Source organism: Populus trichocarpa, chromosome 12, assembly GCF_000002775.5.
Source record: "Populus trichocarpa isolate Nisqually-1 chromosome 12, P.trichocarpa_v4.1, whole genome shotgun sequence".
In the NCBI taxonomy this organism is placed as follows: Eukaryota; Viridiplantae; Streptophyta; class Magnoliopsida; order Malpighiales; family Salicaceae; genus Populus; species Populus trichocarpa.
Window position 1 is genome coordinate 1188481 of NC_037296.2, and position 144179 is coordinate 1332659.

The 144179-nt window shown below is 35.2% G+C and overlaps 8 protein-coding genes and 4 long non-coding RNA genes across 36 annotated transcripts; 3 read left to right on the forward strand and 9 right to left on the reverse strand.

Moving 5' to 3' along the window:
• Nucleotides 1-1050: 1050 nt before the first annotated feature.
• LOC7493188 (plastidial pyruvate kinase 4, chloroplastic) lies at nt 1051-4806 on the reverse strand. Of its 2 annotated transcripts, XM_002318349.4 has the most exons (5): nt 4603-4806; nt 4447-4522; nt 3722-4143; nt 1616-3265; nt 1051-1366 (listed from the first exon to the last, which is right to left on the reverse strand). In XM_002318349.4, exons 2-5 carry the CDS (start codon nt 4510-4512, stop codon nt 1228-1230), a joined length of 2277 nt encoding a protein of 758 aa, XP_002318385.3. In that variant the 5' UTR covers nt 4513-4522; nt 4603-4806; the 3' UTR covers nt 1051-1227. The 2 variants fall into 2 exon arrangements, with proteins under 2 accessions (XP_002318385.3, XP_052301957.1); XM_052445997.1 differs by having other exon boundaries at nt 4447-4806.
• Nucleotides 4807-5722: 916 nt separating this feature from the next.
• LOC7489825 (spermine synthase) lies at nt 5723-11616 on the reverse strand. 3 transcript variants are annotated; one of them, XM_002318350.4, is made up of 11 exons: nt 11390-11616; nt 10096-10316; nt 9936-9980; nt 9366-9442; nt 9084-9206; nt 8292-8396; nt 8141-8213; nt 7922-7993; nt 7369-7564; nt 6879-7008; nt 5723-6180 (listed from the first exon to the last, which is right to left on the reverse strand). In XM_002318350.4, exons 2-11 carry the CDS (start codon nt 10283-10285, stop codon nt 6106-6108), a joined length of 1086 nt encoding a protein of 361 aa, XP_002318386.3. In that variant the 5' UTR covers nt 10286-10316; nt 11390-11616; the 3' UTR covers nt 5723-6105. The 3 variants fall into 3 exon arrangements, with proteins under 3 accessions (XP_002318386.3, XP_024438636.1, XP_024438637.1); XM_024582868.2 differs by having other exon boundaries at nt 10096-10335; nt 11390-11597; XM_024582869.2 differs by lacking the exon at nt 11390-11616 and adding an exon at nt 10726-10750.
• Nucleotides 11617-24709: 13093 nt separating this feature from the next.
• On the reverse strand, nt 24710-27759 carry LOC7489826 (protein phosphatase 2C 51). The gene is made up of 4 exons (XM_024581841.2): nt 27600-27759; nt 26803-27513; nt 25759-25864; nt 24710-25216 (listed from the first exon to the last, which is right to left on the reverse strand). The coding sequence occupies exons 1-4, from the start codon at nt 27612-27614 to the stop codon at nt 24903-24905; spliced, it is 1146 nt and encodes a 381-aa protein (XP_024437609.1). The 5' UTR covers nt 27615-27759; the 3' UTR covers nt 24710-24902.
• On the forward strand, nt 25098-30304 carry LOC112323487 (uncharacterized). Of its 2 annotated transcripts, XR_008057009.1 has the most exons (5): nt 25098-25239; nt 25331-25513; nt 25623-26130; nt 29651-29784; nt 29894-30304. It is a non-coding gene; the product is annotated as an uncharacterized LOC112323487 (long non-coding RNA). The 2 variants fall into 2 exon arrangements; XR_002976914.2 differs by having other exon boundaries at nt 25331-26130.
• A 2157-nt stretch (nt 30305-32461) lies between these two features.
• LOC18103631 (rust resistance kinase Lr10) lies at nt 32462-92016 on the forward strand. Of its 19 annotated transcripts, none has more exons than XR_008057014.1 (5): nt 39436-40280; nt 40570-40596; nt 40698-41735; nt 84371-84556; nt 91916-92016. XR_008057014.1 is itself a non-coding variant. In XM_052446170.1 (5 exons), exons 1-5 carry the CDS (start codon nt 39596-39598, stop codon nt 91803-91805), a joined length of 1827 nt encoding a protein of 608 aa, XP_052302130.1. In that variant the 5' UTR covers nt 39437-39595; the 3' UTR covers nt 91806-92016. The 19 variants fall into 19 exon arrangements, 18 of the variants coding, with proteins under 18 accessions (XP_002317767.4, XP_052302133.1, XP_052302137.1 ...); XM_052446170.1 differs by lacking the exon at nt 84371-84556 and adding an exon at nt 79934-79983 and having other exon boundaries at nt 39437-40280; nt 40698-41092; nt 91136-92016; XM_002317731.4 differs by lacking the exons at nt 39436-40280; nt 40570-40596; nt 40698-41735; nt 84371-84556; nt 91916-92016 and adding exons at nt 32462-33304; nt 33595-33621; nt 33723-34516; nt 55601-56140.
• Nucleotides 33904-91415, reverse strand: LOC127904127 (uncharacterized). Its single transcript, XR_008057015.1, has 3 exons — nt 91375-91415; nt 79984-80222; nt 33904-34167 (listed from the first exon to the last, which is right to left on the reverse strand). It is a non-coding gene; the product is annotated as an uncharacterized LOC127904127 (long non-coding RNA).
• Nucleotides 36344-38094, reverse strand: LOC18103630 (uncharacterized). The gene is made up of 2 exons (XR_002977144.2): nt 37139-38094; nt 36344-36918 (listed from the first exon to the last, which is right to left on the reverse strand). It is a non-coding gene; the product is annotated as an uncharacterized LOC18103630 (long non-coding RNA).
• On the reverse strand, nt 43279-45184 carry LOC127904128 (uncharacterized). The gene is made up of 2 exons (XR_008057016.1): nt 45086-45184; nt 43279-44139 (listed from the first exon to the last, which is right to left on the reverse strand). It is a non-coding gene; the product is annotated as an uncharacterized LOC127904128 (long non-coding RNA).
• Nucleotides 92017-92732: 716 nt separating the features above from the next.
• LOC7493193 (cyclin-dependent kinase C-2) lies at nt 92733-99096 on the reverse strand. 2 transcript variants are annotated; one of them, XM_002318352.4, is made up of 12 exons: nt 98838-99096; nt 96530-96611; nt 96119-96209; nt 95942-96010; nt 95760-95869; nt 95566-95638; nt 95366-95486; nt 95092-95209; nt 94685-94824; nt 94358-94415; nt 93658-93728; nt 92733-93574 (listed from the first exon to the last, which is right to left on the reverse strand). In XM_002318352.4, the coding sequence occupies exons 1-12, from the start codon at nt 98957-98959 to the stop codon at nt 93040-93042; spliced, it is 1590 nt and encodes a 529-aa protein (XP_002318388.1). In that variant the 5' UTR covers nt 98960-99096; the 3' UTR covers nt 92733-93039. The 2 variants fall into 2 exon arrangements, with proteins under 2 accessions (XP_002318388.1, XP_024438465.1); XM_024582697.2 differs by having other exon boundaries at nt 95981-96010; nt 98838-99093.
• A 6466-nt stretch (nt 99097-105562) lies between these two features.
• On the reverse strand, nt 105563-115466 carry LOC7489828 (putative RING-H2 finger protein ATL21A). Its single transcript, XM_002318353.4, has 2 exons — nt 114717-115466; nt 105563-106219 (listed from the first exon to the last, which is right to left on the reverse strand). Exons 1-2 carry the CDS (start codon nt 115417-115419, stop codon nt 105786-105788), a joined length of 1137 nt encoding a protein of 378 aa, XP_002318389.3. The 5' UTR covers nt 115420-115466; the 3' UTR covers nt 105563-105785.
• Nucleotides 115467-119425: 3959 nt separating this feature from the next.
• Nucleotides 119426-121979, forward strand: LOC7489830 (uncharacterized). The gene is made up of 3 exons (XM_002317732.4): nt 119426-119595; nt 120819-120985; nt 121710-121979. The coding sequence occupies exons 1-3, from the start codon at nt 119505-119507 to the stop codon at nt 121725-121727; spliced, it is 276 nt and encodes a 91-aa protein (XP_002317768.1). The 5' UTR covers nt 119426-119504; the 3' UTR covers nt 121728-121979.
• Nucleotides 121980-122310: 331 nt separating this feature from the next.
• On the reverse strand, nt 122311-133432 carry LOC18103637 (glutamate synthase [NADH], amyloplastic). Of its 2 annotated transcripts, XM_024582502.2 has the most exons (22): nt 132583-133432; nt 132383-132502; nt 132168-132281; nt 131906-132058; nt 131609-131709; nt 131427-131523; nt 130837-130946; nt 130581-130684; nt 130281-130460; nt 129835-130178; nt 129673-129743; nt 129106-129575; nt 128104-128973; nt 127637-127791; nt 127202-127363; nt 125510-127111; nt 125010-125225; nt 124636-124904; nt 124144-124449; nt 123724-123991; nt 123304-123561; nt 122311-123145 (listed from the first exon to the last, which is right to left on the reverse strand). In XM_024582502.2, the coding sequence occupies exons 1-22, from the start codon at nt 132997-132999 to the stop codon at nt 122846-122848; spliced, it is 6687 nt and encodes a 2228-aa protein (XP_024438270.2). In that variant the 5' UTR covers nt 133000-133432; the 3' UTR covers nt 122311-122845. The 2 variants fall into 2 exon arrangements, with proteins under 2 accessions (XP_024438270.2, XP_024438271.2); XM_024582503.2 differs by lacking the exons at nt 131427-131523; nt 131609-131709; nt 131906-132058; ... (1 more) ...; nt 132383-132502; nt 132583-133432 and adding an exon at nt 131226-131373.
• Between the last annotated feature and the right edge of the window lie 10747 nt (nt 133433-144179).

Genomic DNA, 144179 nt, shown 5'->3' on the forward strand with positions numbered 1-144179 from the left:
GATAGTGGAAGTTTTTAGGTGGACTCCGGTCCCGTGGTTTTTCCCGTATCGGGTTTTCCACGTAAAAATCTTGGTGTTGATTTGTGTGATTATTTGCATTATATTTGTTCATTGTTTGATTCTGTTTTTACTGCACAAAGAGGGAAAAAGGATTGGGACTTGTGAATTGTGAATTGTATTCCGCTGAATTAATCCGGTTAGTTGTCCCTAGTTTTCCCAACAGTTTCGGCACTGTCCTTGCAAACAAAAACAGATGTGATGTTGTGGTTTGCAGTGTTTTTGAGGATGGTTCACCGATTGAGATACATGGTCAAACCAGTGGTTGAAGAAGCACAATCAGCGCTTTCTCGAAACCTGATAGCTGTCACGTCGTCATCAACTGCTCCTGTAAAAATGGCTCCTACAACTCCAGAAACCAAAGAAAGCGACATTGATGCTTCAGGTAGTCCAATAGTGCCTTTAACTGAGCACGGGCCATCTTCTGACATGAAATCTCTGTTTCTGCAAGTCAAAGATTGAGCTTCCAAACAGCGGATGACAAGGAGAAAAAAACAAAGGTATGCGTTTTATATGCTGCTGAAATCAATACACTATGATACACCAAAACCATGGCTGAATTTGTTTTACAATGTGACGATCCTCCTTTCTGATAGGAACACTTCTTCTTGGAATTAAACAGTTGCATCCAGTGTAATTGCTATCCAAAACTATGGCTGAGTCTTCCTTTGCTCTTTTGAGCTTGCATTGTTTGTGTCTGAAATATCTACTTTCCAACAAAGTAACTTACCTCTACCTAACTCTCAAACAAGCTTTTAGACTTGAAAGGAAATTCCTGATTATCCTTCAATTCATGAAAAGACTTGTGATTTGGCTATTAATTCAAGATCCTTGCATCATTTTCTTGTATAAAATGGGAGAGGAAGACCTGCATTATGTAGATCTTTTAGAAACAATTACTGTGGAGTTCAAAATGCAGTGGATTTCTACTTTCTGATCAACTCATCAATTTTCCATTAAGAGACCTCATTGTTTCACACATGGATAACGGAGGAAAAGAAAAACACCGTCATTGTCTATAATAAATTAACAAAGTAGCAAACTACAGTGACAAATCCCCAAATTTTTATTTTAACTAGAAATATTTACAAGATTAGGGTTAGATATGCCAACCCCTCTTCTGCTTTCCAAAATCAAAGAGACAGATATCCACTAGAAAAGACAAACTTTTTAACGCAAATGGTGGCTAGAGAGTATAACGGGCTTTACGTCTACTTTCCTTTCTGCTGATTTCGAATGGAGGATGTTATCTAAAGTTGAAACTGCTTTCACAATGTGTTTCCCTTTGTTTAACATGACACATTTTACCCTGCCATGGAGATGAGAAAAAATCGAATCAGAAAATCTTCTAAGAAAACTGTGTATAAATCTGAAAGATTGTTGGTAAGTATCTTAAAGCATGAACAGGTTATCTAATCACTATTGACTTTACTGGCTTAATGTGGTTACATAGATTATAAGAGGGCTTTGGGACAGGATGGACTGCAAGAAACGAAATGTTGATATAAACTTAAGGGTCTGCTGCCTAATAAACTTAAGTCGAAATGTTGATAGTTACCTCCTTCCATGGGCTGCATCAGTGATCTCAGCTCTGGTAGGAACACCAGACTTCACAAGCGACTCTAAGACCTGAGTTGCCCAAACAACTGGTATATGGGCGGCACCGCAAAGAGAAATAATTTCTTCTTGCATATCAGCCAACATTTCCCATCCACACTCCACGGCTAGATCTCCTCTAGCAATCATGACCCCTAAAGGATTTGAGGACTTCATTGCCTCCAACAGCATAAGAGGCAAATTCTCAAACCCACTCTTTGTCTCGATTTTCAAAATAACCCCAAGGTTTTGAAGTTTGCGCTTCTCCAGTTCTTGGCGGAGCACAACAATGTCATGAATATCTCGAACAAAAGAAACACCTACAATATCAGCATGGGCAGCAACAAATTCAAGATCCATAAGATCCTTTGATGTCAGGCCTTCAAACCGAATATTACTCTCTGGGATATTAATGGATTTGTCGGATCCAAGTTTACTGCCTTTTGGACTAGCATGGGTGATAGAGACAATGATTTCAGATATATCTGTTCCTTTTATGACTCCCCAAATCTTTCCATCATCAAAAGCAATTGGTTCACCAGGTGTGACTGAATCAAACAGATAGCCAGAAGAGCAAGTGATCTTATGAGTGCCACTCATAGACACATGCATTTCATCTAGTTCGGAAGAGCTGCATCGTGAAATGACTAGCAAGTCTCCAACTCTCAGTCTGATATACGGCTCTATAGCTGGGACATCCACTACTTTCCCAAGTTGTGACCTCCTTTTCTTTCCCTTCAAGTGGAGTTCTGTTCCGGACTGAACATAAGCAGTCCTAGTACACTCAGCCACACATCCAGTACCAGAGAAAACATGAATTTTTTTAGAAATTCGAAGCAGCCTTTTCTTCCCTCTAGCATCACTGAATCTTATAGTGTCACCTATCTCAAGCTCACTGAGAAATTGTTGGTCATCTACGAACAGGACTGCATCCGGAGACAAATGAGTAGGAGGAGTACCTGCTTCTCTGTGAGACAACCAAACTTGAGCAGGGAATACCACATTTCCTGAAGCATTTTTCTTGGGAGATATTTTGACTACAGATGGACCAGACTTCAGCTTCCCTGTTCGGAGCTTTGGTCCTGCTAAATCCATGAGAATTCGACAAGGTTTTTCCAGCATCTGGGAACTTTCTTTCACTCTTTTGATTATCTCACTCCAGATGCTAGGATTTCCATGAGCACAATTGATGCGAATAATGGAAGTACCTGCCTTGATGAGATCAGTGATAAATGTTTCATTCTCGGTAGCTTCTTGGCCAACTGTTACCATGATGTGAGTAGTTCTGCCATCTTGTAGACGGCCCAATAAGAACTCACTGTTGGAGGATGCCTTCTTCCTCATTGCTTGTATTGTGAATTTTCCATCATTCTGTGGGTCTAATCTTTTCTCTGTGAAAATTCCTTCACTAACACTATCGTTGGGGTTCAAAGAATTTGATTTCAAGGCCTCCAAAAGTCGAATACTGGCATTAAGACTTGAAAGAACGTGCAAATTGATAGTCTCCAAATTCATGAGACCGAGCAAAGTGAGATCTTCTTTCAGTTGTTGAATGTCAAGGCACCTCAAAGCCAGATAATGTATCAAGTTTGTTGCACTATCCAAGTAATTTCTGAAAGGACCCAAGCATTAGAAGGTGAAAATTGAAGGAAGCAGAAAAAATAAAGCTCAAGATAAGACAGAGAGCCTAGGTCAACAAGCATGTTTAACCACATAGTTTTTGCACAACCAAGATAATTCATAAAGCAATAAAATTAAAAGTTGCGTGTATCATAATTAAAGCAGGAAAGAAGCCAAAGATTTCAATTACTGAATGTTATTAGAATATCAGCTCGAGTAATGATGCATACAAAGGAGCATGAAACAATCTTTCACTTGTCAACACATATCTACATAGACACGTATGGATATTTCTATTACAAGATTATCATCAAAATTACCTGTGATCTTATAAACAACATTATGTAATGGTCGAATATCATAACACCGTATAAGCTAATTTGATTGTCTTCCATAACATGACCTCAACAATACACAACCAACGTTGTAAACAACAACAAAAAAGTACCTGTGACACAATTTGAGTTGAGAAGCATTCCATTGTTCAGATGCCAGTACATGCAAGTAAACAGCCTTTAACTTTTCAACAACACTCCCTTTACTGCCCAGATGCTCAACAGTCCGCAATGAATCCACTTCTGTACCCAAAACAGAAGAAACAATTTCTTCATCTGGGCCCTTCAAATTCTCATCATTTTCGAAAGGAACAGGCATTTCATCGCCAGTGCAAGTGCCCGAATCACATAATCCAGCTTGATCATTCTCATTAGGAACAGAAAAGGCAAAACTTTTCAGTTTCAACTTCGTCTTATGTAAACCAAACAACTGAATTACACCAACTTGTGTTCTAACAGGAAACCTCCAACTCAAAGTCACATTTATAGGCCTCCCCTTAGGCACAAACCCCAGGAACTCAGTACATTGAATGGCCTGAAAAACAAAAAAAGAAATTCGAATAATCCATCCATTCAAAATTCCATAAACACTAATAAAACTCCAAAAGGTGCAATCTTAGCCATGGGTGCCTGTAGGCCATAACAAGAACCCATGAACATATTCTATGTGGGTCCCAAATAGTCAAGATTGCACAGGCGCATCGCTCATAAATTTTTGCAATACTAATAAACAATTAGAGAATCAAATTTCCACAAAAAAAAAATATATATATATATATATACACTAAAAGATGAAATTCACTAAAAAGAACAAAAGGGAGTTAAGAGATTTACATACATGATGAGGAAGTCTTGAAGTTGGATTTGTGACTAGACTAGCTGAAAGTGAACTAACACCTGACATCTTTCTATGCCTTTTTCCAATATCAGCCAAAAAAAAATGAAAAAGAAATGAAACTTGTAGAAAAGTAAGGATCTTTGTAGAAAAGGGTACCTTTCTTTATAACAGATTGGTGAGGATTAATAGAGAGCAGAAGAGAAGAAGACGAGCGGCAGCGTTTTTGGTTTGAGAGGAAGCTCTGAATTTTCTGCATATAAAAAGGAGTGTGGTGGGCGTGTGCTAGATTCGATCCAGCTACATTACGTGGCAGAATCTAAATGGGGATTCGTAGGGCCCACTTCTTTAGTTGCCGATTTAATTTTGACGTTTGTTGTTTCCTAAATCTAATCATGTAATAAGGCTACATTATATTGCAATTTTTTAAAAAAAAGAAGAAGAAGAAGAAGAAGAGCTTTTAACGTTTTTAATTTTGTTCGACGATTAGATTTAAAGTTTAATTGAGAATGGGATAATAATTATTTTTTAAAATATATTTTATTTATAAATATATTAAAATAATATTTTTTATTTTTAAAAATTATTTTTTGTATCAGTACATCAAAATAATACAAAAATACATTTTTAAAATATAAAAACAAATAGAAGTTTAGTCTTATTATTAACTTAATATTCATTTATATTTTATCCTATTTATTATTAAAATTAACTTTACATCTTTGACATAGTAATAGATTAATTTCCTTCCATGATAGATATTAAACTAGGTTTTGCCTTGCTTTTAATATTATTAAAATTAATTTTATATCTTTGATATGGTAATTTCATTGTACAACGGATACTAATTACATTCTCCCTCACTTTTAATACTATTCCAGCCATCCTCATCTTTCCCGAAAATGGACTTGATTATTCGTGAAAATCAAATCTTTCGTGAAACGACTATGAATATATACAGGAGAAATGACAAGAAAATAAAAAAACAGAGAGTGAAATGCTAGTAGGATTTACGGGATTTTCGAAGAAGAGACGGCTGATATAGCTTATTAGAGCATCAGCAGCCACATCTTCTTCTTTCCAATGGCTTTTGAGATCCACTTCTTTTTGTGGTATTATTAAGCTATCTTCCAACCAGTTTCAGATACAAGAAATAAATCTCAAGGAAACCAGCCATTCATGTCCAGTCAAATTTGAGATGAGACAATATTGTAAGAGGTCACTCGCTACTCAAGCCAAAACCTCAGCATCAAGTCTCTCACTGCTAGAATCTAGATGATAACGTTAAAAGCAAAAATTATGAATTAATAATAGCTGATTTGCTTGCATTAAGGCATCAGTCCACAACAAAATCAGATAACAGTTGACAACCATTATCCACAAAACACAGCATCAGGGAATTATTAAAGATAGGTCTTGTACTAATCAAGTACGTGTAGAAACCATGATGATATATGCTAGAATAAAATTCTCACTAAACTATTAAGGCTGAGCAAGTGCTCTCACATGTCTCATGCATCTACATTTATACTAGTTTTAATCACTTGATATCTATTGCCCATTCACGAGAAATCCACCTTATCGTAAAAATCCAATGGCCAACGCCACTCAATAACTACAAAACGTGGAAGCAGTGCTTTTGCTGGGGATCGCTGAGGAAGCTCACCTCCCTTGATCTTGGAGCAAGCTCACCTCCTTCTTCAAAAATGTTGGCAATGCAAAGGCAGCTGAGTGAACCTGTCAAGAAAATGTCACAAACAATATTCAGCTCTATTAAACAATATTCAACTCCATGACATGCAGTTACCATTGGTTCAACAAGGATATCAATGACAGAATCTCGTTTCCACGATGCAAACAACGAAAAATACAAAATTCATTCAAGATTTCTCATTAATATAAATTTATTTTTTTTATTAAAACATGTTTTTATATTTATTTTTTATTTTAAGACACTAGCGAACAAAAAAATCCTATTATCTTCCATGCACTATATAAAAGCTTTGGAGATAACAAGGATAAAAAAAACATGTTTTTGTATACTTGTTTTAAAAATACAGAAATTCATTCAAGATTTTATCACAGATAAATTTATTTTTTTTAACCATGCATGTTTTCATCTCTTTTATATATTTTTTATTTTATTTTAAGAAACTGGCAAACAAAAAATTCAACTGTCTTTGCTTTGCTTGATAATAGAGATTTGACCAGAATACTACCTAGTCATAAAACTCTGTCTCGTGGAGGCATATCTAGCCAGTTTGTGTCAGCAGAGTAACTATATTGAGCTCATAGGATTAACATTACTATAATATTTCTTAATCTTTGGAGATTTTATACAAGAATTTCTTCAAGGAACGAATCTCGTTTCCACGATATAAAGAAACAAGGAGATGGCATTAACATAGTATCAAACTTGAAGAAGGAGCTACTACCTCAGAGTTATAGTACTTGAGTTCTCTTTTATACTTGGTAGCACCTTCTAACTTCTCAATAGGATTGACAGGATTCAAGAACTCAACAGGCGGGCCCTCTGTTGAGCATAGGACAAACCCGATCAGGCCACTGCATGCCAGATAACAACAGACAGCAGGTAAGAATCATTTCATACTCTGCAACCTATTTCACCAAACCCCATTTGAATTTCCCTCATAAATTATTGAACAATGGCAAAACTGTGATGACAAAAATCAGGGAGAACATTTACTAACATTAACAAAAACCAAAATCTCAAATTCATGAGCACAAAGTGAGGTTACTCAGCATTGTGTTTTCATCTTAATCACAGCAAAGGGTGTGGTTGCAGAGCTGTATACTTCAAATGGCCATGATTAAAGCATCCATCGGTCCCACAATTGTCAGAAAAATACTTTTGAGATGAAGAATGCAAAAGCAAGTATGACAATAAATAGAGCTCATCATTACCTTGGATATGTTGGAACACTTGCCCAGGCATAATGAACAGAACCCTTAAATGTTTCACGGCAAATAGAGATCATATCCTCAATAAGATGTGTATGAAGCCACATACTTTCTGCCATGTTACAGAGGACACCACCAGGCCTTAATGCTCTAGCTATTGTCTCGAAAAATGGCTTCTCTACTAGCTCTTGAGCAGGACCTTAATCAAGAAGAGGAATACCATGAGCAACATTCCTAAATGCATTAAACCATAAAACAACGGAAGTTTCTCTGAAGATCACAGAAACCAAGTTTTCGAATAGTTCAGTTCTCAACTATAGAAGCAGATTAGGGAACTGAGAACCAAACAGTTATATCTAAAACCCAAACGATAGTTTCTAGCAAAAGTTTTCAAGCATATTGAACCAGAAACCAGAAGTCACACAAAATCCATTCATCTGCACAGTTCCGTAGTTCTGAAACATGATTCTACCTCAATCAGTCACAGGCCACACATTCCCTTCTGGTGTTATAAACTCTAAAGAAAAAGAACAATTATTCATATTCTAGAGCATACCTACAGGGTCTGAGGAATCAACAATAATAGCATCATACTTCCCTTCAGGAGTTGACCGGAGAAAATCTACAGCTGTAAAGTTTTCAGAAGCAAGATCAGCTAATATCAGTTCAATTCACTTCAATTAACCCAAGGAAAACTCATGCACAAATAATGAAGTCTTTATATAACTGGGACAAAGTGTAGAAAAAGGAACATGAAAATATTGTTTGTGCATACCATCACCCACATGAAGTCGGACCCGAGGATCCTCAAATCCAACAGCCAATTGTGGAAAAAACTTCTTAGACACCTACAGTATTTTGAAGGAGTTAGACGGAGCAGAATGGTACTTGTGATGCAAGAAGGGTTTCACCAAATCAGCACTTACATCTATAACCATCTGATCTATTTCACAAATATCAATATGTTCCACAGAACTATGGCGAGAAATTTCCCTAAGAACACCACCATCACCACCACCAACAACCAAAACCTGCATTATTAATTGCGTGAAATGAGAGTGAACCAAACATGAAAATGAAATTAATTACACAAAGTTCAAAAGACATCCAGGAACAAAATTTGAAACGACTAGATGCTGTTTCCATGCAACCAGTCAAATTTTGGCTGTGAGGTTACCAAAAGAAAGATAGATGGCAGAGAAACAAGGTATGATGACAGAAGACCTAAAACATTTCCATGAGGTTCTAAACAGGAAATACAAGAACTGAAGCCAGGTAAATTACTATTTCGAAACAACTACAATGGCATCTTATCAGGATTCATATCAGGTTAGAGGAAAGGCAATTGCATGCCATCTCATGAATTTCAGATTGAAGACTCCAGCTTATCTTAAACTCCAGTTTCATTCTACTCTCATTTTCTCACGCTTTTGCTATTTTATTTTATGATTTCAGAATGAAAGGCAACTTTATTTCTTTCTTTGGAATGGAAGTTGTAATATTTTGTTGACTGTGAGAAAAAAGAGAAGTAATTGTTTCATCTTTCATTTCAAAATCTCCTCCTAAAGTTCCAACAAACAGGCACTTGGCATAAAAAAAAACATATATGTTGCAAAAATAACTACTCCGGACAGTAATTAACATACAAGAGGGTGATAGAGTAGCTTCAGCACATCTAAATCATTGAAAAGCAGAAAAAAAATAGCACTGTTTCATACAGTTTTGGGAGATGGAATCGAACAAAGGGGAAGATGGGCGATCATCTCCTGGTATGCGCATTCATCTTTCTCAGTCAATTGAACAATACCATCAAGAACAAGCACTTTCCCATATGATGTTGACTGCGAACAAACAACTCTGTATCAGCCAAATCATATAAAAACCAAAGCAGCAAATCTAGGTAGACATATTAGCGCACACTCAAGGAGGGAGGGAGGCAAACAACAGAACAAGGAGATTTCATAAAATCAGTGAAGTATATAGAGTTGAGATGGCCGAACCTCAAAAACCAAGACCTCTTGATACTCTGACTTTCCCTTGTATAAAACCTCTTTCACTTCCAGTGTATGTGCTTCTCCTGCAGATGGATACCCAAAAACACAAACCATGGATACAGTGAGCAACTCAAAAAGAGACAGAGTAGCCATTTCTATTCATCGCAAGAAAATAATGAAAAGGGCAAAAATTTTATAGATGATAAATAGTCAATATAAGGCAACATTTTCTGCAGGAGATAAAAAGAAAATATAAGTTAGCATAAAAAGAACTCTGTTGTGGGAGCTAAATGCGGCAGGTTGGACCTCTGGCATTCTCTGTTCCTAATATTTTTTTTTTCCCAAAGGTTCTCTGTTGTGCAATGTTTTAAAATTAATTTCAGCAATAAAAAGGGTCACAAAATGATATTGGGAGATTTCTATTCACATCACAAATTTCAGAATTCAATACAAAAATATGAAGTTGCAGGTGATTTACTGTCATCGGTAAAACACAACCCAAATAAGCATAGAAAAGATCAACAAGTGAAGACATTATTGCATTCAATGGACATGCATAAGAGGAGTGATACATACCAGGCCACATGGGGTTGTTGAAGTAAACCTTTTTGCTAGTTTTGCCTACAAAAAAAGAGGGTCATCAATAGCAACCAATTTAAACCAAAATATCCCCAAATAAATAACAAGAAAACAAAAAACTGGAACTGGAAAAGGAGAGAAAATAAATAAAAGATACCAGCGCAAGGATGAGATTCCGAGAACCACCCAGAAACAACAGTAGAATGGCATTTTGCGTCAAGCTCAGGGGCAGAAGCCCTAGCCTTCAGGCAACAAGAAGGAATAGCCTTCTCTGAACCATTCCCATTATTCGCCTTCCCATCCATAGTCTTCTGGCATTCCAAACCTCTTCCTGTGCCGCCCTCCATAGATTATCCTTTTCTTCTCCTGCTCCAGCCTCTAGACACCACACAGAATTCTGAAAAATCAGTAAATACAAAACACAAAGGAAAAGTAAAAAACCAAAAACAACACTAATAATAGTGGTTAATCAATGATGGCAAAATCAAAACTTAACACAGACACCTGCAAATTCAATCATTCAAAACATGATGAGTAAAGATTACCAAAAGAACTGTATGAAACTGTATGCAGTACCAAGCAAGTAAAAAGGAGATCAATTTATATAATAATCAAAACCCATCCTCAGAAAGGAAAGCCACATTATTTTCACAAAGTAAAGATTGAAAAGGATTCTCCAAAGAAAATTTTTAAGACGATGAATATCATTAATGAATAAACACCACAATGATCACAGGACAAGAGTCATAATAATCAATAATTTCCAAATTAGTGATTGATTTAGTACCAAATAAAATACAAGAATCTATAATTAAGATTCTGATTCGGAAACAAATGCTAATTTCTCTGAATATCCGAGAAGCAATAGTTCATTTCCATTTTGAACAATATCACAGCATGCAAAGCGATACAACTTGAGAAGAAAAGGAAAAATTAAATATTACTATCTGCACAGAAATAATTTATTAAGAAAATATTAAAAAAGGAACAAGAAATGTCTAAAAGAATGAGATCATGAGTTGGGTTCTTAAAAAAATACAAAATAAAAGTCAAATTCAACTACTACAACCTTGTTCATTAAGCACGACAGCAACAAAAAAATATAAACAAAAAAGGGTCTGTTTGGTTCCCGAGAAAAAATAAAATAAAAAAGAATAATATTAACATTTTTTTACTACCAACAGTAGTTTTCTTTATGTTCTTTTCTTTCTTTCCTGAAGAAATTAATAAAAAAGAACAAGAAATCATTTTTTTCTCGAGAAACAAACAAGAAAAGGCTAGGTTTTACTAAAAATGGCACAAGAAACAAAGCCTGTAAAGTTGCAAAAACCTTCACTAATTCACTTCGAAAAAAAAAACCCAAAAATGAAAAAACTAGAAAAAAATCATAAAACAATACAGTAATGAATGGAAAAAAAAAACTTAAGAGAGAGAGAAAGAAAGGTTCTTGCCTGGTGTAAATGTCAGTGAGAGAAATGAGAGAGTGTATTATCGTTGCTAATAATACTATGAGGCTGAATTTGTGTTGATCAGGAAGACAAAAGTGGAAGGGAAATGACAGAGAAAGGCAGAGAGTGTCTCCCTTTCGTCTTTCTCTTCTTCTGATTCTCTCTTTTGCAGGCTTTAATGGCGTGTCGTGTTCAGCTTGCAAGCTCCTCGTACATATATAGACGGGTCTGTGAAGGGTTGAACGCACAGGACAACTAAGCCCATGGTTAATTTAACTGTGCATGACTTGGTTTGTAGCCCATCATTTGTATAAAAATTATTCAAAAAATATATAATTTGTTTTTTTTTATTTTAAAAATATTTTATTTTTACTTTAAACTATTTTTTTTAATTTTTCAAATTATTTTGATATATTAATATTAAAAATAAATTTTAAAAAATAAAAAATATTATTTTAATACATTTTTAAGTAAAAATATACTCTAAAAAGCAATCACTACTACAATACTAAACAAGTTTTAGTAAAAAAAATTAATTAATTAAATTGACTTGTGATCTGTTTGTCTCAATTTAAACAATATTGTTTTTACTTTTTTAATTAATTTATCTATTACATGACTTGAAACTTGCTACACATCAAGTTAAATAACTATGCCCGGGATAACTCTAAGAGGTGTAGTTCAAGTGGTCAGACTCTAGATTTACTCCCTAGAAGTCACCAGTTTGAATCTCACAAACCTCAGGGCCACTGAAGGCTTACATTGTTGTTAACTTCAAGGCTCGTAGGATTAGTCAAGATATGCACAAACTGACTCAAACATCCACGTTAATAAAATAAATAAATAAACTATGCCCGGGTCAATTTTTGCGCAAAAGAGAGTGTGGAAAATGCAATCTTGCTGTAGCAATCCACACAAGAAAAATATCAAGCATGCGTATGCTTTGAGCAGACAGAAAAGCTTGCACTTTAACTTGACACCAGAAGTGTGGAATCACTTTGTTAATGCTACAAGACGTAATCATATTATTATATGTGATATGGTGTTAGTCTATTAGATGATGATAAAGGAGAGTACTTTGAGGAGAACCAAAAATAAAAAAAAAAAGAGGAACAATTCATCATATTGTTGTCCTTTTAGCTATGATTGGAGATCGAACGATTTATTTTTTTCCCTCTTTTTTAACGACATATCTAAAGCTTTTTGATAAGAGCATATGAACAACTCATCATTCTAATCTTTTTAGTTCTTGTTATTTTTTATAATATTTTTTTGCTTAAAAATATATTAAATTAAAATTTTTTTATTTTTTAAAAATTTATCTTTATATCAGCACATTAAAACGATATAAAAACAATAAAAAAAATAATTTATCATATTATTATCCTTTTATCTATAATTAAAGATCGAATGATTTATTTTTTTCTCTCTTTTTTAACACCGTATCAAAAGCTTTTTGATAGGAGCATAAGAACAACTCATCTTATTCTAGTATTTTTAGAAGGTGTTTGAGAATATAACAGTAGATGTTTTTTATAGTGTTTTTTTATTTAAAAATATATTAAAATAATATATTTTTTATTTTTTTAAAATTTATTTTTGATACCAATATATCAAAACGTTTTAGAAATAATAAAAAAATAATTTAAAAAAAATCAAGTTTTTATTTAAAACAGCTTGAATCGCAGCCCCAGATGGATAGCATATTATTTTCATATGGGATCTCCTTTTCCTTGTTGGGAACTTAAATTAATCAATGACAATAACCTTTTCATAGTTTATTGGCTTTTCATGATGCATGAGTGAATGAGAATCGATTCTACATTAATTTTAATAATATTTTTATAAAATACTGTTTTGTGCATGTTTTTGTTGTTTTTTTTTTGTTTTTTTTCATTTTACATGTGAGTGAAATTGATTTGTCCATTTGTTGTATTTTAATTATTTTTGACATGACAGAAATAAAATAACTTTAAATTATAATTGATGTCAAAAGTGATTTAAAAAGATAAATATGTTTGGAAAAAAACTCAAAACATTTTTTTAAACAAGGTAGTACAAGTTAGAATCAATGAATTAAAAAGAATTTTAATTGTTTTTACTAAATAAGAATTTTTAATCAAATTTTTATAACATTCTTTTGACTTCAATCAAAGATTAATTCTAACTAAATATATTTATGACTTATCTTGACTCCTCAATAAAAAAAATATTTAAATCAAATTATAAAATTCATACTAAAAAAATATATTTGTATTTTTTATTGGATTGAACAGATTATACAAACCGGTTTGGCTTGGTTTTTTCCGGTTTGGCTCGGTTTTTTCTGGTTTGGCTCGGTTTTTTTCGGTTTGGCTCGGTTTTTTTTCCAGGTTTTTTTCGGTTTGGGTTCGGTTCGGTTTTTTCGCTTTCAGGCTTATAAAACCGAACCGGTCGGTTTTTTCAAATTTCTAATCAGTTTAATCGGTTTTTTCACGGTTCGGTTTTTTCGATTTTTTTTTAATTTTCTCAATTTAATCAATTTTTTAATTTTTTTATTCACTCCTATTACATACATATTTTGTATTGATCAAGTAAAACATAGATTTAATCTTAGTAAGATTAAAATAATCTAAAAATATCGTCAAACATTTAAAAAGCATTGAAAGAAAAGACGTGTCCACTTTATTTTGTTAGCCAATAATTCATTGGTTTTGCTTTCTGTTGCTTGTGGTGTTGATAAATGTGCCGGCAGATTCTGCAGGTATAGTGTATTATACTGTAAGATGTTTTTTTTAAGTATTTTTATTTTAAAAAATATTAAAATAATAATTTTTAATTTTTAACTTAAGATATTAAAATAATAAAAAAATATTAAAAATATTAATTTGAAGTTTTTTTTTCAACCGCACTATTAAACAGTGTCGTAGTCAAGAACTTCTTTACTCGCCTGCACCCTGTTTTGGATAGAAAAAAAAAACAATTATGTTGTGAATTGGTTTTTATTTATTATGAATTTTTTAATTAAAGAACAAAAAGATGTTATTTATACTTTATAAAATAAATAAAAAAATATATAAACCAATAAATAAAAAATGAGTTGTTAACATTAATTAAATACTAAAGTAAAGAGTTGATCTTTATAGTAAAAGTAAAACATAGATATACATGAAAATATTTTATACAAATTCAACTAATTTATATAAAATACAAGATAAAGAAATTTGAGACAAATTAAATTAATCTCTTTGAAGTATTACCAAACCAAAAATTATATTAAAAGATAAATCATTATTTAAAAAATAAAGATACACCAAACAATTTTTTTATTTTAAAGATATGTCATTAATCAATATTTAAATAGAAAAAATTAATATAACAAAAAAAAAAACAATCGACACTAATGGGCCTGACAAGCGAAGCTCGCATGACTAACCTCTAATTAGAAATCCTAGACACACGTGGGCTTAAAATTCCAGGTTTATGTTTGGCATTTTTTTCTCACGTCGTCCACTCCAAATTTTTTTATAATTAAGCAACAAGTTGCATGTTGGATAGTTTTTCGTTTACCTTCTATGATCGAAAAATCAAGGTTCAAGTTCTTAGACCCTAAAAACCTAATTTTAGTTTATTTTCACCTGAAAACATCTAAAAAATATCACATGGACCTCAATAAATCGATTCATTACCCCTAAAATAGTTCAAAAATACTCAGAAAATAAAAATCAACTTGACCATAAAAAAATGAACGAATCCGATCTACTATTTTCATCATGTTTATAGAAAAAACATCACCTTTATTGAACTTTTCTTAAGAAAACAAACATATTGACACAGAATAGTGACTTTATTGTAGCTAGAATATGGTGGTTCAACCAATTTATCTCTCAAAAATCTTATGGCAACTTTCTATCTTCTTTCTCATTACTTAAAAGAAAATAAAGTTTAGTATGAAATGTGAATCTTCAAAATAACAAGGACCAAACACTAAGAAAACTGAAACTTTAGGGATTGAACTAAAGTTTTTCGAGCCAAATCTAACAAGGCATGTGTTTTTGTTTTTTGTTAAATTTGGTCCTTGTTTTTTGAATTTTTATTTTCAATCCTAACTAAATTTTGATTTCACAATATTGGAACCAAATTCATCTTTGAACATCCCTTAAAACTCTATACGTGGGAGATAATGCAGATTGAAAGGAATACAAACAGAGAAAAACCATGATAATGTAACTTTGGAGGATGAAATCGTAAAAATTGAAGGTTTGGTGACTAAAATGAAAGCGAAAAAAAAATCAAGAAGCTTCATTTCCAACAAACCCAATGTTAAAAAAATAAAATTAAAAAGTAAAATAAGTTTTTTAAAAAAGACATAAAACAATTATCAATGTCAAACTGGATTAACCTTTCAAACTCGTGATTTGGGTCTGAGATTGGGATTACCCTAATGAAAAAAAAAATCATGAAGCCTAAAAATCAATCAACCAAGTGTTGAAGAATAAAATTGAAAAGAAAATCAATTTTAAAAAAGACCGAAAACAAAAAAAATAGCAATCAAAAGAATAAGGATCAAATTCGACATAAAAACAAAATGGTAGAACACCTTATAATTTTGGATGGATCGGTGCAAATCCAAGAAGATGTGAGAGAAAAGAAGAGAAGAAGAAAGAAAAAGTTGTCAAAGCTTCATCGTCGTCCCTCCATCAACACACGCCGCATCCACCGATAGCTCTTGCCGAGACGTTTCTAGCACCACTAAGAAAAGCAATTTTCTGACCTCAAAGGAAACGTGTTGCCAAAGTGTGACAACCTTCCTCATGCTAGCCCATGGGTTGCACATACCAGTCAAGTTGTTTTTGCTCATTCACTTCAGTCCACTATATTTGTTTTAGTTTTGAATTTGGTCCCTTGAGTCTTAATAGTTTTAGATCAATAAAATTTTATTTTATTTTATTTTTTCAAATTGAACATTAACTAAGCATAAAAAATTTCCCTTTATATTGTGAAACCTTTATATTTAGACAACCAAAATAGACTATAAAATCAAATCCCAAATATAAACAATATAAAACGATCAAATTAAAAAAACAATAGAGTGACCAAGAAGAAACTGTTTTTTTTTTATAGAAAAAAACATAATTATTTTTTTTAATTCGCCCGGTCTCCTCGATTGATGTGTTTGTCCATGCCTTAAACCGACTTCATCCTAGGTTAAAATTTATATTTATGCCTCTAATATCAAGCCTTAAACCGACAAAACCCGGGTTAGGTACTATGTCCATGCTATAATATCGAGCAATGATGGTATGGTAATAATGCATGATGTGATATTAAAAAAAAAAAAAAAACTCTATCGGCTTCCTTCTTTGTCTCAAAATAACGGCATGACAGGCTTGGATGTCACGTTCATTTGATATAAATTAGATAGGTAATAATACATCGTGGATATGATTTTTTTTTTAACGTGATAAAAAGAATATTCAACTAATAATAATGTTTTTTTAAAAAAGCAAGAAATATTTAGAACCTAAGTGTATTGATTCTAGGTTCAATAATCTTTGTTAATTTAACAATATAATTTAAAAAATTAATAACAATAACCCCCCAAAAAAAATTAAACAAGTACTAATATAAAAAAATAAACACTTGCTTTACAATATCTTTTAAATGTCCCAACGATCTTATTTGATAACAAATCAAAAAATAAATAAAAACATGATAATCTCATAAAAAAAATGAAAGAAATTCAAAGTTTAATTACCAACAAAGCAAATATTTAAGGATGTACTAAAAAAAATCAATTTTAAAAAATGATAAAAAAAAAATTGATTTGAATTCAAATTCACGGTCTGATCCCAAGGTTGAAATAAGCCTGCATAAAAAAAATTGAATAAAACAATGGAAGTCAATTCTCAAGCAGGCCAAAAGATGGAAGGAAAAAATAAATTAAAAAAAAACATAAAAAATATCAAAGTTAAATTAGGCTAATTTTTAAAAAATAAATATTCTCGTGAACTGGGTCATGAGACTGTGATTATCTTATAGAAGTGAAAGACAAGAAAAAAAGATACAAAGCAAAATCCCTAATTATCCAAAAAAATTAAAAAAAAAACAAAACAAATAGCAATAAAAAAAATAAGAACCAAATCTAGTATAAAAAATGAAAGAAAATAACGAGGGAACAAATCAAAAAATTAAATAAATCAAGAAAATGATAAATAAACAAAAAAAATAAAAATCAAAATAATTAGGATAAAATTTGATACAAAGATTAAATGAAATAAAATGTTGAGGGAAAAAGATTTTTTAAAAAAAATCAAGAAAATGATAAAAATAACAAACAAATAGCAATCAATAAAACGAGGAACAAAATTGATACAAATAAAAATTAACAATAAACATTTGATTTTTTGAAGGATTGATGTGAAATCCAAGGTGAAAGGAGATAAAAGTGGCAGGAAAACAAAAAAATCCACTGAATCGCAATTGTTATTCCGTCGTGCACACGTGCCTGACCACTAAAAAAAGGACGATGTGACTCTTTCAATCCTGTCTTAAAATATGATGTTTGATCATCAGGAGATGACACGCGCCACTAAAAAAACATGAGTGACTTCTACTCGCTAGAACGTGCATAGCATGTCTTAAGTATTTTTATTTTTTTAATTATGTTTATATTTTTTAGAAGACTGAATTTCCTCCTATTCAAGTTAGTTATATTAAAAAAAAACATGATTAAAAGATGACAATGCCCTTGGATGTCAATTTTAGTTTTTTTTTTTTTTTATACTTTTTAAAGTAATATAATCATTTTACCATGCAATCGAAGCTTCAATAAAAATCGTTGTATTTTAAAGGAAAATCTACCTGTATACCCTTATATATTGTATTGTATCAATTACAACCTTTTATAAAGAAAATCAATTAATTATAATTTTTAGTTTGTTTTCATCTTCCAATATACTTTACTGTCAATAATTTTGTAAAAAATTATGGTCATATAAACCACATGTGATAATTTCAATATAAATTAATGAAATTACACTTTTAAGTAAATATAAAATACCTATTATGTAAAAAAAAGTTCAAGTGTGCTACATATAATAATTTTAGTATGAAACCAATTTTATTCGGGTTATAATCCCCAAATATATTTGTTTTATTCTTCACAATTTATATTGAAATGACTGACGTGCTATATAGATGACCAACGGTTTTAATAAAAATAAATGGAGTTATTTTTTAAAAAAGAACAAATTAAATATTATAATTGATTGTTTTTTATATATAAAAGTATGACAGGGAAATCATTAAAAATTAAATCTACCTATTTTTTACCAACAACATTTAAGTTAGAAATGTAATATAATATAATAAATACAATAAAAAATAAATATATTTACGCAATATTTAACAAATTTTATTTTAACTATAAAGTGTTTTTTATCAAACATAAATTATTTTTCATTAATTAACTTTTTTATGACAAATAAATATAAAAAAATATAAAAATATATATATATTGGTTCAACAGTCGACCATCTTGTCAACATTTAGAAAGAATTAAGGTTTGATTCGAATCAAGCAATTTTACGTATTTTTAACTTCTTTATCTGCCATGAATGCAATAAGTTTTTGAGCGTTTTTAGTATGGTCGTAAATATTATTTTTTAAAATATTATTTTATAAAAATATATTAAAATAATATTTTTTTTATTTTTAAAATTTTATTAAAGACTTCAGCACATTAAAAAATTAAAAATAATAATTTGAAACAAAAATAAAATTTAAAAATTCTCAAATGCGTTTTTTTAACACAAAACAAGTACACCATGAAAAATCACTATTTATAGATTTTTTTTTATTTAGAACTCACTTTTAATTTAAAAATTAAACTGTCTGCATTTAAAAATTACCTCAAGCTTGTCACAATTTAATATAATCAGATATAAAAATTATTTTTGACTGCATTTAAAATTACTTTGAGATAATTAGTCTATAAAATAATCTATATAATTTCCCATCATTTTAAGTTTGTTATCCTATAAAATAATTAAATTTTGATTTATATTCAATTTTAATTTTACCTTCTTATGATTACAACAAAAAAATAAGTTGAGCCCTATAATCAAAGATGGATAAACTCTGCAATTAGAACATCATTTTTCTTAGCGGTGGTAATTATCTCAAAATAATAATAAAAATATATTTTTATCTCTCAATCACTGTTTTTCTATTTAAAAACACATTTCCACTCCTTGTATCATGAAACATTAACTAGAAGCAACCTTACAAACATGACTGTTAGGGAAATTCCTGTTTATTTTTATATTTTAAAAGTGATTTAAAAAAAAATTATATTTTCAAATTATTTTAATGCGTTGATATCAAAAATGATTTTTAAAAAATTTAAAAAATAATTATTTTAATGTATCTCTGAGTGAAAAACACTTAAAAAAACAACTGCAACCATACTCCCAAACACACCTACCATTAAAGTGCTTTTTATACCCTGTTATTTTTTATTGGAGTTTCAACAAATTTTAATTTTTTTTCTTCAATTTTTTTTTATATTTTTTAATCATTTTGATATGCATATATCAAAAATAAATTTTTAAAAATAAAAAATATTATTTTAATATATTTTTAAATAAAAAATACTTTAAAAAATAACCTCTACCTACCAACTCACGTCCCCCCTTTAAAATATCAACAATCGAATGGACCCAACTTTCGGGTCTCTTTCAAAGCAGGCTAAATCAATCTCTCTCTCTCTCTCTCTCTGTATATATATGTAGAGACACACACAGAATTAATACGTGGAAAATGTCCAGTTGGCCTATGACAATAGTAACCATGTCACCAACGATAAGCTAATTAGATCCAACAACCATGGCACGATGTCATATAAAAACGATGACCATTACATGACGTTAAATAATAATTATTAAACCTGAACTGGCCTGGTGGATCAACTCGATAGCTAGACCGGTTCGGGTTTATCAAAAAACTAGCTGGTATAACGACTCAGCCAAACCCAAACGACCCTTCAGGTCGACCCATGACCCGAGCGACCCAGGCAAACTCAGGCGAGACTCAGTGTTTGTTTTTCATTTTTTCAAATGTGGTTTTTTTTCTATACCCTTTTTTTTATATTTTTTTAGTTGGTTATTGACACTTTTTAAAGCTCACTGTATAAATATTAGAAAAATATTTTATTTTTTCAATGTGGGATTTGAAACTCTTTAATATATATATTATATATTTCCAAGAAAAAAGTTATGTGTTTTTCAATGTGAGATTTGAAATCCTTTAATATATATACTCTTATGTTTCCAAGGAAAAAATTGTTTTTTCAATGTGAGATTTGAAACCCTTTTATATATATACTTTATGTTCACAAGAAAAAAATTATGTTTTTTCAATGTAGGATAAAAAAATATTTTGATTTAAATACTTCAACTTAAAATGATAACATAATATATTTTCAATATGAGATTAGAAATCCTTTAGTATATATACTCTATGTTTACAATAAATAAGTTATGTTTTTTCAATATGAAATTTGAAACCATTTCGTATATATACTTTATATTCACAAGAAAAAAAAATTATATTTTTTCAATGTAGGATAAAAGTTTTTTTTGGTTTAAATACTTCTACTTAAAAGCATAACATAGTATCTTTTCAATGTGAAATAATTTTTTTTAAATATTTTTTTAAACTTCATTTTTCTACAACATGTATAACCTATATTCATATGGATATTTTCATGTGAAATATTAAAAATTTTCCGGGTTGACCCATGAAACCCGGAACCCTGCCCTTTGATCGGGTCAACCCTCAGGCCGGGTTTGATAACTATGGGTTAAATTACTGTGATCATATCAATTTTCACCCAAAATATTTTTTTATTATTATTAATTTTCGTTTTTGAAAACATTTTGGATTTCTTAAGCAGGATTTTTGTTAGAATTTTTTAAAATGAACGTTGATTTTCTATTCTATTTTTATAAAAAATACAATTTAGATAAAATGGATGGTTTGTTTGAGAAATTGTTAAAATTTGAAGGGACGAAATTGATACCACTTGGGAGCCATTGCTTGGATTTGTCCGTTTTTCTTTGTGTTACAGCTGTCAATTCGAAAGGACAATATCGTTTGGTCACCCTATAAAATATTATTTGGTGAGGTTGTTAAGATTTCCACGTGAAACATGATATCGGATGGTGAAATAGCATTTAGATTCTTTTCTTTCCTTTTTCAACGACAGGAAGACTATACGGTAGCGTTAAAAATAATTTTTTTTTATATTTTTTTTATATTTTTTAATATCAATATATAAAAATATTCAAAAAAACTATATAAAAAAATAATTTAAATAAAAATAATTTAAATTTTTTGAGAAGCTTGACCAGCCAAACAACCATAATTGATAAGGATAAATCATTTTCCAATTCAACATGTTAATTTATGTTTTTGATGATATAAGATCTAGATTGGATTGAATTTTAACAAAAAATAATGTAAAATTTATCATTTAAAAACCTGGATTGACTTGCAACTTGGTCAATATAGAAAAAATTCAGTCAAAACCCTATTAAAATTCATTGATTTTTTTTCTTAATAATGTTATTTTTATTTTTTTATAAAACAAAAAAAATAATTTGACTTTACCTAACTCACCTAATCTATTATCCAAATAAATAGTTTAAAAACCATGACAAAATTAAGAGTGAGCAAAAAAATCAAAAAACTGATTAAATCGAGAAAATATAAAAACAAATAATCAAAAAAACCGAATCGTGAAAAAAAAATCGATTAAACAGATTAAAATTTTAAAAAACCCGACTGGTTCGGTTCGGTTTCGGTTTTATAAGTTTGAAACTGTAAAAATTGAATCGAACCCAAACCGAAAAAAACCAAAATAAAAACTGAGCCAAACAAAAAAAAACCAAGCCAAACTAAAAAACCAAGCCCAAATAAAAAAATCAAGTTAAACCGGTTTGAACCAGTTTTGTGTTTTTAAAAATTTTTTATTTAATTTTTTTTTTAATAAAAATCAAACCATATCAAAAATGATTATCTTGGACGAACCAGTGTCTAAGCCTAAATACAATAAAGGATTCAGTCCAAAAAAAACACATAGTAATTAAGACTAATTTTAAGACCAAAGGCAAAAGAAATTAATAAATTAAACCAAGCCAAAATAACCAACTTTCACCAACTTAATCCTAATTAGTAATGGAGCTAAGAGATGTACATCTTTCACAGCTTTTGATGGCATCGGAATTTGCAAGGCTTGATTTGACACCGGAGACCAGTATACCTAAACATTCAAAATTGATTTTCGACCAGAAATCTACGATTTTCTTCTTTTTCTTAAATAATACATTTAATAAAAATAACATAAAAATTAGTATAATTAAGAAAAAAATTGACAAAGTAGTATAATTTAATTGATTACATTACAAAAAACAGCACAATTAATTAAGATTTAATAGCTTATCACTACTTTCAATAGGACAACGTGTTCAGATTTGAAATTTCAAAAGTTAGGTTAATAGAAATAGTGTAATCAATATTAAAAAATTAAGCGTTACGCTATTCCCAAGAACATCTCCCTTAAAGACATTTTTTTTTATTTGTCTCAAAATTTGGAAACGAAGGTGCTAATTTTTTTTAAAGATCGCACCATTTTCAAAAATCCATTTTTTTTTTTTATGATTCAAGGATCAGGCCAAATTCTTAAAGGTTGAACAACTTCTAATAATACAATTTATTCCCTTTTAATTTTTAATTTTTATAAATTCATACATCAACGGACATCAAAATGATAAAAAAAATAATTTAAAATAAAAAAATAAAACTTGATAAAAAACCGGTTGAACTGCATCTTCCAACTATACTACTTCGCAAGTTTTTAATCCTCTTATGTGCTATTTGAGGAAAAAAAAAAAGAAAAAGAAAAACTCAAAATCTACACCTCTATTACTAGAAAGTATAATGACAGACCGTCTCCAACCTCACCGACAAAATAACTGCCACCACATGTGGCAACGAGGAGGCTGTCTTTACGAAAGGACCCATGAGAAGTCCTTTCGATTTTGTCTTGCTCATGGCGCATCTGCGTATGTGGGTGATGAGTTAGATTTCTTCGTTGCAGATACTGTAGAAGATGAAATACTATTTGGAGGTTTGCAGAACATGGGATTCTGCAATGAAAATGGTGTTCACCCTTCCCAAAGCTTATGAATTATACATAGAAACAATTTTAACCTATAGTAGTTATATAGCACAAACTTTCCTAGATTTTGATGATTATTCAAAATAAAATGTGATTGTTCAAGAGGATAAACGAAGAGAAGAAGGGGGAGGAGAAATGAAGGAACGTGTTAATTCAGTTAATGAAGAAGTCTTCAATTATCACAGGTTTTTCTTTCTAATTTATTTTATATTCAAAGTGTTCTTGTGTTTTTTCCATCTCCTAATATATATATATATATATATTTTAATGTTTTTTTTTCTGACCCACAAAACAAGGAGAGTTCAAGAGTTGATATATAGGTACTGTTCGGAAACACAGACCTGTTTTATTTGGATATACTAATATTAAAAATAATTTTATAAAAATAAAAAATAAAAAAATAATTTTTCTTCCTTTTAAAGATTCTTATATTAATTAAAAATATTCACATCCTTTAATCATTATAATCATCAAATTTGTCTAACAGTGGAGTAGCGTTTATATGTAAAATATTTTTATTAAAAAATATATTAAAATAATATTAATACATCGATCAATCATTTTAGAATCTTCTAAAAATTAATTGTAAAAAAAATAAAAAATTAAAGCTTTTGCCACCCTCCTTCTAGGCGGTCAAGGCTTTGAATAAAGCAAGAAAACTTGCACTAACATTAGCAAATTATTATGGATCCAACATCATTAGCTTGGACTTTAACCTTACACGTGTTGGTAAATGGTGTGTTGAGGGGAATCATGTCTAAATATTATTCTAGCAAAATGATGAACCTTTTACATGTGTTCTTGACTCTGTCTTTAATTTTCTGTGGAAAGATACATTCAGAAACAGTAAAAAAAAGAAAGATGAATCTGGCAGCCTTCACTGTAATTATTGAAGAACCATTACAGCTTTCGGTCAAGTTTGCCCACCAAAGAGGCACATGACATAATTTGGACTTATTATTCCCTAACAGTAACCAAAGATTTACAAGTATTTTTTAGATTGCAGTGTAGAGTATTTTTTTATTTAAAAATATATTAAATAAATATTTTTTTTATTAATTTTTAACCTTATAGAACTTAGTAACTGAAAACTTGAACAATTTTCAAGAATTAATAATTGGATGGATCATCAACTTCCACTTCAACTCAGAACCAAAACCATGGTCAGTTACCATAAATTTCTTTACAGGAGAAAATCTTGATTCCTTCTGTAAGAAAAGAAATTCAAAGTCGAATACAATGAGGGGAAAAAAAAGAATTACCGTACTATACGCATATCTATATTAGTTACCACTAACAGGAGAAGCTGTTGCGCCTTTTGAGCTCAACAACGATCACACTGATGTTATCTTTGCTGCCCCGAGCCATTGCTAGCTCGGCTAGCACCGCTGCAGCCTCTGCTGCGCGACAACTCTCGCTCACAACTCCCTGGGACTTCCTCCTCATCCGGCCATGCAGGCATCTCTTTATAATCTGGCATGCGAATTCGTTGGAGATGACATCCCATAGGCCATCACTGGCCAGGACGAGGAATTCATCATTTTCAGTTCGCTTATCCACGGTGACTTCTGGTTTGGAGGATACAAATGGTTTGAGATACTGATCACCTGCATCAAGATGTTAAAGCCATGTGAGTAAGGAAAAGGATATATTTTATTCATGAAATTCAATCTCTTAATCCTGCTTGTGCTAAATATCTTTTCAATATGACCTAACGACAGCAACTCTCAAGGATGGTTAACAGCAGTTTACTAGTGATCAACGTGATCTGGTTGTGCTCTGCCCTAGCTGTAAGGCAGCACAGGTCTAGCTACTAGTCCCCCATTACTAAATTATCATGAGGCTCCGATTGTTTTTGTGATGCGGTCTGCATTTTATGTCAATCATAAATTTAAAAATATTCGGTAATCTCTTGAAACCTTGACAATTCATAGACTTAATAAATATAGCACAGAAAATTCATCGTAAACGAATAAGTTTAAATGTGAGTGATCTGTTTGAAATTTGATACAGCATAATTTTTCGTGTACCATGCAAGTGAGGAAGAAACTAGACAAAAACATGTATGGAGACGCCAGCAAAGAAGAAACATGAGAGAACAAGATGATCTAGCTTCCGACTTGTAATAATTGATGGAAGTTTCACATACCTATAGATCTGGAAGTGGCAAGAACTCCTAGAACACGGTGTCCGTTCCAGTTTATAACCCTTCCACCTGCAGCTTCAACTCTCTCCAACTCATCAGGTCTGTCAGGCTTCGCAAAAAAGAGGTGTCAACAAATTATTCATCTTAAACATTAAAAAAAGAAAGAGACTAAACCTTTAAAAAACAATGGTCATATAGCATAATTTGTTCAAACATTATATTTTCCATTTTTCCCTTTTATTTTTGATTAAATGACCCCTTTTAAGATCTGTAGCTTGGAAGCTCAACCTCAGAAGGAGTGGATTAATTCTGATTGCTTTTTCCCAAATTATTTGCAGTAACTGTGTCCAGTTCAGGGGAAAATTAGCACCACAGGTATCATCCCTGTCTTCATATTTTACAATATTTTGTTGTGTAAAACAATTCTTTATAGTTTCATTTTCTTTTTAAAATCTTAACAGGACACTGAGCTAAGATTATAGGGTGACCATCTGATGATCAAAACATTCTATATAATATTACCAAATGATTTTAATAGTAATTAAACAACACAACCTAAATAGAAATCTCATGGAACCTTCCTTTTCTTTTGATCTTGATTAGGCTAATAAGCACAAATTTCATATCTGAGAATAAAATTCCGGAAAATCCCAGAAGATTTTATTGTTCTATACTTGAAAAAAATAGATCAAAGAGTTAAAAGAAGTTTTTTTTTTATTATTATTAAAATATTATTTTTAAAACTTTTTATCTCCTATTTCTTTTTTTTTTCTTTTTTATCCGTCTCTCCTATACTATAAAATATCTCAGTTTCAGCTTGAGCGCGTAGATTCGTAGAATTTTCATAAACTTCCTCTATTTTTCCCACTTTAATTTTTCAGGATAATTCTCAACTTTAAATTGAAATCAATTGATTGAGAATTAAGTCATAAAACTAGCAAATAGCTTCACTCAATTAAGAGATTGATGGTCTAAATCCAAATTGAAGGTGGGAACAAAAAAAAAAAAAAACACTCGATCGATTTCAACAAACCCAAAAATCATTACCTTATGATCAACTGACAATGGCACGGCAACCCCACCTCTACAAATCACAGCTCTAGAATCCCCACAATTAGCCACCACCACCTCCTCCTTCCCCACCACTGCAACAACAGCCGTAGACCCAATCATCTTATCCTTCACCACCTCCTCATCCATCTTTCTAAAACACTCCTCCATCACCTTCTCCCACTCCACACCACCACCCCCTTCCTTTCCCTCCATTATCTCCTCCACAAGAACTCTATGCAACCTCTCTTTACACGCCTCCGCTACAAGAGCTCCACCATGTCCATCATAAACACCAAAAAAATCATACTTCTTTTCACCATCATTAAAACTCAAAAAACCCAACTCCACCTTCACTGTATCCTCCATCTCTTTCCTCCCCCCTATAACAGACACCGACCCATATGATAAAACTACTTCATCTTGCAAAACAACATCATTCCTCAGCGGTGTTAACGATATTGATATCTCCTTTGAACCACCATCATCACTAGCTTTTGCAGCAAAAATTCCTCCTGCTTTCTTCTCTTCACCACACAAATCACCGCCCTTCCTCTCAATGCCATCATCCCCGCCGGAGATGGTGACATGGGATTTATTATTTTGACACGTATACTTCAATCGTCGGATTTTTAATCTTCTCCGACGAGAATTCAACGTCTTGATCACAGTGAGCTGATCCATCCTCATTATCAAAGAGTCTCCAAGCTGTCGCAAACAAACATGTAGAGCAAATCAAATCTCAAGCGTCGAGAACCAAAACCATCACAAAAAGCAAATATCTTGGTGCCAACCTCCTCATTTTGCATGAAAGAAGTAAAAATTTCGTGGTAGAAAAGGAAAAGCACAGGGAGCTAAATGGGAATATAAAACAAATAGGCAATGATGATCATGTTAAAGCAGATGAAGGGTAGCCGTTGATTGTTCTTTGGTGCCCTTGTACACTGCCACATGGGATGAATAAAAGCCACTAATTTGGATTTTTATAAGGGAGACGTGGACGGAAGAGATGGATTAAGGGGTACGTGGAGGATGGATCCGGGTGTTGGGGCCCAAGTGTGGAACTCTAGAAGTTATTACGTGGCGTCTCGTTGTGCTTAAAGTAGTAAAAGTCAGGCTTTGATGTGTTTGGATCTGACAAGGAAGATGTTTGACTTGGAAATGAAAAGGATTCTTAAGACACGTGTTTAATGATGCCGCGTCGCGTGTCCGATGAGAGCTGCTTTGGCCATCTTTTGTGTCGGGTGTTAAATTCGAGTTTTTTTTTTTAAATTAGCACTTTTATTTTTTATTTTATTCTTTTTTCAAACTCAAAAATATTACAGACAGTAACACGTTAGGTAAAAAACGCGAGTAAATTATTTTTAAAAATTTTTAATTTTTTTAATTTTAAATTAATATATTTTTTAATATTTTTAAATTATTTTGATGTGTTCATGTCAAAAATAATTTTTTTTTAAAATTATATTTTAATATATTTCTGAATAAAAACTACTTTAAAAAACAATTATAATCATACTTAAAAAAAAATCCCAACTTGAAAAAAAAAACATGCAGATGGGTTGCAGAAACTTCAAGAGAGTGAAAAAAGAATAGAAAAAAAAATAATTTTTATTTTCCTTAAAATAGTTTGATGGACGAGGAAATAATAAGAAAGTGATTGTATTCATACCACATGGTTATTTAATTTTTTTTATTAGGTATTAAAAATATTTAATCCATTTTACTTCTAGCCAAGTCAAGTGATGTAGAAATGGAGTGAATGAAAAGTATAGATTACAGTATAAATATGAAAGTAGAATACAAAATAATTATATTTTCCTTTTAGAACATACAAATATTTTCAACAACAAAATGGAAATGGATGTAAGAACATCAGAGTAAAATTTAAAATCATCTCCTAGTAAAATTCTAATTAATGGATGATGAGTATTCAACATGACGCGGAGTTTGATTTATCATCTATGCTACACTTAGCATATTTTTAATAGAACATTAAAAAAAAAAAAACTTAGTTCACTTCAATATTTCAAATTTATCTAATTAAATCTCAAGTTCCCTATTACATAACTTCTTTATTTATGTAAAATAATAGAATTTTAAAGAGATTTAAATAAATTTTTTTTTATCAAGCTCATCCAGAAGCAATAAACGAATGTTAATTATTTAAAAAAATATTTAATTTCAATTGATATATAAACTAATTCGAGATTATTGTAATAATAATAATTTAATAATATAGTGTTTGGTATTATAATAACAATTATTTTTAAAAATTTTTTCACTTAAAAATATTATTTTTTTTAAAATATTTATTTTTAATATTAATATATTAAAATTATTATTATTGTCATAATCCAATTCTTGAATTTACAAAAAAAAAAATTAGAATTGGATTAAGACAAATTGAAAGTTTGAGGACTAATAAGGATTGAATTATAAATTTAGGAGTCAATTTGATCAAATATTAAAAGAATTGATAAGTTTGGGGATTTGATTGAACTTTGATTTAATTAATTATTGCAAGAGCTTAATTGAAAAAATACTAAAGTTTTGTGTTGATTTGGGTTAACATTGCATGAAATTAAAATTCAAGGACCACAATGAATAGACGGTGGTACTTTAGAGAGTTTGAATTGATTTTAAGAGAAGTAATTTGAAAAACATTAAAAGTTGAACACGTGACATCATTTCAGTGGCCTGTCTGTGGCCCCATAGTGCGATACCACATTCACATATGATCCCTCTGTTTTTACATTTCATTAAATCAAGTCCTCTACTCTTACTTCCAATTAAAGGTAATTTCAGCTTCTTCTTCTAATTTGTTACTCATTAAAAATGTCAGATGAATGCCAAATTTCATAATGTGATTGGGTAACAGATCACATTGTCTTAAATTGAAGACAACATGTCAAGAAAATCCCAGGTCGGCTAAGGAATTTTATCAAGAACACAACTGATAAGTCCACAAAATCCCAGGTCAGTCAACAAATGCCAATGGAGTCTGGAATCAACAAATATATGCTTCAGTGATTTCTCAATAATTTTCTGCAAACAATATGATTTTATTTGCCAGTAATCATTGCAGGAGCGAGTTCCATCCTTGAAATGATGAAATCTATTGGCATCTCTTACCTCTACTTCTCTCCCTCTGACAATAGAGAAGTGTTTGAATGCTGCGTGACAATCTCCATAGACGCGAAGGTTTTTGAACACCCTAATGGGTTTTGAACTGGATGTGCTTATAAGACGAAGTGCTACAACAATTTTCTCACTGTGCTGAAGCAAGTAGAAGGGCTACGCAAACATATCTGCAGAAAGTGAGGCGTTCTATAATCTTTGAGGGTGTCATATTTGTCCAACTGAAAGCAAGGCATGTACTATAATCTTCGTACATTGAACAATGATGGTGTTTGGGATGCAAACTAAGTATAAATATTTGAACTCTGTTCTTTTGATTCTCAAAGTGATAAGAATGGCTGTCATTTCTTGAGTTCAATTTTTCCTCCTTCCCCTAGTTTGGAAAAGGCTATGATACCAAACTACAGTTTATATTGAATTTTTCACCAAGAATATCACCTTGTGCATTAAAAAAAAAAAAAAACTAATGCTCGTAAAGAAAATCCCACAAACATTTTTTCTTTGCGTCAATTGAGTGTTTTCTCTGGGAATAGAATCTTGCTTCTCATACTGAAGTTCTTTCAAAAGGTACTAAAAAGGGCTGTAATGGCATTGAGCCAAATGTTCGAGATATCTGGTTCAATACCTTCGTGTTTTGAGGAGTCCCGGAAGAACAACTCTGAATATTCTTTTATCTTCATATTATGAACATGATTATTACTTAACCCTTCGTATTTGAAAGCCTGTAATTTTCTCAAAGATAATTTGCAAACAGTGGCCATTTTATCTCATCTTTCCTGGAGAGGCTTATTTGATCAACTTTATTTCGAGGTTTGTGAGCCACATATCATGCCCCTTGATGAATGACTTGGAAATAATATCTAAAGAACAAAAATAGTCTAATACTGATCGCTCTCACTTTTGAACTACCATTTATGTTTCTAATATTCACAGGGGTTGAATCTTTTTTATTTGATTACTATTGCTTTGGAGACTGCAAATTGTCATCAAAATAAAGTTTTTCTTAAATTGTTTTTCCCTCTTCTAATTCTTATGGCTGTCGTGACTCTCCCTCATCAAACCAAGAATTTTAATTCTTAATTTTGAATTTTTGAGTTCAAGAAAGGTGGAAGTATCAAATAAATACTTCTCTCTCATGTTACTTTTGATTATGGTTTATTTATAGAAGGATCATAAAAGAGATAGTAGTTTATAAAGATTTGAAGTTTATATTGTTAAAATTGATTCATAATTATTATGGGTTTAAGGTTAAGTAATTGATTTTGAGTGTGTTGTTAGAAATAAAAATTTGTGAATTGATTTATTACGGGTTAAGAAATATGTTTCAACTTTGCTGGAAAATATAAAATGGTATTGAGGTTGAAAATGATGAAATTTTATTTTGATCATTGATTTAAGAAACTTATAGTTTAGTTCCTAAATTTTAAAAAATTAAAATTTGACCCTTAAAACGTGTTTCAAAATTCTGAGCAGTTTTCTTATGAGGTTAAGGATGATAAATCTCATTTTGATAATTAATTTGTTTAATTTTAATTTAGTCCCTCCAAAGCTCAGGTTGACTTAATATGTCACAGTTTTAATATTGAAAAAATATATATCATTTTGAATTTTTTAACATTTTAGATATTCTTTGAACCTGACAACTTAATTGAATCATGTAGAGTCAACTTTCATGTCGGTTAATTTTAAACTCGAGCTGGACAGGAGTCGGGTCGAGAAATTTCAAGGTTAAATAATTTCTTTTTTTTAAAAAAGAATTCTATCATCTAATTTTTTTTTGCCTTCGATTGAATCATTATTAGCTTTTTTATTAATATTGTCCTTCAAATTGAAGGCTTCAATAATCAGTTAATTTTAAATCAAGATTAAGTAAGCAGTTAAAAAAAAATTCAGAATTCAAAATTCACCAGTTAAATTCAAAAAAGTTTTGATGTTTAGGGCGTGCCATAAAACTAATATAATACTAGTTCATATAAAACTCATCAGAAAGGGGTTTTTCACCCCATCAACAGATATATTTGTACTTGATGTTATGATTGGGAACGCGGTGTATTCCCTCAAAATTCAAAATATTTTTTATTAAAAATTAATTTTTTGGTATGTTTTGGATCGTTTTGATGCGCTGATATCAAAAATAATTTTTTAAAAATAAAAAAAATATCATTTTAATGTATTTCAATACAGAAAACACTTTGAAAAACAACCATATCCACACTCCCAAAAGTCGGCATTCTCCCAAAAGTCGGCGTTCCTTGTAAGGAAAGAAAAAGACCATACGGTAAGAATGGAGCATCAACTTTTGCTTATCTGGAATTACCTCTTTTATGCATGACCGGCATTACCTCTTGCATTTCTTGGGATGGAAGAAGACTATTGCTTATCTGGTCCTTGGAAAAGTGACAAACTTGACTGTAACTTATCCCTAATCTTTGATGACTTGCTAACGCGACAGATTTGAGCTCTGGCTTTTCCTAGCAACTTCGCACCACAACATAAATACCCCACACGGAAAAAACATAAAGGAACCTTGCAATATCAGATTGGCCAAGTCCTTGGAATGTTTTCCACGGCTCAAGTCAATGGAGTAAACTATACAGAAATTACTCAAGAGAGCCAAGCCCCAAATTACGTTTTCACGATAACATCATTTGCAGGACAGTGAAGCTCAAAAAAACTAAGTCTTTGGAAATGGATCTCTCTGTAGTTTGCTTGTTGATGCTGGTCCTTGTATGTCATGGAGCTGGCCATAACGAAACGTTCCAAGAAGCAAAGTGTAAGAAGCATGGTCCGGCCATAAGATTTCCATTCAGACTCGACAAGCAGCCAGAGTACTGTGGCTATGATCCTGGGTTTGTTCTATCTTGCAATGAAAGGAACGAAACATTGTTGCAGCTACCAACTTCTGTGACGCTCAACATCAAGAAAATTGACTATAAATCACGGTTAATCATTGCAGCTGATCCAGATAACTGCCTCCCAAGACATCTTAGAAATTTCAGTTTATCTAAATCTCCTTTCAAATTTGCGGACCAGTACCAGTATGATTGTACCCTTTTCAACTGTACATCAAAGCATGGAGATTATTATGATCGGATACCTTGCCTTAGTGTTCCTGGATATGATATCTATGCCTATAGTTCTAATAATTTCCTCGGTTATACAGATCTGACTTCTTGTACCAAGATGTATAATGTTACATCAATTCCATCGGAAATGACTGGCGGTGATAATATTCTTCACTTGAACTGGTCAGAACCAGCAGCATGTGGAATTTGTGAAGAACACGGCATGTTCTGCAGATGGAAGAATAACACTAAGCTTGGAACTGAATGCTATAAGAAGCCTAAATCAAAGAAAGGTACGGCCTGTATTAAATTCTGCTTTAGTTTTCTGCAGCCAATCTAATTCTTTGTGCTTAATTTGGAACTATCGGATGACTCTTTAGTTAAGAAAATCAAATATTTTCACGAGTTCTTCAATTTTAGTTATGAAACATGTAGTTTTCAGATCATGCAGGTTGGTTGCTTGATACATGTTGAGATTAGTAAATTGCACAAGATAGTCATGGTTTACATAAGATCCGCGAATTATGATTGTCGAATGCGTGCTATTAAAGAATCTAATGTTACCATATATTTTCTCTTACAGGCAAAATAAGGAAGATAGAGGGTGCGGGTGAGATTTCTGCAAATTTGTAACTTTTAGAATTGTTTCCTTATCTTGCATCTTCTAAACTATCTTGATGAGTTCTTGATAAAGAAATGTTTTGTTTGCAGTTGCAACCGTGGGTTCGGTTCTTGTATTACTGGTATTGTTGGCAGCCTACCGTGTCTACAGCTCTGATAAAGCAGCGAAAAACAATCAGAAAAGGATTGAAAACTTTCTGGCAGATTATAAAGCTCTCAAGCCCGCAAGATACACGTATGCTGACATTAAAAGGATTACGGATGAGTTCAAGGACAAGCTGGGTCAGGGAGCATATGGAACTGTGTTTAAAGGAAAGCTTTCTGATGAGATCTTTGTTGCTGTGAAGATCCTGAACAACTCAACAGGAAACGGAGAGGAGTTCATCAATGAAGTGGCAACAATGGGAAAGATCCATCACGTCAATGTTATACGCCTAGTTGGTTACTGTGCTGATGGATTTCGAAGAGCTCTGGTCTATGATTACCTGCCAAATGAATCACTAGAGAAATTTGTATCTTCAGAACATGGCGAAACCTCCAGTCTTAGCTGGGAGAGGCTTCAGGATATTGCTCTTGGCATGGCTAAAGGCATCGAATATCTTCACCAAGGCTGTGATCAGCGAATCCTCCATTTCGACATCAAACCTCATAACATCTTGTTAGACGACCATTTCAATCCAAAGATTTCTGATTTCGGTCTAGCAAAGCTGTGCTCCAAGGATCAGAGTGCCGTGTCCATGACTACAGCTCGAGGAACCATGGGGTATATTGCACCTGAAGTTTTCTCTAGGAACTTCGGGCATGTTTCCTATAAGTCTGATGTTTATAGTTTTGGAATGGTGTTGCTTGAAATGGTCGGAGGGAGGAAGACTATCGATGATAAGGTAGAGAACAGCAATCAAATCTACTTCCCAGAATGGGTCTACAACAGCCTGGATAAAGGAGAAGAGCTGAGAATCAGAATTGAAAAGGAGGGGGACGCGCAAATCGCAAAGAAGCTGACTCTTGTGGGACTATGGTGCATTCAGTGGCACCCCGTGGATCGTCCGTCCATGAATACTGTCGTGCAAATGTTGGAAGGAGGAGACAAGTTAACAATGCCTCCTAGCCCTTTTGCTTCTGCAGGTCCTGGAAGAATGCATGCAAATATGCCAGGGAGACCTCATTATCAAGCGTTGGAAGTGATCTCTGAAACAGAGTAAGCATACAATGATCGAGTAGTCAAGTAGAAGGGCTACGCAAACATATCTGCAGAGAGCGAGGCGTTCTATAATCTTCGAGGGTGTGTAATATTTGTCCAACTGAAAGCAAGTCATGTAATATAATCTTCGTACATTGAACAATGATGGTGTTTGGATGTATTACTGACGCCAATATGATCAATGCAAACTAGGTATAAATATTTGAACTTTATTCTTTTGTTTCTCAAAGTGATGAGAATGGCTGTCATATCTTCAGTCCAAAGCATGCTTACAATGATTGAATAATAAATAAATGTTATTAATATATCATGTTATTCATTGTTTGTTTTGTAAAATATATTATGAGCATTGTATAATATAATTTGTTAAAATATATTGATAGATTTAGATTGGTTTACTCACATGAACAATCACTTCTAACGCTTGTAAAGTGAGTAGAAATGAAACTATTTGAGTTTTAATGCTCAATAAACGACTTGGATGTAGTAGGAGTAATTTTAACTCAAAATAATTCTTAAAAAGTTACCTTGATTGAGACCAAGATGAGGTTTTTAAATAAAAGAATTGACATGAATAAATTCTCACCATTCATGTCTTTATTATGATTGAAGTCGAGTATGAAATTATTCATTTGCCACTAATAACAGTGAGCAAATGAGAATTTCTGATTTGAAATCTATGTTTTTTGACGATAAGATTAAGACTCGTATGGTGTATTTCTTTTAACAAAAAGTGCAACGACATACTCTTTTTTTTTTCAGAAAAGAAAAAAGTAAGCTTCACTATATCATGTATTTCATACTACATGTGCTTACAACTATTACAAGAATAAAGAACGGATCTCTACTTCTTTATTATGTGAGTCCTGGAGATCATATCTAAGATCTTAAAATTTTACCCTTTGTGACTTTTGAATAATCGCTACTTTAGGAATATATTCTATGGTCATGGAATGATTCGACTTAAAAAAATACTCTTAGAAAATCGAGTTAATTCAGATCTGATTGATATGAGTGGAAAAGAAAAGTAATTTTAGTTGTACACCCGTTACTTGTATTCTCCGGCAGAGATCATATCACTCGAATAAATTTAATATGGTTTAGAATACTTGTAATTGTAAAGATGAATTGAGTATAAAATTCTTGAGGGATTGAATTATATTTAGTCATGTGTAACTAAAAATACTTTAGGTATATTAATACACTTTAAGAAATAATTAATTATGAGATTGATGTCTCCTATATGACAAGTATTAGTTTTATATATTGGAGCTCCTTTCACTTTGTGCTTCAGGTCGCATAGTCCGTTCGTTAAGTATGAAATTCTTGTGCAAGTTTGAAATATAATGTATTAGATAGCTTCAGTAATTCATGGGCGAGTGAGAGATGTTGATTATTGGGTTAAGCTTGGTCCGCCCATGAAAGATGAGCCTAGTCCAAGTATTTAGAGGAATTACTAAAGAAAATAACATCTTCCTCTACTTATATATAAAGGGACATAATCCATATGAAAAAAAAAAGTTTTTCATTTTATTAAAAGAACATGGTTATCTCTTTCTCTTCTCCCATCTTGGATTCTCTGTATTAATTTGACAAGATCTATAAAAATATTCGTACTGTATAATATCACTTTGATTCTAGTAATTGAAGTGGCATTGAAATAATTAATTCAGGGATAAGAAAATAAATTCTCATGAGTAAGTTTCTTTTTAAATCTACACTCAACACAAAATCCAATGAGCCGGATGATGTTACCATGGTGAATCCTTCCTGTGGTGGGAACTTCATTGATGAAGTCCTGACCATTTGCTTTCGACTTGCCTGACATCTTTATTGCGACAGAATTCCCACTTCGGAGCATGCCCTTATATACGGAGCCCTAGCCACCCTCACCCAATTTTTCCTTGAAATAGTTGGTCATCTTTTTAATTTCCGAGTATGAGTACCTTATGGGCATGAAGTTATGGTGACTTTGCAGAAAATCTTCGATGTTGTCATACGTTGGTAAATGCCTCCTCCATTTATAGATCAGAAAGATGAAGACACATGGAGCCCCACATACAAGTCTTATCGCAAGACATAATCCTGCGTTGGAACGTCAGAAACCATAATAGGACGAGAGATTCTATGATGAGATGCTACCAAAATAATCTGATGCAACAGAAATAAGCTGAAAATTTCTTGATAGCTACAATTCTATGATGAGATGCTATTTACCATATAAAGAAACATGGCAAATGTGCAAGCATGAATTTCAGAAATATTGTGAGAATTCATGAGGACAGTCAATAGAAAGCTTACGCACACTGGAAAGATGCCCATGGAAAATGTTGCAGGGGTTAGAGCAGTTGACGACACGAGTGGTATTATCCAATAAGCAAAAGCCTTGCGCCTTGCATTCTCTACAGTAAATAGTATCCCATTCTAGCGTCAAACCATTCACAAGAATTTTATGGATATCAATGTATGACAGGCTCCTTTTGTTATCTGGCGGAGTTGCCATAAGCACTAGATCAACATGGCACGAGTCCCCTACTTCCGAAGCCTTCATATCGCCAGAAACAACATACCGGTATGCCTTCTTCGAGGACAAGGACGATATGCAAGAATCCTTTCCAGTGATACAAGAATTAGTGCTGATATATAGAGGGGACTGCATAGGATTCTGGCAACATAGAAATATGTTTTTTCTGGTGCCGTATATGAATGGAATCATATATGGATCTCCATAACTGAAGTTGTTCTCTGACAAATGATACAGAGGAAGCGTAGAGCAATTATCTTCTTGTAAACCAACATCAGCTATCCTTCACATAGTAATTGATCTCCATCAGCTATCCGAATCGTTGAATATTTGCACGATTGTTCCCGCAAGTCAACTGATAGCTAGGATCACCGCAGTTTTCCGGGTCTCCTTGTAGTCGAAAAGGGTAGCTAATGTTAGTAAGGTGGCCACACGAAGAAGGATGTTCACAAAGATGATTTGTTTTAGCAGCACAGGGCTCACGGTTTATGAGGAGGACCACAAAAAAAACAGCACATAGAAGAACTCTACTAAACATAATGTCAGATGGCTTGTTTCAGATTGAAGGCGGAGACTTGAGGCTATCTCGTGGCTGTTGTCGGCTAAAGGTTGCCTGAAATTTGTTGGTGGTTATTAAAGCCAAAACTTCATCCATTTTTTTATTAAAATTCTGATAATTTTCAAATAAATAAAGAAGCTAGAGAAGACTTTGAGATTCTGCATTTACTTTTAATTAATTAAAGACCATAATACTGTCAGCTCAAACCTAAGTAATCAGCTATTCATAATAATAGAGGGTTTAGAGCATGACAGATTTCCCAGGACGGCCGGCTGTCACTGGAGTATCAAAGTCCCAGTCAAAATGCAAAAGCAAGTCCCAGTCAAAATGCAAATGCCAAGTGTCAGTTACCTCCGAGGAAAGTTACAAGGTCCGGATAGATTTATTATGTAAATATTTTAATATTGAAAAAAAAAATTATTTTGAATTTTTAAATATTTTTACTGGATATTTAAGTTGTTTTTTTATACCTATCAAATCAATTGAATCATGTAAAATCAACTTTCATACCGATTAATTTTAAATTCAAGCTGGACAAGAAGTCAGGTTGAAAAGTTTTAAAGTTAACCCGTTAGATTTGGTTTAATGAAAATACTAAATACTTAATTTTTTTTTAAAGAATTCTATCATCTTTTGTTTTTCCTTTTATTGAATTATTTTTTTTTATTAATATTTTCTTTCAATAATTAAAGACTAAGCAAGAATTCAGGTAAAAAAAAATTCAAAATTTACCTGTTAAATTTAAAAAAGTTTTGATGCTTTCCGCAGTGTAGTGCGGCCCAGAAAACTAATAGGAATGGAATGAAACCACCATATGGTGTCCATAAATAGGAGCTGTGTTGGTTCTCACCGTAGCTTAAAACCTGGTAGCGTGACGACTTGGATTCTAGCTGCGGCCGCATTTTATTTCTTTATAAACGCCATAATTTTGATTAAAAAAAAATGGATTGACCTTGAGCCTGGTCGTATGCCGGTCTGGTCTGTGTTTACTGTTAGAGATAAACCTTTGTTAGTCTTGTTAGTAACAGATGAAATAATGTTTATCTTTTCTTTTCTGTTAAGCTTTGTTAGTAACAGATAAGATCATGTTTATCTCAAGATAAAAATATATGTTTAGCTTGTTATCTTGTATTCTTATCTCTTCTTTTAAAATTCAAATAACTGTATACTATCTATAAATACAATGCATACTAGGCTGATTATTCATTCAGCTTTTCCGCACTTTATTTTAGAATTGTAACTTTTACCATAGTTCATATGCCTGCTAGTTCTATATAATTTTTATTTTATTTTAATTGTTTGGGGGCGGGCCTGGCATCAACTTTTATGCATGACCGGCATTACCTCTTGCATTTCTTGGGATGGAAGAAGACTTTTGCTTATCTGGTCCTTGGAAAAGTGCCAAACTTGACTGTAACTTATCCCTAATCTTTGATGACTTGCTAACGCGACAGATTTGAGCTCTGGCTTTTCCTAGCAACTTCGCACCACAGCATAAATACCCCACACGGAAAAAACATAAAGGAACCTAGCAATATCAGATTGGCCAAGTCCTTGAAATGTTTTCCACGGCTCAAGTCAATGGAGTAAACTATACAGAAATTACTCAAGAGAGCCAAGCCCCAAATTACCTTTTTCACGATAACATCATTTGAAGGACAGTGAAGCTCAAAAAAACTATGTCTTTGGAAATGGATCTCTCTGTAGTTTGCTTGTTGATGCTGGTCCTTGTATGTCATGGAGCTGGCCATAACGAAACGTTCCAGGAAGCAAGGTGTAAGAAGCATGGTCCGGCCATAAGATTTCCATTCAGACTCGACAAGCAGCCAGTTCACTGTGGCTATGATCCTCGGTTTGTTCTATCTTGCAATCAAAGGAACGAAACATTGTTGCAGCTACCAACTTCTGTGACGCTCAACATCAAGAAAATTGACTATGCATCACGGTTAATCATTGCAGCTGATCCAGATAACTGCCTCCCAAGACAGCTTAGAAACTTCAGTTTATCTCAATCTCCTTTCAAATTTGCAGGCCAGTACCAGGATGATTATGCCCTTTTCAACTGTACATCAAAGCAAGGAGATTATTATGATCCGATATCTTGCCTTGGTGTTCCTGGATATGATATCTATGCCTATAGTTCTAATAATTTCCTCGGTTATACAGACCTGACTAATTGTACCAAGATGTATAATGTTCCATCAATTCCATCGGAAATGATTCGCGGTGATAATATTCTTCACTTGAATTGGTCAGAACCAGCAGCATGTGTAGGTTGTGAAGAACAAGGCAAGTTCTGCGGATGGAAGAAAAACACTTCTAAGCTTGAAACTGAATGCTATGAGAAGCCTAAATCAAATAAAGGTACGGCCTGTATTAAATTCTGCTTTAGTTTTCTGCAGCCAATCTAATTCTTTGTGCTTAATTTGGAACTATTGGATGACTCTTTAGTTAAGAAAATCAAATATTTTCACGAGTTCTTCAATTTTAGTTATGAAACATGTAGTTTTCAGGTCATGTAGGTTGGTTGCTTGATACATGTTGAGATTAGTAAATTGCACAAGATAGTCATGGTTTAGATAAGATCCACGAATTATGATTGTCGAATGCGTGCTATTAAAGAATCTAATGTTACCATATATTTCTCTTACAGGCAAAATAAGGAAGATAGAGGGTGCAGGTGAGATTTCTGCAAATTTGGAAGTTTTAGAATTGTCTCCTTATCTTGCATCTTCTAAACTATCTTGATGAGTTCTTGATTAAGAAATGTTTTGTTTGCAGTTGCAACCGTGGGTTCAGTTCTTGTATTACTGGTATTGTTGGCAGCCTACCGTGTCTACAGCTCTGATAAAGCAGCGAAAAACAATCAGAAAAGGATTGAAAACTTTCTGGCAGATTATAAAGCTCTCAAGCCCGCAAGATACACATATGCTGACATTAAAAGGATTACGGATGAGTTCAAGGACAAGCTGGGTCAGGGAGCATATGGAACTGTGTTTAAAGGAAAGCTTTCTGATGAGATCTTTGTTGCTGTGAAGATCCTGAACAACTCAACAGGAAACGGAGAAGAGTTCATCAATGAAGTGGCAACAATGGGAAAGATCCATCACGTCAATGTTATACGCTTAGTTGGTTACTGTGCTGATGGATTTCGAAGAGCTCTAGTCTATGATTACCTGCCAAATGAATCACTAGAGAAATTTGTATCTTCAGAACATGGCGAAACCTCCAGTCTTAGCTGGGAGAAGCTTCAGGATATTGCTCTTGGCATGGCTAAAGGCATCGAATATCTTCACCAAGGCTGTGATCAGCGAATCCTCCATTTCGACATCAAACCTCATAACATCTTGTTAGATGACCATTTCAATCCAAAGATTTCTGATTTCGGTCTGGCAAAGCTGTGCTCCAAGGATCAGAGTGCCGTGTCCATGACTACAGCTCGAGGAACCATGGGGTATATTGCACCTGAAGTTTTCTCTAGGAACTTTGGGCATGTTTCCTATAAGTCTGATGTTTATAGTTTTGGAATGGTGTTGCTCGAAATGGTCGGAGGGAGGAAGACTATCGATGATAAGGTAGAGAACAGCAACCAAATCTACTTCCCAGAATGGGTCTACAACAGCCTGGATAAAGGAGAAGAGCTGAGAATCAGAATTGAAAAGGAGGGGGACGCGCAAATCGCAAAGAAGCTGACTCTTGTAGGACTATGGTGCATTCAGTGGCACCCCGTGGATCGTCCGTCCATGAATACTGTCGTGCAAATGTTGGAAGGAGAAGGAGACAAGTTAACAATGCCTCCTAGCCCTTTTGCTTCTGCAGGTCCTGGAAGAATGCATGCAAATATGCCAGGGAGACCTCATTATCAAGCGTTGGAGGTGATCTCTGAAACAGAGTAAGCATGCAATGATCAAGTAGTCAAGTAGAAGGGCTACGCAAACATATCTGCAGAGAGTGAGGCGTTCTATAATCTTTGAGGGTGTGTAATATTTGTCCAACTGAAAGCAAGGCATGTAATATAATCTTCGTACATTGAACAATGATGGTGTTTCGGATGTATTACTGACGCCAATATGATCAACGCAAACTAAGTATAAATATTTGAACTTTATTTTTTTGGTTCTCAAAGTGATAAGAATGGCTGTCATTTCTTGAATTAAAAGCATAGGCTCACAATGATTGAATAATAAATAAATATCATTAGCATATCATATTATTCATTATTTGTTTTATGAAATATAATGTGAGTATTGTATAATACAATTTGTTAAAATATATTGATAGATTTAGATTAGTTTACTCATATGAGTAATTACCTCTAACGCTTGTAAAGTGAGTGGAGATGAAACTATTTGAGTTTTAATGCTCAATAAACGACTTGAGTGTAGCGGGAGCAATTTTAACTCAAAGTAATTCTTAAAAAGTCATCTTGATTGAGACTAAGATGAGGTTCTTAAATAAAAGAATTGACATGAATGAATTCCCACCATTCATGTCTTTATTATGATTGAAGCCGAGTATGAAATTATTCATTTGCCACTAATGATAGTGAGCAAATGAGAATTTCTGATTTGAAATCTATGTTTTTTGACGACAAGACTAAGACTTGTATGGTGTATTTCCTTTAACAAAAAGTATAACGACATACTCTATTTGTTTTCAGAAAAGAAATTTTACTATGGTAAGAATGGAGCATCAACTTTTGCTTATCTGGAATTACCTCTTTTATGCATGACCGGCATTACCTCTTGCATTTCTTGGGATGGAAGAAGACTTTTGCTTATCTGGTCCATGGAAAAGTGACAAACTTGACTTAACTTATCCCTAATCTTTGATGACTTGCTAACGCGACAGATTTGAGCTCTGGCTTTTCCTAGCAACTTCGCACCACAACATAAATACCCCACACGGAAAAAACATAAAGGAACCTAGCAATATCAGATTGGCCAAGTCCTTGAAATGTTTTCCACGGCTCAAGTCAATGGAGTAAACTATACAGAAATTACTCAAGAGAGCCAAGCCCCAAATTACGTTTTCAGGATAACATCATTTGCAGGACAGTGAAGCTCAAAAAAACTATGTATTTGGAAATGGATCTCTCTGTAGTTTGCTTGTTGATGCTGGTCCTTGTATGTCATGGAGCTGGCCATAACGATAAGTTCCAAAAAGCAAAGTGTAAGAAGCATGGTCCAGCCATGAGATTTCCGTTCAGACTCGACAAGCAGCCAGAGTACTGTGGCTATCCTGGGTTTGTTCTATCTTGCAATCAAAGGAACGAAACTGTCACGACCCGAATCCCGGATCCATGACCAGCACATAGGCAAGGTTCCCCTCCAAGGTTCCATGCCTATGCGAACCCAAACTTACACACAAACTTATCCTAACTTAATCAGAGTTCAACGCAGCATTAATAACAAAATCAACTTCATAATATAATTGAATTATCTTAATACAAGAGTTAATATAATTCATAGTTTTGGAGCACTAACTTGACATAAAAGGAAGGTATAAATTACAACCAAAAAGCAGGTTCGGAAGGTTCAACAAAAGTAACCTGCTATCAAGATATAAGCTTGAAAAGAATAATAATGAGAGGGTGAGTTCAACAACTCAGTGAGTAGATAACATTCAATATACACATACGAGGTAATACAACAATGAGAAATATATATACAAGTATGGCTCTAGGTTCTTATAGAAAGGTTTCTCAAATAGGCCATAACAAGAATATCATATGGTAAAGCTCGTCAGAAAATCAAAATGCAATGAGCATGAGGCTCCGTATTGTGGGATGATCAGTCCACACAGGTTGGTGACTCCCCCGACCAACTAGGGTTCAGATACGATGTGCACAAAGACTAACACTACCCTGTGTTAGCATGGGTATTCTGACTGACATACCATAGGTTCATAATCATAATCAAACAGACATATTCATATCTCAAGGCTCAACTCATGACATCAATCAAATGAGGAGCTATCAATTCAGAAGTCAATTCAAAATATATACCGGTTCATATCAAGAATTCAGATTCAACAATTGATCATGCTTTATCATAACAAGGATAATAATCAACATATATATTAACAAGAAGCATGATCCAATTCATATTAACAAATCAAATATTTATAATATTTCTCATGCATATGGAAAATTATCCACTCACCTGACTCGAAAGCAACAAAACTCAAAGCTGATACCGAAGGAAATCCTACTGACGTCCCGCTGGTAGAATATCAGGATTATTTGAATACAAATGAGACATATTCAAGAATGACTCAAAAGAACATATAACCTATTTAATACACTTATCTAAGGGTGTATTCCATAACCCTATATGTTTTTGAACTAACTAGTTATTTTTCCTAAAAACCCAACATTTAACGGTTTTCCTGAAATCTAATACATAATAAAACAAATAATAAAATTGGTAATAATTCACTAAATAACCCTCAATTATTCATCAAACCAATCTGCAAAAGTTAATATTACATCTGGGGACTAATCTGTAATTTATCATATTTTTAAGGGTCAAATTGCAACTTTTGTCAAATTGAAGGACCAAACTGAAATTGTCATAAATCCATTACTATACTGAAATTCTGACCATAATTAATCATTAATTCTGTCCAGAATATCTCATTATACTCCAGGGACCATTCTGGAATTTTACCAAATTTTTAGGGTCAAATTGTAATTTTTGTCAAATTGAAGGACTAAATTGAAAGTGTTAAAATTTCATAACTATACAGTAATTCTGCCCATAATTCATATTTCATTCTGTCCAGAATCTCGGAATAGGCTCCAGGGACCAATCTGTAATTTTCCAAAGTTTGGGGACTAAACTGTAATTTTCCAAAATTGAGGGACCAAATTGAATTTTCGTCATCTTCAACCTCAAACCCAGAATTTTCACAGATTACCTATTGTTATCCCCTGATTTCTAACACAAATTCACCATTCAAACAAAACCATAACTCAAAATCATCATTTTTATCTACAATCTCTCAAATTCAACTTAACAATCCATTACCCACAACAATCAACCTTATAACATTCAATTTAATTCATCAATTAAACCCATAACACAAATTTTCAAAACCCTAACATTCATCAAAACTGAAATTAAAGCTAAAGAAAACATATTATACACATTTAAGCATAATCTTACCCTTTTTTACTTATTTCTTCAACCCCTTTCTATTTCCCTTCTAATTTCCCTCTTTTCTCTTCTTCTTCTTCTTCTTTCTCCCTTCTCTCTCCCGTCAGTTTTTCACTCTAAATTTTCAGATCTCTTTTTTTTTTTTTTCTATTTATATTTATCAAGTTTGTTGAATTACTACACTACCCCTCATTCATTTATACTTACTCTTTAAGCCTCCAAGGGCTTTATTGCCATTTCCTATCTTTTTAATACAAAACATTACAGAAACATCGTTGCAGCTACCAAATTCTGTGACGCTCAACATCAAGGAAATTGACTATGCATCACGGTTAATCATTGCAGGCTTTGCAGCTGATCCAGATAACTGCCTCCCAAGACAGCTTAGAAACTTCAGTTTATCTCAATCTCCTTTCAAATTTGCGGCCCAGTACCAGGATGATCGATTATGCCCTTTTCAACTGTACATCAAAGCATGGAGATTATTATTGGCGGATACCTTGCCATGGTGTTCCTGGATATGATATCTATGCCTATAGTTCTAATAATTTCATCGGTGATACAGACCTGACTTCTTGTACCAAGATGTATAATGTTCCATCAATTCCATGGGAAACGATTCATGATAATATTCTTCGCTTGAATTGGTCAGAACCAGCAGCATGTAGAGAACACGGCATGTTCTGCAGATGGAAGAATAACACTCCTAAGCTTGAAACTGAATGCTTTGAGAAGCCTAAATCAAATGAAGGTACGGTCTGTATTAGATTCTGCTTTAGTTTTCTGCAGCCAATCTAATTCTTTGTGCTTAATTTGGAACTATTGGACGACATCTTTACTTAAGAAAATCAAATATTTTCACGAGTTCTTCAATTTTAGTTATGAAACATGTGTTCCAGGTTATGATTTATATTATTCTCTAACACACGTCCTCAAGTGAAAGTTTTTTGGGTTTAAAACTTGCACGGATCCATACTACCTTGTGTTTAATTTTTTATCAAATAAATAGAGATGGTGAGATTCGAACTCGTGACCGCTTAGTGTCAAAAGAATCATTTATATAATATACTACTAATTGGAATTATATCCTAGAACCTTATCTAATAACTTAAGCTATTAGATAAGATTCTAAAATATGATTTATATTATTCTCTAACAACATGTAGTTTTCAGGTTATGTAGGTTGGTTGCTTGATATATACATGTTGAGATTTAGTAAACTGCACAAGATAGTCATGGTTTACAAAAAGACCCACGAATTATGATTGTCGAATGCGTGCTATTAAAGAAGCTAATGTTACCATATATTTTCTCTTACAGACAGAAAAAGGAAGATAGAGGGTGCAGGTGAGATTTCTACAAAGTTGGAAATTTTAAAATTGTTTCTTTGTCTTGCTTCTTCTAAACTATCTTGATGAGTTCTTGATAAAGAAATGTTTTGCTTGCATCTGCAACCGTGGGTTCGGTTCTTGTATTACTAGTATTGTTCGCAGCCTACCGTGTCTACAGCTCCGATAAAGCAGCGAAAAACAATCAGAAAAGGATTGAAAACTTTCTGGCAGATTATAAAGCTCTAAGATACACGTATGCTGACATTAAAAGGATTACGGATGAGTTCAAGGACAAGCTGGGTCAGGGAGCATATGGAACTGTGTTTAAAGGAAAGCTTTCTGATGAGATCTTTGTTGCTGTCACTACCAGAAATTCGCTAAATAGCAACGGATTTACCGACGGAAAATTTCTGTCAGTAATTTGAGGTCGAAATTACCGACGGACAATATTCCGTCCGTAATTCAGTCGGTAACTACCGACGGTAAGTGTCTGTCGGTAGTTACCGACTGAATTACGGACGGAAACGTTTCCATCGTAAAAAAAAACAGGTCGCTGACGTGAAGGTTTTGGCGGGTTATTTTTTCAGACGGAATCACCGACGGATTCAAAAAGACAGCCCGTACAGCGACGACCGTTTATATTGCCGACGGAATCACCGACGGATTTGAAATGGCAGATCCGTGCGGTGACGTGTCGATTTTTCCGTCAGAATCATCGACGGTTTCACCAACGGAGTTTCCGTCGGTGAAACCGTCGGTAAAAGTTAATATATGTCCACTCCACCGACCCTCTCCTTCCCTATTTCTCCTTCTTCTTCCTAATCCCAACTCTCCCCATCTGCAAACAACCAGCCCCCCTTCCCCCCCAAACAAAAATCTCCCTCATATCAGCATAACAAGTTATATTTCTTGAAGTTTTGTGGTCACAGCATCCGTGTTCTGATTTACCGACGGATTTTATCAATTTTTGTAAGTAATTCTTTCTTTTTAAATTTTAATATTTAATTAAATGTTAATTTTATCATTTTTTTAGTATATGTATTTTGTTAATAAATGTACATGTTTTATTGTTATTTCTCAAACAAACTTGTAGTATATGAATGTATAATTCTATACCTGACATGGTTTGTTTTAGATTTTGTAAGATTGTATTTGTTTGTAAATTGTTAAAATTTTATGGAACTACCGAAGTACATGTGCTGTTTTGAAATAATTAATAGCTTCCTTAATGGGTCCGTTTAAAGTTTTGTCAATGGTATCGCGGAGTGGTAATTAATTTCTGTAAATTTATATATTTTAATTTGTATGGACGTTGATAAATGATAATGAATATTTAATATTTATGAGAAGTTGTGATTGGTTTGTTGGATAATCTCGAGGTAAAGTAATATTTTTGCAAGTTTATTTACCTAACTTAGTTAATTAATACATTATGTCATCATAATTTTATAGAGGTTCGATATAAATCATGGATGATCGTTCATGGATGTATCGAGATTCACCCTAAGGATTGCGGAGGATGGATTATTGTAACGGGGTTCAGGGTTTTATTAATTTCGCAACATCTATTCCTAGAAATTTTACTGGAGGCGGTATTAGGTGTCCATGCAGGAAGTGTCAAAATAAAAAGTATCTGCATCCAGATGTTGTAATGATGCATCTTCTACACAAAGGGTTTATGGAGAATTACCAGTGTTGGTATGCACATGGAGAAGTTTTTGTTAGCGAGAGTGAGAGGAGAATGGAAGAAACGGTGGTTGGGTCTATTTCTAGTGCTAGCAACGTGCATGAAGCGGCAAATGACAACACTAATCCTTACAGAAATATGGTTATGGATGCAATGAGAATGAATCAAGGTAATGTCAGTCAATGTCCAATTGTAGAAGAAGAACCTAATGTAGATGCAGCTAGGTTTTTTGATTTGTTGAAAGATTCTGACGAACCATTATGGGATGGCTGCACGAACCACAGTAAATTATCGGCCGTAGCACAGGTGTTCACCATCAAGTCAGATCACGAGTTGAGTGAGGCCGGGTATGACAAGATTATTGAATGGGCAAGAAGCATTTTACCTGAAGGGAACAGGCTGAAAGAGAACTTCTATGCTGCGAAGTCCATGATGAAACCCCTCGGTTTAGGATACCAGAAAATTGACATGTGCCCTAACTTTTGCATGTTATACTACCTTGAAAATGCTGAGATGACCGAGTGCATGACATGCGGGCATTCCCGTTACAAACCTAGAACTGGCAGGGGAAAGACTCTAGTGGCATATAAAAAACTTAGATACTTCCCGATCACACCTAGACTATAGAGGTTATTCATGTCACCAAGGACTGCTGAGCACATGACATGGCACCAAGCACACCATGCGGTTGATGGAGTGATGGTTCATCCTTCTGAAGGCGAAGCGTGGAAACACTTTAACAGTGTTCATCCTCACTTTTCAGCTGAATCAAGGAATGTGCGTCTTGGGTTGTGTATAGACGGATTCAACCTATTTGGGTCATTTGCTGCTCCTTATTCTTGTTGGCCGGTCATACTCACAGTTTATAACTTGCCACCGGGAATGTGTATGAGGCCGGAGTTCATGTTTTTATCTACTGTCATACCCGGTCCAAGCAGCCCGGGGCGGAATATAGATGTTTGTCTTCGACCGTTGATTGATGAGTTGGCGCAGTTGTGGTCCTCCGGAGCTCTAACTTATGATATATCGAGGAAACAAAATTTCCTTATGAGGGCGGCTTTGATGTGGACTATCAATGATTTTCCAGCTTATGGAATGCTTTCTGGTTAGAGCACGCATGAGAAACTCGCATGTCCATACTGCATGGAAAACAACAAGGCATTCACGCTAGCAAATGGAGGTAAAGCTTCTTTTTTTGACTGTCACCGTCGCTTCTTGCCACTTAATCATAGGTACAGAAAGAACAAAAAAGATTTCTTTGTTGGCAGAGTTGAAAAAGATGTTGCATCCCCGCGTCTTTCTGGTGAAGAATTGCATGATGTTGTCTCAGAGTACGATGACATTGTGTTTGGCCTTCAATCAGGTAAGCAAAAGTTTTCTGGTTTTGGTTTGACCCATAATTGGGTAAAGCGAAGTATCTTTTGGGAGCTTCCTTATTGGAAGACCAATCTGATCAGCCATAACCTTGACGTCATGCACATCGAAAAGAACATGTTTGAGAACATTTTCAACACCGTCATGGATGTGAAGGGGAAGATAAAGGACAACATCAAGGCTAGATTGGATATAGCTTTATATTGTAACCGTAAAAATATGGAGTTGGTTTATGATGAGTCACGGGTCGCAAAACCAAGAGCAAGCTTCGTGTTAGAGAAAAACGCACAACTGCTAGTCTACAAATGGCTTAAGAGTCTGCGTTTTCCGGATGGACATGCATCGAACATATCAAGGCTGGTTAATTTAGAGGACTGCAAATTGTATGGAATGAAGAGTCATGACTGCCACGTGTTTATGCAAACACTCATCCCATTAGCTTTTCGTGATTTGTTGCCAAAGGGAATATGAGATGCACTCACGGAGATCAGTCATTTCTTCAGAGATATATGCTCCAGTAAGTTGAATGTTGATCACATTGAGAGGCTTCAAACGAATATCGTCGAGACACTATGCAAACTTGAAATGATATTCCCTCCATCATTTTTTGACTCAATGGAGCATCTCCCTATACATCTACCGTTCGAGGCAAAAGCTGGAGGACCGGTCCAATATAGATGGATGTACCCATTTGAACGGTTAGATATTACAGTTGCAATGTAATTCATATATAAAAGTATTTTATATGTTTTTCTTAATTGAAAATACTTGATTAATATTTCAATGCAGGTACTTGTTTAATCTCAAGAAAAAGGTTAAGAACAAGGCGTATGTTGAGGCTTCGATATGTGAGGCCTATATTGTTGAGGAGATCTCAACATTTATCTCGTACTATTTCAAACCTCATCTGAGAACGAGAATCAATCGCGTTCCACGGCATGATGATGGCGGTGAAGTGCCTTCCAGTGGGAACTTGTCAATATTCTCCAATATTGGACGACCCACACCTAAAAATGCCGTAAGAGGAAGATATTTGTCGGAAATAGAGTTCAAACAAGCACACAACTATGTTCTATTTAACTGTGATGAGTTGAGACCTTTTATTCAGTAAGTTTATACTAATTAAACTTTGTTAGTAATATACTGTTAATTATATATTGTAATATCATACACTCATTATCACTTGCAGGCAACATCGTCAATATTTGCTCTCCAATAACTCACAGCTGACCGAATCTCAGATCTTTTAATTACAAGATGAGCAGTTTGCCACGTGGTTCAGAACACATGTAAGCACTATCACAAACTCATTCTAACTTGCAAAATTACTGTACGTATGCATGTCATTACGAGATTCTCGTTCATTTACTGTTTATTGATGTACATTACATACAAGGTTTATCAAATGGGAAGGAGTGCACCTAAGTCATTGTCTTCACTAAGCCTGGGGCCTGAAAGAAAATGTAAGTGCTACAACGGGTATTTTGTCAATGGATATGTTTTCCATACTGAAGAATACGGGCAAGGAAGAAAGACATATAACAACGGTGTTTGTGTTAAAGGATCCACTAGTAGTGAGTTAGAAGTTGACTACTATGGTAGATTAGAAGAGGTCGTCGAACTGCAATATCATAACGAGCAGAATATAGTGTTTTTATTCAAATGTTATTGGTATGACATGACTGACAGAGGAATCAGAGTTGATCCGCACTATGGTCTGGTCGAAATCAACTCAAAAGCTAGACTTCGCAACATAAACGATGTCTTTGTTTTCGCAAAGCAATGTCAACAAGTTTATTACACATACACCCCTTCATTTAGAAAGGATCGATCAAGAGTGGATTGGTTGTCCGTTTTAAAAACGAAACCCCGGGGTCGTGTCGAGGTTGTTCAGGATGAGAACGAAGACACAAGTGTGCGAGATGAAGTCTTTCAAGTTAGTGAGGTGGTTGAACCATATCGAGTTGCTCCTTCGATTGAATTGGAAGAAAATTCAAATTTTTGTGTTTTCGATGATAGTCTTGTTGATGTTGACGCAGAGGAGTTGAATTTTGTTTTGAGCTCTAGCGGACAAGCAAATGTCGATGAAGAAGATGATATTCATATTGAAGATTGCGATAAAGGTGATGACAATTCAATTGATGACGAAGAAGAAGAAAATTCTGACTAACTACCAAAATGAAGCCCTATGTAAAACCATTTTTTCATGTAATTTAGATTATGGATGATATATTTTGAAATACAAAATATTTATTACTTGAAATAATTAGTTGAAATGCCACAATTACGAAATAATTATTGATCATGGATGATATATTTTGTGACATGAAATAATTACTTGAAATGTCACCACATCACCGACGTCCATACCGATGGGCTTAAGTCCGTCGGCATTTCACAGAGAGTTCGAAAATAATTACTTGAAATGCCACCACATCACCGACGGCCACACCGACGGGCTTAAGTCCGTCGGCATTTCACAGAGAGTTCGAAAATAATTACTTGAAATGCCACCACATCACCGACGTCCATACCGATGAAGTTATATCCGTCGGTACCTTGTCGGCGGGTCAATTTTCCGACAAAATTACCGACGGACCGCGTGAATTTCAAAGGGTTGGGCATTAAATGCATCTCTGACCGCTTCAGCTTGCCGACGGACCACGAAAAATATGGAGGGTTATTGAAAAATTTGGTGCGAAATTCAAAATTTACCGACGGATTTTTAACACCTTACCGACGGAATAAATTAAAATAATAATTAATTTTATATCCGTCGGTGAATCCGTCGGTAAAACTGGCATTTAAGTTCCCCCCACCGCCTCTTCAGTTCATTTTTTCTTCTCCTCAGTTTTTCACCGATTGTTTTCCTCTTGGTTCTTCACTCCGTTCTTCAAAGGTTTCTTCAAAGGTTTCACAAGCGATCTCTAGCATTTTATCTCGTGAATCTCCATCAGTTTAAAAGGTTTGTATTTCTTCTATTTCATTTTACTTTAAGGTTTTTTTTTTTGCTATTTTTTTTGTTATGTTTTTTGTTTTGGTGGATTTTTTGTAATGTAGATAAAGTCTATAGTTTTTGTTGCATAATTCATTGCTAAAGTCTATAGTTTGTTTTTTGAATTTATTGAATATTTTTTATTGTTGTATTGGCATAATTCAACCGATGCTGCGTCTTCCAGCGGTACTTCACAGCGCAGAGGCGGCGTGCCTTCGCAGCGGAATCAATTTACCCGCAAGTACGAGGCACAGTGGAAGGACGACCTTTCAATGTAAGTTTGTTAAGGTTTTAGTTTTTTTTTAAAAAATTACAACATAATTTATGAAGTAATCACTATTGAATTTATTTCATTTATTTTTAGGTTCACAAACATTGAAGCCGCCCGAGTAATATCATCGGCGTTTAAATCGTCGATGGAGATTCCATTGTTTCAATGGAGTCAGATATCCAAGCATCCTGAATGGATGCCTCAAATCAATGCATGGTTTAACAGGTTTGAGGTTGGTATTAATTTATAATTTTCAGCTTATTAATATAATTGTAAATAAATTATTATTTTTATTTAAACTTGTTTATTTATACACAGCACAAATTCTGCTGGGACAGTGAGCATAACACTGTTGTGAGGAGGGTGTGGGAAAATCACGCGGCAACTAGGTAAGATCGAAAACAATACAAGATTTTTTTAGACAAAAATTTATGTTTCGAAATGTAATTTTTGGTTGCGTGAAGTAGGTTGCGTGATTTTTGGTATGAAGCACAAAAAAAGGCAAAAACAACCGCGAGGGATAGGGGTTTCCAAGGTTGGAATGATGTTGCGGTTTGGAGGGATTTCAAACCGATATACATCTCGGAAGATATATGGCCGCACTATCTTGAGCACGTGACGTCTGAGCAGTTCACACGACGCTCACAGTCCGGTGCTGGCAACCGGAATCGGCCAATTCATGGCGGGGTGACAACGCACACTGGCGGCTCCGTTTCGTTTGCTGCACATGCGAAACGGATGGTAAGATTAATTTAAATGAAATATATCGTTAAATTCAGTTGTTGTTAATATATCTTTTTTCATTATAGGCTGCGTCTCTTGGACGTGAGCCGAGCCCGATGGAGCTGTTTGTGGAGACGCACGTGCGGAGTCAAGACCGCCAGAAGGGGGCGCAACAGTTCGTTGATAACCGTGCAAGCCATTTCGTGGTATGTTTGTTCAACCATTTTATTTTGTAAGTTATTATGTTTATTGTATTGAATATGATGATAACTTTTTTATTTTATTTTCAGGAGACCTGTAATAATCGGTTGAGGGAGAGATACGGGGACAATATTTTGACCCATTCGGAATTCGATCCGGATTTGTGGATGGAGGTTGGCTCGTCAGGTGGACCCGATAAAAATCGGGTTTACGGGCTCTCCAACACTACGGCCGACAACTTGCGGTCGACACGTAGTGTTTCAACCGTTGGGAGCTCCCAATCAATATCGAGCTCCCAATCTAAGGAGCTTGTGGCCTTGCAGCAACACACGGCTCAGCTCACCGACAAATACGACCACCTATCAGCGGAGTACGCACAACTCAAAGCGTCTCATGCACAACAAAGAGCGAAGTCTGAGCAAATCAAAGCATCTCAAGCACAACAAAAAGTGGAGTATGAACAACAAAAAGCGGCTTATGAACAACAAAAAGCGGCTTATGAACAGCTTCGCGAAATGGTTATGAACATGGCAAATAGTGGAACATGTGCGCCTAATCCTTTTTGGCCGTATAACCACCAGCCTCCTCCAGGATCTCCTCCTCCTCCTCAGCTCCACCTTTATATTAATTTGTAATAAACATTATTTACCTTTAAAACTTCATTTAATATTTTTCTTGAAACATATTCAGTTTGTAATGAATATTATTTCACTTTGTTTTTTTTTTTTTATGTTTAATATAAATTTTATTTGCATAATTGGTTTGTATTACAATTAATTTATATAGTTTTATATTATATATCCTAAATAATTTTTTAAAAACAAATTCAGAAAAAAAAACTATTACCAAGGATTTTACCGACGGATTAATTCGGTCGGTATTTTAAACACTCACCGACGGAATTAATCCGTTGGCATTTAACAGTAGCTGCCACTAGTACCAACGAATTGACAAACGGATATATTCGGTCGGTATTTCATACACTCACCTACGGACTTACCGACAGAATTAATCCGTCGACATTTAACAGTAGCTGCCACACGTACCGACGAATTTACAGACGGATATATTCGGTCGGTATTTCATACACTCACCGACACATTTACCGACGATTAGTAGTCGTCGGTAAATCATAATATCACCGACGGAATAAAAATCCGTCAGTATATTTCAAGCGGGAATCTTTTTTTTAGCGCGCCAATTCCGTCTGTAAAACAATCAGAAAATGGTTTTTTTGTTTTTCCGACCGATATAGCGACGGAAGAGGGAATCACCGACGAAAGAAAAGCCGACGGACGTATTCCGTCGGTGATTACATCGGTAAAAAAATCACCGACGAACTTCTAATCACACACCGACGGAATATTTTCGTCGGTAAAACTGTGAAATCTTGTAGTGTGTGAAGATCCTGAACAACTCAACAGGAAACGGAGAGGAGTTCATCAATGAAGTGGCAACAATGGGAAAGATCCATCACGTCAACGTTATACGCTTAGTTGGTTACTGTGCTGATGGATTTCGAAGAGCTCTAGTCTATGATTACCTGCCAAATGAATCACTAGAGAAATTTGTATCTTCAGAACATGGCGAAACCTCCAGTCTTAGCTGGGAGAAGCTTCAGGATATTGCTCTTGGCATGGCTAAAGGCATCGAATATCTTCACCAAGGCTGTGATCAGCGAATCCTCCATTTCGACATCAAACCTCATAACATCTTGTTAGATGACCATTTCAATCCAAAGATTTCTGATTTCGGTCTGGCAAAGCTGTGCTCCAAGGATCAGAGTGCCGTGTCCATGACTACAGCTCGAGGAACCATGGGGTATATTGCACCTGAAGTTTTCTCTAGGAACTTTGGGCATGTTTCCTATAAGTCTGATGTTTATAGTTTTGGAATGGTGTTGCTCGAAATGGTCGGAGGGAGGAAGACTATCGATGATAAGGTAGAGAACAGCAACCAAATCTACTTCCCAGAATGGGTCTACAACAGCCTGGATAAAGGAGAAGAGCTGAGAATCAGAATTGAAAAGGAGGGGGACGCGCAAATCGCAAAGAAGCTGACTCTTGTAGGACTATGGTGCATTCAGTGGCACCCCGTGGATTGTCCGTCCATGAATACTGTCGTGCAAATGTTGGAAGGAGAAGGAGACAAGTTAACAATGCCTCCTAGCCCTTTTGCTTCTGCAGGTCCTGGAAGAATGCATGCAAATATGCCAGGGAGACCTCATTATCAAGCGTTGGAGGTGATCTCTGAAACAGAGTAAGCATGCAATGATCAAGTAGTCAAGTAGAAGGGCTACGCAAACATATCTGCAGAGAGTGAGGCGTTCTATAATCTTTGAGGGTGTGTAATATTTGTCCAACTGAAAGCAAGGCATGTAATATAATCTTCGTACATTGAACAATGATGGTGTTTCGGATGTATTACTGACGCCAATATGATCAACGCAAACTAAGTATAAATATTTGAACTTTATTTTTTTGGTTCTCAAAGTGATAAGAATGGCTGTCATTTCTTGAATCAAAAGCATAGGCTCACAATGATTGAATAATAAATAAATGTCATTAGCATATCATATTATTCATTATTTGTTTTATGAAATATAATGTGAGTATTGTATAATACAATTTGTTAAAATATATTGATAGATTTAGATTAGTTTACTCATATGAGTAATTACCTCTAACGCTTGTAAAGTGAGTGGAGATGAAACTATTTGAGTTTTAATGCTCAATAAACGACTTGAGTGTAGCGGGAGCAATTTTAACTCAAAGTAATTCTTAAAAAGTCATCTTGATTGAGACTAAGATGAGGTTCTTAAATAAAAGAATTGACATGAATGAATTCCCACCATTCATGTCTTTATTATGATTGAAGCCGAGTATGAAATTATTCATTTGCCACTAATGATAGTGAGCAAATGAGAATTTCTGATTTGAAATCTATGTTTTTTGACGACAAGACTAAGACTTGTATGGTGTATTTCCTTTAACAAAAAGTATAACGACATACTCATTTGTTTTCAGAAAAGAAAAAAGTAAGCTTCACTATAGCATGTATTTCATACTACATGTGCTTACAACCATTACAAGAATAAAGAATGGATCTCTTTTTTTTTTATTATGTGAGTCCTGGAGATCATATCTAAGATCTCAAAATCTTACTCTTTATGACTTTTGAATGATCGCTACTTTAGGAGTATATTCTATAGTCATGGAATGATTTGACTTAAAGGAATACTCTTAGGAAATCGAGTTAATTCAGATGTGATTGATATGAGTGCAAAAGAAAAGATAATTTTAGTTATACACCTGTTACTTGTATTCACCAGCCGAGATCATATCATTCTAATAAATTTGCTATGGTTTAGAATACTTGTAATTGTAAAGATGGATTGGGTATGAAATTCTTGAGGGATTGAATTATATTCAGTCATGTATAACTAAAAATACTTGGGCTATATTATTACACTTTAAGAAATAATTAATTATGAGGTTGATGTCTCCTATATAGTCTGTATTAGGCTTATATATTGGAGCTCCTTTCACTGTATGCTTCAGGTCGCATGGTCCGTTCGTCAAGTATGAAATTCTTGTGCAAGTTTGAAATATAATGTATTAGATATAGATTCATTCCTTCATGGGCTAGTGAGAGATGTTGGCTATTGGGTTGGGCTTGGTCCGCCCATAAGAGATGGGTCTAGTTCAAGTATTTAGAGGAATTACTAAAAACAATAACCGCTTCCTCTACTTATATATAAAGGGACATAACCAATATGAAAAAAAAAGGTTTTTCATTTTGTTAAAAGAACATGGTTATCTCTTTCTCTTCTCCCATCTTGAACTCTCTGCATTAATTTGACAAGATCTATAGAAATATTTGTACTGTGGAATATCACTTTGATTCTAGTAATTGAAGTGGAATTGAAGTAATCAATTTAGGGATAAGAAAGTAAATTCTCACAAGTAAGTTTCTTTTCAAATCTACACCCATCATAAAATCTAATGAGCCGGATGATGTTACCATGGTGAATCCTTCCTATGGTGGCAACTTCATTGATGAAGTCCTGACCATTTGCTTTCGACTTGCCTAACATCTTTATTGCAATAGAATTCCCATTTCGGAGCATGCCATTATATACGGAGCCATAACTGAAGTTATGGCACCAAAGCTGAAATTAATGTCTCAGCCATATGCTATCTTTCATTAATGTTTATTTGTTAGTAACATCATTATCTTAATGTTGTTTAGTCAGTTTTACTTCTTAATATTTGAAACTTATTTAGGATAAGTTACATAACTCTTTAAATGGAGTTTATGTTAGTTAAGTTTTTTAATTGTGTTGTGATTAATTTCATCTATAAATAAAAGCTAAGGGATGGCAGTAACCCAAGAAAAACATTCTGCTCTTTGTTCTTTGCTTCAAGTTCTCTGTTCTTTGTTTTTCTGGTTATCATCAACATTCAGTTCTTTATATACCTATTATTAACAATTGGTATCAAAGCATTCTTTGATCTTTGAAGGGATTGTGAGTGAAACACGAGAGATTAAGTGAGTTTTTTTTAAGAAATGGATTCTGCAAATTTTCCAGCAAAAACACCAGTATTCACAGGGCAAAATTTTGGTGTGTGGACTGTGAAAATGGAAACTTATCTCAAAGCTTTTGACTTATGGGAGATAGTGGAGAGCGATAAGCCACCAACTCCACTAGGAAACAATCTTACGATCGCACATATGAAGTTTTTTAATGAAGAAAAGGCAAAGCGATTCAAAGCTCTTACCTGTCTTCATAATGCTGTTAGTGAAGACATTTTCACAAGGATCATGGCGTGTAAATCTGCCAAAGAAACATGGGATAAATTAAAAGCAGAATTTCATGGTGATGAGAAGTCAATGAAGATGTAGATTTTAAATCTTAGAAGACAGTTTGAAGGTTTGAAAATGAAAGAAAATGAAACCATCAAAGACTTCTCTTCTCAAATTTCAAAACTTGTGAATCAAGTGTAACGTTTTGAATTAAAGAGAGGAAAAGGCTATAAAGCTCTTGAAGGCTTAGATGTAGGAATAAATGAATGAAGAGTATTGTAGTAATTCAACAAACTTGATAAATATAAATAGAAAGAAAAAAAAAACTGTGTTTTAAGAGTGAAAAACTGACGGGAGAAGAGAAGAAAAGGGGAAGAAGAAAAAGAGAAAAGAGGGAACTTAGAAGGGAAATATAAAGGAATTGAAGAAATAAGTTTAAAGGTAAGATTTAGGTTGTTAAATGTATAAATGTATGTTAATTGAACTTTAATTTCAGTTTTGATGAATGTTAGGGTTTTGAAAATTTGTGTTTTGGGTTTAATTGATGAATTAAATTGAATGTTATGGGGTTGATTGTTGTGGGTAATTGATTATTTAGTTGATTATGGAAGATTGTGATGATTTTGAGTTATGAATTGTGTAAATGGTGAATTTTGAGTTAGAAATCTGGAAAGAAAAGTAGGTTTTCTGTTGAAATTCTGGGTCGGAGGTTGAAGATGACAAAATTTTGGTTTGGTCCCTCAATTTTGGAAAATTACAGTTTAGTCCCCAAACTTTGGAAAATTACATATTGGTCCCTGGAGCATATTCCGAGATTCTGAACAGAATAAAAGATGAATTAAGGGCAGAATTCCAGTATAGTTATGAAATTTTAACACTTTCAATTTGGTCCACCAATTTGACAAAAATTACAATTTGACCCTAAAAATTTGGTAAAATTCCAAAATGGTCCCTGGAGCATAATGAGATATTCTGGACAGAATTGAGGATTAATTATGGTCAGAATTTTAGTATAGTAATGGAATTATGATATTTTTAGTTTGGTCCTTCAATTTGACAAAAGTTACAAATTGACCCTTAAAAATATGATAAAATTCAGATTAGTCCCTAGCTGTAATATTAGCTTTTATAGATTGTTTTGATGAGTAATTGAGGGTTAATTAGTGAATTAATACCAATTTTATTATTTGTTTTATTATGGATTAGATTTCGGGAAAACCGTTAAATTTTGGATTGTTGGGAAAATTGACTAGTTAGTTCAAAAACATATAGGGTTATGGAATACACCCTTAGTTAAGTGTATTAAATAGGTTAAATGTTCTTTTGAGTCATTCTTGAACGTGTCTCCTTTGTATTCAGATAATCCTGATATTCTACCGGCGGGACGTCAGTAGGATTTCCTTCAGTATCTGCTTTTGAGTGCTGTTTGCTTTTGAGTCAGGTGAGTGGATAATTTTCCATATGCATGAGAAATATTATAAATATTTGATTTGTTAATATGAATTGGATCATGCTTCTTGATAATATATATGCTGATTATTATCCTTGTTATGATAAAGCATGATCAATTGTTGAATCTGAATTCTTGATATGAACCAGTATATATTTTGAATTGACTTCTGAATTGATAGCTCCTCATTTGATTGATGTCATGAGTTGAGCTTTGAGATATGAATATGTTTGTTTGATTATGATTATGAACCTATGGTATGTCAGTCAGAATACCCATGCTAACAGGGTAGTGTTAGTCTTTGTGCAGATCGTATCTGAACCCTAGTTGGTCGGGGGAGTCACCAACCTGTGTGGACTGATCATCCCACAGTACGGAGCCTCATGCTCATTGCATTTTGATTTTCTGACGAGTTTTACCATATGATATTCTTGTTATGGCCAATTTGAGAAACATTTCTAAAAGAACCTAAAGCCATACTTATATATATATTTCTCATTGTTGTATTACCTCGTATGTGTATATTGAACATTATCTACTCACTGAGTTGTTGAACTCACCCTCTCATTATTTACCTTTTCAGGCTTATAGCTTGATAGTAGGTCACTTATGTTGAACCTTCCGAACCTGCTCTTTTCGTTGTAATTTATACATTTTCCTTTATGTCTAGTTAGTGCTCCAAAACTATGAAATTATATTAAGACAATCAAATTATATTATAAAGTTAGTTTTGTTGTTACTGCTGTGTTGAACTTTGATTGACTTAGTTGAAGGATAAGTTTGTATGTAAATTTGGGTTCGCATAGGTATGGAACCTTGGAGGGGAACCTTGCCTATGTGTCGGTCATGGATTCGGGATTCGGGTCATGACATCAAGTGAGACTTTTGGGAGAAGATTTTCCAGATTAAAGAATAGTAGAGAAAGTTCTGATAAGTCTACCAGAAATATTTGAACATAAAATTTGCTCTTTAGAAGATTCTAAAGATTTCTCTAAAATGAGCCTGTAAGAACTGGTAAATGCATTGCAAGCTGTGGAGCAAAGTCAAGCTTATAGACAAGAAGGATCAAGTGAAGGAGCTCTTGTTGCAGTTTACAAGGAGAAGAGTCGGGCTAAGAATTTTTACAAAAACAATCAAGAAGGAAAAAGAGAAAAAAGGAAAGGTTGGCAATCCAATAACTGGCAACAAAACAGCAACAACAACTTCATTAGAGGGAAATAGAAGAAAGAACATTTTCCTGCTTGCAAATTCTGTTAGAAAACAAATCATTTTGAAGCTTGGTGTTGGCTCAAGAATGCACAATGCTGAAACTGCAAGCAATTTGGTCACATTCAAAGATTCTGCAAAAATAAAGTAGAAATAGTAAAACAAGCTCAAGTAGTTGATTGTTCAAAAGTCAAGGAAGATCTTTTATTCATGGCTACAATACAGGAAATGTGTAACACAACAAAGGCAAACGACTCATCATGGCTCATTGATAGTGGCTGCACTAACCACATGACAACAGATTTGAACTTATTCAGAGACTTGGATAAAAGTTATCTATCTAGAGTCAGAATTGACAATGGAGACTATGTGAAGGTTGAAGGAAAAGGAGCAATTGAAGTAGAAACATTGTCAGGTACAAAAACTCTTAAAAATGTTCTTTATGTACCTAAGATCAATCAGAATCTAGTTAGTGTAGGACAATTAATTGAATTTGGTTACTTAATATTCTTTAATGATGGAGTATGTGATATTAAAGATAAAAATGAAGTGCTACTGCTTTCTGCAAAAATGATGAACAAAAGTTTTAATGTTGATTGGAGAGAAATATGTTTGAGTGCTAACACTTATGAGAACAATGAATCTGTTCTTTGGCACAAATAGTTGGGGCACTTCAATTATGCAACTTTAAAGAGAATGGCTGACCTGCAGATGACTCACGGTTTACCAGATATACAGGAACAAAAGAGTATTTGTGAAGCCTATCAGTTAGGAAAACAAACTAGAGTTGTTTTTCCGGACAATGCATATAGAGCACTGTCAAAACTCCAGCTTGTACACACAGATGTGTGTGGGCCAATGCATAATGAATCATTGAATGGTTTAAAGTATTTTCTTCTATTTGTTGATGATTATAGTAGGTACTGCTGGGTTTACTTTCTGAAATCAAAATCTGATGTGTTTGCTGAGTTTGTTAAGTTCAAAGCAGCAGTTGAACTACAAACAGGAAACAGATTGAAGATATTGAGATCTAACAATGAAGGAGAGTATACCTCTCGACAATTTGAGGCATACTTGGTAAAAGAAGGGATCAAACACCAACTGACAGTTCCCTACACTCCACAACAGAATGGAGTCAGTGAGAGGAGAAACCGAATATTGATGGAAATGGCAAGATGTTTGCTATATGAGAAGAAAATGCCATTAAAATTCTGGGCAGAGGCAGTAAACACAGCATCTTACCTTTTAAATCGTATGACCACAAAAGTATTGGGAGACAAGACTCCTTATGAAATTTGGTATGGCTTTAAACCCAATGTTGATCATTTAAAAGTTTTTGGCAACCCTTGCTATGTCTTGCAACCTGAAGTTAAGAGAACAAAACTTGATTAGAAGGCTGATATGGGAATTCTTATAGGCTATAGCACAAAATCTAAGGCTTATAAAATCTATGATCTGAAATCTAATAAAGTTGTGATTGCTAGAAATGTAAAAGTTGCAGAGAATGGTATATGGAACTGGGAAGCTGCATCAATTGAAGGGACAAAACAGGAGTATCAAATTGAACTGGATGCTATAGAGGATGATGATACTATCGATGACAAACCAGTAAGGGGGACAAGATCCTTAGCTGACATTTACAGCGGGTGCAATGTTGCTAAAGCAAAACCAATAGATTTTAAAGAAGCTATCAACTCACAAGTATGGATAGCTGCAATGAAGAAGGAGCTCACAATGATAGAAAAGAATGAAACATGGATACTGGTTGACAGACCCGTTCACAAGAAGGTAGTTGGTGTGAAATGGATTTTCAAAACCAAGTTGAATGCAGATGGGAGTATCAACAAGCACAAAGCAAGACTTGTAGTGAATGGTTATTCACAAGAGCCAGGTATTGACTTCACTGACACATTTGCTCCAGTATCTAGGCTTGATACAATAAAGCTCTTGCTTGCTCTAGCAGCACAAAATGGTTGGCATATTTTTCAATTAGATGTTAAGTCTGCATTTTTGAATGGTGTTCTAAATGAAGAAATATATGTTGAACAACTTGATGGCTTTGAAAATAAGATCACATCAAACAAAGTATATTTGCTAAAGAAGGCTTTGTATGGACTTAAACAGGCTCCTAGAGCCTGGTACATCAGATTGGATAGGTATCTTTTGAGCTTAGGCTTTGAAAGAAGCATGAATGAAGTAACTTTGTATGTGAAAAATGTTGACAAACATACTCTAATCGTATCAGTTTATGTAGATGATTTATTGATTGCAGGAGACAAGAAGCAGCTGGTAGAGGAGTTTAAAACCAACATGAAGGATAAGTTTGAGATGAATGAACTTGGTTTGCTGTCATACTTCTTAGGCATGGAAGTAACTCAGTCGGAGCAAGGTTATTTCCTATGTCAAAAGAGGTTTACAATGAAGCTACTAAACAAATTTGTAATGGAAAATTGCAAACCAGTCAGTACACCTATGGTACTGGGACAAAAGCTAATGAAGGAGGATGGAGCTCCCAAAACTAATGGAAAAACCTACAGAAGTTTAGTTGGTAGCTTGTTGTATTTAATTGCTACACGTCCAGATATTGTTTTTGCAGTTAATTACCTCTCTAGGTTCATGCAAAGTCCAAGTCAAATCCATTTTGTTGCAGCCAAGAGAGTTCTGAGATATCTGAAAGGGACATTAGAGTTTGTCATGCATTTTGTGAAATCAAGTTTTGTTAAACTAATTGGTTTTTCTGATAGTGATTGGGCTGGAAGTGATGAGAAATGATGAGCACCTCAGGTTATTGCTTTGCTATAGGAGGAAGCATTTTCTGTTGAAACTCAAAGAAGCAATCAGTGGTTGTATATTCCACTGCAGAGGCAGAATACATAACAACATATGTGGCAGTAAAGCAAATGATATGGCTAAGGAAAATGCTGAATGATCTAGACTTTGATCAACGAAGTCCCACAGAATTGTTCTGTGACAATACATCAGCAAAAGCTATTTCAAAGAATTCTGTTTTTCATAACAGGACCAAGCATATGAAGATCAAGTTCCATGCTATCAGGCAATTCCAGCAAGAAGGGGAACTAGAGCTGATATACTGCACTTCAAAAGAGCAATTAGTAGACCTGTTCACCAAGCCTTTAGCTAAAGATAGATTTGAAGATCTAAGGGAGAGGATATGAATGTGCAGCTTCGGAACCAAGGAAGAGTGTTGAAGTTGTTGCTACCCAATTTTTGACCCATGTTTTGATAATTTTTCAGAAAAAACCAAAAAATAGCAAAAAAACAATGAAAACCCAAAAAAATGCATTTTTGATATATTTGCATCGTTTTTAGCATTTTCAACGTCATCTCAAAAGAATTTAAATTTTCAAAGGTATTTGGAACGCGTTCAACTTTTAACGCGTAAATTTTATGATCACTGATTTTCCTTGTTGAGTTGACGTTGATATTGCTCGCTTTCAAAAATACAAAAAAATAAGAAAAATCAAAATTTACAAAAAAAAGAGGAAAAGAGAAGGAAAGGAAAAGTTGAGGGACTAGTTTGAAAACCTAGCAAAACTTTTCCTATAAATACCATGCTACACTAAATTTCCAAAGGGGGGGATAATTTTGGAAACATCAGAAAAAATACAAAAAAAAACCTAACCCTAAACCTATCCTTTTTTCAAGAGGAGCCGCCCCACACGTTTTTGGTTTTCCTCTTCAGCCGGTTCCACCATCTTCTTCCCCTCCCAAGCCACCGCAGCTCTCCTTTTCCTTCCTGCTCCCAGCACCTCCCTTCTTCTTCTTGCTCTCTCGGCCAACCACCGTTATTCCCTCCTTTCACTGCCGACACTGTTCCCCTCTCCATCTCACTTCCTTCTCCCACAACCAACAGACCCAGCAGCCCCTAGCCATCGCCATTTTTCCTGCAGAATCAAGGACCACTCACACCGAAGCCTTCCCCCAGCAGGTATTTCCTTCCTCAGCAGCCGGCAACAAGGGACAGCTCCCTCTCTTTCAAAACCAAACCGGGGCAGCCCCCCTCCCTTTCCTCTGATCTTCAACAACAGCCGCAGCAGCTCCCTGCCACAGAGCAGCCTCATCTTCCCCGACCAGAGAACGGGCAGAGCCGTTCCCCATCTCCTCAGACCCACGGCTCCCGCTTCAGCCAGCAGGTCTTTCCTTCCTCAGCCGCCGAACAGCCTCCAGCGGCAGCAGCAACCCACAGGCCAGCAGACCCCGCTCACCGCCTCCAGCAGCGACACCACTCCCTCGTCTGTTCCTCCTTGCCGCGCAGCACATGGAACAGAGGAGAAGAAGAAGATGACCGAAGGAGACCGATCTGCAGTGAAGCAGATCCAAAAAACCGAATGAACCAGCTCTGAGAAGGAGAAGAGAGAACTAAAATCGACGGCTTTGTTGTGTTTTGGTTGTTCTTGCATGTCACCGCCGGCGTAGGAAGACAGAGGGGAAGAAGACATTCCAGATCCCCTGTATTTTGGAGTTTCCGGCGGCGGCGCGTGAACCCACGCGCCGCCGCTGTTCCTGCGGCACTGTTCCGGCTTGCAGAAGTCCTTCCTTGCAATTTCTGGAGTTTTAGGGACCATTTTTGTAATTTTTAAATTATGTAATGTAATTTTTGTTTAGTGTTGAATTTTTTTAATTTGTAATGTGGATGTACAAAAAAAAAAAGGGAAAAGAAAAGAAAAGAAAAAAGAAAAGTATAGTGAAAGTGAATGTGTGATTTGAATTTTATTTATGAATGTTTTTTTCCTATGATAAAATTGCAAGAATAAAGAAGAATTTAATATTTTGATTTCTTCACGGATAAAGAATTATGAACTTACATGTAAGTCGTATTTCTAAAATTCGATGAAAGAACAGAATTTTTAAAACTTCTTTAACACATCAAGTCCACGAAGCAGCTTACCTCAGGTAGGGTGCGTTAGGGGTGCTAATACCTTCCCTAACCACAACCAGTCCCTTACCCGCAAATCTCTGATAAGACCAGTACCCGGGTTTCCTAGTAGCCTTCAGTTAAATACTAGGTGGCGACTCCAACGAACCAATCAAATCAAACAACAAACGAAAAATCACCAGCCTATGCCGCGCGGATTTTCTGACGTGCGACAGAATGGCGACTCCACTGGGGAAGGTATTGTTTTCAACTTTATTGGACTAAGCTTTGTGTTTTTGATGTGTTTAAATTTTTTGCTTTTTGTCTTATTTTTTTTTATTCATGCATTGTGTAGAATTGTCTCATGCATCACATGTTTTAATTTTTGAAAGCACACACAAGCTTCAGGTTAGGTGGGGGACTAGCAGCTTGCCTTATGACTTGAGTCAAGGTTTAAGTTTGTGTAAACCCCAACTCTTTGCTGAGTGTTTAGACTGATAGTGATTGGTACATGTGTCATCCCACTATCTGCTGAACCCCCATATTGCCTTTACAAGGGCGATCACTGGGACAGCGAGAGACCCTTGTTTAGAGACCAAGTAGTAAACCTACCCTTTGTCTCACGTAAAAAGATTAGAACCTGCCGTTAGGATGTATGCTTCGTAAATAGTTGTTTTGCATCTGAGCAAGCCCTTCTTGAAGCATCTTGAATTCAGGACTTGTGGGTGACCCAATGGCCATCACTCAGAAAATTTTCATTGTAGAGTTTGGGCAAGAATGAGATTCTTGTTTCATCATACAAGAGTTACGACCATATGTCACCCCTCGAAGAGCGAGTTCTTCATATAGATTACATGTTCATACATTTATCATGCATGTACCATGAGGAAAAATAGGTTCCCCTGTCCGAGGTTTGCTACATGTGATTGAAAAAGATGATGGAAATGAAGAAAGATGTCAGATATAGGCTCATTATCACAAAGAAAGTTGAGAGCATCAAAGGGGAAGTAGTTAGGCTCAGATCTGCCTGAACAAGTGTTGAGCATCAAATGGAAAGGGAATGTCTGCACGGTCTTCTGTGGGAACACTGCTCGTCCACGTCCCATTGAAGCTGCACCTCTCCTTTTCAGTCATGAACAACGACAACAATTCCTTCAGTCATAACTAATGACAACTTTTGTTCTCGGTCAATTGCCCTGTTAATTGTCCATCGCCTCCACATCTTTCAATGGCACCAAATAACTACTAGCTTCTGTGCATGGTGCATTAGCCTTCTTTGAAGTTACCCCAACTGTGAGCTCAATTCCAGTTCAGCAGCACAAGATGTAAAAAAAAAAAACCGAAAAAAAACCATGATTAGACACTGAACTTCTATGTTGCAGAGCTCTCTCTGTAGAGATTTGTTTGTGGATCTGCCAGTGGGGAATGCAAGAGGGGATGCAGTATTTTCATATGCTACAAAATTTTGTCTCATTAGTTTCAGCACTGAAACACTGGAGTAGGCCGAAGAGTCAGACCTAGTCTGAAAACATGAGCAGTCATCGAACTTTGACATGGCAGAGCTCTCTCTACAAAAACCTGTTTATGGCTCTGCAAGTGGGGAATGCAAGAGGGGATGTGGTAGCTTTCAGACGATATGAAAATTTACCCCACCAGTTTCAGCATCGAAACACTATAGTGGGCAGAAAAGCCAGACCTGAGCTAGAAAACAGGAGCAAATATAGAACTTCACCGTGGCAGAGCTCTCTCTGCAGAAATTTGTTTGTGGCTCTACAAGTGGAGAATCCAAGAAGGGATGCAATAGTTTCTGATCATCTATAATTTTCTCTCATCAGTGTCAGCATTGAAATACAAAAGTAGGGAGAAAAGACAAGCCCGGACTAAACAACATGAAGAAGACTGAAACTTCAATAGAGGAGAACTCCCTCTACAGGTGTCTGTTTGTTGCACTGTCTGTGAGCAATCGAAGATGAGGTAGAAGAGTTTTCGATTCATCAGGTTCTCTTCCAATAAAGACAATGCGTGATTCCACATGTCGCCAGTGGCGATGCTGCAAGTTTCTGGACGCTGCCAAGATTACCAAGCTGTTGAAAGGTTTCCGACAACCCTCAACCAACCACAACAACATTGAAATATTGACATGAAGTTGTGTGGATTGCCAAAAGAATTGAGCTAGCTATCAAGAGAGGAAAGATTGAAGGATCTACCATGGATTCCATAACAATGATGAGAGTTGAATCAGAAGATGACTCTCAATTGAGAAACCTCAGTCATTTTGCCTAGTCAGGTCTTGCCATAACATCAACTGCTCAAATGTCTTTGCCAAGATTGACATTCATCTGCCACTCAAGTTTGTCGACCAGCATCTGTTAGATTCCAGACTTGTTGCACCCACTTCGATAAAATTACATGTAACCACCGTGGTATAATTCAAACGAGATGTGAATATATCATGGTGGGTTCCTGGGCCATTTTAGTTGGACAGATGCAGGAGTTTCAAGAATCGAGCTGAGTTTGTGAAAGATGATGTCATCGATCATTTTGTCACTAGAACATCATCAGAATAACAAGTGATCGAAGTTGCTCGGCAAAACACAGATATGGCCAGAAAAGCTTATCCAAGAATGGTGCTGAATTGTCCATCATTTTATTGTGGAGTTGTCATTCCGCATTTTGTTTTGGGGTCACATCTCATCCTTGAACGAAACATGTCTTTTCTTTGTCTTTTTGTTGTTTTGAAATCAAGGGATGCTTCTTTCAAAGGGTATTTTGACAAAAATATTTTTTTGATCAAACTCCAACATACAAAATTAAAGCTAGTCAATCCTGAACATTAAAAGTGTTTTGATTGCGGAAATGACTTGATGCTTGAAAATGACAGGAGGTGACCAAACAATTTTGAACTCATACCTTTTGAAACTGAGCCACACATCATGTAGCTAGTTTTAGCAGTATGCATAATGACATGTAGTGGATTCAATAGTTATGGACTCGTGAATCATGATTCTTACAAGTCCAAATCATTACACTGGACGAGGTCAAAATTTATCGGTTCTAACCGACCTTGCTTGAAATGAGAAAAGGCCATCTTTGTTATCCTTTCACGTTTCTTGAAATATTATCCCTTGTGGTCCCCATTTGAGCCTGGTAAAATATTTTCTTTCAAGAAACCCTGACTAGGATCACACCCCGCACTGGGGGCAAATAAGAAAAGACAAAAGTGAAAGAGAAGGCTTAGAACAAAAGTCCAACGTTTGAGAGAGAGTTAAAAGAAAGAATACCTAGACTGGGGGCATGTTAGAAAACTATGAGAAATGCTATGTGAAAGCCATGACCTTTGGCATCCATGATAAAGCCCTGAAGTTATCAAATGATTGAGATTGATTATTCATCAAAGAAAAAGTTGGATTTGGATATAACCTATGTTAAGAGAATTCTGATATTTAAGGTTAATAAGGTTATATGTCATTTCCTCTACAAAGACAACAATAGAAAAAGAGTTGATGAATAGTTTGATGTTGATCCTAGGTCTTTGAAACCCTCAAACACCTTTTGAGCCTGAATTTTCCTTTCTTTCATAAGCCATGAACCATAGCCTGCATTACGTGCTTTTAAAAGCCCTTTTTTGATCAAGTAAGCAATCTGAACCGATAAATGGCGATCTCAAAACTTGAAGAGTTTTTTCCACAAGAGTCGTGGCTTCATGAATTAAGCTACTGGTTATTATGCATGCTGATAAAATTGGTGCTAAAAAAGAAAACAATCTTTCTTGATGAATCCTCAAGTTTTGACTTGAGCCTTTTGTTTTCCTTGAAATTCACAGAAGGTCACCTCATCACAGACCATCAAAAGATATACCCAAGATCAAAGATTAAAATTGACACAAAGAACCATGAAAAAGTCATTTTAATCTTACAACGCGTCATTTCTGTGTTCAAAATACAAGGCAATCAAAGGACTACATTGAATAACGTGTGTTGGATCTTTGACCAAACAAGCTTGATTTCCAAAAATACTTTTCAAAATTGACATCTCTCTGATTTCATTTCAACAATTAGATTTGAATAGACATGAGCGTTGAAATATGAGATTTGATTCCAGAACAAGGAAGATTGTCAAACAAGAAGAACATCGATTGAATTTGCAAAATCTTTGACAAGAATAACATCAACATTTCTCGACACTCCTTGAAAAGTTGACCACCTAGGGGCAATACAGTGGATCCTGGGTAGGAAAACAAACAGTATTCAGATCAGCTGGGGGCAATGAAAGATGATCAAATGATGAATCAATGCACTAAGGACAATGGTGTTTAAAGAAAGCTAATCAGCAGGACAAGCATTCAGATCATTATTGGGGGCAATGTTGTTTAAAGACAGTCAGTGATTTAGTGAACTTCAGCAGCAATTGAAAACAACGTTGCAATTGAGGGACAACCTCGTATCTTCATCTTAGGGTTACCCTCTAAAACATGGCTATGACTCCTGACATATGTTATCAGCTTAAATGCGCACTTCACCACATGAATATGGGTGATGAACATCATAGATGATGCCAACGCATTTCCTTTCATGATCTGATTTGACAAGCTGAGAAGAATCCATGAAGAAGAACATTGAGCTTACAACGATGAGCCCTTTTTACTGCAAGGTATAAGATCCATGTCTGGATGACCTGACAATTCCAAAAAGGCTGGTAATAACATATACTTGAAAAGTATTGTTTCAACTAGAGGCAAGTTCATGACTGATTAACAATCTTGATGGGTTGGCATGATGCACACAACCAATCAGAGGATAATTCTCAGAAGAATCCAGGAGAGAAAATCCTTCATGATGAATCAAGCAACACCACACTTGGGGGCAGAGTCAAGCTTGATAAACAACAAGAGCAGTAATCATCGTAGACAGCCCGAGATGGGCACTGCACTTACATTTGAGTGGAAGGCTAGCACGCAAATAAGCTAATACATCGAAAGAACAAAGAAGGCTTTGGAATGCAAACAAAGGCACCCTATGATGATGGATCATCAAAGGGTGGGACCTATATTTCACATCAGGTAAGGATGCATGCATGTCATCTAACCTCAAAGCATTGCACATACTTGTGATTTGTTACAGAAAGATCCTCAATGAAGTCCAGCAAGTTTGTGGACAAAGAAAGAATCATTGAGTTGATGATGACAAAGAATCGGTTTAGATCCTGGAACAAGAAGAGAATGAGATGAACCCTGCCAGTAGGAGAATCTCAAAGAAACGAGGAGATTAACCCCGTCATCAAGGAGTCTTCAAGTCAACCTGCAACCAGAAGGTGCCAAGTTTATCAGCCTTGTCCTGTCAGGACTGCTCCAACCAAGTCTTTTTGCCAAGTAAGTCACATTCTATCTTTGGGTAGGTCACCCGTAACAATGAGACCATTTTTTTGAAAAACAGAAACATCATTTTTTCTGGGTAGGTCACCCATCACAATGAGACCACCATCTTCCATGTGGGTAGGTCACCCATTATAACGCGACCACTTCACATTTTTTCTATCTTCCACCTGGGTAGGTCACCCATTATAACGCGACCACTTCACATTTTTCTATCCTCCACCTGGGTAGGTCACCCATTACAATGAGACCACTTCACATTTTTCTCATCTTCCATCTGCGTAGGTCACCCATTACAATGAGACCACTTCATATTTTTTTTATCTTCCATCTGGGTAGGTCACCCATTATAATGAGACTGCACCTCACATTCTTTCCATTTGGGTAGGTCACCCATCATAATGAGACCGTTTTTTACATTCTTTCCACTTGGGTAGGTCACCCATCACAATGAGACCATTTTTTCTGGGTAGGTCACCCATTAGAATGAGACCATTCTCTATTTTTTTTACTTGGGTAGGTCACCCATTATAATGAGGCCATTCTTCCCCCTGGGTAGGTCACCCATAAGAATGAGACCACTCTTCCCCTTTTCCACTTGGGTAGGTCACCCATCACAATGAGACCATTTTTTCTGGGTAGGTCACCCATTAGAATGAGACCATTCTCCATCTTTTTTTTACTTGGGTAGGTCACCCATTATAATGAGGCCATTCTTCCCCCTGGGTAGGTCACCCATAAGAATGAGACCACTCTTTCCCTTTTCCACTTGGGTAGGTCACCCGTCATAATGAGACCATCTTTCATTTTGGGTAGGTCACCCGTCATAATAAGACTACACACATTTTTTAGTTTTGGTTTAATGAGATCGCCAGATGGGATCTCATGTAGCTTTGGTTAAAGGAAATCGCCAGATGGGATTTCAGGTTGATCGAGCTACACACATTCTTTGGTTTTGGAAAAGGAGATCGCCAGATGGGATCTCAAGATAAAAAAAAAGAGAAAGAAAGAAAGGAAGAAAGAAGAGGAAGAAAAGAGAAGGAAGAGAGAACAAAAAAAAAAGAGCAAGGCCTTTAGATGAGTGGATATTGAGTGACAGAAAGACAAGTTTTTCTTTACAAAGCTTACTATGCAAAACATTGAGGAGTTTGGCTTCGTAAGCATTGTAAAGAGGGGGCATCTGTTGCTACCCAATTTTTGACCCATGTTTTGATAATTTTTCAGAAAAAACCAAAAAATAGCAAAAAAACAATGAAAACCCAAAAAAATGCATTTTTGATATATTTGCATCGTTTTTAGCATTTTCAACGTCATCTCAAAAGAATTTAAATTTTCAAAGGTATTTGGAACGCGTTCAACTTTTAACGCGTAAATTTTATGATCACTGATTTTCCTTGTTGAGTTGAAGTTGATATTGCTCGCTTTCAAAAATACAAAAAAATAAGAAAAATCAAAATTTACAAAAAAAAGAGGAAAAGAGAAGGAAAGGAAAAGTTGAGGGACTAGTTTGAAAACCTAGCAAAACTTTTCCTATAAATACCATGCTACACTAAATTTCCAAAGGGGGGGATAATTTTGGAAACATCAGAAAAAATACAAAAAAAAACCTAACCCTAAACCTATCCTTTTTTCAAGAGGAGCCGCCCCACACGTTTTTGGTTTTCCTCTTCAGCCGGTTCCACCATCTTCTTCCCCTCCCAAGCCACCGCAGCTCTCCTTTTCCTTCCTGCTCCCAGCACCTCCCTTCTTCTTCTTGCTCTCTCGGCCAACCACCGTTATTCCCTCCTTTCACTGCCGACACTGTTCCCCTCTCCATCTCACTTCCTTCTCCCACAACCAACAGACCCAGCAGCCCCTAGCCATCGCCATTTTTCCTGCAGAATCAAGGACCACTCACACCGAAGCCTTCCCCCAGCAGGTATTTCCTTCCTCAGCAGCCGGCAACAAGGGACAGCTCCCTCTCTTTCAAAACCAAACCGGGGCAGCCCCCCTCCCTTTCCTCTGATCTTCAACAACAGCCGCAGCAGCTCCCTGCCACAGAGCAGCCTCATCTTCCCCGACCAGAGAACGGGCAGAGCCGTTCCCCATCTCCTCAGACCCACGGCTCCCGCTTCAGCCAGCAGGTCTTTCCTTCCTCAGCCGCCGAACAGCCTCCAGCGGCAGCAGCAACCCACAGGCCAGCAGACCCCGCTCACCGCCTCCAGCAGCGACACCACTCCCTCGTCTGTTCCTCCTTGCCGCGCAGCACATGGAACAGAGGAGAAGAAGAAGATGACCGAAGGAGACCGATCTGCAGTGAAGCAGATCCAAAAAACCGAATGAACCAGATCTGAGAAGGAGAAGAGAGAACTAAAATCGACGGCTTTGTTGCGTTTTGGTTGTTCTTGCAGGTCACCGCCGGCGTAGGAAGACAGAGGGGAAGAAGACATTCCAGATCCCCTGTATTTTGGAGTTTCCGGCGGCGGCGCGTGAACCCACGCGCCGCCACTGTTCCTGCGGCACTGTTCCGGCTTGCAGAAGTCCTTCCCTGCAATTTCTAGAGTTTTAGGGACCATTTTTGTAATTTTTAAATTATGTAATGTAATTTTTGTTTAGTGTTGAATTTTTTTTAATTTGTAATGTGGATGTACAAAAAAAAAAGGGAAAAGAAAAGAAAAGAAAAAAGAAAAGTATAGTGAAAGTGAATGTGTGATTTGAATTTTATTTATGAATGTTTTTTTCCTATGATAAAATTGCAAGAATAAAGAAGAATTTAATATTTTGATTTCTTCACGGATAAAGAATTATGAACTTACATGTAAGTCGTATTTCTAAAATTTGATGAAAGAACAGAATTTTTAAAACTTCTTTAACACATCAAGTCCACGAAGCAGCTTACCTCAGGTAGGGTGCGTTAGGGGTGCTAATACCTTCCCTAACCACAACCAGTCCCTTACCCGCAAATCTCTGATAAGACCAGTACCCGGGTTTCCTAGTAGCCTTCAGTTAAATACTAGGTGGCGACTCCAACGAACCAATCAAATCAAACAACAAACGAAAAATCACCAGCCGATGCCGTGCGGATTTTCTGACGTGCGACAGAAGTTATGGCACCAAAGCTGAAATTAATGTATCGGCCATATGTTATCTTTCATTAATGTTTATTTGTTAATAACATCATTATCTTAATGTTGTTTAGTCAGTTTTACTTCTTAATATTTGAAACTTATTTAGGATAAGTTACATAACTCTTTAAATGAAGGAGTTTATGTTAGTTAAGTTTCTTAATTGTGTTGTGATTAATTTCATCTATAAATAAAAGCTAAGGGATGTCAGTAACCCAAGAAAAACATTATGCTCTTTGGTCTTTGTTGCAAGTTCTTTGTTTTTTGTTTTTCTGGTTATCATCAACATTCAGTTCTTTATATACCTATTATCAACAATAGCCACCCTCACCCAATTTTTCCTTGAAATAGCTTGTCATCTTTTTAATTTCCGGGTATGAGTACCTTATGGGCATGAAGTTATGGTGACTTTGCAGAAAATCTTCGATATTGTCATACGTTGATAAATGCCTCCTCCTCCATTTATAGATCAGAAAGATGAAGACACATGGAGCCCCGCATACAAGTCTTATCGCAAGACATAATCCTGCGACGGAACATCAGAAACCATAAATAGGATGAGAGATTCTATAATGAGAAGCTACCAAAATAGTCTGATGCAACAGAAATAAGCTAAAAATTTCTTGATAGCTACAATTCTATTTCAGCCCTCAGTTTTATAGTTTAATGTTTCCTGAATAAGAGAAAGTCTAACCAACCAGGCCCGGGAGTGCGTAATGTACTATATCTGCAAGAAGAATGATATCTCCATTTATCTTTCATTATGTAGTGGAAATAATAAACATCTATAAAATTCTTAACAAACAAATAAAAAAGAAAACATCAATAAGAAGGACAGAGAATCCTCACAGGGACCAATGAATGATACAATTTGACGCAGAAGAAGCAGGGCACCTAAATTTTACACATGATGAATGTCAGATCTTCAAAAGCTGAAGCTATCAAAACATAAGAGTAGGCACCACGCTGATGCAAATTAATTCTATTTACCATATAAAGAAACATGGCAAATGTGCAAGCATGAATTTCAGAAATATTGTGAGAATTCATGAGGACAGTCAATAGAAAGCTTACGCACACTGGAAAGATGCCGCATGGAAAATGTTGCAGGGGTTAGAGCAGTTGACAACACGAGTGGTATTATCCAATAAGCAAAAGCCTTGCGCCTTGCATTCTCTACAGTATATAGTATCCCATTCTAGCGTCAAACCATTCACAAGAATTTTATGGATATCAATGTATGACAGGCTCCTTTTGTTATCTAGCGGAGTTGCCATAACCACTAGATCAACGGGGCACGAGTCCCCTACTTCCGAAGCCTTCATATCGCCAGAAACAACATACCGGTATGCCTTCTTCGAGGACTAGGACGATATGCAAGAATCCTTTCCAGTGATACAAGAATTAGTGCTGATATATAGAGGGGACTGCATAGGATTCTGGCAACATAGAAATATGTTTTTGCTGGTGCCTTATATGAATGGAATCATATAGGGATCTCCATAACTGAAGTTGTTCTCTGACAAATGATACAGAGGAAGCGTAGAGCAATTATCTTCTTGTAAACCAACATCAGCTATCCGAATCGTTGAATATTTGTAATTGATCTCCTTCACATAGTACTTTCCTGAATACAGGCTTAGAATTGCACGATTGTTCTCGCAAGTCAACTGATAGCTTGGATCACCGCAGTTTTCCGGGTCGCCTTGTAGTCGAAAAGGGTAGCTAATGTTAGTAAGGTGGCCACACGAAGAAGGATGTTCACAAAGATGATTTGTTTTAGCAGCACAGGGCTCATGGTTTATGAGGAGGACCACAAAAAAGACAGCACATAGAAGAACTCTACTAAACATAATGTCAGATGGCTCGTTTCAGATTGAAGGCGGAGACTTGAGGCTATCTCGTGGCTGTTGTCGGCTAAAGGTTGCCGGAAATTTGTTGGTGGTTATTAAAGCCAAAACTTCATCCATTTTTTATTAAAATTCTGATAATTTTCAAATAAATAAAGAAGCTAGAGAAGACTTTGAGATTCTGCATTTACTTTTAATTAATTAAAGACCAAAAGACTGTCAGCTCAAACCTAAGTAATCAGGTATTCATAATAATAGAGGGTTTAGAGCATGGCAGATTTCCCAGGCCGGCCGGCTGTCACTGGAGTATCAAAGTCCCAGTCAAAATGCAAATACCAAGTGTTAGTTACCTCCGAGGAAAGTTATAAGGTCCGGATAGATTTATTATGTCACAATTTTAATATTGAAAAAAAATATATTTTGAATTTTTAAATATTTTTATTGGATATTTAAGTTATTTTTTTAGACCTATCAAATCAATTGAATCATGTAAAGTCAACTTTCATACCGATTAATTTTAAATTCAAGCTAGACAAGAAGTCAGGTTGAAAAGTTTTAAAGTTAACCCGTTAGATTTGGTTTAATGAAAATACCAAATAGTTTTTTTTTTTTAAAAGAATTCTATCATCTTTTTTTTTTCCTTTTATTGAATTATTTTTTGTTTTTTTTTTATTAATATTGTCTTTCAATAATTAAAGACTAAGCAAGAATTCAGGTAAAAAAAAATTCAAAATTTACCTGTTAAATTTAAAAAAGTTTTGATGCTTTCCGCAGTGTAGTGCGGCCCAGAAAACTAATAGGAATGGAATGAAACCACCATATGGTGTCCATAAATAGGAGCTGTGTTGGTTCTCACCGTAGCTTAAAACCTGGTAGCGTAACGACTTGGACTCTAGCTGCGGCCGCATTTTATTTCTTTATAAACGCCATAATTTTGATTAAAAAAAAATGGATTGACCTTGAGCCTGGTCGTATGCCGGTCAGGTCTGTGTTTACCATAGTTTATATGCCTGCTAGTTCTTTATAATTTTTATTTTATTTTAATTGTTTGGGGGCGGGCCTGGCATCCCTACTGGGAGTAGTTATAATAAAAACAAACAAAAAAAATATTTCTGGGTAACCACTGTGGTGGATCTCCTTTTAGCCGTACAGGTGGGCTGATGTTTTGGATATTGCCAGAGGAAAAAGGAGGGCAGAGATGATTAGTCTGTGCACTGCATATCTGGGATTGAAGACATATGAAATATAGAAGGGCTGTGCCTATGTGAGCAGAAAAGAGATTCCTTGTCGCAAACATCTGCAGAGAGAGTACGAGGTTCTGTATACTTTGACAGCATGCAATTTTGGTTCAAGTGTAAGCATGGCTTTCTTGGAATATATTACTGATGTCCATATCATCAACTTAGAATTACTTCATTGTTTTGGTTCTTAAAGTGATAAGAATGGAGCTTGACTTCTAACCTTAGCATCAACTTTTATGCATGACCGGTATTACCTCTTGCATTTCTTGGGATGGAAGAAGACTTTTGCTTATCCGGTGCTTCGAAAAGTGACAAACTTGACTGTAACTTATCCCTAATCTTTGATGACTTGCAAACGCGACAGATTTGAGCTCTGGCTTTTCCTAGCAACTTCGCACCACAACATAAATACCCCACACGGAAAAAACATAAAGGAACCTAGCAATATCAGATTGGCCAAGTCCTTGAAATGTTTTCCACGGCTCAAGTCAATGGAGTAAACTATACATAAATTACTCAAGAGAGCCAAGCCCCAAATTACGTTTTCAGGATAACATCATTTGCAGGACAGTGAAGCTCAAAAAAACTATGTCTTTGGAAATGGATCTCTCTGTAGTTTGCTTGTTGATGCTGGTCCTTGTATGTCATGGAGCTGGCCTTAACGATAAGTTCCAAAAAGCAAAGTGTAAGAAGCATGGTCCAGCCATAAAATTTCCATTCAGACTCGACAAGCAGCCAGAGTACTGTGGCTATCCTGGGTTTGTTCTATCTTGCAATCAAAGGAACGAAACATTGTTGCAGCTACCAAATTCTGTGACGCTCAACATCAAGGAAATTGACTATGCATCACGGTTAATCATTGCAGGCTTTGCAGCTGATCCAGATAACTGCCTCCCAAGACAGCTTAGAAACTTCAGTTTATCTCAATCTCCTTTCAAATTTGCGGCCCCGCACCAGGATGATTATGCCCTTTTCAACTGTACATCAAAGCATGGAGATTATTATGGGCGGATACCTTGCCATGGTGTTCCTGGATATGATATCTATGCCTATAGTTCTAATTATTTCAACGGTGATACAGACCTGACTTCTTGTACCAAGATGTATAATGTTCCATCAATTCCATGGGAAACGATTCATGATAATATTCTTCGCTTGAAGTGGTCAGAACCAGCAGCATGTGAAGAACACGGCATGTTCTGCAGATGGAAGAATAACACTTCTAAGCTTGAAACTGAATGCTTTGAGAAGCCTAAATCAAATGAAGGTACGGTCTGTATTAGATTCTGCTTTAGTTTTCTGCAGCCAATCTAATTCTTTGTGCTTAATTTGGAACTATTGGATGACATCTTTAGTTAAGAAAATCAAATATTTTCACGAGTTCTTCAATTTTAGTTATGAAACATGTGTTACAGGTTATGATTTATATTATTCTCTAGCACACCCCTTCAAGTGAAAGCTTTTTGGGCTTGAAACTTGCACGGGCCCACACTACCTTGTGTTTCATTTTTTATCAAATAAATGGAGATGGTAAGATTCAAACTCGTAACCACTTGATCATCAAGGCTCTGATACCATGTCAAAGAACCATTTATATAATATACTACTTGGAATTATATTCTAAAACCTTATCTAATAGCTTAAGCTGTTAGGTAAGGTCTCAAAATATGATTTATATTATTCTATAACAACATGTACTTTTCAGGTCATGTAGGTTGGTTGCTTGATACATGTTAAGATTTAGTAAATTGCACAAGATAGTCATGGTTTACAAAAAGATTCATGAATTATGATTGTCGAATGCGTGCTATTAAAGAAGCTAATGTTACCATATATTTTCTCTTACAGACAGAAAAAGGAAGATAGAGGGTGCAGGTGAGATTTCTGCAAATTTGGAAATTTGGAAATTGTTTCTTTATCTTGCTTCTTCTAAACTATCTTGATGAGTTCTTGATAAATAAATGTTTTGCTTGCAGTTGCAACCGTGGGTTCGGTTCTTGTATTACTGGTATTGTTGGCAGCCTACCGTGTCTACAGCTCCGATAAAGCAGCGAAAAACAATCAGAAAAGGATTGAAAACTTTCTGGCAGATTATAAAGCTCTCAAGCCCGCAAGATACACGTATGCTGACATTAAAAGGATTACGGATGAGTTCAAGGACAAGCTGGGTCAGGGAGCATATGGAACTGTGTTTAAAGGAAAGCTTTCTGATGAGATCTTTGTTGCTGTGAAGATCCTGAACAACTCAACAGCAAACGGAGAAGAGTTCATCAATGAAGTGGCAACAATGGGAAAGATCCATCACGTCAATGTTATACGCTTAGTTGGTTACTGTGCTGATGGATTTCAAAGAGCTCTAGTCTATGATTACCTGCCAAATGAATCACTAGCGAAATTTGTATCTTCAGAACATGGTGAAACCTCCAGTCTTAGCTGGGAGAGGCTTCAGGATATTGCTCTTGGCATGGCTAAAGGCATCGAATATCTTCACCAAGGTTGTGATCAGCGAATCCTCCATTTCGACATCAAACCTCATAACATCTTGTTAGATGACCATTTCAATCCAAAGATTTCTGATTTCGGTCTGGCAAAGCTGTGCTCCAAGGATCAGAGTGCCGTGTCCATGACTACAGCTCGAGGAACCATGGGGTATATTGCACCTGAAGTTTTCTCTGTTGGGGATTCCGACCGGTGGTGTACTGATAGTTGCTCATAGGAGGTTAAAGCACACTGACACAATATTTAACGTGGTTCGGCAAAACCGCCTACATCCACGGGAGAGTCCATATTATTAGAGATATATAGAGAAAGGATTACAACATACATGGAGGAGGAGGATCACTTCACTCAAACTCAACTCCCAACTCTTTTGCTGCACTTGCAGCTGCTGCAATGGCAGCAGCCATTGCAGCTCTCTCTTTCTCTCCACTCTCTTGCACACACTCACGTTTGCTCTCTTCAACCCTCTCATTTTGCTCTCACAAAATATGCCTCTTTTATAGGCAATTCTTGGCAACTTTCTCCAGCAATAGCAAGGGGACAATAGGTCCCGAAATCATGCCACTAATTGTGGCATTAGTGATGCTTCCACTAAGCCACAATTAGTGGTGGGGTATTGCCACTAAATGGCAATATCCCAACAATCACCCCCTTTGCCATTTGTGTGGGCAATTGTTTTCTTGCTTCTTCAGCACAAGCTTGCATTATGCAGTTCTTCCAAGCTTCCATTTTGAGAGCGTCTTCAACACAACATTCCCCTTCGAGCGTATCAATCATGCTCGGTCCGGAATGATATTTCAAGCCTTACACCAAGGCTTACAACACCCCCTCAAACGGATATTTCAAGTGCGACAGTCATTATCTGAGAATCTCAATATGATCACGAGCTCACCACTCTTCCAAGAGTCTACTCATCCAGGAGTTGCGCCTGCCCTCTGTTCCACCCTAGGAACCACGCCTTACTTCTCCGTGAGTCTCTCGCTCTTAGTCGTAAGAGTCTAGGTAGCTCTCCACCTTTAACCATGGGGGCAGCCCATTAAAGGTTGATCCATATCTGTCTTCATACTCTGAGTATTACAATGCCATTACCGAGCTCACCACCTTGACAAGAGTCAACTCGTTCTCGGAACCTGCGCATGCCCTTCTGCTTCTTCATAGCAGCCGCGTCTTAATGCTCCACAAGTCACACACTTATTGTCCAAGGCAAATGTCTTCTAGCTCATTGATCTTTAGCATGGGGGCAATATCCATGAAAGTCAATCCTGCATTTGTCTCCATACTCATCATAGCCACTTCATTGGCTATCCATACACCTGTCCACTTGTATCTAGCCATCACATTGGCTCTGGGGTTGTTTTGAACTGGGCTCATATCGTGGCCCACACACCTTCTCCTTAGGTGTCTCCGCTCGTCCCCATGCGGCGGTCTGAACTGGGGCTTCTATCACGGCCCTCACACCTTCTCTAAGGTGTCTTCGCCCGTTGTCATGGGGCGGTCTGATCCGGGCTCCTATCATGGCCCTCACGCACCTTCCATCTAAGGTGTCTTCACCTTTCATAGGTGGCCGCATCCTCCTTCAGCTGAGATGCTTCAAAGTGGCTCCAAAAGTCTCTACCACCATGTGCACTATGGGAGAGATTACTGCCACTAACTACATAGAAAAAGAAAGTTGCGGTATACTCCTCGCAATCCTCCACCTCGATTTCTATGTTTGGAGCTTCTGTGCCTTTCTGCTTGACCGCTCCACCTACACCAATTATCTTTGGTGTCTTCGCCTTTCATCATAGGCGGTTGCCTTTTATCACAGGCGTTTGCACCCCCTCAATTAGGTGCCTCTGCAACAGCTCTCTTTCCATCCTTGCATGCATTGGAAAGGTCTTCGCCTGTTGTCTTCATTAAGAGCATAAGAGACTTCCTGTTGTACAAACTTTAACAGTCTATGCTCTGAGCTTCATCTGGGAACACTTCTTCTCCTTGCACCTGTTGTCTCATTACAGTACCTCGTTGGATCCTACGGGTACTCCTGCACAATCTCTGTGTGCCCTCGTGCAATTTCTGTTCTCCAGATTTCTCCTTATTCCTTGCTTATGTTTGACAGCAGCTCATCCTGTCACAACACCTGTCCAAGTCAAAATAGGGTGCCAATCTTTATCCCCTTGTTGTATTCCTCTTCCATTATCAGGGTCTTCATCAATTCTCCCTCAAGAAATCACAGTCACCGAATCTAACTTCTTTGGAGAAATCACCACTTCATCAGATCCTTGATCATACGGAACCCAACTGTTCCCTTGTGCCGTCGTCCTGCTAGTCTTCAACCGTTTCATTACAAACTGCTATATATACGAAAATAGTACCGTATGGATAATCCTTCCACTAAGCAAGTTCCCAGGAAAGATTGGAGGGGTCACACTGGTCCCGCTTAAAACCCAACCTCCTAGACAGAACTTCTTAGGCCATATCTATCCATCGTACTGTCTTTCCGTATATACAACCATTTGCTAGCTTTGTTGCGGCTTTCCTTTACAAGTGATCTGGGGTATCCTGGTTTTATACCTGATTTCTCAACATCTGGCGAGACTACCAGTTCTTAGATTCGTCAAGATTGGTCTTCATTAATTTCCACTCTACACCTCAAATTGTCCACATGATCGGGTGTCCAGAGTGTCCCAATTTTGCCTTCCTTCAAGGCAGTTAAAATTCTCCCCACTTAGCAGTTCAGCACATGTAATTGGGCAAACATGTGCACCTTCATCTTCTTCATCTCCATCGACCACCATGATGACCTTCAGATGCCTCACAATCGGGCAATCTCTTTTGTTAATTAACCACCACCACTTTCGGTCTCAAATCTCAACGATCGGACCATACCATTGCATCCGGAACGATCAAATTAGCTGGAAACAAGTCTGAAATCGTCCAAATCGCATTTCATACGGCTAAGAATTGATCAAAACAATTCTGGCCTGATGAACGGCCCAGATTCAATCTCAGATCCGGTTGCACGTAGACTCTGCTGCACAGAATCGTTTCCCTCGTCTCGCGGCTCGGCTCGGCTTCAAAACGGCTCGGCTCAACTTGGCTCGGCTTGGCTCGGCTCGCAGCTGGTGACGTGGCAGGTGGGTCCCACAGTGCTTACGTGTCAGCTGACTGGACGCTGACATGGTATGCCAACTGTGCATGCTTGCGTCATGATGACGTCATCCTTATCCGGGTCTGGCACGTGGGTCGGGTCGTCTGGTATTCGGGTCGGGTCAGCCCATCCGGGCGAAGAAGACGCGTGTGACACGTGGCGCGCGTCTGTGCGCGTGGGCAGTAACCTCGCCGGCGCGTGACGGCGCGTGAGGACGTTTCCGACGTCAGATTTCGACGCGGTTTTCAACAGTGGCTTCGTCTCTTCCTCCTCTACACAGTGGTATGGTCAAAACACAATTTTGACAACTTTCATTTTTGAGCAAAATCAAACACCCCTTTAAACCATGTGCTCTGATACCAATTGTTGGGGATTCCGACCGGTGGTGTACTGATAGTTGCTCATAGGAGGTTAAAGCACACTGACACAATATTTAACGTGGTTCGGCAAAACCGCCTACATCCACGGGAGAGTCCATATTATTAGAGATATATAGAGAAAGGATTACAACATACATGGAGGAGGAGGATCACTTCACTCAAACTCAACTCCCAACTCTTTTGCTGCACTTGCAGCTGCTGCAATGGCAGCAGCCATTGCAGCTCTCTCTTTCTCTCCACTCTCTTGCACACACTCACGTTTGCTCTCTTCAACCCTCTCATTTTGCTCTCACAAAATATGCTTTTTTTATAGGCAATTCTTGGCAACTTTCTCCAGCAATAGCAAGGGGACAATAGGTCCCGAAATCATGCCACTAATTGTGGCATTAGTGATGCTTCCACTAAGCCACAATTAGTGGTGGGGTATTGCCACTAAATGGCAATATCCCAACATTCTCTAGGAACTTTGGGCATGTTTCCTATAAGTCCGATGTTTATAGTTTTGGAATGGTGTTGCTTGAAATGGTCGGAGGGAGGAAGACTATCGATGATAAGGTAGAGAACAGCAACCAAATCTACTTCCCAGAATGGGTCTACAACAGCCTGGATAAAGGAGAAGAGCTGAGAATCAGAATTGAAAAGGAGGGGGACGCGCAAATCGCAAAGAAGCTGACTCTCGTAGGACTATGGTGCATTCAGTGGCACCCCGTGGATCGTCCGTCAATGAATACTGTCGTGCAAATGTTGGAAGGAGAAGGAGACAAGTTAACAATGCCTCCTAGCCCTTTCGCTTCTGCAGGTCCTGGAAGAATGCATGCAAATATGCCAGGGAGACCTCATTATCAAGCGTTGGAAGTGATCTCTGAAACAGAGTAAGCATACAACGATCAAGTAGTCAAGTAGAAGGGCTACGCAAACATATCTGCAGAGAGTGAGGCGTTCTATATCTTTTAGGGTGTGTAATATTTGTCCAACTGAAAGCAAGGCATGTAATATAATCTTCGTACTGATAAGGAAAGCATCATGTCACGTTATCCTACTTGATTGTAGGAAATAATTTAGCAGAATAGTTAGGTGGTTATTTCTGTAATTAGTTTACAAGATATGTTTGCAGGAAAGGTGGTGGCAATCGGTTGTCGTTGTAAAGATGGTCTTCATGTACTAGAACGCAATCATTTCACATTTGTTTTTTTTTTAAAATAATTCTTTGCGTGCCTCTTATGATATCTGGCATGCATGTTTAGGTCACGTTTCACATTCTGTTATTTCCTTATTAAATAAAAAAAAAAGCTATCTTTTTGTTACTTCTTTACTACCCTCTCCTAACTTGTGTGTTGCTTGTCAGATTGCTAAAAGTCACAAACTACATTTTAATGCTAATGATCAACGTGCTTCCCATATCTTGAACCTTATTCATTGTGATATATGGGGCCCTGCACATGTTATGTATTTATCCAATTTTTGTTATTACATTATATTTATCGATGATCATTCATGTTTCACGTGATTTTATCCCATGACATTAAAATCTCAAGCCTTTATGGGTTTTAAGCAATTTCAAACTCTTGTTGAGGTTCAGTTCTCATGCAAAATTAAAAATTTTCAAAGCGATGAGGGAGCTAAATTTACGAGCAATCAATTTCAATCTCATCTTCTTGCTTTCGGAATTCATCACCAAATGTCTTATCCCTACACCCCTTCCTAAAATGGTTGCGTTGAATGTAAGCATCGACACATCACTGAAACTGGTCTTGCTTTGTTATTCCATTCCAATGTTCCTTTATCACATTGGGTTGACGCGTTCAATACTACTCTTTTTACCATCAATTGGTTGCCCTTACCTGTTCTTGGTAACCTTTCTCCCTATGAAGTTTTGTCTGGTAAGCCACCCACATATGTTGATTTCCATCCTTTTGGTTGCCGTGTGTTTTCTTACTTACTAGATTATGCCTTTCACAAATTTGCTCCAAGTAGCACTGCTTGTATTTTTCTTGGCTATAACATGTCTCACAAGGGATTTCGATGTCTTGATCCTTCTACATAACATATTTATATCACATGTCATGCCCGATTTCATGAGCTTAATTTTTCATTTGCTGGTTCCTCCTCTTCTTGCGATCCCACATCACTAGATATTTTGATTTTATCTGAACCTGTTGTGCCCTTTCTTCCTTTTGAATCTCGGCAATCTTCTCCACCACTTTCTATTGCACCTTTTTTATCATCTTGTGTTCCTTGTACTGCTGACTTTTCTGGTGATTTTATGCAACCTTCATCCTAAGGTTCTACTGCCACAGTTGATTCCACAGTAGAGTCCATCTCTTCTCTTGCTACAGCATCATCCTCATTTGTTGTTTCTCTGCCATCAGACCAACCTGTCATTCCTTCCGCAACTTCTTCTAACCGTCATCCGATGATCCCTAGAGCTAAGGTTGGTGTCTTCAAGCCTAAACATCACCCATAAATTTCCTTCTTGTTGCCTTCGTCGTTGGTCCACGCCTTATTTGCTACACAGGAACCGAAGGGTTTTACATCTGCCTCTAAACATCCTAGTTGGGTTGTTGCTATGGATGAAGAATTGGATGCTCTTTCCTCTAATGACACATGGGTCTTGGTTCCTCATCCTTCCTGCACTAATATTGTCGAATCCAAGTGGGTCCTTCGTGTCAAATACTTAGCTGATGACACTGTTGATCATCTCAAAGCTTGCCTTGTTGCTAAAAGCTATTCTCAACTTCCTAGTTTGGATTTTCACGACACCTTCAGTCCTGTTGTTAAGGCCTCCACCGTGCGTCTTGTCATCTCTCCTGCAATGTCTTATCAATGGCCTCTACATCAATTAGATGTCAAAAATGCCTTCCTCAGTGGTTTGTTGACCAAAATTGTCTACATGGAACAACCTCCTGGTTATGCTGATCCGTGATTTCCTCATCATATTTGTAAGCTCAAGAAGGCTCTCTATGGTTTGAAGCAAACCCCTCGAGCTTGGTTCCATTACTTCAGTTCCTTTTTACTTTGTCTTGGTTTCACTTGCAGCACAGCCGACTCCTCTCTCTTTGTCTATGCTAGATCCAACATTATCCTTTACATATTGCTCTATGTTGATGATATTGCTGTCATTGGCAACAATACTCGTTTCCTTCGAGATTTTATTTAGCAACTTCATCGAGAGTTTTCCACGAAAGACTTGGGAACATTGAATTCTTTTCTTGGTCTTGTGGTTTCCTCCTCTGCTAATGGCCTTTTCTTGAGTCAAGCAAAATATGCTCATGATATCCTTGCCCGTGCTCAGCTGCTCGATTGCAAGCCAACGACAACTCCCATAGTTATTTCACAATAGTTTTCCAGTAATTGTGTTGCCTTCACTGATCCCACATTGTATCGTTCCATGGTGGGCGCTTTGCAATACTTAACTATTACAAGTCCTGATCTTACTCATGTTGTCAATTCTGATAGTCAGTATATGCAATCTCCCATGGTGCATCACTTTCAAGCCCTCAAACATATCCTTCGGTATGTCAATGGTACTCTTCATTATGGCCTTTATTTCTCTTCTTCTTCACCCACTAGTCATATTGTCTACTCTAATGCTGATTGGGCTGGTTGCCCCGACACACGTCGCTCCACCTCTGGTTACACAATTTTTTGGGTGACATTCTCATCTCGTGGAGTGCTAAGAAACAACCTATTATTTCTCGTTCTAGTTGTGAATCTGAGTATCGCGCCTTGGCTCACATGGCTTCTAAAGTTGTTTGGATAACTCATCTTCTTTGTGACCTCAAAGTTTCCTTATCTCACAAGCTTTTACTCCTTTTTGATAACATGAGTGCGGTTTTTCTTACTCTCAATCCAGTTTCTCACAAAAGGTCAAAACACATTGCTCTTGATTACCACTTTATTCGTAAACTAGCAACGTCAGGGATTATTCAACTTCAATTTGTGCTATCTCACTTGCAAATTGCTAACATATTCACTAAAAGTCTCTCTCGGTCACTATTTACATTCTTTCGCTTCAAGCTTCGTGTTCGTGTCAATCCCACACTCAGCTTCCGAGGTGATGATACGGAAAGCAACATATCACATTATCCTCCTTGATTGTAGGAAATACTTTAGCAGAATAGTTAGGTGATTGTTTCTATAGTTATTTTACAAGATATGCTTGTATATTCCTATATAAATAAAACCTCTCCACCACAGAAGCCAGTGTGGCTTTACTATTCCTGTTACGTACATTGAACAATGATGGTGTTTGGGATGTATTACTGACGCCAATATGATCAATGCAAACTAAGTATAAATATTTGAACTTTATTCTTTTGGCTCTCAAAGTGATAAGAATGACTGTCATTTTTTGAGTTCAATTTTTCCTCCTTCCCTTAGTTTGGAAAAGGCTATGATACCAAACTACAGCTTATATTGAATATTTCACCAAGAATATCACCTTGTGCGTTAACAAAAAAAAAAAAAAAAAAACTCATGCTCGTAAAGAAAATCACACAAATATTTTTTCTTCGCGTCAATTGAGTGTTTTCTCTGGGAATAGAATCTTGCTTCTCATGCTGAAGTTCTTTCAAAAGGTACTAAAAAGAGCTGTATTGGCATTGAGCCAAATGTTGGAGATATCTGGTTCAACACCTTTGTGCTTTGAGAAGTCACGGAAGAAGAACTCTAAATATTCTTTTATCTTCATGTTATGAAAATGATTATTACTTGGCCCTTCATATTTGAAAAAAGTGGCCATTTTATCTCATCTTTCCTGGAGAGGCTTATTTGATCAACTTTATTTCGAGGTTTGCGAGCCTCATGTCAAGCCTTTGATGAGTGACTTGGAAAGAATATCTATAGAACAAATATAGTCTGATGCCGATCACTCTCACTTTTGAACTACCTTAATTAATTTTCTTGATGGTGATTTATGTTTCTAATATTAACAGGGGATGAATTTTTTTATTTGATTACTACTGATTTGGAGACTGCAAATTGTCATCAAAATAAAGTTATTTTTAAATTGTTTTTTTCTTTTCTAATTCTTGTGGCTGTCGTGACTCTCCTCTCATCAAACCAATAATTTTAATTTTTAATTTTGAGTTTTTGGGTTCAAGAAATGTAAAAGTACCAAGGAAATGTTTCTCTCTCATGTTACTTTTGATTATGGTTTATTTATAGAAGGATAAGAGAAGAGATCATGGTTTATAAAGTTTTGAAGTTTATATTATTAAAATTGATTTATGATTATTATGAGTTTAAAGTTAAATAATTGATTTTGGGTGTATTATTAGAAATAAAAATTTGTAAAATGATTTGTTATGAGTTAAGAAATATGTTTCAACTTTGATGGAAAATAAAAAATGATCATGAGGTTGAAAATGATGAAATTTTATTTTGGTTCTTAATTTATAAAACTTATAGTTTAGTCTTTAAATTTTAAAAAATTATAATTTGACCCTTAAAACGTGTTTTGGAATTCTAGACAGTATTCTTATGAGATTAAGGATAATAAATCTCAATTTAATAATTGATTTGTTTAATTTTTATTCATTCCCTACAAAGCTTGGCTAAACTCAATATATCACAATATAAATATTAAATAAAAAAATTATTTTTAATTTTTTAACAGTTTTAATGAACGTCCTTTAAATTTCTCAAATCAATTCAATCATATAGAGTCATCTTTCATGTAGAGTCAATACGGTAAGAATGGAGCTTGACTTCTAACCTTAGCATCAACTTTTATGCATGACCGGCATTACCTCTTGCATTTCTTGGGATGGAAGAAGACTTTTGCTTATCCGGTGCTTCGAAAAGTGACAAACTTGACTGTAACTTATCCCTAATCTTTGATGACTTGCTAACGCGACAGATTTGAGCTCTGGCTTTTCCTAGCAACTTCGCACCACAACATAAATACCCCTCACGGAAAAAACATAAAGGAACCTAGCAATATCAGATTGGCCAAGTCCTTGAAATGTTTTCCACGGCTCAAGTCAATGGAGTAAACTATACAGAAATTACTCAAGAGAGCCAAGCCCCAAATTACGTTTTCACGATAAAATCATTTGCAGGACAGTGAAGCTCAAAAAAATTCTTTGGAAATGGATCTCTCTGTAGTTTGCTTGTTGATGCTGGTCCTTGTATGTCATGGAGCTGGCCATAAGGATACGTTCCAAGAAGCAAAGTGTAATAAGCATGGTCCGGCCATAAGATTTCCATTCAGACTCGACAAGCAGCCAGAGTACTGTGGCTATGATCCTCGGTTTGTTCTATCTTGCAATGAAAGGAAAGAAACATTGTTGCAGCTACCAACTTCTGTGACGCTCAACATCAAGAAAATTGACTATAAATCACGGTTAATCATTGCAGCTGATCCAGATAACTGCTTCCTAAGACAGCTTAGAAACTTCAGTTTATCTAAATCTCCTTTCAAATTTGCGGACCAGTACCAGTATGATTATACCCTTTTCAACTGTACATCAAAGCATGGAGATTCTTATGAGCGGATACCTTGCCTTAGTGTTCCTGGATATGATATCTATGCCTATAGTTCTAATTATTTCATCGGTGATACAGACCTGACTTCTTGTACCAAGATGTATAATGTTACATCAATTCCATCGGAAATGATTCGCGGTGATAATATTCTTCACTTGAACTGGTCAGAACCAGCAGCATGTGGAGTTTGTGAAGAACAAGGCAAGTTCTGCGGATGGAAGTATAACATTACTAAGCTTGAAACTGAATGCTATGAGAAGCCTAAATCAAATAAAGGTACGGCCTGTATTAAATTCTGCTTTAGTTTTCTGCAGCCAATCTAATTCTTTGTGCTTAATTTGGAACTATTGGATGACTCTTTAGTTAAGAAAATCAAATATTTTCACGAGTTCTTCAATTTTAGTTATGAAACATGTAGTTTTCAGGTCATGTAGGTTGGTTGCTTGATACATGTTGAGATTAGTAAATTGCACAAGATAGTTACCATATATTTCTCTTACAGGCAAAATAAGGAAGATAGAGGGTGCGGGTGAGATTTCTGCAAATTTGGAAGTTTTAGAATTGTTTCCTTATCTTGCATCTTCTAAACTATCTTGATGAGTTCTTGATTAAGAAATGTTTTGTTTGCAGTTGCAACCGTGGGTTCGGTTCTTGTATTACTGGTATTGTTGGCAGCCTACCGTGTCTACAGCTCTGATAAAGCAGCGAAAAACAATCAGAAAAGGATTGAAAACTTTCTGGCAGATTATAAAGCTCTCAAGCCCGCAAGATACACGTATGCTGACATTAAAAGGATTACGGATGAGTTCAAGGACAAGCTGGGTCAGGGAGCATATGGAACTGTGTTTAAAGGAAAGCTTTCTGATGAGATCTTTGTTGCTGTGAAGATCCTGAACAACTCAACAGGAAACGGAGAAGAGTTCATCAATGAAGTGGCAACAATGGGAAAGATCCATCACGTCAATGTTATACGCTTAGTTGGTTACTGTGCTGATGGATTTCGAAGAGCTCTGGTCTATGATTACCTGCCAAATGAATCATTAGCGAAGTTTGTATCTTCAGAACATGGCGAAACCTCCAGTCTTAGCTGGGAGAGGCTACAGGATATTGCTCTTGGCATGGCTAAAGGCATCGAATATCTTCACCAAGGTTGTGATCAGCGAATCCTCCATTTCGACATCAAACCTCATAACATCTTGTTAGATGACCATTTCAATCCAAAGATTTCTGATTTCGGTCTGGCAAAGCTGTGCTCCAAGGATCAGAGTGCCGTGTCCATGACTACAGCTCGAGGAACCATGGGGTATATTGCACCTGAAGTTTTCTCTAGGAACTTTGGGCATGTTTCCTATAAGTCTGATGTTTATAGTTTTGGAATGGTGTTGCTTGAAATGGTCGGAGGGAGGAAGACTATCGATGATAAGGTAGAGAACAGCAACCAAATCTACTTCCCAGAATGGGTCTACAACAGCCTGGATAAAGGAGAAGAGCTGAGAATCAGAATTGAAAAGGAGGGGGACGCGCAAATCGCAAAGAAGCTGACTCTCGTAGGACTATGGTGCATTCAGTGGCACCCCGTGGATCGTCCGTCCATGAATACTGTCGTGCAAATGTTGGAAGGAGAAGGAGACAAGTTAACAATGCCTCCTAGCCCTTTTGCTTCTGCAGGTCCTGGAAGAATGCATGCAAATATGCCAGGGAGACCTCATTATCAAGCGTTGGAAGTGATCTCTGAAACAGAGTAAGCATACAATGATCAAGTAGTGAAGTAGAAGGGCTACGCAAACATATCTGCAGAGAGCGAGGCGTTCTATAATCTTTGAGGGTATGTAATATTTGTCCATCTGAAAGCAAGGCATGTAATATAATCTTCGTACATTGAACAATGATGGTGTTTGGATGTATTACTGACGCCAATATGATCAATGCAAACTAAGTATAAATATTTGAACTTTATTCTTTTCGTTCTCAAAGTGATCAGAATGGCTGTCATTTCTTGAGTTCAATTTTTCCTCCTTCCCCTAGTTTGGAAAAGTCTATGGTACCAAACTACTGTTTATAATGAATTTTTCACCAAGAATATCACCTCTGCTAATGGCAGGCATTTGCTTGTGCATTAAAAAAAAAAAATTCGTGCTCATATAGAAATTCCCACAAACATTTTTTCTTCGCGCTCGATTGAGTTTTTTCTTGGAAATATAATCTTGCTTCTCATGCTGAAGTTCTTTCAAAAGGTACTAAAAAGGGCTGTAATGGCATTGAGCCAAATGTTCAAGATATCTGGTTCAATACTTTTGTGTTTTGAGGAGTCACGGAAGAACAACTCTGAATATTCTTTTATCTTTATATTATGAACATGATTATTACTTAGCCCTTCATATTTGAAAGTCTATGACCTGTAATTTTCTCTAAGATAATTTGCAAACAGTGATAAAATCTCATGTTTTCTGGAGAGGCTTATTTTTTTCTGGAGAGGCTTATTTGATCAACTTTATTTCGAGGTTTGTGAGCCACATATCATGCCCCTTTGATGAATGACTTGGAAAGAATATCTATAGAACAAAAATAGTCTGATGCTGATCGCTCTCACTTTTGAACTACCATTTATGTTTCTAATATTAACAGGGGATGAATCTTTTTGATTTGATTACGACTGCTTTGGAGACTGCAAATTATCATCAAAATAAAGTTATTCTTGAATTAAAATATCGTATATCAAGTACAGTAAAGACCAGACAACTATTCAGCCAAACCATCGCATGTGGAGTTATAAATACAGGAACATGTCCTTCCAAAAAGCGGAACATTCCTCAGTTTACATTTGAGAATAAGAATCTGCATTATCATTTACCCTAACTAAGCTTGTAGCCTACTCTTTTTTCACCAGAGTTGCATCCCCTGATTGCTCTGCAGATGCGTTGGGAAATTCTTCCTACAGCCAGTAATTCCCCACAACTCTTCGAAGGTAAATATCTCAAGTTACTGCTGCCAACCATATTGTTGGTTGCGGTTTCCTCCCATCATGTTTGAGCCACGCCCAGCACCAGAGCCACCGTATGGACCACCTTGAGGATAATTTGGAGCACCAACTCCATATCCACTACCTCCTCCTCCACGTGGAGCACCACCAGGCATGCCAGTGGAAGGATATGGTGGGGCTCGTCCTTGTGGAGGATATGGACCGCTGCCATAACCTCCTCCCCCTTGGCCACCATGACTCGGGTGGTTGTATCCCCCACTTGTTCCACCTGAAGGGTATCTACCTGGACCAACTGGAGGTCCACGAGGCCTCCCATAATGTCCGGGACCTGTAACTGGGGGCTGAGAACCATGCATGGACTGATTAGGCCCTGTCCGCATTTGGGGACGTGCCCCAGACTGCTGAACGGGTAGAAGGCGGGAATGCGGCTGTGGATGCTGTAGTTTTTGCCTTTTGGCATTTTCTTCATGCTGTCTTTGTTGCTGGCGCTTTTTCTTTGTCTGAAACTCATGCGATGATTCATATTTTGGTAAACTGAATCAGAAAAAAAGGAAGTGAATCAATAAAAATACCAAGTAAAACAGTCCAATAACATGTACTATAGGATAAAACCAAACCTCTTGGGGTCACATGGTGGTGGGTCAGTCCAGAAATACTCAGCATCAAGCGCATCCTTGGCTGAAATTCTCTGTTTAACAAAAACATCATAAAATGAAATACTCAGCATCAAGTGCATCCTTGGCTAAACCATATAGAGGAACATAATTAATTGATACATGTGGATAATCAGATTTCTTAAAAGTGAAACGACAGGTATATATGCATCTGTTATGCTCGTTTATTTATTTCTTTATTTATTAACTGATACTATGATGCATCTTTCGAAATAGAAATAAATTGCCTATATCAGCTGGTTTTATTTTAAAAAAAAATCAATCATTTAAAGAATCATACAGAAGGCCCTGAATTTACTAAATGCATTTACTACATGAGATACAACAAAAAGTAAGCCTGAGAAATCCCATCCATCGAACCAATTTCCCCTTCAAGGTATATAAGCCTGAGAAATCCCATCCATCGAACCAATTTCCCCTTCAAGGTATATCTTTTGAAATCAATAATATTCTGTACTGACCTTTTTGCAATGATCAAATCAATTTAGCAAATTAAATGAATTACTTTTCACATGAACAAAATTTCAAACACCAAACCAATGGTAGGACACAACAGGCATCTGATCAAAATAATCAATAAAAAAAACCAAGTGGTTTGTGTATTCTCCAGCATAAAATGGAGATATATCTACTAAAATGATACCTGAGCAGGATCAAGAGCCAGCATCCTCTCCAGCAACTCCAAGGCATGGCGGTCAAAACTGTGACAGAAACACAAGTAAATAGATATCATAGATGCACTTTGACTAATCCAACAACTACACACATCTTGGCTGGTCCAAGTGGTTTGTGTATTCCCCACTTTCCCTAGGATTCAGGTGTTCTCTGCGACCTGAGAGAAAATATACTTGGCCAAGCCAATGACAAGTCCTATATACCAAGAAAATTAATAACAATAACCCAACAACAGTGTCAAATTCCTAAAACATGGAGACGTATAAGATAGATTCAATCAAGTTATCTCACTTACTGTCTAAAAACCTCTCTGAGACGTCTCTTCATAGGCCTTGTTGGCTTAAAATTGTTGTACCAAGGAATCTTTGAAACTCCAGGCCAGTTAACCTCATCCGGAGCTCCACACAGCTCAAAAATCTTATTTAGTTGTTCAGGCTGCAGCACTCAACCAGAGATACTTCATGACATTGGTATGATAACTACACCTTTAGTTATGACCATGAACTAAATATAAGCAGCAAATATGTATAAACTTTTCAATAAATTATTATTTCTTTTCTTAATACTAATTAGACAATAGAAATTCTGCAAGAAAAGTCTAATGCCAGCACCACCCTATCATGCATAATCTATATATAATACAACAATTATAATCTAGCATCTCTAATAGTACATTCCAGAATTAAGCAACAAATGATTTACCTCATCTTTCCCAGGGAAAATTGGCTTTCCATGCAGAAGTTCAGCAAAGATACAACCAACAGACCACATATCAACAGCTGGACCATACTTCGTCGACCCAAGCAGCAACTCTGGGGGCCTGCTCAAAATGGAGAGCTAGCAGGTGTTAAGACTATTTTACTTTCCTCATTTTTCCAGCCTTTAACTTTTAGCAGGAAAGAACCAGTTTATATTCCTTAAAAGAAAGCACTAACTTTCATTATTCTAAGTTCAAGGTGGCATATTTATTGTTTACCTGTACCATAGAGTAATAACACGATTCGTAAGATTTGATTGGTGCTCATTTGAGAATGATCGGGCAAGCCCAAAATCAGCAAGCTTCAGATTACCCTCATTGTCAATAAGAAGATTAGATCCTGCATTAAAAACAAGATTTTGGGCCTCAAGAGGTGAAAAACAAGATCCAATAGTAAGTTAGCTTGCTTTAACAACTACCTTTAATATCTCTATGAAGCACTTGATTTATGTGACAATAGTGCAGCCCTGTTAGAAGCTGCCTCATGTAGCACTGCAAGAGAAATAAGCAAGAGTTAGATAGAAAAGGACAAAGCAAGAAAGGGCAAGAACTGCTACACATGATATTCTTATTGTCAAGAAAAAAGGAAGTTCATTGGGTTCTATTAGAATACCTTAATCTGTGGAACTGTAAATCTAATCCCAGGACGATCAGCAAGACCTGTCAAATCATGGTCCATGTATTCGAAAACCATGTATATCCCACCTTTATACTTGTTATCATCTGTAAACAGAGTCAGAAATCAACAACCCTTGATTTCAAATAAGATAAATGTTTTGCAAAACAGACACAGACCAATTGATAGGCAATGCACATGCAAAGTAGAGCACTTGCCTGGCTTTCCTTGATCATCTTTCTCAGGGCCTGAAAACAGTCACACAACATAAGATATCTGAAGTAAACATATTAACAGTACGGTTTGAGGTGAATAAAGAATGCAGCACAAGTAACTAAGAGTATTCATAGCATTACCTTGAGATGTCACTATCTCTTTCAGCTTAATAACATTTTCATGGTGTAGCTTCTTCAGAATTTTGATTTCCCGTATGGCTGTTATAGGAAACTACAAAAATACAAGTATTGTTTAACATTACCTTGAGATGTCACTATCTCTTTCAGCTTAATAACATTTTCATGATGTAGCTTCTTCAGAATTTTGATTTCTCATATGGCTGTTAATAAATGTTTTATTAAACAGTCTATTCTACTAGCCCCTTGAAAGTTTAAGATTGTTGGTAGAAAATACAAAATCTACAAGTTCAGCTGGAAGCTACGGATGACTTACCATCAGCATCGTCTTACAAAATCATGTGCTCAAAATCACGAATTACCAATTGATCTATCTATATAAATAAATATGTTTAACAAGAAAATAAAACGCACCCCTTCTCTCTCATTGTCCATTCTTATTTTCTTCAAAGCAACTATTTCACCTGTCTTTATTTCTCTAGCCATGTAAACCTGGCTGCAAGAAGAAAGCGAAGCACACAAGTGCAAGTCAAGTTCCTGCTATCACTGTCAACAATCACAAGAGAGCAAGTACAAGAAACAAGATTTCTAGAGCAGAAACTAAAAGATCACAAGCTCTAGCACAGGAAAATATTTTTTTCCATCATTGTCTTTATTCAGGCAATCAAACATGCATGAAAGCTCCACTTCAATAATCCAATGATATTTTGCATGCATAATAAGAAATAAGAATATAACAGCTATTACAATGAGAATTTTAGCTCAATGGTATTCTTGCAAAGAAAGATGGGCTAAGACTCAAAGTCCCAGCTTTGACAATACAGCACTAATCTCAAATATGCATGTTTTATGATGATTTTTCTTCTTTTTTCTATTAGATCTTTTATGTTACTTTTTGTTGTATCTTCAAAAGCTAGGGTTAATTTCTCTAAATATTTTGTCAGTAGCTTATTACATATATAACAATTAAACAAATAAACATCTAGCTTGCAGGAATGATACAGCCATGGGAAAATGATTTCTCCAGTCATTTTGAAAATATTTTCAAAGTCAATAATTTAGATTCTTAAGTGATTTCCACATGGAATAGTAGCTAGTGTAAACTTTATTCTTGATAGCACAAATAAATTGCTGTTAGGTCAACAATTTGTTTTGGGATTTTATTTTTTGCAAGGGCATGTGTAAAACGTCTTCCCTTTCCTGCAGGGAGGGGGTTAGTTTGGAATTTAGTGGTGCTAAAGACTTTCAGGAAATTCCAAGTCTTAGGCTTTTCTTTTGCTAATATGTTCCATTAAACCTACTGGTATTTATGAATATTAATCCTATTTTGGACAAGGATGTGTATATCAGTCAATTTCTTGAGACATCTAAATTCTAATAACAAAACTATGACCTTTTGGTTTGATGTCGAAACTTGAAACCATGTGTAACTAATGGGTTTTCTATCATCTCCCCCTCCCCTGTTTTTATCACACTATTTCTTTCTAAAAAATTCCAGCAACCTACCACAAAACATCCTATTTGCTTAAAACATCTCCCAAATATAGTCACATTCAATTATGCACCTTCCACTCTCTCTCCAAAAATTTATACTTGAGAGAATGAAGAATAGTTCAAGAATAGTTCAAACCAAGCAAGGTTCAGATGATGTAATTTTGTTTGCTTCATCATGGCGTCTTTTGAAGGATAACCCTAATGAAATATACAAAGAGGTCAGGTCAGCAAAATCTTCTATTCAAGTAGTCCTTAACTTGTCTCCTAGGAAGAATATGTTATTCTCCATTTTTGTTCATTATCCTTTTCTCTATCTTATCGAGGTTTCTTTTTCTAACAAGCAAAAAACATCACACAAAAAGCTAGGTAATTTTATGCTTAGCTAACCACAAGATAAAGCAAAGGCAGACCACTCCAAATACCTTAAATCATGTTTAATCACTTACAACACCTCGAAGACCAAACTCGTGATTCCAAGGAGACACAAGCATCACAAACTACCAATAACACATGAATCAACATAATTGGCAAAATCCATGTAGCACATCCAATTTTGATCTCTCCAATATATCCCCAAAGCAACTATCAATATCCAATCAACAACCTTTTAAGACATCCGATAGAAAAACATTTTAAAGTAAGTAATGCTTTGAAACCTGAAAAAAGCTTCTAGCAAATTGATCTCAAATACAGACATTATTAGATGACTAGAGTTGCATCAAATTATCGCTGCTTCCATTGCCTGTATTCATGATGGTTTCTTAAAAAGTTCTTGATACAGAGCATTACTCTTTTAAAACCCAACACCATAAACCCCTAGTTTACTCTACATGCCCGAAACCCTACTACCCACAAGTTAAAAGAAGCAATACTGAAACAATATTTAGCACGTGATCGGTCAAAGATTGTTTCCTGAACTTGAAAAGAAAAAAAAAAAGCACAAAACCCTAGCCTATGTATATGCCTGTAAACCCTGATGCTAAATTTCTATACCCCACAACGCCAAAAAAAGAAAACCTTTCTTTCTCTAAATGCTTGCAAGCCCTGATGCTAAATTTCCAGACCCAATTGAAAATCAACACCCACAAGCTAAAAGAAAGAATCTTTACTGCAAAAAATTGAGTCCATAATATTGTTTATTGGAGATTAGTAGAATTTAAAAGAACCCAAAAAAAATCCAAACTTTAAAGACAAGAAAAAAAGAGGAGATTTGATAAACTGGACTGACCCATAAGTGCCTTCACCAATCTGTTCTAATTTCTCAAAACAATCAACGCTTCTCGAACCCCAATAAGGTGATTCTGTCAGGTTAAGTTGGCCCGGCGCTGCTAATGCTCCTGCTGCGGCCATCTTCTTTTTTTTTTTTTGTGCTCTCTCACGCTCTCTTTCAGCACCAAAATATATTCAGAAAGGTAAGAGCTTGCGTTTAATGAGAGAGAGGGTCGGTGAAAGATTTTTTTGTGTTTCTTTCAGGGTCGTTTCTGGAAAATCAGAGTACAGAAAAGTCCCTAAAAGAAAACTAATGTTAAATTTGTGTTCTTTTAGGTTTAAATTTGAGTTTTCTTTTATTCTTTGTGGACTTCTACTTCCTGTGTTGTTAAAAATAATCCTTAAAAGCATCTAATAGGTAATAGATGATCTAATGATAAGAGCTTGAAACAAAAAGATTCGTTTTTTTTATGGTCACGAGTTCGAGTTATGTGGTTGTTAATATGATAGCCACGAAAAACTTACATAGTCGTGAATTTCAGAGGCCATGGGATTAGTTGAGGTGCGCACAAGCTGGTCTAAATATCCATGTTAATAAAAATAAAATAAATAAATAACCCTTCCAACAAAAACTTTTACTTTCTCAAATAATCCAAAAAAAAATTCAACCAAGATCTTTGGAATTTAACGGTCGCAAGCAGCTATTTTAGCCTATAAATATATTAAGGAGTGGATGGAAAAAATTGATAGTGTTTTTTGAATTTTAAAATTTTTTACTCAAAATTGGAAATTTGGTGTATGTTCATGATCCGTTTTACTTTATTTACATAAGAATTGCATCACGCGTTTTTGTCATGAAAATGTTTTTTTTTTTTTAAAGAGATTGTTGAGGCACCATGGTGCTGGACACAATTTTTTTTTTTTGTGAATTTTTTCCAAAATTTTATTAGTTAAAACTCTCTTTTTTTGTTTATAAAAATATATATTCATTTTTTTTTCGTGACTTGGTTTTTAAACAAGAATATATCATGATTTGAGAAATAGATTTTAATAAAAAAAAAGTAAGAAAATTATTTCTTGATTATTTTTATGTGATTTTATGTAAAAATATAAAAATAATTAATTTGAAAGAATTGAATAAAATTTTCAGAAAAAAAATTAAAAAATAAATATTTTATTCTTATTGAATATTCATGAAAAGTCTTTAAAAGAAATTATGCATATTAAAGTTCATATATAATTATTTATAAAGTAATTACCAACATTATTTGAAAAGTATTGTATAATCATATGCTTTTTGTAATTATTTCAACTGAAAAAAAATTTATTTAAAATATAAAAATATAAATAAAAAAAATTAAAAATAAACCAAGAGAGTCTAGGATGAAAGGACAAGCCAAACATACTTTGGCTAGTAAACTAGCATGTTTTATTTTTTTATAAAAAAATTATTGATGCATTTTGTTTGTTGATTCAAAGATGTGTTATTCCCTACAATAATTTCCAGTTACTTTTAATGGCTGAAAAATTAAGGTTTGAGTTTTTTTATTTTAAAATTTTAATTTTAACTTATTTTCATCCAAAAATCCATTCCAAAAACCTATATAACCCTTATTTTTAAATGCAAAACACATTCTAATTAGTCTAAAAATACAACCAAAATACAAAAAGATACATCTAATGAACAGTGTGGTGAATAAATATTTACGAGTGTGTGAGCAATCCACCTATATATTTTTTGTTTTGTGTTGTGCTGAGAGAATCCTCGTTCTCTTTTACTAAAACATGGAATTCATAGCTAAAAATACAAGAAAAAATATTTTAGCTGCTAAAGGTGGTAGCCCTACTTTTTGTTATTTTCCCACATTGATTTATAGTAGGACTGTAGCTTGTAACAAATAAAAAGAGATTAAGAGGAAGAAGAGAAAGAGAACTCGGTTGGGCCTAAATCTAACCAAGTCTGATGTTTGGTTGGGTCGAGGCCCAACCAAGTATATGATATAAACACACATGCACGCGCGCACACATATATTATACATCTTTCATTGTACGTGCTCACATTTCACTATGAATTCACACAATAAAATTGTTATTTTGCCCTTCACAATTTAAACCTTACAACATGCTTTTAAGGGTAATATGGTATTTTCCACGTGACGCATTTGCTATAACAAGATTGAATAGGGGTATAGAAGTGTTTTGACATTTTATTTGCACAATGTAATGTCTAAAACACCCTCAATTGTTGAATTTTCTTAATTGTTAGGACAGGGGCGTATTCGATTTTTTCTCCTTTTTTACACAATATAATTACTAAAGTGCCCTTTGAATAAAAAAAATCTATAGTTAAGATTGAGGGGCTTTATGGTCTCTTTGTTATGGTTTTTCATTAATATCATTTAGGGTTAGGGACACTTAAGTATTTGTATTAATTAATTAATTAAATAAAAACTATTGGTGTGCAGGAGGTTCTCGAGCCTTTAAGGCTGCTCTCGCCAGTCAAAAAAGGCCAATCATCATCTCTTCAAAAAGATAATATAGAGGCGCAACCACTAAGATAGCGTATATAAGCCATATCATAGTGGTTAGGCGGCGGTATGATCCCCCCCCTCCCCTTTGGAAAACGTTCTCGTCCAACTAAAATTAAGAGTAGTTCTTCATTTTCTTCTTATTTCAATTATGGCCTTCATTGTTTTGATTGCTTTTTATATGTTTTTAATCTTTTTTATTTATTTATTTATTTTTAATTTTATCCCTTATAATTTTATTCAATTTGATATTTATATTAAATTTGGTCATTATTTTTTTTTTTAATTTTTTTTATTTCCTCCTTAATCATATGGTTTTCATGTGAATTTTGACTCTTATTTTTTTTAATTGTTATTTTCTTTGGTTCCTTTTTTGAAATTGATTTTTTTTTATTTCATCATTCAATATTTTATTTATTTAGAATTGGGCTTTGCTATTATTTTTTTTGCAGTGATCCCGATCTCATAACCCGGGTCACATGTAATTTTAACCCTGAGCAATATTGATATTGTTTTTATGTATTTTTCTCCACTGATTTTATTTTTCAATTTCATTATTTAACATTGAGTTTATTAAAGATTAAGCATCTTTTTTTTGTTATTTCTATGATGATATCTTGCCTCGTAGTTTGGGTCATATATTTGTCATGCTAACTTGAATTGACTCGAGGTTTTTATATTATTTTTTTATTTTTATTTTAAATTTGCTCTTCATTTTTTTAATTACTTTTTTTTATTATTATTTTCTCACAAGTTTTTCATACCTACTTAGATGGGGTCGGTGCCTTTTTATTATTATTATTATTATTCAATTTCTGTTAGTCTTTTGGCATTAAGGTTTATAATTGAGTCACAAAATTTTATTTTACTTTAACACGCGTTGACAACACTTTAAAATTGTTCTTTTAGGTTACAAAAGAAATCGACTCGGTCTGCGGTGAAGTGTGGCCACTTATATATATATATATATATATATATTTCATTCTATATTGTTTTTTTGAAAATTAGAGTGCATAAAAGCTCCTGAAAGAAAAAAGAATGTTCAATTGGGACCTTTTGGGTTTAAATTTGAGTATTCTTTTTATTTTTTGTAGACTTTTATTTCTCATGTTGTTCAAAATAACCCTTCTTTTGAAAGAAATAAAATTTACTTTTTACAATAATAAAAAAAATTCACTAAAAACAATTCAACCAAAATCTTTAGAATTTAATTTGCTTAGAAAGATAAAACCAAACCACGTTTAGAGTCCCTACTTCATTACGGGTTGGATAAAAAACATATAATTGCATTAAAAATATAAATGTTATTATTTTTACCTGATGAAATATTTGAAATGATAATTAAAAAATTAACTAGTGTATTAGAATAAATTAATTGATCATCATAAGTGTTAATAAATGAAAAAAATTGGTGTGATTTTTTCAACAAAATAGACAAACAACAAAATGACAGCCTCACTCAAATGGTGATCTAGTTAAATAAAAAAAAAACACCTCCATCATTTTAATCTTGTCTAACCCTAACTTAAATGTAAAAATAAAAAATTGTCAAAAAATTAATAAACACGATCATAATGAGTTAATCTAATTGAATATTTTTTTTTCTTCCCTTATTTTTCTCCTGGCTAGATCTTCATTAGATCTTAATTGACCATAAATCAAGTTAAATCTAGAAGTAAATAAAAGAGATATAAAATAATTTAAGCTCAAACTTTAAAAGTATGTCATCCTGTATTGATTTTAGTCAATTTTAATTAACGAAAACAAATTAGAACCTAAGTCAAAACATGATCCCAATTAGACATAAATGTTTTTAAGGTAAGTGATAAAAAATGATGAAAATTCATTTTTTTTTAAGTTAAATAAAAAAAAATTAATGATAACAAAGGGTCAAACTGTATTTTCTTTTAATTTAGATGGAAGATGCATTAAAAAAAATCCTAGATGTTTTGTTATAACCCGTCGAACTAGTGATCCGCGTCAAGGTCTCAATTAGGTCTAATAATATTTTTTATTAAATTTATGTTTCACTTAAATAAATAATAAAAAAGAATTGAAAAAAAAAACACTACAAAAAGCCTAGGTGCGCGGGCCTAACGACTCAATGTGTTTAGGCTTATTAAAAAAGAGCTAAGGCCCGTACGTATGAACCTTATATATATTTTTAATATTTTTAAGGGGTGAACATCATGTCGTTTGTCTTTTTATTAAAAAAAATTAGGCGAGACATCACTTGTTTACCCAGAATCTAGCCATCATAATGGTAACTATTTTCATCAAATAAAACTCATGGACACTAATATCAACCAATTTGATGGCTAGAATATGCAAAAATGGTAAATTTCTCTTTTTATGATGGAATCCAACAAAAACTTTTCTCTCATTAAAAAACTAAGGGACTTAGAAATAATAAAAATAAAGTTGTTTATCAAAATTAAATTTAAAAAAAAATAACAAATCGAAAAGGTCTAATTTTATAAATTAGAAGATTAAAATGTATTTTTTATACAAACTTTAAACACACGACTCATATTTGACGTCTTTTCTAAACTGGTTTTTTATCTTTTAATTTTGTCACTGGTTAATAAATTTAAAGTAATTGGGTGCTAATCTTGCAATTAAATGATACCATAAGAAAATAATTAAAGAATCAAAATTTAAAAACAAAAATGGCATTGTTCAGTCCACAGCATTGTGAGTGTGTGATCAATATTTTTCACTACTCCAACACTCCCCTCGGCTTTAGCTTAATTACTTATTAGTAAAAATTATTAAAAATGATTTTTTTAAAAGCAATAATAATTATCTCGAATGCTCTACATAGGATACCGTACTTTCAATTTTTTAATCATTTAATTGTAAGTAAAAAAAAATCTAGTAAAAAATATCATAACTAAATTAAAATGCACATTACACTTACTTTTTTACCCCATGTGTTCTGTAGAGGATTTTAAGAAATAATAATAACCAGTTTTTTTCCTTTTAATTTTATATTATATTTTATTTAATAATTATATTTTTTTGTTATTTATATTTTTTTTCTCCTCTAATATAGCGCAGACTTATAACTAGTTAAAATGACATATTTTTCATAATACCAATATTGAATTACATATGATTTTATTCAAGTTATTGAAATACATTGGTAAAACCTTGGTCTAATTATATCAATTTATTTGTATGCCTTTATTAATATAAAATATTTCTTTCCATACATAACAAAGCCAGTCTTTCCTATAAAAAACCATAGAAACCTTTTTGTAAAACACGTCCAAGTTCTTAGTTCATAACACCAACTGACGTCTTACAATCACAGCAAAGATACAATGGGTGAAAAAGCTCTTACGTGCTTTCTCATTCTTTTCCTAATTGTTGAATCTTTCTTCATTTCGTTGTCTTTCAATCAAACTAAAATACGTTATAGTCAAAACAAAATTTATTAGCATTCTGTTGATTTGTCGATTACTTCTGTTTGAACACTGCGTGGCTTTCCTCTAGTCCCTCCGATGGAGAATTGACTCCCGAAGGTACCCTAGAGATATTCGAGAACCTGATCCATGGACCAAGTGTGCTGCCAATGCCTCGAAATTACTGTTCTTGTGGAACTGGAGATTGTGGGTCAGGCAATATAAGCTGCCGAGCTCACCGGCCAACCTATCCGGTTACCCTACTCAGTTTTGATATCAAACAGAATGTGGTCTCCGATGAAGTCTGCTTGGTCCATGGCCACAATATTGCTGTTCGGATCCAGCCAGATGGTGGGTCATTTGTAGGTGGGTCAGGGTCGTGTCCGGTTGTAGATTGTGTTCAAGATATTAATTAGCAATATTTTTTTTTTTAAAAAAAAGATCCATCCTGTTCGGGTTTTACAACTATGCTTCAGTCTATTTTTATTGATTTTACTCTTTCGATATGGCATGCATTCTGAACTCTCCCATCCTTGTTTCTTTTCCTCATGGCTTCTTCGACCTCTGGAAACACAATTCCTCCAGCACGTAGGCTGCTTCTTCAATTATTTAATTTTCCAATTTCTAAATTCCCTCGATATTTTTTGTCTTTGCTTTGCACGTATTTATTTGTTTTGGTTTGATTTATGAATTTTAAGACATCATATTTTACTTTTCTAGGAAGTCCGCACCCCTTTAAGCAACATTATCATCCCAACCTTTGCGCCTTAATTTTGCATTAAACACAAATAGATGATTATAGAAATAAATTTTAACCCCATTGTTCCCTTAATTAAACATGAGCTACATTTAATGGAAAACACACGAGTATTAGAAACACTCACCATATGTAAATGATCTCTTCGAATTCCTCTTTCTCTAACTACAAACTTTAAAAAAAAAAAGATTCAAGAAAGTAAAAAGAAGTTGGAGAAAGTCCTTTACAAGCATTGTAACTCATGCAAGGAGTGTAACACAAAACAACGATTCTCATCAAGATTCAGGCGCCGGTGTCAATCTTTCTGGAGAATATCGGCAAATGGGGCAAGTAGCATTCAACAGAAGCCATTCATCAATGCAATCAGAATGGAAGCAGTGTTTGCATTCAGGAATGGTCTTCAGTGTCTCCTTAGGCTTGTACTCACACAAGCATATTGAGCAAGTGTTGTCATCAGGCTTGGGCAACCTTCTGCTCTCACCAAGGACTATTCTGGGATAGGACTCTATTGTTGGTCCATCGAGTCCAGCAATAATAACCTTAGTTTCTGGATTAACCGTGGAATTCATTTCTGGTAGACCTCCTAATGGGCTCCTTCTAGCACACTTCATTACCCTACCACAGATGAAACACAGGAGACCTAGTAGAATTAATGCCCCTGGTATTCCAGCTGCTACCGTGATGGCATAAAGAGCTTTCCTAGGAACTCCTGATCATAATATTGTAGACAGTAGATTAGTTCATGGTATGTGTGTTAAAATAATTAAGCTTAAACACGAAAAGGAGGCTAGAATTCTGAATAATATGTATATTATGAGTGCTTAGTCTTAACCTAAATACAAACAAAGTATATATAGGTTAAACTGAAAGTACTATTCTACCCTTAATAAATAAGACTACATAAATATTATTTAACATCTCCCCTCAAACTCACGATGCGGCAGCTACAAGCATCGAGAGTTTGCCAACCAGAAAACGAAAACGAGAGATGGAATGCGCCTTGGTAAAGAAATCTGCAATCTGCAAGGAAGAAGGAACAAAAGGCAAAGCAATGGTGCCATGTTTGAGATGATGACGAGTAAGATGACAATCGATCTCAATGTGCTTAGTGCGCTCATGAAAAACCGAGTTATGAGCAATCTGAATAGAACTCTGGTTGTCACAATACATAGGAGTAGGATGAGAAAAGGAAACTCCCATATCAGCAAGTAACCAACGTAACCAAACAATCTCTTTGGTAGTAGATGCCATGGCACGATATTCTGCTTCGGTGGATGATTGAGAAACAATAGATTGTTTCTTGCTCTTCCAAGAAATAAGAGAATCACCTAAAAAGATACAGAACCCGGTAACAGACTTGCGATCTGTGGGATCACTACCATGATCAGCATCAGAGTATGCACGCAACTCCAATGATGAGGTGTGTCGATACACGACGTCGGGCGACGGCTCCCGCTTTTTTTGTTTATTTAACAAAAAGGGTTTTTTTCTTTGATTAGGGGAAATAAAGATTTTATTGGAGTCGCCATCTAGTAATTTGAGGGAACTAGAAATCCCAAATTAGACACTGGTCCCAGAGATTTGGATACGGGGTTAGTTATGATTAAGGGAAGGTAGACACCACCCTTAAAACATCCTTTCAAAAGAAAGGTTACCCTTACTTGTGTGTTTTTATTTGATTCAAATGCGATTATATTTTGGGCTTATTTGTAAATTTTTGTAAATGATTAACGTCGGTCCCTAAAAATAGGAGACACGTTAAAAATGACATCAGTCCCTAAAAATTAGGAGACTCGTCTAAAATATTGACGTTTGTCCCTAAAAAGGAGAGTTACGTCTGGGTTACCAAAAGAAATAATGGATATAATCCATTATATTTTGGGTTTATTGGTAATTTGTTTTTTTTCAAATGGTTAACGTCGGTCCCTAAAAATAGGAGACACGTTAAAAATGACATCAGTCCCTAAAAATTAGGAGACTCGTCTAAGATATTGACGTTTGTCCCTAAAAAGGAGAATTACGTCTGGGTTACCAAAAGAAATAATGGACATAATCCATATTTGGTATTTACATTTTTGACATCGGTCCTTTTTAAAAAAAAGAGACGTGTCGACTTTTGTTTTTGTATTTTTTTACAACATGCAAGAAAATTTACAAGCATTTATATATGAAACAAAATATCAAAAATATCAGTAGAAACCCAAAAAAATTACTTGAGTGTCACTGTATAGGTAAAATACTGAAATACCCTCGAATTTCTCTGAAAATTACGAAAATGCCATTGGCGGCGCGTGTGGCACACGCGCGGCTACTGTTGGCGGCGGGGAGATTTTCCGGCGAGCTTTCTGGCCAAACGATGGTCGATCCTGGTAGATCTGATGTCGAGGATTCTTATGGTGGTGGTCTTGACGGTCGTTGATGGCTGATGAGCGAGAATCGACGACTTGAAGCTTCGGTGGCAGCCGACGATCGCGGCCCTGTTCCGGCCAAATGGGGCGGCGCAAACGCTGAATCAGCCGGTGTTTTGCTTTATATGAGGATAGAGACCTTTCTGTGGTGTTTGGGAAGCTTGATATGGCCGGAGATGGGAGATCAGAGGAGAGAGAGGGAGTCGCCGGCGAGAGGAGAGAGATGCTCTGGGTTATGCTACGGTGAGAACGTTAGCACGGTACACCGGTGCCGCTGAGGCCTGTGATCCGTTGGATCTCTGATGGGAAGATCGTGTGGCTGTGATTGGCCGGATCTGCAGGTTGATCGGACGGTCCGGATGAACGGAGGTTTGATCGGGTGTGACGCGATGCACCGAAATCTCGGTACACCGGGTGACGTGGCGCAACGGTATCAAAGCTTAGATTCTGTCAAGGGCTGAGATGTGTTTGGGTTTTAATCTAGTGTGGTAAGCCCTATTGTATTTATTAAATCAACGGTTCAGATCTAAACACTATTAGATCTAACGGTTAGGATATGTTTGGTATTTTCATATTGTTTTTAATAAAAATCAATATCCTACTCTCGTGTGAAGAAATAGTAAAAAAAACGTGAATAGTGTTTGCAATTCTTTTCTTTCTTTTTTTTCCCTTCTTTCTCTCCTCCCCCTCTGGCGCACTATCACTGGCTATTTATAGCCAATGACACGGACATCCAAATCACCACCGATTTGCTTTGAAGAAAAAATGGATCATCTGCTTTCGGTGCACCTGCTCCTTTGACAAATTTTTATTTTTATTTTTTTATTATATATAATAATATATATTTATATAGGTAAAATTAAAAACTCATTTCAGTATTAGAAAAACCCCGTTTCAACCGCTAAAAATTCATTTTAATGACCGAAAATTATGTCGAAACACTGGAAAAAACTTTTGACGGGTATCAACCCGGTGAACTGGGTTTTGACCAAAAATAACAGTTTTGACCCAAAATGGCCTGAAACTTATTTTTTACCCCGGTCGACATGGTCAGACCCGTATTGACTTGATGGACTCGGTTTTGACCGAAAATGACGGTTTTGACCCGAAACGGCTTAAAACTCATTTTTTACCCTGGTCGACATGGTTTGACCCGTATTGACTCGGTGGACTCGGTTTTGACCGAAAATGACGGTTTTGACCGAAAACTCATTTTTTACCCTGGTCGACATGGTTTGACCCGTATTGACTCGGTGGACTCGGTTTTGACCGAAAATGACGGTTTTGACCGAAAACTCATTTTTTACCCTGGTCGACATGTTTTGACCCGTATTGACTCGGTGGAATCGGTTCTTATGGAAAGATGCGGTTGACTCGAGAAAAATATATTTTTGAATTTTCCTTTTTCTTAATTTTTTTGGATTTTTATAAATAATAATAGAAATAAAATAACATTTGAGAAAATCTTGGTGGATCCAAAATTGGGTTACAACAAGGTGGATGAAAGTAAAAGACTCTGAAAAACTGTACCCCGAAGATATCGCAAAATACGAAGAACAGCTGCCCAGTGAACAGTAGTAGGAGAAGCAACAAACTGACTAACAACATGAACAGCATATGCAATATCTGGACGAGTAATGGTGAGATATACCAAACTCCCAACAATAGTGCGGTATAAAGTAGGGTCTATCAAAGGTAAACCATCAGAAGAAGAGTACCTTGCGTTAACCTCAATAGGAGTATCTACAGTCTTGTTATCAGTAAGTCTAGCCCGCTCAAGAATATCTGCAACATATTTCGACTGAGAAAGAAGGTAACCTCTAGGTGAGTATGCTATCTCAATACCCAGGAAATATCGAAGATAACCCAAATCCTTCATTTCAAATCGTCTAGCCAACTCTGTCTTCAAAACTGAAATACCATCAATATCATCACCAGTAATAATCATGTCATCAACATATAAAGACAGAATGATACGACCTGCATCAGTGCACTTAATAAAAGAGCAGAATCATGACTGCTAGAAACAAAGCCAAGAGACGAGATCATAATAGAGAATTTCTCAAACCAAGCACGGGGTGCTTGTTTGAGACCATATAATGCTTTCTTAAGCTTACAAACATATCCAGAGTCATGTGAAATACCAGGAGGGGGTGCCATATAAACTTCTTCTTGAAGATCTCCATTCAAGAAGGCATTTTTAACATCAAGCTGATAAATATGCCACTAACGAATCGAAGCTACGGCAATAAGAGTACGAATAGTAGTCATTTTTGCAACCGGGGCAAATGTCTCCTCATAGTCCATACCATACTGTTGAGAGTATCCTTTTGCAACCAGCCTAGCTTTGTATCGCTCAATAGACCCATCAGAATTAGTCTTGATCTTATACACCCAACGACAACGACAACCAACAACACTCTTACCAGGAGGTAGAGGAACCAGATCCCAAGTATCTGTCTTATGCAAAGCAGAAAGTTCCTCATCCATAGCTTGCTGCCAAAGCGGATCAAGAATTGCCTCTTTATAGGAAGAGGGCTCAAAGAGACAATGAATAGAAGCTAAAAAGGAAGTAAATGATGAAGAATAACAAGAATAAGCAAAATCTGGTAGTTTTGTGGACTTACGAATGCGGATGGACTGACGTGGAGGTGGATCCACAATCTCAGATGAAGCTTGAGGGGCTGTAGATGAGAATGGAGCTTCAGGTGTGCCAGAGAGTAAAGTACCAGTACCTGCAGAGTTATGAGTACAAATCGATCGAACATAGGGAGAGGTATCATTACCAGAATCCTCAGAAAAAGGATTTATATGAATAAGATCAGATTTTGTCAGGCTATGAGTAGTGGATGGAATAGAAAAGAAAGATATATGCTCAAGGAAGACAACATGACGAGACACATAAAGTTTCTGAGTTATTGGATCAAAACAACGATACCCCTTTTTACCTTCACCATAACCCAGAAAGACACAAATAGCGGATCGAGAGGATAACTTACTGCGTTCTACATGAGGACGAAGAACGAAACAAGTACAACCAAAGACTCTAAATGAGGAATAATCAGGGACATACCCATATAACTTTTTGAAAGGAGATAGACCCGAACTATGAGAAGATGGAATTGTATTAATCAAACTTACAGCAGTAAGAACAGCTTCTCCCCAAAACTCACTAGGAACAAAACCAGACAACAAGAGAGAACGAGCAGTTTCGACAATGTGCCTATGTTTTCTTTCAGCAACACCATTTTGCTCAGGAGTATCTGTACATGAAGTTTGGTGGATGGTTCCATCTAAGGCAAGCATTTGACAAAATTTATTAGAGGTGTATTCCCCACCCAAATCACACCTAAAACATTTGATCACAGCAGAATGTTGAGTTTTGATAAGAGCTCGAAAAGCTGCATATATCTCAAAGAATTCAGAACGATGTTTCATTAAATAAACCCAACAATAACGAGTATGATCATCAATAAAAGAGACATAATATCGAGACCCTCCTTTTGTGGCAACAGGAGAAGGTCCCCATACATCAGAATGAATCAAATCAAATGGTGAAGATGAAACAGAAATACTTCGATTAAAAGGTAAAGCAGAAAATTTTGCCAGTTTACATCCACTACAATCTGAAATGTCACAAGTTTTCAAATTTCCTAAAGCTCCTGTGGATGCCAAAAATCTCAAACGAGAAGACGAAACATGACCTAGACGGGAATGCCATAAATAAAAACTAGAAGATGAAAGACTCAAACGAAAGGAAGACAAATCAACAGTAGTAGTAGCAGCGGCAGCAGCAGCAACTGGCACTTTTAACTCATCCAGAATATATAGTCCATTCTCCCTACGGCCTGTCCCAATCAGCTTTTGAGACTGCAGATCTTGTACACAACAAAAAGAACCAGAAAACATGACTAAATAATCACCAGAATCACATATTTGACCAACAGACGCAAGATTCAATTTGAGTTTTGGAATAAGATAAACATTAGGGAGAGACAAGTGAGGTGTGACAACAGAACCAACACCTGCTAAGGGCATAGGAGTGCCATCAGCAGTCATAACAGGAATGGAGGACAAAGGGGACACAGAGGTAAAAGATGAGGAATCTGGAGACATATGATGGGAAGCACCAGAATCCAGGACCCATTCAGAGTGTGACATACCTGAGGAACTATGAGGCAACTGACCTATGGAAGAAGCGGACATTGCTTGTGGCTGCAAGGAGAGAAACTTCTGAAATTGTTCAGCCAAAGTATTAGGATCGGTAATAGAGCCTGGTGAAGCTACTGCTGCAGTATTGTGGTGTGGTGGTTTATAACCCTGAGGTGGTCGATGAACATTAGATTGTGACTGACTGCCAGACTTCCAAGCTTGATTCTGTTGTCTCAACTTAGGACACTGAGCCTTCCAATGACCTTTCTGCTTACAGAAACTGCACTCATCGAAGCCAACCCTTGTGTAAGGCTTATTCTGATGATTAGAGAATGGCTTAGAAGGTACTGCTAGTACAGAAGGATTTGAAGCAGAAAGAATTCCCTTTTCAGAATAAGACTGAAGACGTATTTCTTCAGCCAATAACTCACTGACAACAGAGTCAACAGAAGGCAATGGAGAACGATGCAGAATTGAACCTCTAAGTCCTTCAAAATCATTGCGAAGTGCTGTTAAAAACTGTACCAATCGTTGCTGCTCTCTACGTTCAATATAAGCACCACATGCTTTTAATTCTGCCGATTCTGTAAGAGCTAATTGATCCCAAAGATCTGTCATGGCAGAATAGAACTCCTGAATACTCATATTCTTCTGGTGAAGAGCTCGTATGTCATTCTCTAACTGATACTGTTTTGCAAAATTTGATTGCGTGAATAACCTTTGCAGATGATCCCAAACCTCCTTTGCTGTCTCATACTTCGCCAACTGTGTACCTATAGAATGCTCAACAAAATTGTTGATCCAAGTAATGATCTTTGCATTGTTTGCTTCCCATGCATCTATCGAAGCAGTATCTCCTTCTTTAGTATTCTTAGGTACCACATAAGCTCCACTGACATATCCCCACATCTTCTTACCCTTAAGAAAATTTCTCATTACATAGCTCCAATACGAATAGTTCTTCCCATCCAACCTCACACTCACAGACTGAAGCGAATCATCTCGTTCAGTAGCCATAATCAACAATCACAGAGAACCAGAATGCAAAAGCAGCGGAAAACAAAATACCAAATTGCAGAAACTGAACAGAGATTGCAGAAACTAAACAAATATCTTCTCAAAATTATACGATTACTCCAAAACACAGAACAAATTTGCAGAAACTGAACGCAAATACCAAATTGCAGAAGCTGAAGGGAAGACGAAATACCAAAATAATTGCAGAAACTGACGAAATATCAAATTTTGCAGAAGCGGAAGACAAAATCTCAGTCCAAAAAATTTGTTCTGTGTTTGGGATTAAGCCTCGTTCCATAAAACCAGCTCTGATACCATGTTAAAATAATTAAGCTTAAACACGAAAAGGAGGCTAGAATTCTGAATAATATGTATATTATGAGTGCTTAGTCTTAACCTAAATACAAACAAAGTATATATAGGTTAAACTGAAAGTACTATTCTACCCTTAATAAATAAGACTACATAAATATTATTTAACAATGTGTACACTGTTAGGAAGAAGTTTAGAATATTCTAATGGATAGGACTACAAGACTTTTGATGGTGGGCAGGATCCATTGGAGAAAGATATTAGAGCTATCTTTGCCACTAATTTTCTCAGGAGAAAGACTACTCCCAATGGAGACGAAGAGCATTATGTAAGCCAATGAGAACTAGTGTATAGTCTTTGTTCTACGTGGCATTTGGTTTTAGACCATTTGGGCTGAGCACTTGAGCTATATAAAATTTCCTCGTGGGGCCAAATGGGAAAGTGCTGACCAAATGAAGCCATTGGTATAGTTTCTCCAAATGACTGAGTCAACCATCCAAAACCTAAGATTGCAATCTAGAAAGTGTTAATTGCGCCATTAATTTCAAGTGAGGAGTGCGTTCCATTTCCTTAGCCATTTTTTGGAGAAAGATAAAGTATACTCCATCTATAATTGGTCAACATCGATACCCTTGGCAGCCAATCACTAGCCTTGATATTAAATTATCTAGCAGGCTAACCTCACGCCACCAATCTATTATGTATAGATTAATATCCCATCATACAATTAAATTACTCGGATAATTAAGTTGCTTGAGTCAATAGAGATAAGTTGCAATTGTGGCTTAAATCTATCGGCACCATCAGTCACACCAACCTCTTTAATGCTTTTGTATTTGATGAAATCTCTAGAATTGATAATGAGTTGATTACTATTAAACGAATTTAACTAGAAAAACACACTTAGAATGTGCCCGTGGTCAAGATTTGAGATTTTATTTAGAGATCTTTAACTCAATTGAAATTCTTATTTTAAATTCTCTGGTTCAAACATGGGGAAAAAAGTGGAATATTGAGATTTAAAACGAAAGAGAAAAACCTACTATTTTGTATCCTGAGGTCTATTAATTTAGACCCTCTTGTAAGGGGAAAAATCTATATCAAAAGAGGTTTCTTTATGGTTTGATAGTTAGCAGTGAGTTAGCTAGGTTTTGCATTGCACGCTATCTCATTAGCTATCTGATCATTAGCTAGCTTCTTGAAATGGAATCCCAAGAACGTACCATTTGTCATCATAATTATGGCCAAAATTAAGAAAAATAAAATTATATGGGAAGTGAATAGGCAAAGATCATAGAGAGTATAAAGCAAATTACCTCGATGTGGAACGTTTGAGCAAACAGTTTCACTAGAATTGGTCCTAAAGCCACACCGTCCACCACGCGACTCACACTTTCCGCAGTCAGGTTGATCCCAAGTGAGAAGCAGGTCCTCGCTAAGGTCCGAGGACGAGATTCCTTGATAAAATGGCCGCATAACTGGAACAGGAACCATCCTGATTAAATTACAGGATGAATTCCTTGTCTGTAGAAAATCAACAATTCTTAAAGAAGATGTAGCAAAAACTGTGTACGTAGAGCCACTAAGACAAGCTATTGGATTTAGCCCGTATTTCCTGTAATCAGAAGATGAGCAATTAAAGAACATGAAGGATTGATAGTAAAGGCCAGAGAAAGGAGAGTTAGAGAGATTAAGCGAGAGAATTCGACCGGGAAGGCAGTTTTCCGGATCATCATTGATCAATATTTCTTGTCCGGCATAGTCTATAGCTTGAACTCTAAATTTTCCTGATGAGGGTAGCTCTAATAGGGTCTCATTGGAGCTACCACAGGATATGTCAAAACCTGGAAAACCACATGACCTCGACTGGCGATTTTTAATCCGTAAAGGAAATCGAATCACCGGCTCGTTGCGGCTACAGGCAGTCTTTAAGCAATGATTTTGGCTTGTTGCAGAGTTAAGATAGGAGAGGAAAAGTGAGAGGGAGATGAAGGAGATGACTTTGCTAGTGTACGCCATATGGTGGAGAAAGTTTGATGCTTTGTGACGTGCCTGCACTGGTAAGAGATTATTATATATTAGATACCAATCTAGCGCCGCCGCGGGTCAAAAACACAATTCCAAACAGTTCCCAATGTATATAGTTAAAGAAATTGGAAATTATTTTTTGAACAGAAAAAAATTTTAAGCTTTATTTTTATGGAGTCATGTATTTAAGAGGTTTAATAATTATTTTTATAATTATTTATTTAAAATAAACATCTATAAAATTAAAAATCAACCAAATATTAAGATGATTGAAAAAAAATCAAACCAAAATAAATTATACCAAATATGAAGTAATGAAATTTTAAAAAAAATAAATAGGAAAAATTTAAAAATTCAATTGTAATGAATAACAAAAAAAAAAAGACCCAATCTCTTGGGTTTAGATGGCATAAAACTCTCGAGCCTCTAGAAAAAGACCCAATTTCTCGAGCTTAGATGACATAAAGCTCTTGAGCCTTCAGAAAAAGACCTGGCGTATTGGCCTGGAGCAGCCAATGACATGTGCTTTATTTTTTATCTTAAGGGGTGGACGGCATTCAATCAAAGAAAAATCCATTTTCTATTATATTTTGATCCAAAAATACACCTTAAATACCTTGTAAAATATATTTATAGCCTCCAACAATTCAAAAATTGGTTTTAAAACCCATGAACAATCAACCCGAAAATCAAAATTATTTTCAGGTCTAGATCTATCATGTCAAGCAAGTTTAAGGGGGAAAAAACACCTCAAATAAACTCTCATCATAAAAAAAACTCTTTACACCGAAATCACTTGTTTTCGTGGTCAAAATCCGTCTTAATCAAGACTTTTTTTTTAATTAAAATTCAAATATTTTCTCTCTCGTCTCTTAAATTAGGGACTAAAAATTCAATTTAGTTTGGGATCAAAATTGAATTTTATAAATTATTAGGGATAAAGAGTTTATAATTTGTAAAGTTAGAATAATAAAATATATATTAAGGTTCAAATTTAGAAAAACCATCTTTTTACCGTGGTTTTTGGTTTAGTTTCTTATCTTTAAATCTTATTATTCTTTAACAAATATGCTTTAATTGAATTTAAGCCTACAAGGAAGCTTCAGAGTGTGAGGGTTGATACTGGTGCAGTTTCCACTTGGTATCAAGTTGGAACATAACGACAAAACAGCGTAGAAGCACAAGTCCATTTAGGACATTTTTTGTAATAAAAAACAAAGTCAACCAAGTCGTTTAAATCATAACAGGACCAAGGAGTCAAACTGCCACGCAAATTGCCTCCTGTCTATAGTGTCAAATAAGACTTCACATATAATGCCGTGACTGCTTAGTCAGTAGATTGGATGTGGAGAAAATGATGGCTTCTTGACTCACAATTGAATAGCATTTTTTACCATGATTTGCAAATATTACATTCGTAAAATATTTTTACCATCTATCACAAAAAAAAAAAAAAACATTAATACACTCAACGATTACAATTATTTAATCAGGATCATTGATGTATACCATGTATAATATGATTATATTTTTAACACCGGTCATCTAAATTTATATATTTTTAACTTAGAGTTCATTTGTTATTATTAGGATGATTATTTTTAGTTCGATTCGATTTTTATTAAAAAAAAGTAATCAAACTGAAATTTTCTTTTAAAAAAAACCGAAACCGGTTCAAACCGACAGGTTTCGGTTCGGTTTGGTTTTTTAGGACAAAAACCGGTTCAAACCGGTTTGACTCGGCTTTTCCGGTTTGGCTCAGTTTCTTGGTTTTGGATCGGTTTTTTTTCTGTTTGGGTTAGGTTCGGTTTGGTTTTTTCAGTTTTTTGCTTATAAAACCAAAATCAAACCGAACCGGCCGGTTTTTTCAAAATTTTAATCGGTTTAACTGGTTTTTTTTTTACGGTTCGGTTTTTTCGGTTATTTTTTTCTGGTTTTCTCGGTTTAATCAGTTTTTCGGTTTTTTTGCTCACTCCTAATTATTACGGTGATTCAAAGAGGTTGCTGCAATAACAATGAAGCCCTTAGTATTTCCCTTATTATGAACAAAAATATTAGCTGTTAGGGTCAATTTAGATTATCATGGAAATATTCCTACATAATGGGAATGACATGGAGATGTGCTTGCATTCTTCATATCTATAATATAAGCCTTTACATCTTGAAACTTATGATAAAAAACTAGGAGCACATAGAGTAATATAAATTATATTTTATAATTTAATTTGACAATTTAATTTTTTTATTTGAAATGGTTCTTTAATATAGTATAATGACAATTAAGAGTTTGAATTTTACTATTCTCATTTATTATAGTATAATGTTTTTTCATAAAAAAATTTAATATCAGCATATTAAAACAATAAAAAACACTAACAAAATATTAATTTAAAACTTCTTAAAAAAACTTAATTTAAAAAAAAAAATATGATACAACTACACTTCCAAACATCATCTAAATTATACGAAACACAACTTATGCCCTAAATCCAATTCAACACCTAAATGAACACCCTTGATTCAAATATGAAACCCCTTTTGCCATCACCCATAGCCAAGAGTAAACAATAGTTGATTGTCTAGTCTACTCATCTGGAAAATCAAAACATTAACCAAATATATTAATTATACAACAATCTATACTATATATCCTTACACTATAAAAATTTCAATTCCTTTCCACCATGTAAGGGTGAAATGAGCTCGCTTCAAGCCACTAGTTATATCAATTTCCTCTTCAGAAGATGCAGCTAAATCCAAGAAGTAAGCAAAGCCATTAAATTGTCAAAACCATTAAATATTATTATAATTTTTTATTTTATTTTTAATTATTATGCATCTTATATGAAAATTATTAATGAAAATTTGATTAATGTTTTTTTTATTCCTAAAATTTTTAAATAGATTTTTAACATGATTTTATTATATTTATTATTATTTTTCTTTCAGTCACATATAAAATATAGACATACTATTTTAATATTTTTTGTTAATTTGTTTTAACAGTCATTAATTGTTTTTTTTTAAGAACTAATTTTTTCAGTTAAAAATATTATATTTGCTAAAATAAATAATAGAAATTTTTATTTTGATGGAAAACAAAATAGCTGCCCTTTTCTAGATTTGTGGCAAGAATTTAAAGTTATTATATTTTCAGATTTAATAATAATATTAAATAAATACCTTCAACTTGAACAATTTTTTTAGGTTTAAGAAAATCTTGTCCACCGCAACATAATGTAGGTCTACAAACTAGTAACTTACTTTATATTAAAAGAATTGTTATGTCACCACATCAGCAAATACCCTTTTTTTCCCTTTATTTTTTCTTCCCTTTCATTTCACTTTTTTTTCCTTTCATTTTCTTTTTTTTTAATTTTATCTTTTAAAAAGTTGAACTACCACTTCGCCTACTTCACTATTTATATCCTTTAGTTTTCAACCCCTTTTTCCTTTTTCCTTTTCTTTTCTTTTTATTTTTTTTATCCTTTAATATTTTTTTATTTTGAACTTATCTTCATAATTTGTTTTGGTTTACCATATAATATAGATTGATTAAAAATATTAGCATCCCAATATTAAAAAAATATCTTCTTGATTTTTTTAAAATCTATACCATATTTTTTACTAATCATTTAGGTTGGTATTAGATTCGCCAAGCCAACTGTGATATATTGAAGCAATTTTTATTTAATTTAATTTTAAATCTATGTTAATTAATGAATTGAGTCGAGAGTTCTACTAATCTAAATTTAATAATAGTATCACATAGTTTTTTATGTTCTTAAATTTTTATGCTCGCAACATAATACGACTTGTAAACTAGTTGAGAATCTAATTGAGATGAAAAATAGGTCAGGGGCCTATTCAAGAAGAACTTAAAAGGTCAGGGAGTTTTATTAGGTTTGCCCAACCTAATTCTATCCGCTAAGCCCAGCCCAGTATATTTTAAACTAGTTGGGTCCAGCCCAGAAAGATAAATCATAGTCCACATGATAGATAGGATGCCTCTTTCTGCTAGGAGAGAGAGAGAGAGAGGAAGGTAAAGTTCGGAACTTTGAAGTTTGAAGGGAGAAATGGGAGGAGCAGCAGCAGCAGCAGCACACGCAGTCAAGAGAATTCCACGCATCAAATTCCCTCAAAGACACGCAAAATCTTCATCTTCAGGTTCCCTTTTCTTCCTTTTTTTTTTTGTTTTCCTTTTTGTTGCCTTCATAACTAACTATATATAACTTGATTTTTGTAGGACTTTTTGCTGCTTTTATTACTGTTATCTGTTTGAATTTCGGTTTCAGTGTGTTTCTTTGGAGAAATCAAGAAGTGGATTCCGTTCTTATGTATCCAACGTTGTGATCTTTGAAAAACTTTGACCAATTTAGCTGTAATTGATAGGGTGATTGACATTTGGAGTTGGTTGGTTAAGCGGAATCTAAAAACAAGTTGCTTGTGTTTTTGCTCTGTATTCAAGCATAAATTATAATCTTTTGTGAGCTAAATATATTGTAATTTGAAGATTTGTTAGGGAAATTATAGTGGAGGGATAAGAGATGGTTAGAACGAAGGCAGTGATTGTCTGAGAAATTAGATTCTGATAATGTGATTTATGATGTTATATAGATGAATCGATGGTAGAGGTCAAAAGTAACAATTTTTTTAAAGGAAATGACCTTTTGATTTATAGCAATTAAAACCCGCTACTTGTTTTTATTTCTCTTCGGATACAAGGTCATGGCTCTGGTGGAACAGCATCCTGATGATTGAGGCTTTATTGTATAAGCTTATTTATGCATGATAGGAAGGATGTTTGTTTAAGAGTTAAAATTGTATATTGTGATGGATATGTTGAAGCCAGTTGAGATGGTTTATGGATAAGAAACAAAGGTTGATGGTAAAATGTTTAGTGGATAAAATTAGAACCGATTATGGTAGTGAGAAAAGATTTGAAGAAGTAAACCATCAAATCTATTTTTATACTGCTAGAGGGTGCCATCAGTTCATCTTATTTATAGCATATAAAGCAACTATTGCAAGAGGAATAAGTGTCTGTGAGTCAGAGTCAGTTCAAATATGAAGTTGTGAAAGCATGGATTCTGCCTTGTCAGGTTACAATTGAGTTCTAGTATCATCATCATCATCATATGCAATCTGATTTATGACTCTGGTGGTCACTCGTTTTGCTTGATCACTAAATGAGGCACAAGCCAATCTTCTGTATTTATTGTACATGTGCACAATGAGAATTTTCTAAATTTCTGCTTTTGGCTGAATGATGTAAATTTCACTTTTGGCATTTTATTTATTTGATTGTCTACTATTTTCACCATTTTATTTGCCTTTTTTATCTTATATTCCTGATGATCTCAAATCATTTATTGTTCTCTTCTGCATAGGGTTTGTACCGCAAACTCAAGCTGCGTCAACAGATACAGAGATTCATCATTTTATCATGTCAAGCTCAGAAGTTCCCGCATCACCAGCCAATATTGCCGAGGGAGGCAAAGCTTCTCTTCAGCCAAAACGCACACCTGTCTCAGAAAGGGAAATTGAGGCTGTTCAGGTAAGCAGTACATTTTTTCCATTCATGGGATTCAAAATGCTTGGTTCAGAATTGTTGGAGCATAAAGAGACATCAGAAGCCCGGAAGTTATGATAATGAGATCTTGTAACCTTTGCTTTAGGATACCATTTTGACAAGGTCACGTAATATGACAATGAGGAACTGTTTGAATTTGGCTAATTGAACCAAACAAGCATCACCAATTTGCACTAGTGAACCCCAGCTCTGTCCAGGATAATAGTTTTAGATATTAGTTAAGAACACATGGAAATGAATTAAAAGAAGAAACAAATGAAGAAAATCTTCTTTGAGAATTGTTTCCTAAAAAATTCTCACTGTCTGAACGAAATAAGGAGCAAAAGCTGGATCTTCGATTAGGTGCTTTCAAATGGTCCACTTTCATTTAAAATTTATGTTGTCTATAAACCAAGGAACTATGAGTGAGGAATTGGGAGGTACAATGAATACAGTTTCAACTGCATGTGCTTGTTGTTTCATCTAAATATTTTTCCTCGCAAAACCAATTTCTTTAGGAATTGGAAGGTACAATGAATACAGTTTCAACTGCATGTGCTTGTTGTTTCATCTAAATATTTTTCCTCGCAAAACCAATTCCTTTAGGAATTGGAAGGTACAATGAATACAGTTTCAACTGCTTCTGCTTGTTGTTTTATCAAAATATTTTTTTCCTGGCAAAACCAATTCCTTTTGTCACCTCTTGCAGCTGGGCGGCATCTTCTGACTCTATGACCAATAAGCTTATGGAAGAAGGGCACCGCTGTCTTATTTTCTGGTATAAAATTTCATCCTTTCTATACTACTATTAGCCCTTGTTACTTATGTATGAAGGAGTGAATACGGAAAGGATGAAACAGTGCCTTAATGTCTTTCAAAGTGAGGAGGATACGTTCTGTCAAAATTTCTGTAATTGTCTCCTGTTACCGTTGCATTATTTTTGGCTTTTTCCTGGCAAGTTATCATCCTTTTGCTGTCATTGAGTTGTTCTCTGCAATTTAGTTCCAGGGACATCACTCCTACAACCTCAACAGCCAAGACAAAACTAAATAACAGGGACTAAGTGTGGCTAAATCTTGGTACTAGTTAGCTGTTACTTATGGTGAGCTCCTAACAATTGGCAGAACCTCTGTTCTTTTTCAGTGGTTATGTACTTTTTTTTGGGTCACTCGAAGGATAGAATGCTTAGGATATTGCCACGTCCTATTAGCTCACAGACATCCTGCGAATCCCTTAATTCAGTTGATTATAGGGAAGAGTAATAGAAAATAAAATACTGAATTGTGCAAGAAAAATGGGCAGCAGCAAGATTTAAATCAAAACCTCAGGCAGAATAGTTTCAGCTTCCATAAGAGATCAAATTCAGTATAACTTTGCACTTCTCTGTGCATGGAGGTGCACCCCATTACATTCTTAGCTAAACAACGAGGCACGAGGCTATTCATCTCACAAAAACGATCCTGTGTTTCTCGAGAACAACTAACTGGACAATAAAGATGTAAATAATTTCCCCACATATTTTCTTAAAATATTCAAGAAACAAAGCTGTACATTATTCCTCAACACTACCAGAAGAGCTTAACGATTTTCAAGCCAGCAGGTTGAAAGCTATAAAAGAACGAACACCAAAATCATTCTAACTCTATACCAGCCACACACGTGCTACTTCTCACGTCTACCCAATCTTGCAAGTCCTCACATGCGGGAGCCGGACACCATTCTGGTGATTCTCCAATTTATTCCTTGCATGGCATCATTCTATGCGATTATTAATCCTAGTCCTGTGTATCAGTTCCATATCTTTTCAGTACCGAGTGAGCAACAAAAGAAAATTTCATGGGTTGATTATGTCATGACAGTGTGTTTGCTGCTGTCTTGATGCCTCTTGGTGAGGTCTTCGTGCTTCTTGACAAGTTCATCCTGGGTGTTATCAGTGCTAATTGTAACATCCTCTTCTTTCATGAGATATTTGTCCACCTGGGAAGCAGCTTGTCGTCCTTCTGATATTGCCCATACAACTAGCGACTGGCCTCGCCTGCAATCCCCGGCGGCAAAGATCCCTTCCACATTGGTTGAGAAGCGGCCATATTCTGCCTTGAAGTTTGATCGATTATCTTGCTCCAAGCCCAACTTCTTTGCCACATTCTGGAAAAAACAAAACAGCATGAGAATTGATGTGCAAACAAGCTCAAACCATGCACAATATTTGAGTGGATAAAAAATAAATCAGCTTTTAAGTGGTAAAAATCGCTAGATTAAAATAGATCTAAAAGAAGGTAGAAGACGAGCAAGGGAATACTAACCGGTTCAGGACCAAGGAATCCCATAGCTAGCAGGACTAGGTCAGCCTCAATAATTTCCTCAGAGCCCTCAACCTCCTTATACTGAAATTTCCCACTAGCATCCTTCTCCCAATGGACACGTACCACCTCAAGTCCCTTCACGCTCCCATCTTCGTCTCCAATGAAACGCTTAGTCAACACCTCATAAGACCTTGGGTCTTTCCCAAACTTGGAAGCAGCTTCCTGGTGCCCATAGTCTACCCGGAATACTTTAGGCCACTGCCACAAGAAAAGGATTAGAACTCGCTCATAACATCTTATACTTGGGCGCAGCGCCATTGCCAGCATGCATTTTGATCATATTACTTTTATTCGCGTTTGTGAAATTATGAAAAAGAACGGTTTAAAGGCAACATGCAGCAACAGAATAAAAGCTCGTACCTGTGGCCATGGGTTGCCCGGAGCTCTAGTTTGTGGTGGCTCAGGTAGAAGCTCTAGATTTACAACGCCACTGCAACCGTGGCGAATAGATGTCCCCATGCAATCTGTTCCAGTGTCACCTCCACCAATGACAACTACTTTCTTGCCCTTTGCAGATATGTAGTTACCATCCTGTAGATTGCTGTCAAGCAAACTTTTGGTATTTTTGTGAAGAAACTCCATGGCAAAATGGACACCAGACATCTCCCGACCAGGTACCGGAAGGTCCCTGCAACAAAGAGAAAATTATTTCCTCCAACACTTCATAAAAGTAATAAATTTCCATCAGGCAAGCAAGAAAGTTCTTCAGAATACCATCTGTTAACGAGGATGTAAAATCCAACAATGACATCTAATATTTGCTCTCTACTTGTGACTTACCTAGGTTTTGTGGCTCCCACTGCCAAAACAATAGCATCGTTCTCCTGTCTTAGCTGATCAAGAGAGTACAGAGGGTCGATACCAACATTAGCATTGACCACAAAATTGATGCCTTCCTTGGCCATAAGATTAACACGACGTTGAACTATATCCACTTTGTCAGTTTTCATGTTGGGAACTCCATACATCATTAGCCCTCCAATTCGATCAGCACGCTCATACACAGTCACCAAATGACCCCTTTTGTTTAGTTGATCTGCAGCAGCCAAACCAGAAGGCCCACTTCCAACAATAGCCACTCGTTTCCTGCAAGCAAAAATACATGAAATGACATTCTTCATTCATCTAACATATAGCAAACTCATACACTCCAATCAATGCACCATTTAAAAAGACCAGATGCAGAGAAGAAACCGCAGTCAGTTCAAAAGATGCAAAAACTTGGAGATAAAAAGCATCTACTCATAATGCCAACAAAAAAAAAAGGCATACCCAGTTCTCTTGAGGGGAGGCCGCGGCACCATCCAACCCTCCTCAAAAGCCTTGTCAATAATTGAACATTCAATGTTTTTTATTGAGACAGGATCATCAATTATGCCAAGAACACAGGAACCTTCACAAGGTGCAGGGCACACTCTGCCAGTGAACTCTGGGAAGTTATTTGTCTCAAGCAACCTGTCTAATGCTTCGCGCCACCTATTTTGGTGCACTAATTCATTAAATTCAGGAATTTTGTTTCCAAGAGGGCATCCCGAGTTTTCCTGAAATATCCAATCAAATAAGATATAAGGTGAAAAAAATTGATTTAAAATAGTGTGAAATTGACAACCGTGCATACGCAAGATAAAAGGTAGAATAACTCTTGCCTGGTGACAGAAAGGAGTGCCACAGTCCATGCAACGGGCCGACTGCGTATTTAATAGAGGGCCAGGTTTTGACGACTCCATAACTTCCTTCCAGTCATTCATTCGAACATTAGGATCTCTGTATTGAACACCTTCACGCTCATAAGCAATGAAGCCTCTATGTTTGACAGCATTATTAACCCGGGTAGGCCTTTTCAGTGGTTCATCTTCTACTACCTTTTGTGAATATCAAAATCTTATATTAGATCTTCTAAAAACCATTTCACATCATAAACCACATAAGCTCCATAGATAAAGCATAAATAGGCTCAACTTAAATGCAACTTAGTTCTATCACAACTTTGTTTCATACACTAAATAACAAAGTATGTGAAAAGATGCTTACGTTTTTTAAAACTGTCATCAATATAGTTTTATAGTAACTTTGAGAAGCTTCGTTTTCTAAGATTAAAGCAGAATACAAGAGTTGTATATTAAGGGGAGACTATCAAAGAATTTACCTGATTGGATTTCCCATTCAAGGATGCAGCTGCCATCTTCTTGAGCTCCTCAAAAGCATCTTTCTCCCTCAACTCTGCTTCATTTTTCTCCTCGGCTTCTTTAGCAGCAAGCTCAGCAGCCTCTTTTGAAGCAGATTCCTCTTTCATGTTTGCAAGAACACGTTTGTAATCCCTGGGAAAGACCTTGATAAACTTAGGCAGAAGATTATCAAAATCAGCAAGTACTTCTCTAGCTAGAAGGCTGTTTGTGTGACGCTGGTGTTGTTGTATCATCATTTTTAGAGTCATAATGTCCTCCTCCTCCTCAACTTTATCAAGATCAACAAGTTCAAGATTGCATCGAGATTTGAATTTCCCATCCAAATCGAGAACATAAGCAACGCCGCCACTCATACCAGCAGCAAAATTCCTGCCAGTTTTCCCAAGAACAACAATAGTCCCACCTGTCATGTACTCGCAGCCATGATCACCAATACCTTCTACAACAGCCCTTGCTCCAGAATTACGGACACAAAATCTTTCTGCTGCCATTCCATTAAGATATGCTTCACCACCTGTGGCTCCATAAAGAGCTACATTACCAATTATAATGTTCTCTTTCGGATCGAAGAGGCTTCCTTTTGGAGGATAAACTACAATCTTCCCACCTGATAATCCTTTACCGACATAGTCATTGCCATCACCTTCCAGCTCCAGCATAATGCCTGGGCAAAGAAAAGCTCCCAGGCTCTGCCCTGCACTTCCTTTGAGTTTGATATGGATAGTATCGGCAGGAAGCCCTGCCAAGTGGTAACGCTTAGTAACTTCATGGCTAAGCATTGTTCCGACAGCACGGTTCACATTGCGGATAGGTGTTTCAATGTACACAGGAAGACTTTTTTCCAATGCAGCCTCAGAAAGTTTGATGAGTTTTTGATCCAATGCCATGTCCAAACCATGATCCTGCTTTTGGACACAATATTGGGCAGCTCCAGGTCGAATGTCAGCAGCAGGTCTAAGTAACGAGGAGAGATCAATATTTTCCAGCTTCTCATTGCTCTTAACAACTTCTTTATCAACTTCAAGCATGTCTGAACGACCAACCATCTCATTCATAGTACGGAAACCAAGCTGAGCCATGATCTCTCTGAGCTCCTCTGCTAGCATAAAGAAGAAGTTAATAACGTGTTCTGGTTCTCCAGCAAACTTATCCCTCAGCACTGGATCTTGAGTAGCAATGCCTACGGGACAGGTGTTCTTATGGCACTTTCGCATCATGATGCAGCCAAGTGTTATAAGGGGGGCAGTGCTGAAGCCAAATTCTTCAGCACCAAGAAGAGCCGCAATGGCCACATCACGGCCAGTTTTTAGTTGGCCATCAGTCTGAAGAACTGTTCGGCCACGAAGGTCATTGGCAACAAGTGTTTGATGGGTCTCAGCCAAACCAAGTTCCCATGGGAGCCCAGCACTCTTGATGCCAGTCCATCTAGAAGCACCTGTACCTCCATCATGGCCTGAGATCAAAACGTGATCAGCATGTCCCTTCACCACCCCACTGGCAATTACTCCCACGCCAGCTTCAGATACCAACTTGACACTTATTCTTGCTGATGGATTGGCATTCTGGAAAGGAAAAAAAAGGTATCAGCAGGAGTGACCAACTGAATGGATATGAAGCAATGGCATCGCACATGAGGCAGCAAATGCACATACCTTAAGGTCATGAATCAATTGGGCAAGGTCTTCAATTGAATAGATATCATGATGGGGAGGAGGACTAATAAGACCCACCCCTGCAGTAGAATTTCTGGTAACTGCAATGTCTCCTATGACCTTGTGACCAGGAAGCTCACCTCCTTCACCAGGCTTGGCACCCTGAGATCCAAGGCATACAATAATCAGTCTAAAATCAATCGACAAAAGATAAACAAATTCAGTTCATATTTAACCTCACCAAATGCCTAAGGTATCAGTTAAAAGATGCAAAAACACAGCATCATCTGCCATGAACATAAACCCATAAACCCATAAACAACAGGAACCTCTGTTCCAACAGGAATGCACAGCTAAAGAAGAGCACACATGGACAACAGCCAGACCATGATGCATAAGAAAGCTTTGGTTCAAATGTGCTGTTTTGACAAATACCTGAGCCATCTTTATCTGCAGTTCATCAGCATTTGTAAGATAGTAACTTGAAACTCCAAATCTCCCACTTGCAACTTGCTTAATAGCACTCCTCTTTGGATTCATTGAACCATCAGGAAGAGGCTCCATACGAGATGGTTGTTCACCTCCCTCACCTTCAGCAGAATAAAAAAAAAATTACAACATGGGTATGAAGCAAATAGATTGAGACAGAAAAATAAAGGAATTGGGAACCATAATTTATTAAATTTTGTGCAACCAAAAATTACTTATTATTACTCCTTAAAAAAAAAACCCATAGAGAATCAATAATTTAGAAAACAAAAAACAAGAAGAAGAAATGGTGTTCTTGTGAAAGGTGTGGAGATAAGAGCTTTTGCAAGAGGAAAAGTTAGAAACGATATTTATGACTGACACACTAATTTAAAGAGATTAGCAAGTATCATAAAAAACTACATCAAACACACCTGTATTTGATTTTCCTCCAATTTTATTCATAGCCTGAGCCAACGTGGTGTGTGCCTCCAATGATATTGATCCATAACTCATAGCCCCAGTACAGAACCGTTTAACAATTTCACTGGCTGGTTCCACTTCATCCAAAGAAACTTTCACATCTGCCACTTTGAACTTCAAAAGCCCACGCAAATTACAAGCTTTGTTTAACTCCTGAATGCGCTTAGAATATTCCTTATAGGCAGCCACACTATTACCTCTGGCAGCTTCTTGAAGTTTTGCAATAGCAAGAGGATCATTAAGGTGAATCTCACCACCTTTTCTCCAATGATAATCCCCAGGATTGGGAAGAGCTACAGCTTCTGCACTTCCAGGAGGGAGAGCACGGGAGGGAAACGCCAACTCATGCAAACGAAGTGAATCATGAGCAAGCATCTCAAATGTTGCTCCTTCTACCCTGCTTGGGGTTCCTGCAAAGCACTTGTCAATCACTTCTGATGAAAGGCCCAGCCCTTCAAAAATCTGAGCACCCTTGTAGGATGCCAAAGTTGAAATTCCCATTTTCGCAAGCACCTTCATCATGCCATAGTTGCTTGCTTTGAAATACTTCTTGACTAGCTCATCCTTTGAGTGTAACTCGCCAGTGGATTTTGGTGGGATCTTACCATCAACCTGTAATCTCCAAATGGCATCTATGGCTAAGTATGGGCAGATGGCATCTGCACCAAAACCAACCAATGTACAGAAATGGTGCACTTCACGTGGTTCAGCAGATTCAACTATCAACCCAACTTGAGTACGCTCAAGCTTTTTTACAAGATATTGGTGGACAGCGCCAACAGCCAAGAGGGAGCTGACAGCAACACGCTTTGATGAGAAGGCTGAACATGAAAAAAACCCAAAAGAAGTTAATTCACTGCCCACATGGATAGATTACTATGCTGTAGTAAACTTCAAAATGCATGAGTTTACATGAGCTTTGCTAACTGTAAATTAAAGAATAGATGCCATACCTCTGTCAGAAAGAACCAACACAGTATAACCTTCCTTGATTGCCTCATGAGCTTCAGTACAAATCCTATCTAAAGTCTCCTCCAATCCCTTCCTGCCCCGTTTTATTGAATAAGTTATGTCAAGAACTTTGCTTCGCCAACCATTATAGTTCATCTTTTTGATCGCTTCCATTTCCCCGATTGATAAAAGTGGGCCTTTTAGAGAGAGACGGCGGCATTGTTCTTCAGTTGTTTCTGTCAGATCTCCTTCTGGCCCAATCATGCATTCCATGGAAGTGACAATCTTCTCTCTGATAGGATCAATTGGGGGATTTGTCACTTGAGCGAACATTTGCTTGAAGTACTCAAAAGTGAGCTTTTCCCTGTTAGACATGACAGCCAAGGGGGCGTCATTTCCCATCGAACCAAGAGGCTCAGTACCGTCCTTTGCCATGGGAAGCATCAGCATCTCCAAGGCTTCAACAGTATAACTGCATGAGATCAATACAAAATCAGCATAAAATGACTTTTATATAAGCATCAGCTCCCAAAGCTCGAGAAAGTTGATGCAGCACACAAGATTCATACCCAAAGGATTTTAATGGTGCCAACAATCCATGAATGCCCATATGCACCATACTGTCATCATCATCAGATGCCTGAATTGAAGGAAAATCTAATAACAATTAGACTAGCAGACACACAAAGAGGGAAAAAATTGAAGTTATTGAAAGCGAGTAAAAGACATACGGCGACAACCCCAGAAATGGCTGGAGCAACTTTATCAGATTCTTGAACTGAGTTAACTATGTCACTGAGTTCAATCTTTTGCCTCTTCAACCACTCCCCATAGGGCCTCGCTAAGGAATATTGTTGCTTCAAGGCTTCATCATCCACTACCGTATGCTTCTCAAAATCCACCAGAAGCATCATTCCAGGGTTAAGCCGTCCTTTCCTAAGGACATCTTCAGGAGGAATATCCACAACACCAACTTCACTGGCCATGATAACTCGCCCACTTCGTGTGACGTAAAATCTACCTGGACGTAACCCATTGCGGTCCAGAGTAGCTCCTAAGTAGTGGCCATCAGTAACTAAAAAATAAAATAAAACAAGAAGTGAGCAAGAGGCAACAAATCAAACATTGTACATGATGGAATTTGAAGAGGGTAAAAAAATTTGTCCAAAACAATTACATGAGATAAGTGCAGGCCCGTCCCATGGTTCCATAAGGGCTGAGGAATATTCATACAGTGCCCTCCTTTGAGGATCCATGTTCTTGTCATTTTGCCAGGCTTCAGGAATCATCATCATGACAGCCTCAGGGAGAGTTCTCCCGGATCTAATTAGAAGCTCAAGCACACCATCAAAAGCCCCTGCAATTAAAAAGCAGAATATTTTCAAAAAACAAGTCAGTATAAATATGATACTAGAAATGCAGAGAAAAATACACTTCTTATATTGATTTATGCCTCCAAATATTAAAAAAAAATCACCTGAATCAGAAGAACTAGCATCTACAATAGGAAGAATCTTCTTCATCTCATTCTTTGAGAGACCGAGCTCCTTGCACTTTAAAAGGCCCTCACGAGCCTTCATCCTGAAAAGCAATGTTTAAACTTCATGTTTGTTTCCCATACAAAGATGAACCCATAATTATTCCAGAGAGATAAAAGAGCATATAACCATGCATCTGTAGACCAAAGACACTGAGCAAAGACAAAACCGTCTCTCAGTTACTTGGGTACTTACCAGTTCACATTGCCTCTGAGCGTGTTGATTTCCCCATTATGGCCCAAGACACGCATGGGTTGAGCACGATCCCAGCTAGGAAATGTATTTGTTGAAAATCGTGAGTGCACCTAAACCAAAAGAAAGGAGCCAAGAAAGTTATTTTATGATTCCAGCCACTCAATTCATGAAAAGAAAAACTGGTCTGAAAACAACAGGAATGAGATTTTTGTTCAGGGCGCTTCAATAAACTTTTATTGCGGCGCCTACACAAGAATCAAGCAAGCCCTAATCGACCTTGACCAAACAAAATATTCCTTTCAACCACCAACTGGAAGTTACCCTCTCAAACAAGTGATCATGGAGAGCACTGCAGTAAGTTGCTTACTTTCAACAATGAGGTTTCTTACCAACTCACCCATGGCATCCAATCCAGCATCCAAATTCAAATAGTAATCAAGGGTGTGGAAGAACTTAAGAGATCATTCAACTTCAATGCCTCAGAAGTCATTCCTCAACCTTGCATATCTTCGGTTACCAGTGGTTCCCATGCTGTTTGTTGAAGTACGTGTTAGTGTAATAGGGGAAAAGTGAATGGATAAAATATTTACCATGGCCATGTAGCTCGTAAACGTTTCATTGCCAAGATCTGCATAATAGTAAGCCTTCAACTGGTCAGGCTTCAACTGACCTTTATAAACAACCGTCCTGCAGAATTCAATCAAAGGAATTAATAATTCTGCCGAGAGAAGCATTAGACAAGCCCGTGTAAGATAGCTAATGACGCACAAACCTTGAGGAAAGGGAACAGATATAAAAGTCCTTAACACCACCATATTGAAGGTTTAGTGCAGCTGTAATAGCTACCATCGACACCCTCCTCAATATGTACATCTGCAAAACCAATACAAACAACCATCAACAACGTAACTGTGGAACCTGAACGTTTAAAAATGTTCACTTTCATTCTTCATAACCTGAAACAAATCCCTTCTTCCTCTTCATCTCTACCTCAAACATGGACAGCTACAATTGCTTTGTGATGCTAATTACACTTATGCTATTTAAGAAATTCAGTTAAAAAAACTACCTGCTTCTCAAAATCAGCCTTCGACCTAGGAGTGGCTGTAAGAAACACTTGCTCGATGACAGGTTCGGTCTGCAAAGCAGCATTTCCCAATGCAGAATTATCTGTTGGCACTGGTCGCCATCCAAGTACTGTATGCCCAAGAGACTCCGCAACCTTCACAATCAAAAACAAAAACAAAAATATTAAAAAACAATGTCAAAAACAATTAAAAACCAATGAAATTCAACTTGAGTCAATTTAGACAAATGAGGCTCAAAATTACCTTGGTGAATACATTCTTGCTTTCTTCCCTGCGATTATCAGATGTGGGCAGAAAGAACATGCCCACTGCATATTCCCCTGAAGGAGGCAGTTCGAACCCAATATCCTTAGCCACCTGAATAAACCAATTTTAAATAAAATTCAGTAAAAAAAAATCCATAAATTCAATAAAGATATGAAATTTAATATTTTAAAAAATAAATAAAGAACACACACCTCCTTGTAGTAGTCATGAGGAAGAGCCACAAGAATCCCAGCACCATCACCAGTATTGGTTTCGCATCCGCAAGCTCCTCTATGTGCCATCCTCACCGACATCTCCAGAGCATCGTTCACCTTAAAAAAAAAAACACAACTTTTTTTTAAAATGGAAAAAAAATGGTCTTGTAAGTAAAAATTCAGCAATAATATCGTACCGTTTTGCGACTGTTTTCCCCTGACAACTCAGCAACAAACCCAACCCCGCACGAATCCTTATCAAACGACGGGTCATAAAGCCCAAGCGGCTTCTCCGGCACACCAGACAATGCAGAGCGGACCACAACTCGTAGTTTCGGCTCTCTGCCCGGTCCTTCCGACAGCCAAAAATGCAACCTCTCCGATGGAGAGCCGCGCACTTTACTTCCTAAAAACGATTTTCTCTCAACTACCGCCGAGTTCCTCGCCGAAACACATCGAGTTGCCCTCCCTCTCCGTCGAGAAATAGATGCTGCCGTGGCAACATTAAGCGAAGGAGAAAAAACACAGTATGATGATTTGTTAAGCGAGGAAATTGAAGATTTCACCGATTTTGGTTGAAGGATAGCGCTCGAACTCGAAGCAGCAGCCGACATTATTGTTAGTGTAGCCAACACCGGTATTTACGGATTGGATTTGGACAAAGAGTTGAGGTTGTTTCGGATAAGAATTATCCGTTTTTACCGTTTAGATTTTTATTTTTATAATAATTAACCTGAAAAATCAACAGCTGATTTAATATTACAGATCTAATTGGTTCCAGAATATCTGTAAGGTTGCAGACAAGATTTGTTACAGTTGCAGACAAGATTTGTTCATGCAGACGGAATTTACGAGATCTAGCATGGAAGAATACGAAGGAAACAAACAAGTCAAAAGAGGAAGAGAGAATACAAGAAATAGATAAGAGAGGGGGAGATAAGGGTGGAGAAGAAGAAGCGGCACCGTAGCAGCAACGGTGGTGGGTGGAAGAGGGTGGAGAGAGACTTTGAGAGAAGGTTGATGGTAGGTAGCTAGGCAGAGATGTCTTATGAGAACCGGAGAGAGTTAAATATATAGAGGAGAGAGTGATGAAATGGTTTGACAGCTTAGGTGACACGTGTGCAGTGACTTATGCGGCACGCGACAACGCTCATGGTGGGACCAAAGGAGGAATGGAGGGAGGGATTGGGATAGACATGCCTATCTTTTCCATAGGGGGCGTGAGAGGCTGCTGTTTATTTTAGGTTCGGTAGCCGAACCTGAATGAGGTTAAATTTAATTTGGAAAATAATGTTTAGTGAATGGATTTGTATGGAAAATAAAATAAAGGTTATCCATAACTTTTTTTGAAGAATAATGTTAACAAAAAAGAAAAATATTATACAAAGTTTCTATATATTTTAGATTTTTTGGTGATGAATACTATGTTATAGTATGAGTAAAATCACCATATTTTTGGGTAGTCAATTATTAAGTTATTTGAATTAGAGTTATAGTTAAGAATCTAAATTAAATTTAATAGAAATAATTTTAAAAAAAATATTTAAAACAAAAATACTTTCATAGTAAGAAAAAAATGTATTAAATAACATTAAATAATAAAGGATTATGAATCAATACGAACAATAGTTTTTTTTAGTAAATATAATTACTAAATGATTTAATCATTTGCACATAATTTAGTCAAATATAAATACTACATAATAAAAAAATAAAATTTAATTTTTTTATTTCAAAATTTTTTATGTTATTTAATTACTAAGATTCTATTTAGTTAATATCCTAAAACAGAAATAATGAATAAACAGAAACCTGTTTAATTGAAAAAAAAAACATAAAGTTAATTTATTTTCAAGATATTTTTAGATTTTTTATATTTTTTAAAATAAAAAATATAAATATCACTTTTTTTCTATTCTATCTTAAAACAACAACTAAATCGCTGTCTGAAAAAAATATAAAACTTTAATTAGATACTTTGTTTTTACCATATTTAAGTAAGGGTTCAGGTGCAGATGTTGTCAGCTTGAAGTGGATGGTTGACCGCGTAATGTGATGCTATCAATGACGAAAATTTAACTATCCCAAAAGAGGGGGCGAAAATAATAATTCATACGCGGCCAATTGTATACGTGATTTCTCGCCGGCTGGTATTTTTATGCGGCCAACAGTTAACGCCTTTTTCCACGTCAGTTAGCACCACAACTTTAATTAACTTGCCTAATTAAGGTGATTTATTTTAGAAAAAAATCCAATAATACATCTGCAAAATTGGTACACATTTATGTCAGATTAGTAAAACTTATAATTATATGAACTCTGCAATAGCTTCCGTTACTAAACGGTGGTAGTGTTTGGATATTTTTTAAAGTAATTTTTGTTTTAAAATATTTTTTTTATTTTTTTATATTTTTAACATCAGTAAATCAAAATAAAAATAATATTGATTTTAAGTTTTTTCAAAAAAAATCAAATATTTAAAAAGATGTGATTCAACCACACTCTTGAATGGTATCTAATGTTGTTGTGTTTTTTCTGATTGTAAAATGAAAAAAAATTGCTATGTTTTTCTCTCTGAATTAATATAAGCTTCGATATCAATTATAAAAAAACTTTAATACTGATTGTTAGAAATAAAACATACAAGTATTTGGATGGACCTCTCGAGCTTTATTAATTTATTCAAACTAGAAATTATATTTATCGGGAGATTAATTACACCTCTAACAGCTGTAATCTAACAAGAAATCCAACTAACTAATTAAATAAAGATTTTAATACACTAGTCTAACACAAATCCTTTTTTATAAAAAAATTAATTTTACGTAAAAGTCTCCTTATATTTTTGTTATATTTGTTTAAAAAATATAAAAATTCATTCTAAAATTGTTTCGGAAATAGATTTGTTTTATATACATGTATGTTTATGTAGTATTTAAAATTAAGGTTTTTTTTTTTAGTTTTAGTTTAACGTGGGTGTCCGGGCCAGCTTGCGCGCACCTCGACTAATCTCACGAGCCCTGAAGTTAACGACCATGTAAGCCTCCAGTGGTCATCATATGAACAACCACAGGGCTTGAACCTGAGACCACAGAGGGAGCAAATCTTTTGGTTCCAAGCTCTTACCACTAGGCTACCACCTAGATGGTTAAAAAATGTTTTAATAAAAGGAAACAATGCTTCATTTTGAAACTAAACATGGAAAAAAAAAGGGTCGGGTATTTCTAGAATGCAGCACACAAGATGAGCATGACAAGGAAATGAAACTGTTGTCGGCACCCATTGTTTCTTGTTTATTTCTGCATGATGCAAATTAATTTATTATTCATATATATTTGAGTGACATATGTAATGAGGTGTGGGGTGCACTGGTGCTCATGTTGTTTTCTTACTTTGACTAAACCATGGAGATTGCTTCAGTTAAAAAGATATTTGGTGCCATGCCAGTGAGGAAGCCATGTCATGGTCAGAAGAAAGAAACAAATTTACTTCTTTTTTTGCCTTAAAACTAATCTCCTGCATGTTGTTTTTGGAGCAAAACACTGAGAGTTATTATGTTGTTTTGTTTTATTTTACTTTATTTGCCTTTAAGTTACTTGTTCTGATGTGGTTTGGAATTATATATCAATTTTACAATAATAATAATAATAATAATAATAATGCAGCAATATTCGAGTCGAGTATGACCTGGATCACAAGTAAGAATGATTGATGTAGATTAACTCAGGTCAACATAAGAATAAAAGTAATTATTAACATAATTTTAAAATTCAACTAAGAAATCAACTTGAAACAAGGCCCAGATCATGGATCAAGAGGATTAACTTGGGTTGATTTGAGTCGACATATAAATAAAAACAGTTATTATTATTTATTTATTTTTGCAGTCGTCGCCACCATCGTGAATTATAATGATAATAATAATAATGCAGCAATATTTAAGGTATGACATGGGTCACAAGAAACAAGGATTGATATAGGTTAATTCAGGTCAAGAATAAAAATAATTATTAACATAATTTTAAAATCTATCTAAAAAATCAACTTACGACAAGGTCTAAGTGATGAATTAAGAGAATTAACTTGAGTTGACATATAAATAAAAATAATTATTATTATTATTTTTTATTGTAGTCTCCGCTGCCGCCGCTGCGGCGAATTATCAAGACAATTTCATTGCTGGACCATATTCCCAATGAATCCATCATATAAATTATGTAAAATCTATCATAAATTAATAAATAGTGAGATCCATTCATTTCATGAGTTTAGACTAACGGTGAATCTAACTAGTGTAATGGTTTTTCATGAGATTGTGTTTTCTTTAATTCTCTAATTTTGATATGGATATTTTATGTTTGTTAGTAATTGAGTTTTAGATTTTTTTTATTTAATTATAGAAATAAATTTAACTCTAATATGTACAAGTTGTTTTAAAAGATATTATACCATCTAAAATGGATTGAGAAATTATCCAATCACATGAAACCTCCCTAGATCAATCCGTAACTTGTTTTTATATAAAAAAAAAACCAACAATTTATCTAAAATAAAAAATGATATATATATATATATATATATATATATTCATTAAATTAAAAGTGAATTAGGTCCTTATTTAGGGCTCTAGCAGATAAGAGGTTATGGAAAATAATTTATTTCCTTGTGAATGCATGAATTTTGAAACGGATGATTTGCTAAAACCCATTTATTACGATATTCAGTTTCAATACTTATCCAAGTTAATGAAATAAGTTATCTCTGTAGGAAAATGTGACTTCATCATGAGCATATATTTTATTAATTAAATCATCTATTTAATAGCCTTCCATATGTTAATTTGATACATTGAACAGAGTTGTTTATTGTAAAGATTAATACGTTACACACATCTATTTTAGAAAAAAAAAAATAACGCACTGTATATATATTTACAACTCTTTAATGGACGGTGATATCTGGAAAGATTTAGAATTTTTGTGTTTTAAAAATATTTTTTTATTTATTTCAAATTAATTTTTTTAATGTTGTCAAATCGTTTTAATATGCTGATATTAAAAATAAATTTTAAAAAATAAAATATATCTTATTTTAATGTATTTTAAAAAATTATTCTGAAAAACAACCGTTACTATAATACCAAACGAGTTATTCTTATTATTATTTTTTTCACTTAAATATTTTTTGTTATAGCAACTCCATCACTTATATCAAGTAGTAGAGTGAGTAACCATCTAGGTGGTGGCCCAGTGGTAAGAGCTTGGGACCAAGAGGTTTGCTCCCTCTATGGTCTCAGGTTCGAGCCTTGTGGTTGCTCAAATGATGGCCACTGGAGGCTTACATGGTCGTTAACTTCAGGGCCCGTGAGATTAGTCGAGGTGCGCGCAAGCTGACCCGGACACCCACGTTAAACTAAAAAAAGTAGTAGAGTGAGTAAGGGGAGAGAAAATCACTTATATTAAAGAATTTGCTGAAGCGACATGAAGCATGAAAATTACTTTTTTATATATATACGAAACAACAGTAAAGGAACATTGACTTCTTACACCAATAATGAGGGATCACACCCTAATAAACTAATTAAATAAATAAATAAATAAGGCAATTATTCCACCCCCTTCCTTTCCTCGAAGTCCTCCCTGGTTTAAACTTTCAATACAGTAGCTTATAAAATGAGCATGGGTTTAATGCTAGTAGCCGGTCAATGAGGCAAAAGTGAGAAAGGAGAATTCACTTTTACAGATTTTCATGGCGAAAGGTAGATTTTCAATGAGGCGAAAGTGAGAAAGCAGAATTCACTTTAATATATTTTCATGGGGAAAGTAGATCTCCTACTTTTGTTATGGTGGCATCTGCCATTTTAGCAACGTGTAAATCATAGTTTTACACCTGTCTGGTTCAAGGTTAGGGTTTCGGATTTTGACTGGGTTACCGGATCGCCCCGGTCAAATTTTTTTTACAAAATTAAAATAACGTTGTTTTAGTAAAAAAAATAAAAATAAAAATCAACGGGTTACAACCGGGTTTTTGATCAGGTCTTGTTGGGTCAACTCGTCGGGTCAGCCGGGTCACACCGGGTTTTTTCTTTCCCTGTTTTTTCTTCAACCCAGCCCTGTTTCAGCCCCGGATCGGCCGGGTCCAGGGTCGACCTGCCGAGCCGGGTTTCAAAACTATGGTGTAAACTGCTAGAGGGTAAGGCCATGTTTGGTATCAAAATCAAACCTTTTTTTTTTTTAGGTTTTAGAAAAGTTTTTAGCTTTAAATTATTATTTTTTATGGTTTTTTATTATTTTGATGTTAAAAATAATTTTTTAAAAAATAATAAAAATATTATTTTAATATATATTCAAATAAAAAATATTTTTAAAAACAACCTCTCTATTTTATAAAAAAAATTGCTGACCTGAAAGTCCAAGAAAACCTTGTATAATTACAAAAGCTATTGTCTTTGTATATTTTAGAAGAAAATATTTATTATTTATATTAGCCCTACCATTTGCTCCAACTCAAAGCCTTCTGCATTCATGCATGAAAGACTAAAAACTAACCAATAAATTACTATATGTTTTAATCTTTTATGAAAATAAGAGCCACATTTGACTTTTTAACCGTTAGTTTATATCGCCTAGTAGGGTTTTTTTAAAAAAAATTATTTAAAATTATTTAAAAAAGATTGAATAATTTTGATGTACTATATAAAAAGTAAATTTTAAAAAATAAAAAATATATTATTTTTATATATTTTTAAATAAAAAATATTTTAAGAAATAATTTTTACAACACGCGCATGCATGAACATGTCAGAAATGGTCCGTATCTAATTATAAGGTCAAATGGTTTAATCATGGTGTAGCAACATTATAAGCTATAACTCACATGCTCCGATCCCCACCTACTCTCATGTCCCAATCACGTAGCTTGCTTGGCTAACAAAGTAAAAGGGACATTAAAACTAAATTCAGACAAAGTCAGGGCACTGCCTTGTCAAGAAAAGTTATAAGGACTCCTTGTTATCAAAGTTTCGAGAAGTACGGAGCTTTCTTCACACACACACACACAACCCTACTGTTCTCGTTAGTGGTTGTTGCCCGTTATAACAGGGCAGGGCTTTACCGGTCTGCTAAACTTTTTGTGTTTTATAGTTTTTTTTTTTTGAGATTGTGGTTGTGATTGTTTTTTAAAGTGTTTTTTATACTGAAATTTATTAAAATAATATTTTTTTCATTTTTAAAAAATTATTTTTGAGATCAACGCATCAAAACTATCCAAAACATATTAAAAAAAATAATTTTTTAACAAAAAATAAATAATTGTTTGTGGAACGGTGCCTTAGGGTTGGACATATTGACCTTCTAGCATACTGTTTTTTTTTTTTAAAAAAAAAACACAGATTAGTATCCTTTGATCATTAAACCTCATCCAAAACTTACTGCGTGTTTGAGATTGTGATAGCGAATAGTTTAAAGTGTTTTTAATTTAAAAATACATCCAAATAAAGTTTTTTTATTTTTTTAAAAATTATTTTTTGCATCAGCACATTCAAACAATATGAAAATATAAAAAAAAATTCATTTAAAAAAATATAACTCAAAATTTTTGGGATCCTTTCCAAGCACACCATACACCACACAAGGTGATGCATCAACTTAGTTAATCTGGTCAATTAATTTTTTTTTTAAGTTAGAATAATATTATTTTAAATTTATCTAAAAAAATCATTCAGTTTTCAACTAATTTTTTTAAGAACAATATTATTTTAAATTTTTTTAAAAAAATTATCGAGTTCCGACCAAATCATTCGTGTCACGAGGTTAATTCATCAATTTGAACAGATCAAACCATGTCAATTCTGAATTGATTTCTTTTTAACATTCTGCTTGGGCTAGGGGTAAATTAGTCAGATCCCTAAATGAGTCGTCGGGCCACGTTAGGCTTGATAACCCATGTTTTGACATTTGTTGGCCTTACTCAATTAAACTCACACGATAAATTTTAGTCGAAATTATTAATGGTTTTGGTTGCTATACTATAATGTGTTTTTAAATTAGTATTTAGATCCTGTTTTGGAATAGAAAAGATAAAGATAACGGAGACAAAAATATATTTGATTAAAGAGACAGAGATATAAAAATAAATGTATCATTGAAATAATTTTGGAGTGAATTTCTGTATTTTCAAAATAAGAGGTACAAAAAAAACATTTATCTAAATAGAATATTTTTTATTTTTTATTCATAAAATATCATTATAAAAAACTTTTAATTTTAAAATTGTCAAACTAAAACATGTAAGAATAAAAATTGTTATTATCATAGTTTGAAAATCCAACTTTGAGGTCAATTCGAGGCAAGGCTCGGATCATTAGTTTGGAGGATCGACCCGAATCAATATAAAAATAAAACTGGTTATTATCATAGTTTAGAAACCTAACTTGGAGGTTAATCAAGGATAAGACTCGGGTTACGGGTCGAGAGAGTTAACCCGGGTCAATGTAAAAGCAAAAATGATTATTATTATAGTTTTTTGAAACCAACTTGGGAGTCGATCAAGGGTGAGATATAAACTAAAATAAAAATACACATTTAATTAATTTTTAAAATATGTAAGTTTGACAATAATACATATTAAAGGTAAAATATAATTTTTTATATATTTTTTTATGTTTTGTTCATCATAACCAAACATGATAAAGAGACAATTACAATGTCTTGTACGCTATTATCAAATATAATTATGTCTCTGTCTTCTTTTTATCTTGGTTTTTTTTAATTGTCTTTATCTTTTCTGTCCTGGAATAGTACCCAAATATTATGTGAAAAAATTACTTAAAAAATTAATTTTATTTTTCATGAAAATAATGTAAAACAGTGTGCGGTACAAGATGTATAATTTGTCAACTTAATAAAGCATTTAGCTTTTAGTTTTTCTTTCTTACCCTTTTAATAGTTGTGTGAAGTATATCACCACCAAACTTCCATTGACTTGTTCGGTAAAAGCATGTTCGTTTGGTGGAGTACTTAAGTCTTTATTTGAAATTGTGGTGATAGCATGAAAGAAAGAAAGGAAAAAAAAAAAAAACAAGGATAATTGTAAGGATGTGTTTGGAAACACGGTACAAATCGTTTTTTTTTTAATTTTTAAATTTATTTTTGTTTAAAATAAAAAAATTTATGGTTTCAAATCGTTTTAATGGGTTGATATTAAAATAATTTTTAAAAAATAAAAAATTTTATTTTGATACATTTCTAAATAAAAAATACTTTAAATCATCATCAATACCACAATTCCCGATTACTAATTTAATTTGTTAAGAAAATTTGTACATAGCACTATCGAGAAACCTTTAAATATTATTTTTTTCTTCACACGACAAGGAATATTATTGGATTGATTTGCATTTTGCACACGATTGAAACTAATTAAATTCTTTTTTTAAAAAAAATTTTAAGAGCACATCTTTCCACACACACACTTAATAGAGTGATAAATTTCTCTGAAAAAATTAAAACGAGTGTATAAATACAGTGACGACACACCAAACAAAAAAATTACATTTCGATGCATACCTCCATTTTATCTCCAGTGACTAATGAATTCTTCCCAATAAAATAGATGATCTATGAATATAAATATGTTACTTTACTATTTTAACAATGGCTTTAGTTAAGTGCTCATCTCAATTTTAAGTGTGTATATGATAATTTGGTATTATTATGCTTTTGTAAAGATACATTTTAACTAAAAATATCATTATGATATTTTTTAATAAGATGTAAACTTAATGTTTTTTTCAATCCATATTAACTTTAAAAGTAAATCCATAAGCATATGAAACAGAACTGAACTGAACGTGAACAAATACGTAAGTTGTGTGCAAGGTTATTAAAAATAATTTTTTGATATGACATGAAAAATATAATGTAAACTCGGATTGTAAAATTATAAATAAAGTTTTTTTAACTAATTGTATATTGATAATCCTAACCAAGAAATTAAATTACATTAAAATATAATAAAGAGAGTCAACAACATAATAATTAATGAATAATTTAAATAAAATAAGAGAGATGATATGAATTAAGAAATTAATGACATGAAAAAATAAAATATCTTAGAACAAAACTTTCCAATACAGAGATAAAATCATTTAATGGTACAAAGTACATAAAAATCTGGTAACAATTTGGTTGTTTCCATCACAATAATTTCTAAATATAAAGCTTCAAGTTAAATGAAACTCAAATTCTAGAAACTCAAATTCTAGAAGAAAACACACAATGTAACCTATAAAACTCAAGATTTTTCCCATCTCTTCAAGCATTTTCTATATTTAGTTTGATGCTTGTCCACGACGTGTGAATTGTAACATAATTAATAAATATGTGACAACTGAAGAGTTTTTATTTTAGTAAATGAGAGGAAAATATAAAAAACATAGACACGTACAAAGATTTTATGCTATCTTCTGACATAGATTTTCTCTAATAGGAAGAGTTTTTCAGAAATAAATAATTTAATCTAATGATGTCAAATATAAAATAAGACTAGCTAAATGCCCTTTAAAAAAAAAATACTAAGATCCAATTTAATAATATTTTAAATTTTAATGTAATTTATTATTGTAGAATTAAAATTATATGTTGAATGATAGAAGATAAAAACATAGGCAATAATAGAAATGATATAAATTGTTTTTATTTAAATGAGATTTTTTTAATATTTGTAAATATTGTAAAAAATAAAAAAAAATTATATATTTTTTAAATTTTTGTAACTATTGAGTCAAAGTTAATTTTCAAAGACAAATTTAGTAAACTCAGTCTGATTTTTTGCATAAATAAAATTTGATTTTGTTAATTTTTAATTTATTTTTCATGTTACATATATATTAACTTTTAAAATTATATAATTTTAATAATTTCATGAATGAACTTGTGATTTCCATCATGTCAGATCTAAACCCTTCTTGTCCCTACATGGCTACATCAATCAACACAAGTAATTTGACCGTACATATTTTACATGCCCTGCACCAACAATGAAGATGTCTCATGGCAACCAAGTATTTATGGCCTCTACGTACTTAGCTACCATCATTTTTATTTGTAGTAAGTGATTAATTTGTAAGTATAATTCTAGTTATTTATTAAAATATTTTTATTTAGAAATATATTGAAATAATATTTTTTAATTTTTAAAAAATTATTTTTGATATCCGCGCATCAAAATAATCTAAAAATATAAAAAAATATATTAATTTAAAGCAAATACAAATTTATTTTTTAAAAAAATACTTTTAAAACGGAAAAATAAACAAGCCCTAAAAGTATTTAATTGTATACTCGGTATTATACTGTTTGTCAATTATCAAGTGTATAAAAACAAGCTCTCTCTTCGTCACCTTAGCAATTTAATCAGGCATTGGAAGGATGGAAAGGAACTGACCACCATTGTCTTCTCCAGGTTTTTGGAAGGTCCCAAGCGGAGCTTGAAAACAAGAAATGTCACCCTCTTCTGCTAGGCCTTTCCCTTGGCATGTATCTAAAATGTCAATAATACATTGGAACGTCACCTTTCCAAAAGAAATCTCGTTTATGCTCACATCGAGCAAAAATCTAATCCTGTCATTTTTTAATTGGACATTTATGCAATGAAACAAGTGTGTACATGACCCCCCGTGTATATTGTGATTCATCAAGATTTTTTAATATTTAATAAAAAATATTTGCTTTTAGCATAAGTTCATAATAATTATGGTTCAATTACTGACTTTTTATTCAATATTTTATGAGCT

Bases quoted from the DNA above. Each gene is read 5' to 3' on its own strand.
- LOC7493188 (XM_002318349.4), bottom strand. From the start codon at position 4,512: ATGTCAGGTGTTAGTTCACTTTCAGCTAGTCTAGTCACAAATCCAACT. The intron at 3,266-3,721 runs GTACTTTTTTGT...GGGTCCTTTCAG, and splicing joins CAACTCAAATTGTGTCACAG to AAATTACTTGGATAGTGCAA. The intron at 1,367-1,615 runs GTAACTATCAAC...TCTCCATGGCAG, and splicing joins GATGCAGCCCATGGAAGGAG to GGTAAAATGTGTCATGTTAA.
- LOC7489825 (XM_002318350.4), bottom strand. From the start codon at position 10,285: ATGGAGGGCGGCACAGGAAGAGGTTTGGAATGCCAGAAGACTATGGAT. The intron at 9,443-9,935 runs GTATGTATCACT...ATCCATCTGCAG, and splicing joins CAACAACCCCATGTGGCCTG to GAGAAGCACATACACTGGAA. The intron at 6,181-6,878 runs GTAGTAGCTCCT...TTTTCTTGACAG, and splicing joins TCAAGTACTATAACTCTGAG to GTTCACTCAGCTGCCTTTGC.
- LOC7489826 (XM_024581841.2), bottom strand. The intron at 25,865-26,802 runs GTAATGATTTTT...TTTTTTGCGAAG, and splicing joins CATTGTCAGTTGATCATAAG to CCTGACAGACCTGATGAGTT. The intron at 25,217-25,758 runs GTATGTGAAACT...ATCTTGATGCAG, and splicing joins TGCCACTTCCAGATCTATAG to GTGATCAGTATCTCAAACCA.
- LOC18103631 (XM_006376574.3), top strand. From the start codon at position 39,596: ATGTCTTTGGAAATGGATCTCTCTGTAGTTTGCTTGTTGATGCTGGTC. The intron at 40,281-40,569 runs GTACGGCCTGTA...TTTCTCTTACAG, and splicing joins GAAGCCTAAATCAAATAAAG to GCAAAATAAGGAAGATAGAG. The intron at 40,597-40,697 runs GTGAGATTTCTG...TTTTGTTTGCAG, and splicing joins AAGGAAGATAGAGGGTGCAG to TTGCAACCGTGGGTTCAGTT.
- LOC7493193 (XM_002318352.4), bottom strand. From the start codon at position 98,959: ATGGCCGCAGCAGGAGCATTAGCAGCGCCGGGCCAACTTAACCTGACA. The intron at 95,210-95,365 runs GTAAACAATAAA...CATTTTGAGCAG, and splicing joins GTTATTACTCTATGGTACAG to GCCCCCAGAGTTGCTGCTTG. The intron at 93,729-94,357 runs GTATCATTTTAG...TTTGTTAAACAG, and splicing joins TGGCTCTTGATCCTGCTCAG to AGAATTTCAGCCAAGGATGC.
- LOC7489828 (XM_002318353.4), bottom strand. From the start codon at position 115,419: ATGGCGTACACTAGCAAAGTCATCTCCTTCATCTCCCTCTCACTTTTC. The intron at 106,220-114,716 runs GTAATTTGCTTT...TATTATGATCAG, and splicing joins CTCAAACGTTCCACATCGAG to GAGTTCCTAGGAAAGCTCTT.
- LOC7489830 (XM_002317732.4), top strand. From the start codon at position 119,505: ATGGGAGGAGCAGCAGCAGCAGCAGCACACGCAGTCAAGAGAATTCCA. The intron at 119,596-120,818 runs GTTCCCTTTTCT...TCTTCTGCATAG, and splicing joins CGCAAAATCTTCATCTTCAG to GGTTTGTACCGCAAACTCAA.
- LOC18103637 (XM_024582502.2), bottom strand. From the start codon at position 132,999: ATGTCGGCTGCTGCTTCGAGTTCGAGCGCTATCCTTCAACCAAAATCG. The intron at 128,974-129,105 runs GTATGGCATCTA...TTTCATGTTCAG, and splicing joins GTTGGTTCTTTCTGACAGAG to CCTTCTCATCAAAGCGTGTT. The intron at 123,992-124,143 runs GTAAGTCACAAG...TCTTTGTTGCAG, and splicing joins GTGGGAGCCACAAAACCTAG to GGACCTTCCGGTACCTGGTC.